Source organism: Amia ocellicauda, chromosome 5, assembly GCF_036373705.1.
Source record: "Amia ocellicauda isolate fAmiCal2 chromosome 5, fAmiCal2.hap1, whole genome shotgun sequence".
NCBI classification, from domain to species: Eukaryota; Metazoa; Chordata; class Actinopteri; order Amiiformes; family Amiidae; genus Amia; species Amia ocellicauda.
Window position 1 is genome coordinate 21,732,471 of NC_089854.1, and position 144,179 is coordinate 21,876,649.

At 43.3% G+C, this 144,179-nt stretch overlaps 2 protein-coding genes and 1 long non-coding RNA gene across 3 annotated transcripts; 2 read left to right on the plus strand and 1 right to left on the minus strand.

Annotated features, from left to right (window-relative positions):
- Window positions 1–12,578: 12,578 nt before the first annotated feature.
- mgat5b (alpha-1,6-mannosylglycoprotein 6-beta-N-acetylglucosaminyltransferase B) lies at window positions 12,579–94,426 on the minus strand. The gene is made up of 18 exons (XM_066704311.1): window positions 94,285–94,426; window positions 93,714–94,063; window positions 89,742–89,854; window positions 69,179–69,323; window positions 62,038–62,147; window positions 61,134–61,207; window positions 60,677–60,844; window positions 60,281–60,445; window positions 53,658–53,827; window positions 33,211–33,342; window positions 25,816–25,949; window positions 24,682–24,821; window positions 21,444–21,599; window positions 21,150–21,296; window positions 20,484–20,600; window positions 17,258–17,332; window positions 16,169–16,440; window positions 12,579–13,798 (listed from the first exon to the last, which is right to left on the minus strand). Exons 2-18 carry the CDS (start codon window positions 93,779–93,781, stop codon window positions 13,600–13,602), a joined length of 2,385 nt encoding a protein of 794 aa, XP_066560408.1. The 5' UTR covers window positions 93,782–94,063; window positions 94,285–94,426; the 3' UTR covers window positions 12,579–13,599.
- Window positions 94,427–131,559: 37,133 nt separating this feature from the next.
- LOC136749777 (uncharacterized) lies at window positions 131,560–133,888 on the plus strand. Its single transcript, XR_010816790.1, has 4 exons — window positions 131,560–131,936; window positions 132,142–132,232; window positions 132,543–132,854; window positions 133,065–133,888. It is a non-coding gene; the product is annotated as an uncharacterized LOC136749777 (long non-coding RNA).
- A 6,020-nt stretch (window positions 133,889–139,908) lies between these two features.
- Window positions 139,909–142,957, plus strand: cd7al (cd7 antigen-like). Its single transcript, XM_066704312.1, has 5 exons — window positions 139,909–139,964; window positions 140,121–140,261; window positions 141,030–141,404; window positions 141,696–141,796; window positions 142,253–142,957. Exons 2-5 carry the CDS (start codon window positions 140,207–140,209, stop codon window positions 142,451–142,453), a joined length of 732 nt encoding a protein of 243 aa, XP_066560409.1. The 5' UTR covers window positions 139,909–139,964; window positions 140,121–140,206; the 3' UTR covers window positions 142,454–142,957.
- The last annotated feature ends 1,222 nt before the right edge of the window (window positions 142,958–144,179 follow it).

A 144,179-nucleotide genomic window follows, 5' to 3' on the forward strand; every position in this document is an offset into this window, starting at 1 on the left:
TTAAAGAAAAACACCCCCCCCCCACATAAAACAAAACAAAAAACCAACAGAATTTCATCAGACGTCCCCAGACTGTGGCATCATCTTTCAAATGACTGACACGGAATATAATTTATGTTGCAAGGCATATTCTCTTGCCATCTGTGTCATATGCTTGTGGTCGTAATATGTATTCCATTCATATTTAATGTCAACATTTACCGAGGCACACACGTGCGTTGTAAGAGTATACAGCGAACCATCTGTCAGCCTCAGCGCGTCACGAGCCGGCGATACGAAAACAAACCGCTCCAGGCCAGGAAACTAAACACAAATACTGTAATTAGACTCCAGCTCCACTCAATTTGCTTTTAGTGATTTGAGCGAAGAAACAAAGTCAGCCGCTTCCCCAGAGAAGCTGATGCAGAAATGAACTTGCCGCTGTTTGTCTCTCCATTATTTGCAGAATCCTGATCTGGTGATGTTGTTTGACCGGGGCTGGGAGGACCTACAGAGCTCAATTTCAGTACAGCTGATATTAAATCAGTCTCACAGGTAAAGCAGAGCGGGGAAGTGGGAGCCTTGCACCAGCGCAGGGAGATTAATCTTACCGAACATTTGCCATCTCTGGAGTGGGGACTCATAAACTGCTTTATTAACGAGGCATTGTCGCGCCGATTCTCTAACGATAACTGGTGCATGAACCATCTCCTGAGAGTATGATATTAGCATGGTGTGTTGGACAGCCCTCACCCCATCACCAGAGTACAAAATTTCCCTTGTACGCACCTGGAACCTGGAGGAACTGCCCGCCTTGGGCCGAGCAAAGCACAGCCAGTACAGACTCAGCCGAAACCCATATGTGCAACCGGAATGGGACGGCAGATGCAAAATGTCATCAATGAAAGACAAACGGAAAAAATCCAGAAAGGGCCAGTACAGCAAACGAGATTGATATAATCGCAAATAATGCCCGTTCCGTGACAGCCAATGTCCGTATGCTTCGCCAGCAGAAAGACGACAGATATTCAAACATTTACAATCAGATTTAGGACCTAATCCTATTATCTTCTTCCCAGCAGTGAGCTGGCAGTTAGATAGGGAGAGAAGCTAAACCCTCATTCACTTCCTGGGAAATCTGCCCTTACCTCTGTGAATGCCACTGATATAGGCTTTGTCTCCAGATGTCTTTTAGCAACTCCCTATTGAACGTCGATAGTACATTAGGGACCTAATCAAAGTCTATACAATTATCTCCACCAGGCTGAAACAGCTAGGACAATGGTGAAGCCCGAGCTTGGGGGATTGACTGGAATCCATTGGCACGTATTGATTTTTAGGGGGATAAGCATGGCTCAGTGTTTTTCAGGTGTTTACAGAACCAATCACTTTCTGTCTCTCCGCCAAGATGTCGGACTTGCTGGGAATGACAATGGGAACGATTGGCTCTCCAGGGCCCGCCAGTATGGGCATCCTTCAGATTAATTGCAAACGAAATGAAACCACACTTACAAATTGGGTTCTTCCAACGTCTGCGTACTCCGTCATTATATAGGAGGAATGTATTCGGTGTTTATGTATAGTTCAAATTGAGAACCAAGAGCAGTGTTTGTTTTGATATGAAACAGGTTTTTTATCCCTCTCTTTCTTCTCACGGATAAAAGAGCAGCGCGCTACAATTCCTCTTAAAATAAGCCCCTTTCACCTCAATGCTTTCAAAAGCACCTCCGACTCCAAAGTGAAATTAAAAGCGACTTTGATGTTCCATCTCATATCACATACATGGGATTTAACACACAAGCAATCTCAAAGGACATCAGAGACCCAGGGAAATGAGAGGGGGGGGAAGAATTAAAACACCCAACAAGGATTATTGATTGCCTGGATGTATTGGTCTGTAAAGCGGCAAGTCAGATTATTATTTTTTTATTATTTATTGATTGATGGCCGGGCTTTTTCCACCTGCAATAATGCATCTTTTCCGTGACAGCTATTACCGAGCACATTTTGGTGCGAGAAATTGTCTGATCGTATTACAGCTAGAGTATTTATCAGCCTCAATTGCTCGCGGTTTACAAAATACCCTGAATTACAAACGCGCCAAAGCGGTTGACAAGAGAGAGGTGCCGGGGTAGAATTATACTCGCATGCATTCAAGTTAGACTTCTTACACATTCTTGTCGTAGGTGTGTTTGATGTAATCCTATGCATATCATATTCCTAATGATTGCCATCTGGTGCATTTTATCTGTTAAGAAATTATAAGCCTTTATTTTCAAGACTGAGTTTTTCAAATGTAATCTAGTAATAATCCTTCCCTACTTTTGAACAATCTCTCTCTCTCCCTCTCTCTCTCTCTAACACACCAAGTACCAGATCAGAATAGCTTGTGACAAGCAATAAATCAGACTATGGGTGTAGTTTTGGACAGGTTTACAAAGACAGCAGGAAGACCGAGATACTGACGAGCGAAGAAGTGTGAGATGCTCTGTGTTGCTTCTGAGGTCTCTCTGTTGTTCAGAAATGAATTTGATAAGTCCAGGTTGACGTTCTTTCCCCCTCGACTGTGTACAATCATCCTCCTCAGTAATGAATAAATAAATGGACAAATACGTACATACACATTCTGCTCATGTCCCGCAAACCCAACCTGATAAATCCATCCAATTTATTTCCCGGTCTCTACCTAACAGAGCTGCCACATGGAGTTTCTCTTGATAGATGAGCAGACACTATGGGACGGGCTTCACTGACTACACTGAGGCCCAGTGTGGGACACGAGGATGCAGGGCCATCAATGTGGGAGACGGCAAATACACATTTTGGCAAACTGCTTCCCAAGGCTATAATGTGGAGTTAGAACTGCGATGTTTGGAATATGTGTGGATGTATATTTCCAAGACGATGGGGAAATCTGATTGAATAATTTCCGTTCCTGTCTTGAATTTTGATACTCTTTCCAGGCTGGGTTATATTGTTTCAGACCCTCAGTAGGGAGCTCTGATTGTTTTTTTTTCCAGTTGTTTCTTTATCAAAACAGTTCCTGTACCCGTGAAGCCTTCCTGGCAGTCTTAGGTTACAACCCTCCTGCCTACAGAGTCACAGAGCTGCGTGTTATACAAGAGATGTGTGTTATATAAGCTCTACACAACAAAGGGAACAAACCAATGAAAACAAAGCCAATGAAAACTCTTGATGCGCTCTGCAGCAGCGAGAGCTCAGGGGGGCCACAGCAGGCAGATTTTGTAGCAGTGAGACATCGCAGAGAGCCGACCCCTCCTCAGATCTCTGTGTAGGAAACTGTCTTGGGCTTTGGGTGTTCAGAGCTTAGGAGAATGATCTGAACTTGGAGGGGAGGTGAGAGATCTGACATCTGAGAGAGAATGTCTTGAACGTCAGTTAGGCCAGGTAGAGTTTCACAAACACTTAGAGAAGACAGCTGCGAACCCGGAGAGACCAGTCAGACATCTGCTCTGTATGGGTTCATAATAGATTAATGATGCCACTGTCAAGCCCGTCTGAAGCTGAACCGATCTCACCGGGGTACTTGATCAGATAACCTGCGTCGCTCCACTGAGAAAACAAACACTAAACACTGAGAGATGTATGGATGCTGTGGCACATCAAACATCAAGCCAGTTAAAGTCAATGACTCTCGAGAGCCTTAGTTAGTAAATTGCAGCAAAATAAGTCAGTGAGTAAATACAGTACAAAAGGCAGCATTTAAATGAACTGGAATTTAATGAGATATAAAATGTGAATCAGGTCACTTATTTATTCATTTTTTACTAATGACTAAAAGTATATAATGCAAATTAATGATAATAATAATACATAGAATTTAAAGTATCTGAAGGTACTTTGTCTGCATATTATATTATTGGATATTATTATTATTAGAAGTAATCAACTTTTTCCCCTGAAAATACTTTATTAATATGTACACATTCAAATCACTAGTTTATTTATGTAGCACTATTCATTTCTCTGACTTTTTGCAGACTCAATTATAGAAACTAATGTGAAATAAATTAAAAATATCTTTTACATAATCAAAGTCCAAATTATAATGGAAAAACATCACTGCAAATAACTCAAAAATTGCATTTAAATAAACAGACAGAAAAATGAATAAATCCAATAGTCTTAAACTGTACAAATATGAACATAGGTCCAAATTTCTCCTTTTTCTAAATTTCCCGTTCACACAAGCTCCTATTTAAGAACAAAATTGAAACCATTATTTTTGTAACAGGTTTCTATACTTCAAACGTACAGCGCAAACCTTTATTTATCATATTAATTGCTTCACAAACACGAGAACCTGGTCCCACTAGCCCTGAAATGTTCATTTAAAATGTTCTGATATCCAGTCTCATTGTTAATCCGTCTCCAACAATCTACCGCGGCCAAAAAATATCTGACCGTTAAATTGTACAGACGTGTCCCAAGCTACAGTAGCGCGAGATGTGAGTAAAGTCAATAAATACAATCTGGGGTTTGAAATTAAACTATGCTCACATAGTTCAGTTCTACCTGCTCTGTACTGTAATACTTCTAAAACAATTAGCGTACTTTATTATTTACCGTGTTTACGTATCAGCTTTGCTGTGTCATGTCAACAGAGATGGTGGTTACTATAAAATCACACGTGTTTTTATACTGTGTTTTTGCTATAATACAACTTCCTACACTTTTCTGTTTACACTATTTTGTATTGTACTTTAATGTACTGTTCACTGTATTATACAGTGCACTACATACTATAATGGCACAACTACAACTGCCATCGTGTTTCTCCACACAAAACGAGATGATAATAATCATGATGATGCTAATAATGAGAAAATAAATGCCTACAATGCTTTACTACTATGTATTGTCCCCCAAACACTAATTAAAAGTTGTGTCTAGGAGAATGAAAGACTTGGGACTGAAGTGTGCGTGCCAAGTTTCCCCGTAACAAAGAGTGACAGATCTTTCTGGGCCGCGGTTCCCGAAGCCTGACTAAACCTAATGACTCTTTATTGATCACTTAACAACATGTATCTCTGCTTGTTAATCCTGGCCCAGATTCGGGAATAATAACTTCCAGAAAATAGGGGACTCGTATAAATAAGGGCAGCTTATTAATGCACTGCTGCTCTCGGTCCCCGGAGGCGTTTCAGAAAAAAACGGCTACAAACTCGTTTTTAATAATCCTCACTCTGCGCTGCGCTCGGCTCGGCTACAGTACGAGGCCATTTAAATAACAGAATTAAATCCTGTCCGCTTCTGAGCGCTAATACAAATGGGAATGTTTTCCGATGTGTCAGTTTGCCAGGTGTTGGGGGCAATGTCATTGGGAACATTCATTAGTTCTGCATTATGGGTATGGTAATGCCCCCCCACCCAACTCCCTTTTCAAACACTCTTTCTGTCCTTTTGTGATTAAAAAAAAGAGGCAGTTGCCTGGAGGCTCAAGGTTGATACAGACATCAGCAATTCAGGAACATGAAAGAAAGACCGAAAGACTGAAAAAAAAAACAAGAGGTTCATCTATCACCTTCACACACTCGAACTCCTGCAGGTTGCAGAAAACTAAGCGCCCTGGGCGACGGAGATGTAATCACCAATATGGACTCCAGTAGTGGCCTTGGATATCCGACTTTCTGATGATCTTAATGAATAACTTTAAAGAATGACATTCATGCTATTAGGGCTTTCAAAGACAGCATTATTTATATGATCCAGGAAGCCCAGCAGGACAGGAACGCTTTCATTCTCTATGCGTGACTGAAGTTTGTTTTCTACACCTACAACCCAGTGTGTGTATATCAGTTTTTTTGTCTTATATATCAATTAAATACAAGTGCTTATATCATGGTCTCCATGTTACTGCAATAGAAAGTGAAGGTATTAGGAACAGGAAGGCACTGAAGGGGACTTAGCTAACATCAAGGCGAGGAGTTGCATTCTGGGTAGAGCTGCCTCTATTTCCTGTTTCTCTTCCACCTTGAGAATGACACCAGGAGGCACTTTTCATTACAGCCGCTTCAAAGCTAGATTAGCATACTGTCCAGAGAGGAATCCAACGTGCTTTTAGCAAATCGAATCAATAATTCTATAAAGCAGAAGTAGTTTAACATAATCAAGCCTACATCTGCGCCCGGTGCATTGTACTGTCACTAGCTCGGTTACTTCAGAAGTCAACTCCTGGTGAAAGACGTATTTAAGTTACCAGCTTCTGAAACAAACAGATTTTTCCACCTGAGTGGGCGGACTTCCTTCCCGAGGCACGGGCTAGCTTTTCAAGGAGAAAGTCGGGCCGTGCAGTTTCCCCTCTAGATTCACACATTGTCTTTTAAGTGTTACTTCCTGCAGAGTCTTGAAGCTCTTTGTTACCTGCTGAGAAGGGCGATACACAACCTGAGATCAGTGGCTTTCCGTGCTGAAGTGCAGCGTGCCGCGGGGAGGGAGGAAGCTGAAAGCATGCTCAGAATAGACTACAGGCCTGCTGTAAGGTGTCAGTCTGAGGAATGTGCAATTATTTTAGTTTTGTATGTTTGACGTAAAACATTTTTTTATTTATTGATGGAAAATGCTCGCTGTGATCATAACAAGTGTAATTTAACTCCCACTCATCGAATCACTTTTCATTGACATTCTTTTACCTCCCTGTTTGCGGTTCCTTATGCAAGTATTCTTCCAATCACTCTAGACTTCCTTAATGCATTTTAAAACATGCTGCCTTTGACCCATTCCTGGGTTCTGTGTCCTTCAAATGGCAATATAAAGTGTGAGATAAATGGTGTACATCAATGTTGTTCAACCAATGGGAACAACCAATGACTCAACGAAGTCCCTGAATTCTGCAATAAATATCTAAAATGATGCAGACATATTTTTACTTGATTACTATACATATAATCAATATAACATACTATCCAGAAAGGCCATATTACAACTTCAATAACATATGTTTGGTCTCATGAGGGAAAAACGTTGTTTGGCAGCAATTCGCCCTCTCTCTCTCCACATCCTCACAGAGACATCCACATACACAGATCTCGTTTCCCCCGGGCGACCGTTTTAAATAAGAGTATGTTCACTGCTGGTCCTACCTGGTTAAATAAAGGCTCTGATTTGATTTGATGAATGGCGAAGGGAAAACGGGAGGATAATTTGACAAGGGCTTTGGGGGGCTCTTCTGCAACTAGCTGCTGTCAAACAGTGAGCTTTCGTGGCGCTGACCTGAGCGCAGCACAATAAAAGGAGCTGACACAGACTGGATGTCAGAGTCTGTGTAGTCTTAAACGCGGAGAAAACGCTTTCAAGTTTGCTCTCTTTCTTTTTTTCTGCCCGTCCATCAGTTTCAAATGAAGTTATTTCCATTATCCACGGGGCAGAACGGATGACTATTTTTAATTTTGTGTGTGTGTGTGTGTGTGTGTGTGTGTGTGTGTGTGTGTGTGAATCTGAGAGTCTGCTTCCTTTGAGATTAGAGGGGAAGGCGCGTCGCACTAAATGCAGACATCACTCGCATAATCCCAAACGCGCTGTCACACAGCCTTCAGAGGAATTAAGAAGGAAAGGATGAGGTAAAAAGCAACTTTACAGTCTATTAAAGAAAACGTTTCATTTATTTATTCCTTTACCAGTTCAGCATTTGCAAAACCTTCTGAGATAACTCTGGGACAGCAGTTGTTGCCTGCCAGTGGCATTGCTCCAATATGGACACTCACACAATGCAACAGTTCAGTTGTATCAACCTGCTCTGATCAAAACAAGTGGGATTTCACTTCCCATCACACTCTCTTTGGCAGGTTGAAATGGCCTTTTGTTTTCAGCTTCCTTAGCATGTGTGGATTGCTTCAGGTTTGTCTTCTCCAAGCTAACGTGCAATAACTCGGCTATAATGGAGCAGTCGGGCCATTTAGGCAACACGTCACAGTCATATGTGGCAAACTGGCAACTGGCCTTGCGGAAAAAACGTGACCGCGATTACCCTGCCAAGAGCGATGAGTCCATGAGGAATGACTAATTACCCTCCCAGTCTCTCTACTCCACCGCCATCATTACCTCCCTCCCCCTGAGATATCCATCAGTGAGACTCCAGCACGATCGAGCCTTGCCGCGCGAAAGGCATTAGCCTGAAACGAGATGTCCCCGATTGTGCGGAGGAGAGACAGCCGGAGAGTATCAATCTCCACAGGCACTAACGGATTAGCCAATGCGAGCGGACATCTTCTGCTCCCGGTAACATAATAAGATCTGCCGAGAGACGTATGATGTCCTTATTGGAAAAGGGAAAAGGGGAAAAGAAATCACGGAGAAGCTGCGTAGCGCCACTGAGAAGACTGTCTGTCCACACGCATTTGTCCTATTAATAGCGGACACCTGATGATTGTCCCAGTGTTACTGTCAGGAGGACCGCTAGTTGCTTGATATAAAGTGAAGACCACAGCCAAACCTTCCCTTACCCTGATGTGTTGTTCTGTCTATGTACCCTTTGTGTATGTATACGTTTATTCTATATAACTACAGAAAATAAAAGACGAAAAAGTGAGCTAAGAACATACAACCACTCCAGTAGGCTAAGAAGATAGATTTGGAGTAAACAGATGTCACAGATGGTGACAGCTGGGTTTCACTATTTTATGATTTCTGTATTTATTTTCAATGTTTCACTTTCTTATATACAATATATATATATTCTGTTTTTTATGTATTTAAGTATTCACTTACACTTAGTTTGCTTTAATCACGTAATCTTTTAATTGCTTTATTGCTTTATCATTTGCATGTGTGTTTATTATTGTTTTATTACCCAGCCAATCACTTGCCCTCCTTTGGGACATACTGCACACGGTCACTGGAACTTCACCCGCTCCCCGACCCCCCAGGTGGATAAAGGCTGGCTGGTTCAGCACAGAAGGAGTCCAGAGAGAAGAGGCAGACCGGAGAGTAGACAAAGAGACGAGAGCACAGAAGGGCACAGTGAGACCAATGGCGCACTGGGAGGTGGTGGCACTGGGCGCATTAGGGGCAGGGCAGCACATGAGGGGTGGACGGAGAGGAGAGGCGACAGAAGGGGGTGAGTGACCAGGTGCCCTGCCCGGGGGCCAATGGATGGAAGACGGGAGAGCAAAGGTGGGTGTCTGCCCTGACCGTCTACGTGGAAGCATGTGGCAGCGCGGGCGGAAGATGGGCAGCCCCAGAGCTGACCATTCGCTCGGGTGCCCCGGACGGGCGGGGGGAAGGTGTCACAGACCCCGGGGTCGCATTGCCTCTGCCCTCTGTGCCTGTAGACTCCCAGCCAAGAGAACGCCACCTCCAGAGGGCAGCAAGGTTGCGCCACAGACTGAACTGAGCCAGGGTGACGGCAGCAGGGTGCAGTGTGCGGGACTTGGATGAGACAGGAGGTAACTGTGTGGTGGTGGTGGTGAAGATGGCTTGCCTTGTACAGTGGATGGCACACCTGTGACCAGATGACGGCAATTCCTGGTGTGGGTGGAGAATGGCTAGTGAGAACAGTGAACCCATGGTCAGAAGATGGCAATCCCTGACGCGTGGTGGAACATGCCACTAGTTGGGAATATATATGGAAAGCCGCTGCTGCCTGTGCCTCCTGTAGTTTTTCCCTGCTGCCCCCCCTGAGGATTGTGTGTGTTGTACAAGGAAATGAACTGCGTGTATTGCACATTTTGTTCCTACCCCTTAGATCGCAGCACCAGGTGGAGGCACTTACCTGTAGTGGTGAGAGTGCGTCTGGTTGGGAGATATTTGGACGAGACAACGAAGTAAAGAGGTAATCGGCTTGCGGAGAGGAAATCCCACAGAGCTCCAACATCACGCTTACCTAGTGGTGGTAGTGCGTGGTGTTGCTGTCTGTGGGGACAAGCCCAGGGGTATTGTGCACAGTCACTTTGTGTGACTGAGGGAATAATTTTAGCTTATTTTTAGGGCTTTTAGTTAGGATCGTTATGTTTTCTTTTTCTATTTGTTTAGTTTAGGGTAGGGGTTTTATAGTTATAGCCTGGGCCAGTAAGGCATTTTAAACTGGTTTTAGTTATTAGTAATTGTCCTTCTATTATATTGTATTGGTTGTCTTTTTATGGATCTGCTTCTTTGGAAATAAGCTGTACATTGATTGAACCTGGTGTCCTGTTGGTGTGCCGAGATCCAAACGTCCTGTGCGGGGAGGGTGCGGAACGGAGTGGCGTAGTCTGTTTAAAAATTTAGGAGGGTTTTTCCCATGCCAATGCACCCGTGGCATGGGACACAGACACACAAACAGAAACCCCAAAAACAAACAAGCAAAGTAAATTAATTTAAGGTGGAGGACTGAATGAAAATCAGGTTGGTAGATTATACCGCAAATTAAATTCCAAGGAGTGGAGAAAACACACTAAGTAAACATGCAAACTAAAATGAAAACTAAAAGCACAAATCTAATAAGTTGCTTGTTAATTCAATAATAAAGCTTTTATTTTTTTTGTCAGGAAAGATGTGTAAGCTGCTGCAGTGATCCTGGGATTAGCCTCCTTCAGAGACCTGCTTCATAGCCCCAAGATTGAAGGCCCCCAAAAAATCAATAGTGTGAATCTTCTTTCAAACAGAGAGGCTCGCAGGCAGCAGCAGCCAGAGGGACTCATAACAGCATTATTAATTAAAACAACTTCAAGAGCAACAACAAAAACAGACACTGAAAACCAAAAAATAATAACAAGCAGGATGACCTAGAACACAGACTGGGGGGTTGAAAGGTCGGACTCGTTTTGATGTCTGATCTCCGTGGACATCGTGGGGAAGGATTCAAGGGTCCCAAGGTGGGTGGGCAAGACTTGAGTTTCCAGGGGCTGAGTTACTTGCCAGGTTGCCATGGAGAATTCACTACACATCTCTTTTACTTCAGGGTTACTGATCAGATACACTATGATGTTACTGGTACAGCGCTCCCCTCACACACACATAACAAACACAACCACACCCCACTGGACCAGATCGCACGGGGAAGGGTCCAGCGCTGAATCCTCGTGTTTTCATACGAGCCGTGAATGGTTAATCCGGTTCTTTTCCTGCCCTTTTGTTCTTGAGATTAATAGGAACTGAAAAAGCGTGGGCTGTGACAAGTAAAATACCAGACACCTGCCCAATTACAAACCAGACGTACGGAGAAATAATGTGCCTGTCCAGAGTGCCTCAGTCTAGCGACGAAAAAAAAAAAACGAGAAAAAAAACAAAAGAGAGCAGAAGCAACACACCGTACACGATGTAGCGCCACAGTTTGCCAAGCTCGAGTGAAAGTCAAATCTTTGAGAGCTTGAAAGAGTCCCTCGCTGCCTTTTTCTTCTCAGTCTGCAAGGGAATCTTAAAAGTCCACAACAGAAATCAGATGTCCGTGATGTCAGAGGACCACAGCAGACCGAGGATGCCACCAGTGCCTGAACCGGTGTAGCCGCGCTTCACCGTATCTCAGAACCTCATGCTTCAGCTGTGATTATGCCCTTTCTTTTCTTTTTCCCCCACCCAGTAGATCTGTCCCTATTATTTTTATTCCTGTTCCCCCGTGTGCTCTAGCTTGTCCACAGCCACGCTTCCTCCCAAGCTCTGGACTCGCTCGTGTCTCGCTGTCGGCCCCTGTGATGCATAAAGCGCATCGCCGAGTGTAAATACCATCCTATCTCCCGGCTTTGTCCGGCCGGGTGCTTGGCTCTCCTCCTCCGCCTGTGAAATCAGAAAGGTCTTACAAATGTGCGAGTGCTGATAGAATCGAGTCGCGGGGATTACAGTAATGGGAACAGTTTGAGCCTCAAAGTATCCACAGCGATCCATTATTTCAAGACAGCCTTGTCACCTTTGGTTCCCCGAACCCGTGGCAGTGTTTCCGCGTACACTATTCGACCGGGCGATCGATGTGTAGCGGAGCAGGGCTGTGTTCCGTCACCTTGAATTTACTCCTCACCTCTTTCAATCAGGCTTTGCGTATTAATCCGAGTCAATCTACCTTAATTAACCTCTTTCATCAAGAGGCCTCTGCTACAAACACGCACAGCTTTCCTCTATCCTTCCACATGAGAACAAAACGGCGGTTCCTTGAAACGGCGGTGAATATGCCTCACGTCTGTGCCCGTGAGATAAGCGTCGGGGGCTGGAGACCCCCAGTCAGCCAGGTGAGTGAGTCTTCACGGCACCATTGTTTTCTCCCTTGTAAAGCCTGTGTGAGAATGACTTTGGCATTGTGGCATTATGTTAAAGAGCTGCTTATACAAATGTGCCATTTTCCTGGCAAATTATTCTGATAACCCTGTTAACTGGCTTCATCCTATTAATGCATTGTGAAAATGAAGCCCTCTTTGTCTTTTACCTTTATGTATCAGTATCTAAGCGTGGCGTTGTGCCCTTGCCCTTGCCATGCTGCGTTCCCGGTAACACAAAACCGCGTCCAAAAGAGCGTACCTATGTGTCTGGTGCTGATCAGGACTAGAAAATACAGGACTGTGCAGAGAAGCGAGGGAAGGAGATGAGTTTGAGAAGGAGAGTGCAAAGAGTTTGGTTCATTTCTCAAATAACAACAAAAAACAACAGAAGATTTTCAGTACATTAAAAAAGTCGATACTTTTCTTTATTGCACTGACTGGAAGCACAAAAAGTAAATCACATTAGTTGTTTTATTCCCCCTCTCGCTTGTCTTTATAAACCCAGAATCTTAAAAACCCTCAGTTCCAATCTGAGCAGCGCGTCTCCTTACCTCGTTCGCAAATATCCATTCATCTCTCTCCGTCATGGTCTCGACTGTCCCTGCTTCACATGATAAAGATCAGACGCTCACTGGTAAGTCGCAGAGGGTATGTGGGGCAGGGGGGATTCCAGACTGAGTTTTGAAACGTTTTTGTCGTACGGACATGGATACAGAGGAGTGAAGCTGGAGTGGAAGTCGTGTTCAATGCCGGAGCGGAAACCAGTGTCGGGATTGTCAATCGGGAACCGTACATCGTAATTCTTCTCCCACGTGGAGAGGGTCAGGCGAGAGTTCGAAGAGGGGCCAGGATGAGGAGGCAAGAGCAATAAATTAAGAAATGAATCAATAAATTAAGAAAGAAAGAAACATCATCATATGAATTAACAGAAACCAAATGCAAGATCCCCACCACCCCGCCTCCATCCACCTGGCCCTCCACACATTCTCCTCTCCAGCGAAAGCACCTGGATTAAATCTGTTGCCTTCTGGCCAGGTGTGACTGATGCTGTACAAACACTTCAAGGCCCTGTAGACCCAAGGCAGACCTTTCCAAAGCCGGGTTTAGGTAGAGTTTTCTCCAGGTCTGCCTACAGCTTCCTGGACTCCTTCCCAGAGCAACGATTTAGTTTTGCTTCAGTCTGTTTTTATATGTAGGATGTAGAGATCAAAACAGTGTTCAGAGAAGGGGTCAACCCATTAGTGCTGTAGCTTAACCTCCCTTGTTGTGAACCTGACTCTGCGCTGTATCCACCAGCTCACTGCCAGGCCATTCTTCCCCACGCCGCACCGTTTGTTGGTATTAATGTCTCTGGCACCGTGAACTGGACCGCCCACCTCTGTGTCTCCGCATGCTGGGATCTGGGCACGGTGGCTGAGCGCTGGGGGGCTGGGGGGGATCATAAACAGTCCCTGCACAGCGCCACCTGGCCTTTGCGGAAGTCCCTGCAGGGGCAGAGGCGGCGGTACTTGCTGCTGAAGCCGGCGCAGCTGAAGAGGAGCGGCTCCTTCTGCAGGCCGCACTCCCGCCGGACCACCGAGAACGCCGGGAAGACGTGGTTCATCTCGGACTCGATGCCCTCACACTGCACCTCCAGCCTGGGGGGGAGGGGTAATACAGGAGGTGTAATACGGGAGGGAATGACTGTCAGCATGTAGGTCAGAACCATTTCAGCAAGAACACACTCGGTAGAGTGAGAGATGAGTGAGAGAGTAAGTGAGTGAGCGAGAGAGTTGGTGGGAGACTGAGAGCGAGTGGATGAGAGTGAGTGAATGAGAGTGAGGGAGTGAGTGAGTGAGAGAGAGTGAGTGTATGAGTGAATGAGTGAGTGAGTGATAAAAATTGTATAGTGGTGAAATAGTAAACTGCAGTTAAATCCTTGTCAAGCACCCAGAGACATAAACAATGACATAAGCCATGATAAATCTATGGACAAGAGATGTGCATACATGTTATAGCACTGGGAAAACTGCAACACCAACATCGCTGTGCAAATTGACAAGGGAAAGCTTTCTTAAAATCTAACAGTGATATACAGTGGCTTGCAAAAGTATTCACCCCCCTTGGCATTTTTCCAACCTGTAATTGAAATGGATTTTTATTTGGATTTCTTGTAATGGACATACACAAAATAGTCCAAATTGGTGAAGTGAAATGAAAAAAATAACTTGTTTTAAGAAATTCTAAAAAAATTAAAAACAGAAAAGTGGTGTGTGCTTATGTATTCACTCCCTTTGCTATGAAGCCCCTAAATAAGATCTGGTGCAACCAATTACCTTCAGAAGTCACACCATTAGTTAAAGTCCACCTGTATGCAATCTAAGTGTCACATGATCTCAGTATATATACACCTGTTCTGAAAAGCCCCAGAGTCTGTAACACCACTGAGCACGGGGCACCACCAAGCAAGCAGCACCATGAAGACCAAGGAGCTCCCCAAACAGATCAGGGACAAAGTACAGATCAGGATTGGGTTATAAAAAAATATCTGAAACTTTGAACATTTGAACACCATTAAATCCATTATTAAAAAATGGAAAGATATTGCACCACATCAAACCTGCCAAGACAGGGCCGCCCACCAAAACTCACAGACCAGGCAAGGAGGGCATTAATCAGAGAGGCAAGAAAGAGTGGAGATTGGAGTATCTGTCCATAGGACCACTTTAAGCCGTACACTCCACAAAGCTGGGCTTTATGAAAGAGTTGCCAGAAAAAAGCCACTGCTTAACGAAAAAAATAAGCAAACACGTTTGCTGTTCGCCAAAGACTCCCCAAACATATGGAAGAAGGTACTCTGGTCAGACGAGACTAAAATTGAGCTTTTTGGCCATCAAGGAAAATGCTACGTCTGGCGCAAACCCAACACCTCTCATCACCCAGAGAACAGCATCCCCACAGTGAAGCATGGTGGTGGCAGCATCATGCTGTGGGATGTTTTTCATCAGCAGGGACTGTGAAACTGGTCAGAATTGAAGGAATGATGGATGGCGCTAAATACATGGAAATTCTTGAGGAAAACCGGTTTCAACTTGAAGAAGCTGGAGCAGTTTTGCCTTGAAGAATGGGCAAAAATCCCAGTGGCTAGATGTGCTAAGCTTATAGAGACGTACTCCAAGAGAATTGCAGCTGTATTTGCTACAAAAGATGGCTCTACAAAGTATTGACTTTGGGGTTGTGAATAGTTATGCATGCTCAAGTTTACAGTTTTTTTGTCTTAATTCTTGTTTGTTTCACAATACAAATATTTTGCATCTTCAAAGTGGTAGGCATGTTGTGTAAATCAAATGATACAAACCCCCCAAAAATCTATTTTAATTCAAGGCAACAAAATTGGGAAAAATGCCAAGGGGGGTGAATACTTTCGCAAGGCACTGTAAATGGGATGATTAACGTACTCGCTCATTTCTTGCAGTCAATGCCTAAATAAAATCCCAAGACGGCCTCAAGATCTCCTGTTTATTATTCCAAATCCAAGATCTTCACTAACTCTATTAATCTCATGTTGAACTGGAAACATTTAACACCTCCACCCACAGCCTTTTAATATAAAGGAATGTTAAAAATCTCTTGTACCAACTAAACAGATTTCCTTCTGGCCTAGAGGGAAATGTCAGGAAGTGTGGTGGGTTTAATCAAATAATTAATTGAGAAGAAATGAGAGCCAATGGTCACCTTGGCCCTCCAGGAACTGAGCTTGCTCAAGGGAGTTGGTGCTACAAAGACCTAGAGAGACGGATTATTCTGTTTTCATCCCAGTTGTGCTCCTGATGACTTCATTGAGTCTGTTAATTACTTAATTGCTTAAATCTGACCTCTACTGCCAGGTTTCTGCAAGTTCTATGGCTACTTATCAGCTGGAAGGACCTGGAGGACTAGCCTGGCTCAAGCCTGGTCCAAATGCACACTATTTCCATGTCACCTGCACAGCGCGGCTCCCAGGGGTGGCACCGAGTGGACCCACTCACCGGGCCAGGGCCTCCTTGTTGTTGACAAACCGGAAGAAGGCTGGCTCGCAGATCAAGCCATGGTTCTGGCACTTGGCGATGCAGGACTCTCCCTCCTCCGACACCAGCAGCAGCAGGGCGCTCAGGGGCGGCCAGGAGGGCGGCGCGGTGACGTTGGAGGCCCAGGCCAGTCCGGTGGCATTGGGCAGGGAGATGAAGGGGCTGGAGCTGCTCCCCGGCCAGGACTTGGAGACGTTTGTTGGGGTGAACGGGGCCTCTGGGGCACAGAAGTCCTAGACAGGAGGATGACGAACAGAAACCATCATTCTCGATTCAAAGTGAGCAGAAATACATGCACAGAGGCCTGAAAGCTAACCCCCCACTGCCTTCAGAGGCAATTAGAAATGCACTCAGAGAAACAAAGTCTCTGTTATGTGCAGCATTATACAGTGCGATTTATCTCTCCGGTATAATGTACATTGATCTCTTTGTTTCAGCCTTTTTAAAACTTGAAAATAGGCTACGAAAGCCACACAGGGTTAAGTGTATATAAATAAAAGGCAGTGACACACACATACACACACACGCACGCACACACTCTCACAGAGAGATTGCTGATTAAATTAAATCTCAGTGGGGCTTTTAATATTGTAGCATAATAAAATCCTCTGACAGACCCACTGCGCCCCCCGGCCCACGTTTATTAAACAGACCTAAGCGGGAAATCTTTTTCTCTCCCCTCCAAAGTCAGATAATGTGCCTCCCATCGCATCTGCCGAGTCATTCATCAGGGAGGAGGGAAGGTGAGATAAGAGCTAGTTTATGAACTGAACTCTGGTAATCTTTTTAGCAGGAAATAAAAAATTGCAATCAGAGTGATTCTTAAAGACACCGCTCACCGGCCGGGGGCTGCGCCATTAGCAGGCTGGGCACGTCTACCACTCAGACAACCCTCGGCTGCCCGTGCGACACCACCTTTTATATCACAAGGACCTCTGATCGCAGTAGAATATTAGAAAGCAGTTCTGATCCCCCGAGGCAATCGGCTTGGTCAGGGGGGAATAGCCCTCCGTGACTGATCTGGGCAGGAAAGAAACCAGGCAGCCTCACCTGATGCTGGATGTAGGCATGGACTCTCTCCAGCATCCCCTCGCAGGTGTACTCGTATGGCAGGTAGGGCTCCACCTGGTGGGCACACAAACAGTGTATCAACAAGGGACTAGGCAGTACAAAGAGCCACACACCACGGTGCAGTTGCGTTTGGCCCATCTTGGTGGTTTGGTTGCCCAGTCCCAAATGGAGCCCAATCTTTCCTGCAGCCCTGTCTCCCAAGGAAGAGATTCTGCTTCCACTACATGGCTCTGTGGTTCGTTCCGGACATGCGTGACTTATCTGTTTAAAGAATGGTCCCTTTCTGTACTTTGTGCGCTGTAGATGGCTTTCAAAGCTTTGGAGGAAAACCACAAAAGCATGACAATAAATGATCTCTTTCCATGAAAATGAAGAACAAACCCACGGTGACAGACTAAATCTGGGCTTTCCTGTGCTTTCGACAGGTATGTAAGGGCCCATAAAAGTGATTTTGTCATTATGCTTTCTGATACAGACTTTCCAGGTGTGTGACAAACCATTCGTCCTATCTCATTCCAAGTAATAAAATATAAACAAAGAGCGATTTCTCAGCTGATTGGCAGAAACTGAAACTGTGGTCTGCCTCAGTTGTGCCTCCGTGTCTCAGTTGTGTCGTACAGAGTGATGTTGTTGCTCTCATGAAGTTTGTGTGTGAATAAAGGTGTCTGTCACATGACTCTGTGATGATCCCAATTCCTGTTCAAAACGTGTGTGTGTATATACAGACAATTGACAAATTCCAGGAAAAACCTGAATAAATGAGTGGAGGAACATAACGAATGCAGATGCCTCCAAATAGGGGGACTGCATGATAAAATTAAGCAATTAACATCTTATCATGCCCATCTATTCAGCAAAACCCAATAACACAATGCAATGCAAAAATCTCGTCAATAAAGTGTTTCAAGGGTTAATTTTTCTGGTTTTCTCATTTGGTTTTGTTTTGTATACGCTGATTGCAATTAAAAGCCATTTCTGTTCTTTAATCAAAACAGGCAAATTTGTTAATTTTGAAACGAGGCTGGCTTAATTGTTTTTGCTTTGCGACTAAATTAAATCAGCCACTAAAGGCATCAGATTTCGGGGGGTCTAACAACACTGCAAATCATTTCCAGTTACCTCTGAGTCCCCGCAGTAAATACAATCTCCTTGAAAGGGTAGATTGGGCACCGCTTGTAAACACAACTGACCTTTCTTCTTGTATTCACGTGCCATGCTCGGTGTGTAACCTGTGCAATAAATGAGCATACGGAAACTACCGTCGGGATTGTAATCGAGAGTTATTTTTAAGCATTGATCTTTAATTTCCTCCCTCAATGGTGGATTTCAAAGGAAAATTCTCATTTAATTAAGTGAATAATGACTCACAAACGGAAAACAACCGTTGGACTAAATTAGTGCGGAAACACACACACGCTCTCCCACGCACAAACAAAACAAGAGAGAGGCAACTAGGACAGTCATTTGCCACAGATGTCTGAGGTTGCATGCTCAGAGAGGACACCTTCACATGTTCAGAACTTGCTTCCTGACATGATCTAATTAGCACATGCCCACATGGCCCTGTTGTTCTTTCCACTGACACAAACAAGACATCCCATGATGCACTGCTTCACATCGCTCAGGGACCCTCGCAGATGTTAAGCATTTAAAGTTCTTACATTCTCCCCACTTTGCAAAGGGCAGGCACATACATAATTCATCCTCCAACATTTTCATTTCGTTATTATATACACACACATATATAATATTCTGTCATGGGAAGTCAGGCACATAATATGAATAATCACAATAATGCAGAGAGCAACACCTTCATGAAACTCCTTCGATGCCTAAGTGAGAATTAGGGTTTCTGATGTGTATCTGATCCACATAGCCACACAAACCCGCCTCGCCAATAGGTATGGAGCGCCGTTTGTGCCAAAATAATTAATCTGACGATTTGGCACAAAAAATAATGAACTGCAACAAACAAGATGGATGATATAATTGCTCGGTCAAGAGCACCACATGGCAGCAGCACTGGCCGACTGATACGAGTCTATGGCTCTGAAGAAATGTGCAGCATGTGCACCACCGGCTACAGCTGAGCACTGTGTAGAGGTGGAAGTGGGCAGAGTTTGCGGTGAAGCATCTACGGGCAGCCAGCGTGAGAAACTGCAGCCCAGAGAAATACATCTGTGAGCCTGATCCGCTCCAGGCTCTGGTTTAAGAGAACAAGCACCAGTTAACCCCCCGACCCTCTCAAAAAAATGCACAGCCCTGGGTGTTGTGACACTCTGACCGGGCAAATCCAAAAAGCTAATCTGAGGTGAATGTCTGAAACTCCAGCATCACCGTCCATCTTTGATTTCTCATTCCCCCCCGCCAAGAAATAAACAATGAAAACCTCGGTATATAAACGAGCTATTAAAGCAGCCAATGAGTGAGAGAGCACACAGTAATGGAAACGGAATAGAGGCAGCGGAGAGCGTTTAATCTCCCCCCCTACCTCTGCGGCACAGTTCTGTCATTAGCATTACACTCCCCATTTGCCCAATGCGTTTCTCATTAAAACACAACAACAGATGAAAACTGCAACAGTGCATGCGTGCGCTCGTGGTCTGTTCCTGCCATGTGTTTGCCAGCTGCACTTTGGGATGTTTTAATTGTGCCGCGTGGAAGTTCGTCAAATCGATGCTGATGAGCTCCACCTGCCAGGTGGCAGAGAGACCGCGGGGGGGAGGGATCAATTGATCATTAATGCTCGTTCCAAGATTAGCAGATTGAAGCGGTTGAGTTAATGACTGCGCTCCTTCCTCCTCTAGCCGGGATATTGGAGTTCGCCCTCGGTAATTAGTGTACGTCTGTGTGGACTGCGGATACCGTGGCCTAATTGGGCTGCTTCCTAATGACTAAACTGTTGACATTAGGAAAAAAATCACTAATAAGGAACACGCTCTGCCTCCGAGTGGCTGGGCACTTTCCAGCTCTGAAAGCTGCCCAGCCAAGGGGAGGACAGCACAGTCCCTGAACCCCTCCCGGTGACCGCTCCACACACATCTGTTCAGACTGTACCTGGATTGTTTCCCCCAGAATGCCTTGCTTTGCATTAACACTCTACACCCTTGCTGGCTGGTAATCACACGGTGAACTATTGCACAGCAATGGAGAGAAACACAGCACGCCACCCCCCCACATCAGCCCGGCAGCCGGCAGTCCTTACCCGCGCCCTCATGATCTCGTGGATGGCCGCGTCGAACTCCTGGGAGTGGTTGTAGTCCACTGTGATGACGTGGGGCTTCCCAATGTACTGCTCTGCGTACGGGTGCTGGGAGGAGACCTGGACGGAAAAGGAATCAGAGACAGGGTTACCACTCCTGTCAAAATCTTGCTAATTTCCCCCCCTGTGAGACAGAAGCACAACGCAGCCCATTAAATGCCAGGTTATTGTAACACAACGCTGAAAGGAAGGCGAATATGATTCAGTAGAGCAGCTGAACCAAAACACTGTGAGGGTAAGCATTTCACACCTCCACTACCCATCACCGAGGCAGATGGCACCAATTTATTTTCATCGGCCGCCTGAGAGGATTCATCCATTCTGCGTGAGGCAGGAAATCCAGGCGCTGCACAGTTCCCAGTCCCACAGAAAACTAAAATTAACCCATCGTGATGAATAATATCAAAGATGTGCAGTCCACCGTTGTAGGTTTATTTTTCCTTTGCTGCCCAGCTTGGCTGCACACTAGGGAGCTACAGGACAGTGCTGGGTGTTGTCTGTGGACACCGATGTCACTTTGCTTTCCTCTCACACACAAACACTCACAGTCTCACTCAAAAGCAGAGATGTGCCAATTCAGACACTCGAGGCAGGGCTGTCTGGACTGACCTCTCTGGACGTGGGTTTCCCTCTGAAGAACTCGTGATTGAGGGAGCTGTGCGGAGGGCGAAACTTGGGCTGCAAAAAGATGCAGCCGTTGGCTATGGCTTCCAACGGGGCTGGGCCTTCATATGGGAAACCAAAGCCAATGAAGAGCTAGAGGCATGGGGAACAAGAGAACAAGGTAATGTGACTTCTCTCCATTCAGACGTGATCTACAGGATTGACACGTGAACACAGAAAGGCAGACGGAGAAAAAAGGATTACTTAGTAAGAGCATGATGGCACCCGCTGGGGCAGTACCTTGGCTTTGCGCAGGAGTTGCTGCAGCTCCTGCTGGGGCAGCAGCCCGTGGTTCTTGACGAAGGCGGGCACCTCCGGCGGGCGCTGTGTCTCGTAGTAAACGGTGCCGTGGATCTCCATGTAGCGGTGCAGAATCTGCAGGAACTTCTCCTTTCCCTGCAGAGCAGAATGGACACCAAATTGATTGCACAGCAAAACTGTGTCGCTCACACAAACACCAGAGCATGACTATCACCGGGACGTGGATTCAGAAGAGGGTATGCAATTCACCTGGGTTTGGGGATGGGACTTTTTGCTTGCACAGAGTTTGCTGTAGTTTATTTGGGCTCTGCTGCTGGACCTTTCAGAGGTCTCCTTGAGACAAAGGCTGGGGTTGTGTACTCTCTATGTACGAGGGCGGAAATTCAAACCCATCCCAGGGTCAATGTCTGCTTGCTTTTGTCACTCCCCGATCCCTGATTGTGCTCGTCTGATTGATGACACACGTTGTTGTTTTTAAAACCCTATTATAAAGCAACTGGCAACTCCAATATATCTTTTAATCAGGGAGCGCAGTGTATTTCGCAGGACGGGACCCGGGAGGCAACAGCATGGGAAAATGATCAGCGGTGCAGAGGAGCTGGGGGGAACAGATGAAAGCCGATTTAAGCAACAACAAAATCAAAATAATAAATCAGGCTACACCGGATGTCTTCATGTTATGTCAAAGGGTTGGCTCTGATCTGTTGTTTTTTGTATAACCGACTGAATAAATACATTTTCTGAACAAAAATAACGTTTTGCAGTTATCACTTAAATAAATAAATGCTTCTGATTAGGTACATATGTCTCAGGGAGGCAGATTTGCTTTGTTTTGGCTCCCTCTAACTATTGACTTCCTCTGTGCTGTTAAGAAGCTTATTTTCGGTCCATTGTGTGGCCTGTGGCTGTAATTGGAGGCAGCAGGATCGATAGAGTCCGCTGTGAGGATTTGCAGAGCCAATTAGGAGATTATCTTCTCCACTAAGTGCGCAAGACAGGGGGAATTAAAGGAAAGGCAATGTTTACTGATAGAGCCAACAGCGGCGTGGTCTGAAGACCTTCAGCTGAAGAGCCACCTGGCTCTGGATCAGATGTATAAATTCAAGGACTAATAGGTTTTCCCCTTTTCTCATTGTCACTAGTAAATTAAAACTGCCCCGGGATCTTTACACATGTTTATATGCAAATATAATTTACTTCGGGGGGATTTAGATTTCAATGCACAGTGGAGGCATATCTTTTCAATCTAAAAATGGACAGACAAACGAAAGGGCTCAGTAATTAATGTCCTTCTTTTCTTGAGGAAATATATGTATATATAAAATGTATAGGAATATAATTATATAGATCATAGAATAGAATTTGGAATATAGAATAGAATATTGGTATAGAATTTGCATGAATGTATTTGTTCTTGTTTTTGTTGTTGTGAATTTCACTCCAAATCTAGTTGTGTTTTCAACAATCTCATAAAATGGTAATTATTTACACTTTCTAGATTTGCACCTGAAGGACATTTAGCAATGAAACATATAAACGTTGACACACTGACAGAAATACACACAAGGGAATGCAAAGAAACACAGCAGTTATAAATGGATGGCAGCCATTCTCTCACCTGGAGGGTACGGACCGACACCGGATTAGTGTTCATGCAGTTAGAGTACAGGACATGCGAGGACTGAGGCACAGACATGGGTCGGGGGGGTCTTGGCAATGCAATTTGGTTGACAATATGATGATGAGATTCTGCATCATTTCTCCGTACTGGCCACCTTGGGATATTGTCTCACTGGCCAGAGCCTTTTAAACAACACCTGGGTGGGCTTTTTTAACAGTGATCAGGTGATCTTCTGTAAGCGATGGCACGGTGCCATCTCTCGGTTCCTGGCACTTGTGGGCGAGACTATGGCTGGAGGGGAAGCAAATGCCAGCTTTGAAGAAGGGAAAAAAAGAGAAAGCAGCAGATGCCCCACCGAGCGACTGAAATCTGTTGCATCAATTATAATTTAATCCACCATTGCTCTGCCTTCTGCCTGGCGCAGGTGCCAAATTGCTTTTTGTCTCATGATAGGTGTTAAACTGCTGAAGCAGATATTTAAAGATGCACTTGTAGCTTCATTACAAATGCACAAATCAGATCTGGGAGACGAGAGAGGCATCAATTATGGGTCTGAGGGTCACAATCAGGAACCCTTCACAAAGTGCCTCGTAAAAGCAATCTGAGGTTGAGTTGTTGTTCTTGTCATTGCGTTTAATCACATAACATTTCAGCGCATCCGTCAGGCTGCAGTGTAAAAAACACTAAACTATTTGGGGTCTGTGCTAAAGTAAAACACAGGATATTTAGAAAACACACAGATACAGCAATTTACATTGTAGCTTTTAGTTTTGAAATTGCACGCATTTGATTGATGGCGGGTTTCACTTTAATATCAAGCCTCTCCATTATGAGTTCGGATTGCAGGATTGCAGGAGAGATTTTAAAGCCAATAATAATTTCGTATCCGGTCTATATTACTGCATACGAATATGATTCCAGTTTCAGCACATTCAAGACGGGAACAGCCGCAAAAAAGGCTCTTATTAGGAAGTGTGGAAGACGTGACCCAGCTTGAAGCAACGAGCTTCAAAGCACAGTGGGCCGGGACTGAAAGACGCTTGACAAATGAAAACAGACAAGATTTAGAAGATTTTACCTGGAGCTGAAGGAGATCCAACAAAAATACGGAGAGGGTGAGAGGCAGAGAGGAAGAGAGAAGTTGAAAAGTCAAATGCACAATTACACAACACAGCCCACAGATATCTTTGAACTTCACAACAGAGGAAAACACTTGCTTATGGTTTTGTTTTTACTGTATTACAAGACGAGGTGCCACGGATACCATTACAAACCAGCACTTGTGATGTTATCTATGTCTCGTGGCATTAGGATGCCTTTTGGAAAGCCTTGCCTACCCCTGAAGCTGGGGAATCACAAGAACTATACAAAAGGGTCTGAAAGGGAAAGTTTAATGAATATATTTGTTCATAAATAATTGATCAAAGGGTATCACTTTCCATTCAGACATTTTCGTCTCCTTAAAACACATTTCTGAACCAGAAACAGTTGTTTAGCCCTGAATCATAGAACAAGTTTCTGTCTTAGAGGAGAGGATGCCTTTAATCATCCCGGCTTCATTTTCATTGTCATTTAGGGGCTCAGACAGGTCAATACGGTACTTGCCTTCCACATGCTGGCCTCCTTGCCATAGACGACCGCCATGTTGCTGACTTTGTTCCTCTGAATGTTCTCTTTCTCGGTGTCATTGAGCTCCTCAGATACAAAGCCCATGAACGAGTTGTCAGGGGTGTGCGCTGCGAAGACAAACACACCATTGGTACGCGGTTACGCATCAAAACAGAGATTCGCCGCTGAGCAACTACCAAGACCAACGGAGAAACATAAAAATAAATGGGAGACAAGAACAGGGAGAGAAATGACAACTTAAGAATCTAAATAGATAAATGAATAAATAAAAACACTTCCTGAATGTAATTTATTATCATTCCTTTTCAACAGATCCGGAGCCCGGGGGCGTCAGTGCGACGGCGGTTGAGCCATTTGTATTCTCCGCTCTCCCCCCCTCACATCCGCACGCCTCCGGGACCCTCAATCTCACTCCAGCTGAATGCCTCTCAGTACTCGGCGATGACGGAGATGCTCCCACTTCCTTTCGGGCTCTGTCTCCCCGAGCCCGAACCACCTGCCCGGCTGTCAAACTAAGTGTGGCTGCCTTTCCTCGCAGCGCCTGACACCATATGGGCCCCGCGTGTTTCATATGCTCTGTCTGTTTGGGATTCGGAGGCTGATGGCTATCACCTCCACTTTCTGGTGTAAACGATTCCCCTAGAGAGGCTCAAGGCTCCGACGGCCATTTGTTTAGAACGATTGTTGTCTTTTTTTATCTCTAGCAAGAGCGTTTGCCTATGCCAGATGTTTTGTAAAAGCTCTGACAACACCGGGACGGCAGTTCCTTAGAGCCATCAGTAGAGGGATGAGTTCTGTTTGTCTTATTTTTACCGGTTCAGATGTACAACCCTTTTTTTGAGGCCAATGGTCGCTGAAAGTGCCGTGTAAGTGAGCTGATGGAAAATGTAACGTTTTGACGTGCTCAAGACAGGCCCCATTTCAAAACACTTAAATGCTTTCAACGTGCTACAAGAAGCCTCCATTACAGGTGATTAGAAGTCATGTACAATTAAATGCGGAGAATGAGACACCTTGTCACATGACTACGGTGTGGAGAGCTTCGCTGCTGAGGAACCGTAGCTACGGCCACTCTGCTTAGGTCCGAACGGCTGTACTCACGGAACATGGTCATGTACTGCTTGGTGTTGAGGTTCCAGTAGCCCCAGTTGGTCCGGTACCCGTGCAGGGTGGCGTACTCCTCGTGGTTGTAGGCCGGCTCAGTGCCGAAGGTGTCAATCACTCGGATGTGGCACCTAAGACGGCAAAGACGGCAGACCGAGTCACATGCTGAGAGCGCCATTAGTGCGAACGCAACTGATTGCGGTAAGTGCGATGGTAATGAAGCACTGGCAGAAACAGTGGGAACTGGGAATCAAAACTTCTCTGATTATGTTTCTATTCTCGGCTGCACATCGAGTCGCAGCCTCTTAGTGGGAAACACTAATGTATCGGGGCTGGAATTCAACCCGAAACAGCTGTCGGTTATCTGTCAAGAAAGGAGAATAACATATTTTGAAACCCAAATGATGTAGGCCTTTGACAGGATTTTAAAGTTGAGTCACAAGCCAAATAGATGAATAAACCAGTTAAAACCAGGGTGAAATCAAGTCAAGTTTTCCTAAGAAATTAACTAAACATTTGAGGTCATCAACACCAACCCACTTCCAGTTTCCTAGACTTAAAAGCAAGAAAGCCCAGCCCCAAGCCACCTTCACAATAAGACAGCAATAGCAAAGACATTAAAGTATAACATCAGTCCTTGACAACAGATTTATGCACACAACTTAAATTCCACATTTAAAAGAAAGCCAGCAATACAATAAAGACAACAAATAAACAAACAAAGATAAAACACGCAGCTGAAGAGACGCCACTCTGAACACGCTGTCCAACAGGATCAGGCATCAGATTTCCTCCTGGCAGTGTTGCGCTCAGCCGTACCTTGGAAGTTTATCATTACATTCTTCCTGAGTGGGTTATAATCTACAGAAATTACATCCCAGTCAGCAGCTCAAGAGGAACAGGAACACAAATCCCCTCTCTCTCCTCCCCCGCTGAACACAGCAGGCCGCCCTCCCTGCTGGCTGCTGTGTCTCGAGGCCTCTTGCTCTCGCTCGGATCAAAATGCTCCGCCGCGCCGGTAGCTAACAGAGCCCCCCGGTCCTGGTGAGTTCCACTTGGCCGGATTGACAATCTTATCCAGCTCAGCGTGCCGACCAAATCCGGCTACTCTGTCATCCTGGGGAAATGAATTCCGACAGCGAAGAGGCTGCCACCCACACTTTAATAATATATTTATTTGTTTCTAGGCCTTATCCCTTTCACAAGTGCATGAATCCAGGGTGCCGAACAGCTGTGGAGCTCAGAAACTGCTCGATACCCCACCACTGTCGGACACGGCCCCCCCGCCTCCCGACCTGTCTTTCCCTTTACCTTCACTGCCGGAGTGAGCGAGCACCTATTTGCTGTATCTCTGGCTAACAGATGCTGGCTGCCCACTTTTCTGTATTGTTTTTGTTTGTGTGTGTATAATGTGTGTCTGTGTCTCTGTGTGTGTTTTTCTCTCTGTGTCTCTGTGTTTATATGTGTATGCGTGTCTGTGTATGTTTATATGTGTGTGTGTGTGTTTATCTGTGTATTTGTGTCTGTGTTTGTGTTTCTCTGTGTGTGTGTCTTAGTGTGTTTATCTGTGTATGTGTTTCTCTGTCTCTGTGTGTTTATCTGTGTATGTGTTTCTCTGTCTCTGTGTGTTTATCTGTGTATGTGTTTCTCTCTCTGTGTTTATCTGTGTATGTGTGTCTCTCTGATTGTGTGTGTGTCTTAGTGTGCTTATCTGTGTATGTGCGTCTGTGTATATGTATCTGTCTTTCTGTGTGTCTCTGTGTTTATCTGTGTATGTGTATCTATGTGTGTGTGAGTTTGAGAACAACTGGATTTCAAACACTTTCAGTAAATCCTTTATTCCCTCTTGCCCACTCGATCCACGCCAGTCTCTGCTAGACTGCTGCTCCACTCTTCAATTCTTGGCAGAAGTGAGTGAAAATAAAACAAAAAAATAAAAATAACATGATATGTATTTAAAACTCCATAAAAGTGAGTATAAAGTGTTCTCATTCACCTCACAGACAAGACACTCCATATGTTCATTTATGTGGAAAAAAGCTCTGTCTGATGTGGTTCTGTTGTGTTAAAAGAAAGAAACACAAGCTCACATAGTTTAGTTTTTTTCCTGGGGATTATTTGTGACGGTGCAGTTTACACAATGCCCAGCAGGTGGATATGGGGAGTGTTTGTTTGTATCAAGGTATTACAGCCTTGGTCTTTGAGACAGAATTTCCTCCAGGGCTGTGCAGTTATAGATATGAGTGAATACAGACATGTATTCAATTATGCATTTGTTTTAAGTCAATTATTAATTTAAATGTTTTCTTAAATTCACTTGCTGAAAGGGGTGGCTCGAACCCAAGACCCCGAGATTTCATCATCTGCGTCGAGCTTGGCGACCAGCTTCCCAATAACGCTTTGCAATCTGCTCTTTCTGACAATGACACACAAAGTCCCTGTGTCTGTTGTGAGAGGCACACAATAAACACTATCTGAAATTGAAATCTATGGTGAGTGATACATCTCGACTCCCGTCTCATATAATTAATTACAATCTTCACAGAATTAGCGTGAAATCCGATAGCGACGCGCTCTCCCCGCCGCCTCGCTTTACTCCCTACGGGAGCAGCTCGAGCCACTGTCATTTAATCTTCTGCTACGCAACGCGTGAAAAACAAACACCGAGACTGGGCTTTAAGTCAAGGTGACACGAGTTTCATATTTCTCGGGGTTTATGAGTGCCTGACAGGTTAAGTCAGTACACGGGGTATTTAGATCAACAGCGACCTGAACAGCACAAGAGCGTCTAGCGATTGCAGTTGTTATTTAACCCAACATGATACAGATAGCTGAGCAGCAGTACAGTATTAGCACGGAGCACCATCAAATATGGCTGATAAATGTGGCTTTAAGTTTTCCCATCTTACTATTAGGGATTGTTGGCAGATAAGCCATCCCTGGGGTAGAGATGTCAGTTTTGAGCCGCGCACCAGTTTAAGCTGCTGTTTGCTATATCTTATTAAGATCAGAGCACAGCCTACACTAGGTTAAACTGCTATTCATTTTGAGTCTCGTTTCCTGCACCGAATCCCCACCGGACGTGGCGTGCCTCAGCGGAAGACTGCTCACTTTTAAAAACGTCTTAAATAAATAGACACGTTATAAATCAAACACGGGGGAGTGGGGGCAGAGCGTGCAATGTTTCCCCGCGCTGAAAACCGTGGGAGTCTCTCGATCCCCAAACGTTTGGCGCTACGGTTTAAAAAGGGGGAGGCGTGTGAGAGAGTGAGAGAGAGAGAGCTGCCGAGATAACAGGCCGAGGATTGCTCCCCTCCTTTATCTGCGCCGTAAATTCAGCGCACAGATGAATCAATAAGCGGTGCCCGATATCAGCTTGTTTTGATTTAGCACTGCCTTCTATCGCGCCTCAGCATCTTTAAATGGCTGGCGAACTTTGCGGTGGAAATTAAAGTATTGGACGTCCACCGCCATGGCACTATTAATGAACCCGGGGTGGATGTGCTCATAAATATTAGTAATTAAACAACTTGCAGGTGCAACGCACACTCGGATATTGACGGATTATGGTATTTCTGCACCGGGGCCAGTGAGGGGATGTGCGGGGATCAGGAGTTGTGCAGCAGATGATGTATTTCTGTAGCCTTCCCTTCCCTCAGAGGGTATTAACAAGTGAGAAAGGAGTTTGTAGAGGTGTGGGCAAGGGAGGAGGGTATTTAATAAAACAGTAGGAGGAGAGCTGAGGTGCTGCATATATAAAACTAAATTACAATGCCCCGAGCACTGGCAGGAATCAATGGGCTGGAAGGAATCCCAGCCAGAGGAAAGAGGGGACTTTGTCGGTGATTATAGAAGGACATTAGTAGCAAAACCCTAAAGCCATCAGCGGGGAGAATAATAATGAAAAGAGCAACAAACATGAATTGAGTAAACGCCAACATGGCCGCCCAGTGGCACAGGGAAGTGGAGGAGAGTGTCATCAAAGGGGTGGAGCCATGCGGGACCAATGGCTGCACACTTTAAATCTGGGGAGCTGTGGCATAATCACCGACAATCACTCTTGCTCACAGTTCAGACAGATCTGTCAAATACAGACATGTAAGCAACGCGTCTGTGTTGCATCAGAACCCCTCAAATCCACGCGGCATCTCTTTTGATTTTGGGAAAACAGAGTTTCAAAGGATAACGGGGCCGTATGTCTTGAAAGCGAATGAATAAGGAATATGAGACAGCCTTCTTTTCCCTTTACTGGTGTCAAGACTGCATGGCGTTTGTTTGCACGGTATTGAAATGCGTAAGCGGCTGACCTGACCTGCCTCCTGAAGCATATTTTGATTTTTGTGGGGGGATGTGTAGTAGATCATACACTTAATGTGCACAGGGAGGGAGGGAGGGAGAGAGGGAGTGAGAGAGCGAGAGAGCGAGAGAGCCTGGGTAGCTACAGACATCAGGCATGAGAAAGACTAGACAACAAGTTATTTGTTTATCCATCAATACAATTAGATCTCCACAATGCAATAAAGCAAACGCACACCACTTTATCATGACAGTAATTGGGAAATACAGTTCGGCTGACCTTTCAAGCTACAACGAGGGCTGTACGCATTACCTCACACCCCAACAAGATCTACGCATCTATCCTGTAGCAGTGTATGTGGCATGCAAGATAATATGATGCTGACAGAACCGGGCCCTGGCGTTCGGACCCCGATCAATGAGGATGCCCGTGCAAGGCTTTTCAAAGGCTACATCAATAATCATTTCTATAATAAAATAAGAGGACTCCCTGTGTTGCACCTCACATCCCATCTGTTCTGTTGTTTATCCATGTTAACACCCTGTCTCAGCCCCCAGGTGTGTCACACATCACTACTGTTCTTGTCGGCCAGAATTCACCAGAATGTTTTGTTTTTCCAGAGAGTGAATAAATAGATCCCACCGGTGATATTGAAACATGCAGTATCATCAAGTTGAAGCTGATTTGCTTTGTCAAGAGATATAAAACTTGAATGGATTTCGGTACAAATTGTGTAACCCTCCTGAAAGCAATTTTGAGACTGTACTACATCCATACATATTCAAAATGACTCTGCCTTCAGTGATACTCTGTCAACCGAGGCTACAGGAACTTTTGTATGAAACTAACTATCATGGAAGGCTACTTGCAAACTTCAGAGAGATTAATTTGCTCTCGGGATTAGCGATTCTCTGAAAGTTCAAAGGCATTCATTTAGAAGCACATAAACTGGACAAAAAATGTACCGTACACATTGTAACAGATGATTAAAACTTGCTGCATTGTCGAGGAGGACTTGGTGAGGTCAGTGAAAGGTTTGCCGCAGTTACACGACTCCCTTCTCCCGTGAGCTGGGGGTTTTCAAGCAACCACCTCTGCAACCAATCTGAGGATAATATATCATGTAAAATACTCTTGGAAACAATTGAGAGACTATACTATAATCAATACATATTCAAAATGACTGAGCCTTTAGCAATACCATGTCACCTGAGATTCCAGGAACGTTTGTATGAAATAAATGATTACCAAAGACTATTTGCATCTTCAGAGATATTACCTTGCTCTCATGATTAATGATTTACTGAAAGTTCAACAGTATTCATTTAGAAGCACCTACACTCACCATAACAGTGTAACCAATGATTACAGCTCTAGACGTGGGCCACATAATATGGCATTGCAACCGTGATAAATCCATTATGGTAACTAGATGAGTCAATGCCGTTATTTAACTCATATCAATTGTTTTCCTTGGGTTTTCTGGTTGGAATGACCTTTGAAATTATCAACGCAAATTCACAAATGGTGGGACAACGTGAGCCACATAAACTGGGGTTTAAAAAACACACATTGCCCGTAAACAAATGCTAAGCCGATTGGTGTCCATGTACTGCAAAACCCTGCCGATAACTAAAATATATAATCTTCCCATTTCAGCCCAGTGACAATTAACATTTCTGCCGAGCATTTAGGCTATTGATATTTCAGTGGTAATCTGCTGACAGGTGCAATGCAGATTACACACAGACTGAAATATCCAAAACGTCTCTTCACTGTTCTTCCCCCTCTGGATGTAATTGGCACCGTTTGCTACTGAGGAGAAACAAAACACCTACATAAAAAGGATGTGTATTGAAAAAGTGGCTTTCAAATGAAGTGCAAATATATGACAATCTTCTCTAAAAGCGTGCATCATGGAATACCAATCACTCACTGCGGAGAAGTGTGATATTGTCATTGTGCAATAAAAAGCACAAAAAATGCAGTTAATTACCAGCAAAGAAATATTTTTTCTGCTCAGAAAACGCAGCTCTGTGTCAAGCCGAGGTTAACAACATAATAGTTTTTTTGTGTGGATTTTCACCTCTACTACCCTTGTGTGTCAGTCTGGCTATTATATATTTTAAGTGCTTTCACACTTTGAATGAATATATAGTTCTGTGGATCTTTGGCACGTCCGTGTGCTTTAAAAGATTCTCTATCGTCACTCTGACACGGATTTGCTTTAAAAACAGAGATGTAAAAAGGTAATGGCTTTTGCTCACAATTGTGTAACCCTCTTGAAACGAATTTCAAGAGCTTACTTTGTCTGCATATATTAAAAATCCCATGCATATTTCACAACCCTGTCAATTGAGGTCCTGGGATCCTTTGCAGGCAACACATTGTTAGTGATGAATATCTGAAGGTCCTCACAGTCAAAGATTAAGTGAAAGTTTTGCTTTGGAAGGCCGTGCATTGATCAAAACATTACTTGAGCAGAGAATCTCAACCAGAAACGATTACGTTCATCTTCATCTGGTAGGATATTCAAATTACCGTCGTAATCTGGCAGATCAGAGCAAAAGAAAGAAAGAAAAAGAAAGATCCCCAAACATTGTTTCATTTTCCTCTCGATGTAATTGGCACCATTTGCGTCTGAGCGAAAAGAAAAGAAACACCCACTCACAAAAAGACGTGTGTTTCGCTGATTAAAAAAAAAACATAAGTACGCATTTCAGGAAGGAAAAAGAAAAAGCAATTTGATTCTCATTGATCTTATTGACGGTTTGATCCAGGTTTTCCCTTAGGATGCTGGTGATTGCAGGGTATCCTTATGTCATCTTATTTTCTGCAGCAGACGTGGGACGTATAATATAATAATCATATATATACAGGCTTTTTTAATTTCGCCAGTGCAGTTTTTGTGTAGGAGAGTGTAGCTCGTGAAACCTTAACTGAATCAATGTACAAAGCTGCTGAGCTACTGACTTCTATGTTTTACCTCTCAACCACCTGAACAAGATTACTTCACACTAAAGGGCTATATAGATCACTGGAAAGTAGGGCAGGGGTCTTGGTTGTGACCTACACATCACATTCAGTCTACTTACTTGTGTCTCTTTAGCGAGAGCCCCATGTGCTGCTTCATCTGCTGAAGGCCGTGGTAGTCGGTGTAGATGAGGTCGAAAGGCAGAGGTCCCGTGAGGGGGCAGCTCCCTCGTCCCGGTGGCACTCCGAGGAACCTAAAATATAAAATAAAAACTAGTTAAACACGTCAAACCATCGACTACTTAATAAATAATTCAGATGCAATCTATTTCTGGCAGAAGTAAATAGAATTTTAAATCGAAAGGGAAGTGGACAGACCCAGACCGATAATTAATTCATAATTGCACTCACTGAGGGACTCGATAAGTTAGCTGATTTCTTACATCGAAATCGAGTAAACTGATGGAATGAAAACATAAAATAAATGAAAGAAACAAATGAATAAATGTCTGGCGCTCAGAACCACACCACCCCCACATTAAGGAATGATAGAGGGAGAGAATGAAGCTCAATCCTGGTTGTGGGCTAATTCAGTTCAAGAATTATTGTGCTTTTCAAGGCGCCAAAAACTCGGATGCAAACTCTGAATAGATGTTGCTTTATTTGTTTGCGTCTGATACTCCCTTGTTCACAGGTAGCCGTCATAAACACACACCTGAATGGGTGCTGCTCTTTTCTATTTAATTAAAAGTATAAATATTAAAAGGGGGGGAGATGAGATCATCCTGCTCTTCCGCTGGCGACACACTCAGCCAGGCGGGGAGATAAGGCCGACGTTTCTGCTTTATAGATGGAGCATCTGAGAGGCCCTTTTATTCCCGCGTTATTTCAGATGTTATTAATTTAGTTTCATTATAAACCAAGCGACAAAGGGACCCATTTGTTCTGTAGCGCAAATGCTAAGCTCATTAAATCATACCTGCTATACATGACAACCCGAGGCTGAAGGCTGGGATTCACCAGGGAAAGTGGGACTGAAGGACCAAAACCCACCTACCGGATTTTCACATGCTTACCGAAGAGGAAGTTATTGCTAATGACATGAGACTCTTAGCTGCCGCAGCCAAGTGCACAAGGCTCTGATGTAATCGTGCAAGCAATGCTTTGGCCTCCACTCTTACCTTCAGATGAGTAATTGCGGCCAATACTTTATTGAAAGGACCATGTCAAATATTAAACATCCCACATGTGCAGCTGACCTGCGATTCAGAGCAATACTGAGAAATTAAACTGCCCAGATGCATCGATTCCTCTCCGTCTCTAACTAAACTGTTCGCCAGCGAAAAGGATTTTCCTGTAATTTTTGTCTTCTGTGACAGAGATGCATTTATCAGCTAGTTTTTCTCTATTTGTGAAGCAGATAAGTATTGCACCCATGAGATCACCATGGCTGTATCAGTTTTCACATCTGTAGGGTAGGATGTTTGACTTCTCCCTATTGATTTAACACTCAGCGTGTCTCGCGCTCTCTGAAGGGGACTGTTGAGCATCTGATCTGAATAGGATTGTCATGTTTGATCACGCTCTATACATCGCTCTCTGGTGTACAAACATCAAGTGAACCTTTGTGGTGCCTTCCGTTCAATGTAACGGTTTTGCATTATTTCTGTGTGTGGGGGGGGAAATTGGTTATGTATGCACTAAAAGTTCATCCTGCCAAACACACTTTGAGGAAGATGACACTATACGAGCAGAATAAAACAATCTGGCGAGCTTGACAACGAGGGAGAAATTGGTGGGATTCGTTGGTTGACTTCTGGGGTCCAGGAGAGAAGCAGAATATCAGTTTAACCCAAATTCTCATTTCCCTTAATCCGATCCTGAAACCGCCCCCCAACCCCCTCACAGAATTCATCTCTCTAAATGGAGGCAGTGTAATCCGTGGGCCGAGATCACAAAATGTGATCGACAATGTCAGCTGGGACCCTTAAAATAGACAGCGCTCTGTGGCAGACGGCATCACAGACGGGAGAGGCAATGAGATGAGTCAGTTCCCTCCTTCTGGGCATTTATTTGCCAGCACCCAGAACAGGGAGCATCACTTTGCTTCCAATACCCGCATTTGTCAGAGGCTCTCGAGTGCTTGTCGACGGGAACTCCAGGCAAGAGGCCTCCTTTCTTTCTTTTCCAACGTAGTGTGCAGACTGACAATTTCACCCCAGACAACTGGAAGGTGAAATTACCATTTCAAACCCATTGTGAGAGCCGATGCACACACCTGCCAGCGCCTCGGAGCTCTCAGGCAGTGCGATCACAGGGCTAGACCTCCCACTGGCTGGCGCTATCGAAATTTCTCTATAGTGGGAGATAATGGAATGAAAGGGGGATGCAGCCCAAGCAATTTAGTGTTGCTTTCTTCATTCAAAGCCAGTAAGAGGGGAGAGAAAGTTTCAGAAAAGCCATTACCACAGAGAACATCTTAGGATTTATCAGGATATATCTATATATATATATATATATATATATATATATATATATATATATGAAAGATTAACATGATTACAAGTGAGCGTCTCGTGGTTTTAAACAAGCAGCCGCCGCACCATTGCAGTGAAGTCTTTCAACAGGAACTTGCAGATAAAAATGCTTCCCTACAATAAAAATAAAGACCAAAGGTTTGTGTCCTGTCCTACACAGTGCATGCTTTGAAACACACCTACAATCACTCAACTGTCACCTGCCTATGCCAATCAGACACACGATTCACACCATATTTCCGATTCCCAGAAGACTTTTGCATTTATTCACCAATGCAAAGCCACCATCAGGTTTGTGGTTTGACATTTGCAAAAGGTGGACTGGTGGGGAAATTTAGCCATAGCCTGGGTGTGGCTCAATGTGCTTGAATGTGCTGGGGAGATTTCTTGGGGCAGTTACACAATTCATTACATGCCACGCTAGTGTTCGTTTAGCAGAAGGAAGTTCCCTGACACTGCAATCCTGAAAGCTCTGCCGTTTCTCATTGAAGCCCGGCCGCCGTGGCTGGTGCAGAATTCACACTCTGTAATGCTGCTGCTCTGGGGCCCCTTTCGATTGGATTTTCTGACAAAAGCCTCCTGACTGTTTCTTCATTATTGACTTTACCTGCCCTAAGACCCCTTCGCCTCAAGGCTCCGTTTTAAAGCGGTGGTCTCTGAGAACTTGTAGCGGTCATTATCCCAGCAATTCTTTTAATGCGTTTTCTTCCATCTGCACATGTTTGCTCGGAGTCCAGTGGGCGGCCGCAATCCCGATTCCACAGCAGGCAAAACGCACCGAAAGCACGTACCCAGCTGGTCTGGAGCCAAACGGTGCGGAGGACTTTAATATCCCAGAATAGCACAGGCCCCCGCACCCTCCCCTGCCCCCCCCGACACCCCCTCTAGGCACAGGCAGTGTGTAATATCCTGGACCTCCACACTGAATCTGTTGAAAGTGCTATATTGAATTTGCTGAAATTGCAATCTCTGTATTAGAGTCTGCCGCTTTCTAAATATCGTGCATTAAACGGCACAACCGGCATACCTCGGCAGACGCCAGTGTGAATCACAATCCGTCGTGTCGCTTTGTTCAAATCACAGTTAAATGCAGGGTATTTGCTTTTTTGGCAGCGAATATACAGGCGCACCAGACTCTTTGAAATCATATTACTGACTGTATTGTTCAGACCACAAGAGTGGTGTTGATTTTATTCAGCGCAGCAGAACGTCATCCAAACATTGCTATCTATTGTGTATTTAGAGTAAAACACAATTGTGTTAATCGAATTGTTCGTACAATTGTTGATTTTCATACTACAGCTACTGGGTTGGTATGAGAGATTATAATATATTACAACACAATACAAGCATGGCGTTAATGATTCAGATTTACAAAACAGCTTGGAACGCCTTAGAATCAAACGACAAACCAGTTAAAAAAAGCAACAAAGCAAGTGGATAAATACATCTAAAAAGAGAGAATGTGGCAACAAACCTACAATCACCAGAGCAATTTAAAATTAGAACGTTGAGGGATAAACAAAACCAAAAAGAAGGATCTCATGATTGTAAAGAATTCACTCAGAAGGATCCTCACGTCAGATGGACATCTCCTCGTTATTTCCGTCACAGAACTCCTTAATGAGGAAGAAGATAATTGTGTCCTTTGCCATCTCGGAAATTAGAGCACAGGACCCCGCGTTTAATTAGCTCCCTCCGAGATCCTAGTGTTCGCCACCATTAAATTGCTTTTCACTAAATGATGTGTCCTCCTAAATTAAAATACACACAATCCGTTTGCCGTCACAGAAAAGAAGAGAAATATCGCCCAACCTTTGCAATGCCAACAGTCTTACTTCTGAGCAAATTACACAATGGTTGAGAGGCCGTCATATTGACATTGGTAGCCTGATGTCTGACACAAGTAGCTACGTTTAAATAGTGATCTGCTGCTGGATATACACCGATCAGCCATAACATTATGACCACTGACAGGTGAAGTGAATAACACTGATATTCTCGTTATCTCGTCAGTGGGTGGGATATATTAGGCAGCAAGTGAACATTTTGTCCTCAAAATTGATGTGTCAGAAGCAGGAAAAATGGGCAAGCGTAAGGATCTGAGCGACTTTGACAAGGACAACATTGTGATGGGTGGACGACTGGGTCAGAGCATCTCCAAAACTGCAGCTCTTGTGGGGTGTTCCCGGTCTGCAGTGGTCAGTACCTGTCAAAAGTGGTCCAAGGAAGGAAAAGCAGTGAACCGGCGACAGGGTCATGGGCGGCCAAGGCTCATTGATGCACGTGGGGAGCGAAGGCTGGCCCGTGTGGCCGATCCAACAGACGAGCTACTGTAGCTCAAATTGCTGAAAAAGTGAATGCTGGTTCTGATAGAAAGGTGTCAGAAATCACAGTGCGTCGCAGTTTGTTGCGTATGGGGCTGCGTCGCCGCAGACCAGTCAGGGTGCCCATGCTGACCCCTGTCCACTGACGAAAGTGCCTACAATGGGCACGTGAGCATCAGAACTGGACCACGGAGCAATGGAAGAAGGTGGCCTGGTCTGATGAATCACGAGTTCAAGGTGTTGACTTGGCCTCCAAATTCCCCAGATCTCAATCCAATCGAGCATCTGTGAGATGTGCTGGACAAACAAGTCCGATCCATGGAGGCCCCACCTCGCAACTTACAGGACTTAAAGGATCTGCTGCTAACGTCTTGGTGCCAGATACCACAGTACACCTTCAGAGGTCTAGTGGAGTCCATTCCTCAACGAGTCAGGGCTATATTAGGCAATATTAGACAGGTGGTCGTAATGTTATGGGTGATCGGTGTATAGTGCCACCAAGGGCCTTCCCTGTACTGCCTCGTAGCAAGGCAGGCAGGCAGGCAGTGAGGGACGCGGCAGTGGGCCATGACTCTTGCGGTGCCGCGGCTTGGTGACAGCTCAGCCGGGGGGAGAGCAATGTGCGTTCCCTCGGAGACAGAACAAGAGTTCCCAGCTGGAGGCAGATCCCCTGAGATAAGTGACTGCAGATGCTTCATTGCCCTTGTCACATAGGATATTATTTCGCTCACTGTGATACACAGCAACTAGCAAAGAAAAATAAATAAATATATATGTACACACTTTTTATTTTTTTGCTCATTGCAGGAAGGTTTTTTCCTTTTTTTTGGAACCTCCTGCCCCAATATAAGCTCCCAGAGTTCATAGGGCTCGCTGCTCTTTGCTTGACTCTGTAACAGCCCTGTGGAGAGGAAAACTACACACACAAAAAAAAAACTCATGAATGTGTGTTTCGGGCACGTTTAATATTTAAACTCGAGCAGCTAATCAGATGTGATGGGGCTTTTACTTTGTCGTTAAAGAGTCTAGTCTTTGCTGATGCATTATGGATGTGTTCAGAGTATAATCCTTTCCCAGCATGCTTTGCTCCGGCACTTCCCCTGCTGTTAAATAACTGCACTTCAAGGATTTGGCCTCGTTGACAAAGATGGTGATAAAAAAGCTAGTTCTTCTTGGCTGCTGCCGCCGTTGACATGGGCAAAGGAAATAAAAAGAAACATGGCAAGAAAGAAAGAGAAATATAAAATCAATCATTAATGTGGCGGTTTACTTCTATGAGAGTGATTAGGTTGACGGTTCATTGAGGGAGGCTAGTAAAGACGAGTGGTTTCTTCTCCTGCTGGTCTCCAGGTGTCCCCCGTCTGGAGTGATTCTGCATGCGGTGAGCACCGGGAGGCAGGGAGATTCACAAACACGCTGACGTCTGCAGATGTGTCACCAGCACTGCCTGGAGTTGTTTATACTGGGAGCTCCTCCAGGAGACTGGGAGCCCACGGAGGACTGCTCTTCCTGCAGCAAAGCATATGGGAAGTGCCCATCGCTGTAGGGTAGTACAGCTGGCACACAAACAATGGGAATGCCAACATAGGCACCTCACACGTCCAATGGCAAAAGTGTCATATCAAACCATCAAACGACTTGGGGGAAAAAACAACCAAACAAGAGCTCAACTAGACTTCATACTCTATCGCATAGCAAAATATACTCAACGTTTTTCAGGGGTTGCTTTCAAATGTGACGGGACGCAGGCAAGAGTATTTTTAGACTGTTTTCCTGGCATTTCACACGCGTATGCAAATGTCTGGGCATAATGATCTCGCTAACTTTGCTTCCCTTTGGCAAAAAGCACTTTCTCAAAGTCAGCAAACGGCAGCCACAACTCGGTTTAGCTGAATCATGACAAATAGCAATTCTGTTTTTCTCACAAAATCATATTAACCTCTTTTTTATCCTCTTTCTTAACCCAGATAAGTGTTCTCTCTCCCCTTTCTATCCATTTACCAGTAGAAGATCGGGGATTTGCATCACACTGCTTTTATATTGTAAAAACAAAGGCATTTGCTGATGCTTTTAAGTTTTTAAATACAGTTTGTTGACGGGAGCATCAGGTCACTGCGTAAAAGCCAAAAATGTCACGGTTACAGATCAGCAATGGCAACTATTTCCATAGTATATTTAGTATATTCAAAAAAAAAATAAGCGCTTGACTTGTTTTTTGTCACTGATGCTTGCTACTGTATTGAGACATTTGCCTATAGGTCTCATATCAGACAGCGCTGTAGCTTGAACTTTGATGAATGACACCCATTACAATGATATTCCTGCCTTCCATGTCAATTTCCCCCACCCTGCCTCTATCTGCACACTTTACACCCATTCAGCCCAGTGCAGCACAACACACTGAAATGCAATAAGGAAACAACAGACATTTTATTTGATGGGTTTGGATTTTACATATTTCTGTTACACAGGGAGTGTGCTGTGGTTGTGTGTGTGTGTGTGTGTGTGTGTGTGTGTGTGTGTGTGAGAGAGTGTGAGATCCATCAGTTATTGAAATCAACCCATCTCCCACTCAACTTAATTTCAAGGCTGGCTGCTCTAAAATGGGGCTATTTGTTCACACCGCGATACAGAACTGTGGACTCAAAATGACAATGCTTCTGACCCCAATTTCTGAAAGGTCTTTTATATATATATATATATACACACACACACACACACACACACACACACACAGATGGGGGAGTCCAGGGAAGTCAACCAGAGCCACTTCTGCTCAAAGAAAAACACAGAAATCAGGACTGAAGTTTGATTCAAAAGTGCAAAGCTGAAGAGTTCCGACTCAACCAGCAGCAACAGGAAGTGAGAAACCGATAGCAACATCATCCATTACAACCCCCCCGAGTTCAATACAGCTCAGACTGGGTTAATATAATATATTATGTAGCCCCCTCTCCCCGACACGAAACTTGAATTTAAGAGAAATGAAATTAAACAACAATATTCTAATAATTCTAATAAAAGCACACAAACAAACCAAAAGCCATTCCCATTAGAAAACTCCACAGAGAACAGCTCAAACTGACCGCATTCCTCTGCTGGCACAGGCTGTTGCCAAAAGCACGCAATGTCACTGACGGTGGCACACATCCCTCCTGGGGAGGTAAAGAGGCTGCTAATCAAATGGGAAAATAAACTGCTAACACAGTGCTTAATAGCTTCGAAAGTATTTTAAATGTGATGAGAGAGTTGACTTGTGGCCCATCGGGATGCCGGCGGAGTTGCCAATGCGGTGTTTCCATGTTGTTTTCTCGCTGCCAATTTAGCACCGCAGAGCTCATAATGAAGGGAGGAGGAGGACTGGGCTGAACTCTGCGGTTTTTGCAGCTCCAGAGATGCACATGATCCGAACAGACAGTGAGGGTTTCATGTAAGTGGGGTACATATGCACAGTGCAGGAAGATGGCGTTGTCGAGAAGGGCATTTGTTCTTGGTTTGAAGTGTCAGTAGCTCTGGAAACTGTTGAGGTGCATGTTAAAATCCCCGCAGAAGCTCAGCACTGTGACAAGAGGAGAGAGTGGATATCATGATTGCACCAAGACAGGTGTTGTCTTTGTCAGGAAGAGAGGAACATCTCACACTGCTATAAAAATAACAAAACCACTCCCTCCTCCTCCTACTCTGAACTCTATCCCAGCAAACATCAAGATTCTGCAGACTCTCGGATCTCTTTTCTCTGAACCGCAAACTTTTATTTTCCCTTCATTAAAGTAAGTCTTGTTTTAAAGACTTTTATGTAACTGGATGCGATTGGGTTCTACCACACTCTGCGTAATCCTTTACTGCACTCTTTGGCATCAAAAGACGGTGTGTAAAAATAGATCTGCATTGTGCTGTGTGCGTACGCATGCAGGAGTTTTAATTACCCCCAAAATAATAATCTAAAAGCCTTTTGTTTTATGTTCTTCTATAAATGTATGGCAATGCTCTTGTGTAATGATACTCTGCTTGGGCGTCTTCCCGTCACTCAACCTGACTGATCAAATCTGTCCTCTCAGATGTGTTATACCTGATTCTCACTGAACAAGGAAGCACGGCAAGAAAGCCACCATGGGCTTTGATCACAGGAACGTCTTTTCTTCCAGTCATGTAGTGCAGTAACGGCACTGCATACTATAAAACAATTACACTGGTCTTTTCTAGCCTTTATAAAGATATAGACTTCCCAATATAAGAAAGAAAACCTCTTATATATATATATATATATATATATATATATATATATATATATATACACATCAGACATATTCCTACGCAACATTCAAGAACATACACATCAAATGTGTCTCTCTCCAAAAAAAACAGTTTATTCTCAACATTAATGCATTAATCTAACTAACAAGCTCTGAATTAAAGTCACATCCAACTTAAATCCAGTTATACTTATTACCTTAGAACATTTGGCCCTATAAAGTCAGGACACTCCAACTCAAAGCGTTGGGATGAACACAAACACACACACACACAACCGTTACACCTCATACATTCATATACCGAATCTGGAAGTCGTACACACAACACAATACCAAAACACATGCCACCTACAGTTTTGTGACCGCAAGAGTTTTACAGATATATCTTTAGGACATGTTAGTGTTTTTAATATATTCCAAAGGGGCGCCAGGGATCTGGGCAACTGGACTGACAGCTGGAGAGGTTATTGAGTCTGCTGTACAGCAAAGCAAAGCTGTTTACAACCCAATCAATTTGTACGCAAGAGAATTTGAGATACAGTCCAAGATAGCATTTCTGCTGACACAAGCATCCCCAGGTTACCTGCACATCTTAAGTCAGAATTATGCATCTGCGTCAGTTCTGTATTCTATTTTTAACCTTGCAAACATTTCCCTTTTATCAATGCGGATGAATCCTCTTTCCTGGTTTCCTCATGGATTCTTTTTATAAACTGCTACGAGGGCCGGCTTTGGTAAATTGCATAATCCCCCATTCCTTGGCAATCCTACATTTATTAGACATGATGCATCTCTGTCTCGTCTGCTGTATCTTTTCTGTAACTTTGACGCAAAGTCGAGGTAGAAAATTAAACAAAGAAGACCTTTGTGAAGATAGCAATATTAGAGTACTTACACAAAGGGCAGCCACGAATTTGCTGCAGCACAAACAATCCCCCTGGAGTGAATTATTTCCACGGGAAAGCAGATAACGCACGAAGCAATGCCAACGATTTTTCCATCTGAAAAACCTTCATGGATTTAAAACTCAATTTGATGGAGCAAAGAAAGGGAGTAATTTTGTCATGAAAAACAGATTCAATATTCCATAGTAACACTGGATTTATATATATATATATATATATATATATATATTTATTTAATGCCAGTCAGTTTTCGCATCCTAAATGTTATGTTGCCTGGGGACTCCTTAGCCAAAGACTTTGGTGGACTAAGCAAAGAAGAGGATTTTTACAGTGCAGTCCTAATAAATATAATATACGTCCTGGAATATATTAATGAGAGTGCAGGGATGCAAAGTTAAGGTTTGTTTAATTTAGATTGAGTTGCACACACAGCCTCTGAAAAGCAATTTGCAATTCATAACTTCGAGATTAGACAGTGAAGTGGGATCTATTCACGTTGTTTGGTTAAAGAAAATGCAAATAATAAGGCTGGTTGCTTCCGAGGCAGCCATCGTGTGGATGATACTGGCAATCTCGCCATCAATTAAAATTAAATAAATACATCCAAAATGTGACAGAAGAATATCAATGCAGACTCATAAGTGGAATCTGTGCTGTGGAAGAAAATTGACTTGTGGGGATGGGCAGCTGAATTTAATTGGTTGAAACGGTTTTCTTGAGGTTTGTTAAGTCATACAGGGGGATATTTAAAACCACCTTTAAATGGGTCAATATGGATCACCTCCAGTCCAATATGGTCTTTCACCATAACGGTCTGGTAAAATGAAAACAAATGGCCACGAAGACCAATTCTAAAATCTGGTTTTGCTCCACAGTTTTATAGTTTATCTTTCTTCTGTTTCCAAGCTCCAGAGGGTAAATGTCACAGCAGACAGGCAGCTGAAGCTTTTCTTTAATTATTATTCTTGTTGTATCAACCCACGGAGCGCATCTCTAGACTTCTTACAACCAAGAGCGCCGGGCCTACCCTTACTGGAGTCTCTCCCCATGACTCCCACTTCCCCCTGCACTCGCTCCTGCTAATTACCTGTCTCTCCCAGAGAAGACAGCGATCACCTATTTAAAGTGACAGCTATCGGCGCCGCTTGACTTGAACTCAGCCCTGCGGAGCTCCAGGCCAGCTCTGCCAAGCCAGGATGCACTGTACCTGACAAATACTGTGTCAGATACACTACATCTCGCTCTCAATTAACCTCCATCCCCCAAAGGAAGATCGGCGTTTCTTCTCTCTTTTCTTTTCCTCCTCCCCGCTGTGTGGTGCAAACTAACAAGCTACTGATCTGTGGTGGGAGGAATGTCGGTGTGTTTATTCATATGAGAAGATAGTGAGGATCCCAGAGAGACAAAACAAAAAGAAACGAGCCGGAGCAGCATTGCCACTGCCGATAATCAGAGCTAGTCGGTAAATATATGAGTTGGAGAATATCAATAAAAGTAATAATAGCTGATCAATACATTTACAAGATGTCCAATGATGTAGCACCTGTGGGAGAAGGAAACGATCAATACTGCTTCCACAGTGTCTTCCCATTTGTTCAGATATAACACTTCAGAGACTGCTTCCCACCACACACACACACTTGTGATGGAAGTAACAGAATATTAATATATTTATACTGTATAATTGCAGCAGCTGCATGTACTTACAAAAGTACCATTCTTATATTTTAAAGAGCTATGACTGAAATATATATATATATTTTTTTAATTGACAAGCACCTCACGGTAATTTATGCTCACACCAGACTAAAAAAGACAATTCACAGTCTGAAGGAGAAATTCATGTTGACAAGTGGAAGGGTTTTTCTCATTTTTTTAGAAGTCAAATTTAAAAAGTCAGACGACAGATATTCTGGCAGAACAAAAAGCAGGAAAATGACAGATTAGGAGCAATTTTGCAATAAAACGTAACTACGCAAAAGTCAGATTGGAAATAAACGAAATAAATCAAGACATAAATAAACCTTCCCATCACAAAATATGGGATATCCTTTAAAATATCTCTTTGGAGAGGATGACATGTTTTTAAGCTTTTTTCTCCCTCTGAATAATTTCTGGCCTCCTTAAAAGGAAATTAAATTTAAATAGATACACCCTTGGGGAATCTTTTAAAAAGGCAGTCAACTCAACTATCTGTTGGGTAGCAGCGAAGAGAACAGAACAAATGGTTTTATTCTCTTCATTACTGGTTGTGCAGTGGGGTTTATGGGCATCATGTACTACCCCTGTACTCTCCCATTAAGCAGACAGGACTGTAAACATTAAGGACATTCTGTATGTATTTGCCTTGAGCAGACTTGGTACTCCTTCTGTTAATCAACTTTCCCTCAGATGCATTCACTGGTTTTCATTTTTCATAATAATTGTGCTTTGTTGTCAAAAAGCAGTCATAACCATCCTGTTGCCCAACAAGAGCACATTGCGTTTCTCTGCAATCTGGAGGTTTTGAATTCCTCCCATTGCACCGGATCTCCGCAAAGAGATTAATGTATATGGCACATTCACGTCCATATCATATGATCCTAATTCTCTGTATTGCAGTTAGCATCTGCAATTGAATGGACTGCATTCAGATAAACCCCTGACCACAGTCTGTGAATGCTGGGAGCGACGGTGGTTAATGTTCTGCATCATCAATGCACAAGGCTGGTCCGCAGAATGGCAGAAATTACCGAAAAATCGACCACCTAAAAACCCTTCTACACTACAAACATTGCACAGGACACACAGCACTGGAAATCCGAGCTACACAACCACAAGAAATGTCATTGATTGTGATGGATCCCACATGATGTCAGATAACAGCCCTCCATTAGCAGAAGTCAAGCAGAGACACGGTCCTGGATATCAGCACTGAAAAACACGTGACAAAAGTGAATTTGGGGCTTTTGATTACTTCAGAGACCATGCCCCCCGCCCCTTGACACGTACAGACATGCCTTATTGCGTTCAGGTACTGTAGTGCGTTTGCAATCCGCATGAACTAGAGCGAATGTGAGCCGCCAAAAACAAACAAAGCACCCAGAGGAATATCAAGCTCAGAATTGTGTACATCTCTGCCTAAGTACCGAGCCTCCTGATGGGTGTCTGTATCGAGTGTCTAAAACCAACAGAATCAAAGCGCTCTTTCTTCTCTGGCCCCGGAGCTGAGAGCCTGCAGCAGATGAAAGCCTCAGCCGGAGGAGGGGGGGAAAGGATGGCTGCAGGCGAATCTGTTAGGGACGCGTTTTCTGAACTTGTCTCTCTCTGTTCTGCACATAAGGCCCCAGACGGGAAGTCAGAAGGGGTTTCAGATTTACATGCATGGTTACTATTTGTACCCCCCCCACCCCCAGAAGCTAGCTTTCTATTTCTGTCCGTGTGTGTTCTGTGTGTCGGCACAATGCCTCTCATCTCGGGTGCCCAGGCAAGCGTCGCACACTCGCATATTCGCACACCTGCACACCCGCACACCAGCACGCTCGCACAACTTTGCTCCCCCATGGCCTGTGTTCTAATGAGGAGCACTTTGTCTTTTTCCCTCGCATTGATGTGACCCTTGTCCCACAGCTTTTACAACAAGGCAGAGAGGAATCACAGAGTGTACCACACACACACACACACACACACACACACACACACACGCACACCCATGCACACACACACACACAAACACACAGCTATTTCACAGAGCATTCTGGCTTGTTTTGACCCTGGAATAATTTAACTTCCCACGTATCCGTGCCATGTTCCCTTACACATCTTCAAAGTCTTTCTTATCAGCTGCAGTTTTAGCAATACATACATTTAATTATACTTGATGTAAAAAGAAAATTAATATCAATTGTAGTATTTAAAATAAAAAATGCAGGTGCACACTAGAAAAGTTGTGCTGCTTTCCTTGGATGTGTTGCGTAACAAGCTTATTAGTAAAATAAATAAGGACTAGCTTTAAACCTGCAGCTCAGTTATATTTAATAATATAGAATTTAGTTCTGAAAAATACACAAAACCGCATTAGCCTAACAAGCTGATCACCTTAACTGCTTCATAAGTCCTGCACATCACACAAATGTCAGCTGCAGACGCAGGGAGGACTAAGCTCACGTATGAAGGATCACACAGACTCTTTTGCTGGTGTAAAAGAGCACCCAGGGAATCCAGAGAAACCTTCACATTCTGCATTAAAAAATACAGCTGTAGGGGGTGAAAAAAGGTGATTTTGCAGTTTTCTTTCAGAACGTAGGTAAAGGTTAGACGCAGAAGAAACAGTAAAGTCACTTGAAGTCAGGAAAATCGAAAGCAAGAAGGAAAAGAAAAGAAAATCAACCCACAAACACTAGAAGTAATGCTTTTTGTAACCTCTGAGCACCCATACCCTTAAATAAACTTGACACTTTCTTCAGCCTGCTTCCTGTGGGCATTGGGCACTGAAAGGAAATATGAACAGGGTCCAAGGCCATCACTGGTGCTGATGCGAACTGACTGGGCTCCACTGGTAACCACTGAGAATCACGGAGAGAGGGGTCAAGGGTCACACCCTGGGGGCGGCCCGGTGAAGAGGCCTCTCTTGCTACAGCCCTCATCAGAGGTATGATGTCATTGTCAATCTCTCTGAGCCGTTGTTGTTAACCAACTATGCTGAGACAGCACAGAGCATAATTGTGACCTATGTTTGCATGGCCTGGCGTGTTGGTATCCATTCAAATGTGAATAAAGGGGCCAAAGGAATGTTTTAAGTCAAAACAAGATAGAGAAAAATATCAAAATAAATTAATAAATAAACTTCTAAATAAACAAATAAACAAAATATGAGAAATTCAGTAGGTGAATCTAATTCTGTTACATTATTAGTACCTGAAATGAATTCACGGTCAAAATTTGAGTAGAAACGATGTTTCTACACTTGAGGTTTTTATTCCATTCTGCACTCCTTCAATGTCTTTTTCACATAAACATCTAAATCTGCAGCTCATACAGATATGGCAATTCATTGTCATAACAGGAAAATGATTTGCAGATTCTTTACTCTGAACTGTGATCTGTTTCTGTTTTGTATGGTTTTTACTGAATAACTGAAACAGAACAGCTCCAAAACATGACATGACATTTTCCATGAAAACGAGGATGCCAAAACAAATATATTGTTACACAAAACTCTATGAATGTAAATGTCAAGAGGCCAAGAAAGGAATACTAGATTAGTGTGACCAACAATACCTCGAAGTCAGGAAGCGAGCGACGAGTTGAAAGAGGCATTGCCCCAACGTGCTCAAAATAAAGCTTTTTAATATTTACAACCTTGGGGGGTTCAGAGATTGAAAGGCACGATTCCAGCTCTCCCGTCGGCTGTTAAGCAACACCTGTGTCAGAATCAGATGCCTCTCGTTTTGGCTGGGGGTTCGATTAGTCCAAACCAGGTAATCAGACCCTAGGTGACTTATTAGGAAGCAGAATTAGTCTCTTATACAACCAATGAGAGTGGGGGGCTTCGATGTTCACAAAAACGTCTGTGAGGGACCGGCACCTTTCAGATCTTAATTGTTATTGTTATTTTGTGCGAAGGTTGTTGTATTTATTAATTCCAACTGTGCAGAAGTTTTTCCGAGTGAAACGGTGTTCTGACAGATCGTCGTCATTATTATTATCATTTCCCGTCGAAGCCTGAGCTAAATGCTCCTTCCACATTTATAACTTTTATCACTGCGATTACTGTCACAAATAGAAGCAGACTTAAGCTGCTTTGCAAACTAGAAGTTTCAACCAGGTGTCTGAGATGATGTGCAGTGTTGAAACTGAATACCAATGACAGTGAGGGTGGCAGACCCTGGTTCAGTCCCACACGGTGTATTTACACTCAGTTGTGGTCCTAGGTGGACGGAAAACATACATTAATAACATAAAACTGTGCAGCTGAACCACAACATAAATAAAACGGAAAACAAAGTGACTTTGCTTTGTTCAGTTCTGTTTGTTTGAGCTACAACTGATTGTACAGCAAATGTCGTTCCTTCACAAAGCATTAAACGAGAGGCTGTGAACAGAAGGAACAGAGCAGGTACTCATGCTGAGACCTGCTCGACAGTCTGCGTACGAATCCTCATTATCTCAAGCAATACATCTCCTCCATGGTGGGTAAAAGACACAATGGTGAAGGAGCAGAGAGAAGAGCTGCTGCAGAGTGAATAAACAGTGGGGGGATCTGTTTAGTTTTCGACTGCGGTTTGGGGCTAAAGACCGAGGCTACATGGCCGTCCGTAGCTATGGACATGAAACAGGCAGGAGGGGAGTGAAGGGGATGGATCGAGGAGGTAAAGTGTCCCCAGGAAAATCAGAGTGTTTCAATTTCTTGGAGAATTGTGAAAAAGGTAAATTCTACTCAGTGTGTGGATCTATTTAGCCAAACACCGATGATCCATGATGCTTTCTGAGGTGTGTGCTACAGTCGAGGGAGGGAGGTTTATGATACTAGTGTCCTCCAGCATAGAGAGAAAACCGAAAGACAGACAGACACACAATCTATAACAAGGACCCAAGGATTTCCTTTTTCTTGAATTTAATCTTGATTCAGCATGATTGTGGGAAAGGGAAATGAGAAATCTGTTGAGCCTTTGTTTGAAGTTTCTCATTAATTAGCCACCCCATGCTGGGATCTCTCCCCTTACAAGTTTACTCTAAATACAGGACACACACACACACGCACACGCACACATGCACACGCACACGCACACGCACATGCACATGTGCACACACACACACACACACACACATGCATGCATTCTCCCTCACACCAAAGCTGCACATTTCCACACAAACACAGGTCACTTGATTCTGTAGCCGCTTCAGGAAATTGATTGCGGATCAAATCCTGGCACATGCATTAATATGGAGAACTATTTATATCCGACACAATTTCTGCTCAAAGAACCTGCGGGGAATACAGTCTTTGTCGAGGTTAATGCTTTTGAAGTTAATGATGGGAATCAATAAGACTCGATACTCAAGTCCCGATTGTCTCAGTGTAGTGGATTTTTAAAAATATATTATAAAAACCAAAGTGTAAGGCCCCTCTCTCCTTTGTATCTACACTACAGTGTTTAGTTATTCTCTCAGATTCACACAACACATAAGAGATATTTGGCTTTCCTGGGTTAAGTACAAAAAATAATCAATGCCAGATGAACTCCCTCAACGTTTATGTCTTTACTCACAAATTGACTGATTTTTTCGTTACCCACACAGAAGCACGATGCTTTATGTGTAACCTACTCGAAAATCAATAGCTTTACTTTAAAAAAATAAGAAATCTTCAACTTAAAGCAGTGCAAGATTATGTAGCAGAAGCTGGCAAAGGCTCTTGTAAATCTGCGCCTCCTAAACAGACGGACACAAATTTGCTGTCAGGATCCGGGCCAGGTGTAATTGTCGTCGCCAAATCCCCCTCCCAAAAAACAACTGCTGAATCAATCTAAAGATGAGAAGAACATCCAAATATGTAGTGAGAACAAAAGACATTTGTTTGTCCTGTGATGTGTTAATGAGCGGAAATCAATACCGTTCCCCATCGAATATCGTACGCACGCAGGAAGCTTGAAAGAAAATTACATTTTACACAGACAGCAAAATTGCTTTAAATATCACAGACTAATTATCCCGGATTGGAGCTGAAAGGTTCCCGAAGTGGGGAGGTTTGAAAGGTTACTAACAGAAGCCACTGCTCTCCATTTTTGATAATTTCAGTCATCTGTGCGGATTTGTGCAATGTCTACAAAAGGACACTTTTTTAATTTATCATTTTTTTGCCAGATGTGTTTAGAATTCACCGAAAACACGACGCAATCTCCCGGCTCCTGTAAAGAGGGGTGACAGACTGTGACCGAACACCGGCTCTGAACCTTATCGGACCCGTTCTCCTTTCACGCACACAATTTCCTCATGAAATGGAACAATATTCACAGAGACTGTTCCCTGGAGGGGGTGGGGGCTTCTTAGCACCGAAGACGTCTTCACAAACGCCCGAGTTCATATTTAACGCCTGCTTATTACACGCCAGAGTTCTCCGGAAGAAAAAACATTGTAATGAGATCGGCTCACGGCAGCGCTGAATGAGACCGAGTCAGAGTCTCCGTTCGCCTGCTTTACTGCACCGCTGCTCCACGTATCGAGACAAATGCTTCCGTCTGAGAGAGGAGATTGTCGTTATTATCCAAAGTCAGCCATGCTCTTAGGTGATTACCTCTCTGGTCTTTTATAATAACCAAGACTTCACAAAGATCCCACCCTTGTCTTTAGGCCCAGTTGTGTGTGAACGTCATCTGCCCGCGGAGACTGGGAGCTGCATACACGAATATTTATATCTCATAATTTATATTTGCACTTTTTTTGCATATCTGTGGAGCAATGCAATCTCCCAAAATATGTAAGACTCACAAGTGTATACTAAAGCAATCATAACACATTCCCAGACACACAGCCTGAGCTAGAATCCAAATAGAAGGACAGACAACATAAGCGCATACACAAGTGAGCAACCTCCCACATCTATACGCTGAGAAACAAACAACCCTCCCTCCCAATAGAAAAATGTCTCGGAGAACCCTCCAGAGGCTCCGAGATTGGCAGCTCAGACAGAGCAACAAAACAACACGACTATCAACAACCACCAGCACGAAAATGTGGACTGAAACCACACAAGGCCACCGACATTTTCAGCTCCGACAGCACAATGGAAGTGCGAACGGCCAGGAAATAAGATTTTACCCCTTTTGCAGGAAGAGAACTACACAGGAGGAGGCTCGAGGACTTGGAAAGCTGTAATTTTAAAACGACAATTCCCTAGACGCACAAGTGAGCCGCTGTAATTCACACTTCTGCACAGTTGTCCCAGGCACACATCCTCTTCAGTCTCAGTGCCGGCAGATGGCCATATTTATTCCATTGTGCCGACTTCACAATTACCGCTCGTGTTGCGTTCGATGTGAAGCAACGTTTACTTCTTCCCAGTAGGTCCACAGCTCCGACACAGGGGTCAGTTTAATTTGTTCCAGAAGACCAAGCTGTCTGGGACTGCCGGGGACCCATAAATAACACCATCCATTCCTCTGCAGCTTTTCCCACCTGCATCTTTAAAGCGCAATGGGAACGGATTCATCTCTTGACCTGAATTCAGAGTGCTGGTCAACTGGCAGGTGGTAAGACTGTTTAAACGGGCTCCTGGTGTGATCTATGCAATCATCCTTGCTACAGGTGCTTGGGAAGCCAAATCAAATGTTACTGGTACCGTACGCGTGTCTTTAATAGCTGTTCCTCTGCCTTGGTCCCCCCCAACCAAGTACTTAAAAATCTACTCAAGATGCATCTGATTGCCTAGTCTTTGCGTGATAATTGTGTTTCCGTTTAAATAATCATAATTGCCAGGCCCTTTCTCCTGCATTGTGCAAATGTTGGCCAATTATGCAGGAGGACTGGGGAGGAACAGCCCTCGTAATTATCCGACTGTTTTCATTTCAGTATTTCTAATCACAGTGTCAGTGCAATCATTAGAAAGTGTATTCATACCGAACACAATATTCCCCCGTCGTCTGCGGTCAGAAAGAGAACAAAATCTGTCCGAGACGTGGTTCCTACTACATACAACTCACTCTACAACTGCATGTTTCTGTTGTGCATGAAACAATAATGATATGCAAAACAGACTGTAGTAAATAAAAAATGGGGACTTGAACAAACAAAGAGAGAAACAAACACAACCCCGAAAACAAACCAACAAGTAAAAGGAACCAATAGAATTAAGAATGCATCCATGTTGAAGGAGAACAATCGCAAAGAGACAGTCCCTAAACACCACGGCCCGGACTGTTTGGAAAACAAACAAAAAGAAAAAAGATTTCCAATTAGTTTAATATATTCAGGGATGAAAGGGAAGCTTCACACAACAACAGCAGAAGTCGGAGCGTGTTTGGCCTGGCGACGCCTCCTAGGGAAGGGATGAGTGACAAGGTCGAGCTCGGGGTCCCGTGGAAAGGGGGCTGATGGTGGCAGAGGACACGTGATGGAGACACACGTTCCCCTCCCGCAGGCTCATCGTCCTTCACAGCGCCAAACAAGGTGGCAACAGGATACTGAAGAACACAAGTGTATACGGGAGAACAAGGACGTAGCAGCGTTCTGCTTTATTTCTATAAACACTGCTTCAATAAACTGTACAGAAAACCTTCTAGATTAATAAAAAACACTTCTCATTGTGTCGCGAGGACAGTCTTAATATACAATCTCTGTCGAGGCAAGAAAAGTATTGTAGCACTTTTTTGTTGTTGCTGCTGCTGTTGTTGGACAGCGAATCTGAACCGAGACTGCGCAACATTGAGCGTGAGAGCAACTCTTGAGCCCAAAGACTGAAAAGGATGTAAATACTCAATTTTAAAATTCACACTTTTCCTACAACTGTAGTAAAAAAAACAAATGAGCAAATGCAGACTGCTGAAGCTGACGTTAAGGTGTTCGCTTACCCCTGCAGCTCCTTGACCGAGACGGAGATCTTCAGGTTGTGTCCCAGGACGTAGAGAGCAGTGAGGATATCCGCCCACTGCACCATTTCTCCCAGGGGCCCCCCCTTCAGCACCTTGGGGCTGAAAACGTCACCCGACTCTTCGGTCAGGAAACCTACATGGACCAGGATCTACAGCGAGAAAGAGAGGGAAGGTGGGGTAAGGCCTTGTTCGTTCTCACCACTGGTAGGGAGCACCAACAAATGATCAGAAAACAAGGCTGACTACGCACTCAAAGAACGACCTCGTTAAATTCCTGGAGGGTGTCGCTTGTTCTCTGTTGACGTGACGTCTGAGTCACGGCTTAATTGTGGGCTGAGAGTCCCGTCATGCTCTCGCAAACTATCCACTTGCAAATCATGCCAGTCACATCGCCGTATGCCCTACTTTTCCGGCGGATTATGCCAACCGCCAAAAAGAGATGATATTAAAAATTGAAGCGAATAAAAGATGGTGGGGGGGGCTTGCGGAGGGGGTAGGAGGATTTCATCTCATCAGGAAACACCTTTTCCTGTTAGAGAAAGGACGGCTTTGCAAATGTCTTTTGATCGAGCGCTCAGCGTAGAATTTCTTTGAATAGTGATTTTTTAATCAACACATTGGGTTTTCCGTGAAAGCCTTTGCACAAGGGATCACCTGCAAACCAGCGCTGCTATTTTAACACATTTTCCAAATATAATTCAAAGCCCCTTTCCTGCTGACTAACAACACATCTGTCTGTGTGCTAGGCAGCCTCCGCAGACGTTTCAACGGCTTTGAGTCACGTGACTGTGAACCGGACTGGAATTGATATTCCACTGATTTAATGAGCTTGCTCTATTAACTTCCAGTTTTTTTAAATACAAAAAAAGGATAAAGCAAATGTAATTATTATGTCTTAACAGCTGGCATAGGGTACAGTTCAGGGCCAGTGCACAAATGCATCCGAGTCATTGACTTTATGCACATGCAAATTGATTTTTAACTATTCAGTGTCCCAAGTCTAACTCCCATTATTCGAGCATGGAGATGGGTTTCATTTAAAGAAAGGTGTTCGATTTGACAGCAGAATCCTGATTTAACAGGGCAGTTAGAAAGTACAGTCTAGTTGCAGGCATAAAGCACACAAAAATAAATAATTTAAACATTCAGAGAAGCTTTAGACCAGATGTACTAAGCTTGTTTTCCAGCAGTACAGTAGCAAAGAATTAACATAGCCAGCCTGTGTGTTGTATAATTCTATTCTCTTTCTTTCTTTTGAAGTTGGGAAAAGCAAACTGCTTAAAATTGGAAAAAGAAGAAGAAGAAAAATGGTCCTCTGGAGAACAAAATAATAAAAGCTTATTAAATCCCTACGTTTTTATTAACGCGTCTAGCAAATGTCACCAAAATAATGTCGCTTCCTAAAAATAGAATAGGAGCTCAGAGGAGATTGGTGGCTGCTTCATCTTTAGGCTCCCAAGAAATCCCTCCAAAGGCAACGGTTCTGCACAGCAAGAACAAGACCCACACAAGGATTGTCAGTACAGGAAGCCACACTTACAACATCAGAACTCGAATGTTCCTGCAATGCGGTAACAAGGGACCAAATCTCCAAATTTAAATTTAAAAAGGGAGAGAGATACTTGATTCATGTACCGAAGACGTCTCCCTCTGTGTGGATCAAAAGCAGTCCTGCGGGAAAGCTTGGCAGTGCCGGATTCGGAGTTCAGGTGTCAAACAGCGGGTCACTGTTCATACTCGGTACCGGAGTCCCTCTGACGTGGCCGGGGCTGATCTGTGGGCAGAGGTGGCTCCACAGGGTGCGAGGCAGGTGGAGATCAAAGTAAAACTGGTGGGAGCTGATTTAGTGAGTTTGGGATAGATCTGTTCTCCTGTCTGGAGCTGGGGAATAAAGCCAAGCTACATACCTAGAGGCAGGTGAGATCTGATAGTTCGGATTACAAAATAGACGAGAAGAAGAAACACAATATCCTACATTAAAAATGTGAATATCTAACACGCAGTTTCCTTTCCACCTACAGTTTTAAAGCTAGTTTTTTTTATATATATATATATATATGTGTGTGTGTCTGATCTCAATCATTTGAGTTTCACTTACAAGTGTGGCGACAGGGGAATCATCTCTTATGCAGAATGGCTTAATCATATCAAAACACAAATGAGTTAACACCAGAGAATCAACAGATTTTTTTTTTTCGCAGTAATCTTCAGTCATATTTCCTGCTGGAAAAGCTTAAAGAAGATTACGATCTTTCCCAGATCTCTTTACAGAGCGTCTTAATAGTTAACTGTACTTTTGGCCGAGTGGATGAGACGTATTTAGACTTTGGAAACAGAATGGAACAGATTTTGGAAAGCAATGAACCTTGTATACATACATATGTGTGTGTGTGTGTGTGTGTGTGTGTGTTTGTGTGTGTAGATATGTCCATTAAGTGCCCCCTGTAAGCAAGAGACTCTGAATGCTCCTGGTTCTCCCTCCATCTTGGCAGGGTTTGTTGGACACTGATCTGATTCTGTGCTCTGACACCATGTGATTGAGAGCAAACACACCCTCAGGACAGAAAAGGTTATTCTGGTCTCGATCGACAATTACAAGATCCAAATTAGGCCTGAACCACAACTGAATGAAAACAAGAAGTGTAACGGACTGACAGGAGGGGGCAGAGTGTGTGTGTGTGACAGTATGGAGGGGGGGTGATGCCATCTGTTCGTTCTTATTGACATCTGTGCCCAGCCAAGGAAATCACTCTTCTTACACTGCACAGATGCTGGTTACAGATGTCTGTGAGATTGGCCCGGCCCGGACACAACTCTCACCCAGTCACGCTGCCAATGCAGTCCGACCCGCCTCAGTCCAGTGTGGGACAGGCACACGCTGTCTGTGTTGAGCCAAGCGCCACAATTCACTCGTGTGATGTGAGGACAGGACATTCAGATTTTTATACTCCCACACCCCAACACACACAAACACACACACTCTCTCACACACGCATACACACACACACACACACACACACACTGACACTCACGCTAACACACTCACAGATACTCACACACACTGACACACACACACACAGACACTCACGCACACAGACACTCACGCACACAGACACTCACGCACACACACACAGACACTCACGCACACACACACGCAGACACTTGCGCACACACACACAAACACATTGACAGGAAGACGAACACCAGAGAGGAGGGAGGGGGAGAGCAGGTCCATGTTCAAACAACCCTTATATTTATCTATTTATTTATTTGCCCCAAAACAAGCTTCGAGTTGACCCTGTCTATCTGTGAACAGGAATGTGGCTTCATTTAAAGTCCAAAAGTGAACGCAGTGGGGAAAAAAGTGCCCTTTCCTGACCCCGGTGAATGTAAATAACCCTGGGGTCAGGAGCGGCACTGAGCTACTGTACAGCGACTGAAGCTTTCAGTTCTTCCTGTACGCGGACAGCATGGCCTCCTCCAGACAGGCAAACTGCCTCACGCCGTGCTCAGTGTTTAATTCAGCTCCCTCGCATTTCGAAGCCAGTGTAAAATACTGCACACTGAATTTAAACTAAACAGGAAAGCAGCAGAGTTTGTAACCAGCTCAGCTCCTCTCGTTGCTCCTCTCTCTGTTTGTTATTATTTTATTTATTCCCGAGATATCGGTACGAGGTACATGTTGTAACAGCTCAGCCTAACGTTCGCACTCATCATGAATGGCAGGGAAACCTTTAATAAATGCACGACTTCCATTACTAATCAGTAGGCCCAAACCTCGGGGGTAAGGATTATCAGGAGCCGAATACTTCAGTGTACGCAGAATTAACATAGCCCTGCTGTTATTTTTAGAGTGAGCTGCACTTTTTGATTCGGTAGTCTGTACTTTGATGACACACATTGTATCTTTTTCATGTGGCAACACACCTTGAGTTGTACAACTGAGGATAACTCCTAAGGAGTTGTTTCTTAAGCCTGGTCCCCGATTTCACTTAGAACAGGTAGAACACAGTTTTGTAGGTAAATGTATCAAAATGTATTATAATAATATCTGCTTTAACTTGACTTGAAAAAAGCTGCCAAATTTCTAAATTAAAGGTATCTAAAAGAAACCAATTTATTATAACATTATAACTACTACTAATAAATTAAAATCTGGACTTTCAGTCAGTATAAAAACAGTGATTGCGATCATCTTGGCCCGTCCAATTCATGCGCTGCAGGAAGAGGGTGGTATTCATGTTGTTTTTATTATTTTTTACAGCTTAAAAAATGGGGAAATAATAATTATCTGCTCTGTCTTTGTGCAGAAAGAGACATCCGTTTCGCAAGCCGGAGAATAAATATATATATATATTAAAAAAAAGTAGAGACTTTAATGTTTCCCTTAGAGAAATGAGATTTAAAGTCACAATGACAGTGCCTCAACATTAAAAGCGACTGCGGAATAATTTCTCTTTTCTATTACGGAAAACCAGCAAACACCTCCCTCCCACCTGCGCATCGGTGCATCTCCGGGGACTGAATTACAGGTTTCTGAGAGCTGGGGCTGGCAGGTAATGAATAGTGCTTCGTCGGTCAGAACCACCACGGCAGCTGAACACACTCGGCTATTTGCCTTGCTATGGAGCGTGCTATTTAATTTAAAAAAAAAACTAAAAAACACAACAGATGAAATAACACATAACTAGCTGAAATGGAAACAACCTGCAATCTATTTCTAATTAATGTGAGTAAAGTAAGTAAAATCAAAAAATTCCACAGAATTCCGTGCTGTATCCGTACTCTTGCCTGTGTGGGCGTTTAAATCCATCCTAAACACAGAGAGGTTTGTAGGAGAATTTTGACATAGCTTGTTGGTGGGAAGTATACCTTCAGTGAAAGGGGTTTGCCTTGTTCATAACAAATCAGATTTGTCTGGTAGGAGCTTAGATCCGGCCGGGGGGAACTCAGGAAGCGTACGACAAATCACGGCATTGATTCATCTGGTTAGCACAGTGCTAGTACATGTAGAGTGGGTTGGAGGGCATCTGTGAATGCACAGGTCTTATAAAAGCATTTGGATGCCACGTCCCCAAAAGGGAGATCGCGTCACTCTTAGCCAGTTTCTTGTGGTGGTACCGGAGACTCTCTATATTCTGAGTGCACAGGCCGCAGCTTGTGCCTCGACGCTGAGCAGACACTCCGTGTTTGGTCAAGTGTATCGCCCGTGTATTACCAATGTGTCCAATTAGCCCTGAGCTAGACGTGTGCTACTCTGGGAATCACTAACTCAGCAGGCTGGCCTGTGCCGTGGAAGAACCCTAACTCGATGCTTTGGTTCTGTTACAAAGGGTAATGACATCACCACAAGCATGTGTACTCTTACATTATGTGGGCAGATTAATCGCAGAAATTATATCACTTCAAACTAATGTTAACACATTCTAATTGAAGGCACGTAAGCTGACTTCCCTTCAAAGTGATCCTGACACGGAGCCGTGTGAGCCAGGCTTGTCTCATTACGCCTTCAAAATCAGACACGATACTAACAAACAGGCGAAGAGAAGAGCATCCGCGTTAATGGACACCGAGAGCATCAGGTTTCCGTCCGTGCTGCCAGCAAATGTTGATACGATAGAATTAAACTGGAAGTTCCTGGGAAGACGTCTCTACTGGCGATTTGTTAAACAGCAAACTCCCTTAAGAATTTTGAAATTTGAAAAAGTCCTGCACACAGAAGGGTCTAGTAACAATCGGATATTGAGGACAGTCACTCAGATGACACGGCCAGGTGGCGTGCTGAAATTACGGAGCCCACAAGTGGCACAGAGCCCCCGGCTGATTTAATTTGGGCCGTCTTTGAGCGTGTGAGGTGTCAGGACCAATGTGTGTTAGCCAGCCCTCTCCACATTTGTGGTTTTCTTTAATTAACGATGGCATTTGGGAAATGAACAGATGTGCACAAAAAGAGAAAGCAAGCAAGGGATGCAGGGATGGCAGGGCTCGGCAGTGCAAAGTTGTGCCAAGGGTGGCTCATTAAGTGTAAAAAAACTGGATTCAGCAGCCATTACACCTCACATACATATATACCGTATAAAATGACAAATTCAAAGAAACCTACAGCTTTTAGGACCTGTTAACATCTGCCTAACTAACAATCTAAGAAAAACTAACACACCTTCATAAGACAATCTCCAAATCCTCATAATTAGGCTCATTAATACATTCTCATGTTCATAAATATCAAATAACTTTAAACCCTAATGAAGCACGTTGCGGTATAAATTCTCTTAAAAACAATTCCTTCCTAATATGCAGGTAGTGTCCCTTAAACAGAGACTCTCAAGGGTTTAGTAAAGACTAATATAATCCAGCTCACATCTGTCTGATAATATAGCATTTTATTGCAAGAGCCAATGTTTCTTATTGCAGTTTTCGGATGATTACAGCAGAGAAGGGCTTTGTCACACAGGGTGCTGTAGAAACATCTACCTGTACCATAATAAGTTAATGCTTGAATACATCTGGGCCTAACTCCGCCCAATCAAAATATCCAAGCGTAACTAAACTTTGGTGCATCTAAAATGGGTCATTTTAAAGCCCTGTGGGGAAGCCCTCACCTTCTTCTGATCCCTCCAAGGCCTGCGGAGTTTGTGGTCCAGCCGATGGGCAGCCGTGCCCCACTGGGACGCCAGCCTGCGGATCCTCCTCTTCATGAAGCTCAGAGACTCCTTCCCGGTTCCCACCTGGTCCAGCAGGGCCGTGATGTCGGTGCGGAAAGCTGCCTGCGGGGGACAGAGGGAGAGAGAGAGAGAGAGGGAGGAGGGAGGAGGAAGGAGAGGTCAGATCAGGAAATCCCAACCGATCTATGGGTCTCTCACTTTGAGTTCACCGGGTGAGGCCCCTCTACTCCTTCATAAAGTTTACACACTGAGGTTTACAGCGATAAAAAAATTGCCAATTTATTTCTAGAAGTAGAATGTAAAACATGAAGGGAAAAGGGAAGCCATGCTCACCTGCCTCCGGCCGCGGGGCTTGTATGTGGGGGTGCTGGTGTGGTTCCTCCAGGACAGCGGGGGGCAGAACCACTCCACCTCGCTGAGATAGATGAGGAAGGAGCAGTCCGAGCCATCCACCCCGTAGAAGGCGTAGCACGGGTCTGAGGTCCAACGAGCGCGCATCCACTGAGAAGGGTCAAGGCCAAAGGAAGAGCATTAAATAAAAACCCAGGGAAGTCCCAACAGGTCAGAGGAGGCGATGGGGGATGTCTCACATCATCCATGGACCTCAGCTGACCATTTATGGAGGACTTCTAGTAAAATCATCATCAGAGAGAGCGATACACAAAACACAAAATGGAGAAAGATCGATAAAGGCGTACATAGATGGGTGAGGAGATGGACAGGCAGACCCACAGGTAGGTAGCCTAATCTGGATGTGTGGACAGACGAAGAGAAAACGGGGATCACTCACGTCCACTTTGCTCGGGCAGTCTGGGAACCTGGGGTCCTTGGGAATCTCGCACTGTCCCGACACAGCGTCTCTGACTGGAGGGGAACAGAGCAAACTGTTGGGTGCTGGTAACTGTGATACATGCAGTGTGTGCAGCAAACAAAACCTTCTTCCTGTTTATCATTTCCTGCTCAATTTGAAGCCTTGAGCATTGAGGTAGGGTCTACACAAGAGCATCTATTCGACCTCAGACAGATGCTAAATTTGAGGAGCCCAAATTGTCAGATTTCCCTCTTCACTTTCAGACGTGTTCGATCTCCACAGCGCTGACCGCCCCTGCTCGTCGAGATGTAAATCATTGCGTTAATTGCTCCATTGGGTCAGCTAACTGCCTTTCTGGAAACTCAGGGACGTCCGATTCACTCGTTTAAAGTGAGAACGATAGATTGATGATGCCGCTCTGGCTAAATTAAAGCTCCTATAAAGCAGCCTCAATTTTCCTAATTAAAGGACTGGTAGTGCTTTTATCCCAGGGGCTGGTTGCTCTACACAGCCCAATTGAAAGGGATCTGAAACCAAAGACAGTGTGTATTAAATTTAATTACAATAACCATAATAATACAAATTTGAAGTTGTAGAGCTAACTAGATTAAATGGATACAAAGACAAATTGCCAGTGTGTGTAAGGGATTATTTATTTATAAGTACAGTGAACGCCTTATTTCGTAGCAGGAAGTACTGTGAACAAAGCCCATGTTGTTTGAATTCCTACCACAGTTTTTACAGGCAAGGCATTTTCACATAAGCCAACGTCAGACGCCGGATAAATTCAGGCTTGTTATCGTATTCGTTGGGAAAGAACAGCTGCAGCCGGGAGAACTTGAAATGCATCAAACCGCAAACCGCAACGGGAGGCGGTCCGTACCTCGGCCGGCTGCCAGGCTGTTCTGCAGGATCTGCTCCACCTTCACGGCCATGTTGGACACGTTCTGGGCGATGGCCTGGATCCGCTCCACCAGGCCGGCCGGCTGGAACCTGACGACACAGAAGCACAACACCAGAAATGAAAACCGGAACACCGCGCTAAATCCCTGCTCTCCCATGATAAGCTGTGGTGAAATCGTGGGTGAGGGAGGGCAGTCGAGGAGTAAAGGAACTTATGGAGGTTTTTCTCTGCATCGTGTGGTAATTTGATCGTTTTCTGTGTAAGTGTTGTGCAAGGACTTATAATTGATTTCAGTGTTTGTTTACAGGGAAAAATGAGGGAAGAGTTCAGTAGAAGTGAAAGGAGAGATGTGAGTGTAACATCCACCCGGTAGTTCAGTGTCAGTTGCCACTCTAGACAGACGGAGGAGCAGCCAGGAGGTGTGCCGGCCCCTCTTCAGCATCTATGTGCCATCCCCCGCCTGTCAGCCCTCCCTGTCAAACACGCACGCGAAGCACAACACACCCCCACTGCCACCTCCCCTTCAATCACTCCAGCAGGGCCCTGGAGAAAGCCCATCCAGATGCCCCCAGCAAATTAAACACATTCGACTGCTTGATGGGAACAGCTGTTGCTTGCTCTGGGTGCATTACCGTGCGTTCAGTAAAGCATACATGAAGGGTTTGTTTCTTTTCTCTTTTTCTCCACTTCAGGGTTACTGTAATTGATATGCAGTATTTCATTTTTCCAGCTGTTTCACGAGTCAGTGCTATGGAAAGTGCTTTCAACAAGTTATTTTTGGTTGTTGTTATAATGAGACCCTACAATGAAACTTTTGGGAACAGTCATGTAAGAAATCTGAAATCTACAGGACCATGGTGAATCAATTAGATGTTTATTGTATAATGGTAATAATATAGAGAAACAGGTGACGGAGATACAGAGGAGAAAAATAGGTGCGGTTATTTATAGGTCAAGACCTCGAAAGTGATCAAAGAAAAGCCTATATAGTGGAATAATTAGGGAGAATCAATGAATATGCATTAAATACTGATTCATATGCAAGGCTAACATTATATTGGATACTGAATAATCAACAATATAGCTAATGAGTAAATATGTCAAACCCTCTGGTATATTTCCACCTCAACACTACTGTGATCTTGTGGAAAACTCTCAGAAACAACAGGAAAGTTTGTTATCAATATTCCCATGTTTACCTCATCCCATGATAGTGTCAAGGCAGGGAAATCAAATGTCTTGAGAGCCGTGTGTCTCTGTCTGCTACAGACTTCTCAAATTCAGTTCAATAAAGTTGCTAATCGATATTGGAAATTCTGACATCATCATGTGCAAGGGATGACAGAAATACGTCTAAATCAAAAGCAAAGTTTATTAATTATGTCATGTGTAATTATGCCATTGCTGTCAGTTTACTAAACAGATCAATGAATGAAAATTGATGCATTGTTCAGTGAGTGAACACATGGCACAAAAGTACATTTAGAAAAAAAAAGCTTTTCTTATTAAACTCCCCCCCCCCCCAACCATACATTAACAAGCAGATGAAATGCTAATTACGTGGCACTTGGTTGGAGCGTGAAATAGAAAAGCTACATAACACAGACACAATTTACTCTTTGGGATGAAAAAGTTACTCAGCACATTACAGCAGGGCCTTGGGAGACACAGAGCGGAGAAAATTAGGTTGTTAGCAAATGTGTTCTGTTATTTATAACTGTGAGGGAATAGTCTGCGACCGCGTCGACAAGGCGAACGTGAAACACGACACGAGACAGGCCATATGTCGAATCGCTAATCCCGATGGGAACTCAAATGTGAACCTCGTCCGATGCTCAAAATCAGACTGATGGGATGTCTTAATGGGCAACCTTTTATTAGGCTGAAATTCATCAATAGGGAACACAGCGAGGTTTGCAAAACAGAAACGAATTGAAGTCATCAGGCGAGAGCATTCTTTAATATGGGTCCAAAACAGCTCTTCACACTTCCAGTAAACTAATCGATTTTGGACTAGGAATCCAGGAGGTAAATATCTCATTGACTGTTTGTTTTTAATTGGCAGTGGGCCTGCGAGAGCAATATTCGCTGCTTTAAAGCAAAGTCAAGCCTTTCAGAGTGGAGCTTTCAATCTGCAGCCAACAAGATGCAAAACCAAGGACTTGCATAACCACTCTTAGCAACTAATGCTCAGAGATTTGTGTGATTGCTTGATGATTTTCTTGCATTCTCGTTTTAACATTTAAATCAGGTAATTGAATCCAGACCGATGCTGTCATTAAAATCTCCCTTTGGACAGTAGATGCCTCTGCAGCTGCAAAAACGCACACAGACCAGAAAAGAGGACAAGAGAGAATTGCACTGCGGTGAGCGTGCATTGATAAAAGGTCTACTGAACTGGATTAAAGATCTTAATGGCAGTACCAGAGCTTCAAGCTGCCATTAGCAAATGCAGTAAGAAAGCGAACCAAACGAGCACTTTGAAAGTGCTGCCGTAACAATGCCACACGGAGGCTGAAGAGCGAAGAGCGGGAGATGGACGCGTCAAAGTCCGTGTGGCGAGAGCAGTCAGATCCTGCTCTGATTAGGCACACCTGCACCGGCCCAAACAAATGCAAAAGGGTGCAATGCTCGGATGCTTTGGGCAGAATGTAGGGGATGACTTGGGGCTGACAATGTGTGTGTGTTTGTGTCTTTAAACAACAAACAAAACAAACTGGAGAGAAAGGCATCTCATTAGAACAAGGCCTCTCATGTTTTCTTGCATCAGCATGGTGTCAAGGGTTTGGTGGAATAAAATTTGAACAGGGTATCTCGAGGATTCAGACTGGAAGCTACCTGCAGGACAGGGTCTATCTCCACAGGATGGTAAACTACACTATTTAAAGGCCTTGTGCTCTTGTTAAAAACACTATTGTAAGCCTCCCAGATGCCCCGTTTTTACAAGCAGACATTGATACACGCCTGGGCTTCACTGTTGAGGGTTTATGATCGGCTGAAAGAAGTGCAGAGAACCAGATTACGAGGTGCTTCTGTGTTCTGCAGGACCAAGGAGCCAAATAAAAGTTGGACGAGTTCACAACCACAACAATAATAATCAGTGCTGTCCAAAGCTCAGTTTACTCAGGCATCTCACTCAGTCAGCACTTTATTGTTCAGAGCAAACCTCTGGCATGGATAATAAAGGTGTTTTAAGACTTGATCTTAGTGTCCTACGTAGTGTCCTACGTGCACACACCACCTGCCAGGAGTCCCACTGTCGCAGTAAACTGTAGTAAATTCCTGTGAATTTGTGTTACGTGGCACACCCAGACACAGAGCAAAAATGCAAATACTCGGGAAGGATGCAAAGGCGCAGCTTAACTTTGAGAATCATTAATTAGGGCAAGGCTTCTCATATGCATATTTTAAGAGTTTCAACTTCATAGGAAACCATTCTGTGATTCATTTTGATCATTTATTAAAACAAAACACGTCCACAGAAGCAGACATAAGCAAACGTCTTAAAGATGGTTCAGCGTAAAATCTCTATAAACACTAATCCGGGCTGGAATTGCAACATGACTACATGTGACGTTTGAAATATGAGAGAGATCTCTGACAGCCTATGAGAGTTACATTTATAATATCTCCCTGAACCAGTTGATTTATACGTGTTTGTGTGTGTGTGTGTGTGTATGTAATGGAAGTGCATCACGCGGTTTATTCACTTGGGTCTCTTCAAAGTCATCATGAACACTGTAAATCCCAAAATATTTGGACAGCTGTATGTGTGAGAAAACTCCACATCCTTATTTTAACAAGCTATGCCACCCCAGAAGATTTTGTGTAGTTTAAACTGTCTCCAAGTATCATTTACTGTGAGTTTAAGTCCTGCTATTTGTGTCTCGGAGTTCAGTAATTCCAAAAGCTCGAGTGCCGGATGTTATTAGCTCATGTTTTTGTTTACACATTTTCTCCAGCTCCACACTCTGGGCCTCCCTCTCTGCACTGTGTGTCTGCAGGCAGTGGGGAAGGCTCACTAAAGCGGGAGCCCAACTCATCCTCCTTTAATGCGCCAGGGCCTACGGGCAAATCACGGACACAGACTTCAGACATCACATCCAATTGCTTCTTACAAGCAAACGTGTCAGCGGCAATGAGACTCACTGACAGAGATGGTTCATTTGTTACTAGGTTGCAGACCAGACTCTGTCAGAGCCAATCAGTGCGGTGGTGCACATCCGCCCACCCCCCCACCCCTGTCTGTGTTCAGTAGTGTGGCAGCGAAACACAAAAAGAAATCAAAAGGTAAAACTAAAAAGATACAAATAGAAAACACCTGATAACAAAGGAGAATCTCTGGACCCCAGGAAGGCATTGGAATTAGCCTGCTGTGTGCTGTGTTTTTGAAAGCGTGACCCCGATCCAAGGCAGGACATTAACACTCAAAGCATCTCCGCTAAGCTTTTCTGCACAGATTGGCTGTTCTCCTGTCGCCCCGGCTGAACCGCGCGGGAAGCCGCGTGCGTTCAGTTACATGAGAAGCGACACCTGCTTTCCCCCCGTGTCCGAGAGAGAGGCTGTCGAAGGCGGTTGTGCTCCGATTCCAGTTTTGGTGCCCGCCATTTTATATCAGACGTTAAAGACAGAGTTATGCATGAAGGTGTAATTCTAATTCACTTATTTATAATCACAAACACATGTGGATCTCCAAGCTATTGTGGTCAAAAGGGAGAAAAGATCATGTCAAGTTCCTGGACACAGGTGGCTTCTCCTATTCCAAAAATAACCGCCAACAAAAGGACTATGTTTCTGTTCTCATGCGGTCAGTGGTTCACACAATATTGAAAAGCTGTAGCTATTAAAAACAAGCAAACAAACCCCCTGACCATGTACAGCATCGCGTCACTGACCCTAGCAGCTTCACCGGGCTGCGGTCAATAGGAAGGGGATGAATGCCATCCGAGTGGAAGAAAAAGGACCGAGTCACACACACCGGGAGACAACTGACGATGGAGAGAGAGGCAGGAAACAGGCGCTCCGACACCTGTGTTTGAAGGGCCTGTTACTATGGAGATGACAGAGATGGCACCGAGCACGCAGCAGGAAGGCCGGGGTTCAGCCTTGTCATCGTCGAGAGGTTTGCCTCCTTACAGACGGGAAGATCTGACCTTTCGGAGAAAATAAACTGCACCGAGAGATATCCTTAATGGACTGCATTATAAGATTGATACGCTGAAGCTCTACTGAGTGCCAAGACGAATCTGCCTCCTCTGTGATGGTGAGGGGGTTTACATGTCATGTTGAGGTCAATATATATATATATATCGCGTTCTCTCACATCAGCGTGATTGCATGGTAGCTAGAATTAGTTTTCCATTTCTCCTTCTACCTCTTCCTTCTTGTATTTGGCCGCTGTACCAAGAACCTCATACAATATTTGTCGCTGTAACCCGGTGAAGTGGCTGCTACAGTTGGGGATTCATCACGGGGATTTACGGCTGGCTGACCAAAATGCGCCCAGACAGGTATGCAGAAGCAGTTCATTAGCGTGGCTTGTGTTTTCACCGGTTGTGCGAAGGAATAAACGTCGGGGAACACGAGTGATGGGGCTGCTGTCAAGAAGGTAATCATAGATTTTTTTTTTGCCTCTCATTATGAGACGTGTCATTAATAATCCACAGGTGTTTACTGACTGCCGTGCGATCAGTACCAAACATCTCAACCGCCTAATCTTTGCTGTCGGCCCGGGGAGGGAAGACAACCCTGGTGGGACAATGGACAAATCCAAGCTTTGCCAAAGGAACTAGACCTCAGTGCTCTTAATATAACTGAACTGAGATTAATCTGAGATGAATGGGAAACTTTAGTTTAGGGGTTGTCAATTTGTGGTTTAAAAATGACTTATTCTTAAAACAGTTAGCAATTAATGAAGCAAGAACATAAGGGAACACTTTGTTAAGAACATGCCGTTTATGATAAGTGGATGCCAGTTATTCTATGGCTAACAATTGTCTATTATCATGTTGTAAATGATAACGCATCTATACATGTAATTTGCAGCGCACATTTTAAAGTGATAACTGCATATCCCACCCCCATGCTCCTCTCTCCCGCTCATCTGTTCCCAAGTCGTCTTCTTCCTTCAATTGTCCTGTGGGCAGCAGCCGGGATCGATCGTCCGCTCTCGACAGGCAGGACAGGAAGAGAGGAGAGGGGCCAGACACTAAATTGCACTTTGATGGCCTTTAAAAAGAGCACTGTCAAGCAAGATGCATGACAAGAGGGGAGAAAACAAAACAGGGCCTGTGGAGGTGGGGGGATTGCAGACCAATGTGAGCAGATCAAGATTTTATCAATTTTTACTCTAATTAAAGAGAAATCAGTCAGGGTTTTTTGACAGGCGGCTCTGCAGACTGAGGGTTTTTAAATTCAGGTTGGGTTCTCATTCCAACCACAGAGACACTCCTGCAGAGATGTCTGAGTCAGAGTTCGGACCGATCATAATTCAAATTACAAGCGAGGGATCTGAATCAAATTGGCAAATCCATCATTCCCATCTATCTATTTATATTACTGTCTATATAAGCCTTTCTCTTTACTTTTCCACACAGCTGCCTACAATATGGATGTCTATCTATGTCTCCTATCACCTCTGAGGCCTCTGGGCTGTAATGTCTCTGTGTGGGGCCGGACAGAAGGGAGATCTGGGCTCTCTGCGCAATCACACAGTCAGTAGAAACAGGCTTGCACTATCCTGTGGCTAATGAGGCTGAAAAGTGGGCTGTCAAAAGAAAGCTCGATGAGGGAAAACTGTCTGGATGCTGTATCACACAAAACATCTCATCTCATCACAATTAGCCCTGTGTTCTGTGTCTTTTGGCTCCAAAACCGAAAACCCGAGCAGATTCTCAGAACGTCACTCGAAGAGGCTGCCAATCAGCTATGGTTGTGGAAAAACTAAATTAAACTCATATTATATTCAAGCAAACAATTTTTGTTTTTCATTCTATTGTTAGATTTAATTTGCAGATGAGACAACTGGACAACACGCGATGCACCAGAGCCAAGATCTCTTGTCACTGGAGCACCAGGCCACTGAAACATGGCCTCACTTTGAGACAAGACGCGGCCGTACCTGTTGATGGCGGAGCTCAGCTCGTCCAGTCTCCGGGAGTCGCTGGTGTTGCCCATCTTGGACAGCACGTCTATCCTCTTCATGATGACCTCCAGCATGTCACTGATCTTGCGCAGGACCCCGCGGGACTCCAGGCCTCCCAACACTGACGAGAAACAGACAGGCGTGGTCAAGGGGTTTCACATTCTTGACAATCCCCGGTTTACATTTGTATCTTAATTATCAAGAACATGCTAACAAGAGGGCTGTTGTGTGAGTACAGCTCCGCGTGTGTGACATTAAATTGTCTACAGCTCATACGCAATTGAGATTATTGCAACCAGTAAGCAAACAAAATCGTGCGGACATGTTTCTCTTAAGTGTCCAATCAGGGGTGAATTACATTGAGGGAAAAAAGTATTTGATCCCCTGCTTATTTTGTACGTTTGCCCACTGACAAAGAAATGATCAGTCTAAAATTGTAATGGTAGGTGTATTTTAACAGTGAGAGACAGAATAACAACAAAAAAATCCAGAAAAACGCATTTCAAAAAAGTTATAAATTGATTTGCATGTTAATGAGTGAAATAAGTATTTGATCCCCTATCAATCTGCAAGATTTCTGGCTCCCAGGTGTCTTTTATACAGTAATGAGCTGAGATTAGGAGCACTCTCTTAAAGGGACTGCTCCTAATCTCAGCTCGTTACCTGTATAAAAGACACCTGTCCACAGAAGCAATCAATCAATCAGATTCCAAACTCTCCACCATGGCCAAGACCAAAGAGCTGTCCAAGGATGTCAGGGACAAGATTGTAGACCTACACAAGGCTGGAATGGGCTACAAGACCATCACCAAGCAGCTTGGTGAGAAGGTGACAACAGTTGGTGCGATTATTCGCAAATGGAAGAAACACAAAATAACTGTCAGTCTCCCTCGGTCTGGGGCTCCATGCAAGATCTCACCTCGTGGAGTTTCAATGATCATAAGAACGGTGAGGAATCAGTCCAGAACTACACGGGAGGATCTTGTTAATGATCTCAAGGCAGCTGGGACCATAGTCACCAAGAAAACAATTGGTAACACACTACGCCGTGAAGGACTGAAATCCTGCAGCACCCGCAAGGTCCCCCTGCTCAAGAAAGCATATGTACAGGCCCGTCTGAAGTTTGCCAACATCTGAATGATTCAGAAGAGAACTGGGTGAAAGTGTTGGGGTCAGATGGGACCAAAATCGAGCTCTTTGGCATCAACTCAACTCCGTGTTTGGAGGAGGAGGAAAGACCCCAAGAACACCATCCCCACCATCAAATATGGAGGTGGAAACATTATGCTTTGGGGGTGTTCTTCTGCTAAGGGGACAGGACAACTGCACCGCATCAAAGGGACGATGGACGGGGCCATGTACCATCAAATCTTGGGTGAGAACCTCCTTCCCTCAGCCAGGGCATTGAAAATGGGTCGTGGATGGGTATTCCAGCATGACAATGACCCAAAACACACAGCCAAGGCAACAAAGGAGTGGCTCAAGAAGAAGCACATTAAGGTCCTGGAGTGGCCTAGCCAGTCTCCAGACCTTAATCCCATAGAAAATCTGTGGAGGGAGCTGAAGGTTCGAGTTGCCAAACATCAGCCTCAAAACCTTAATGACTTGGAGAGGATCTGCAAAGAGGAGTGGGACAAAATCCCTCCTGAGATGTGTGCAAACCTGGTGGCCAACTACAAGAAACGTCTGACCTCTGTGATTGCCAGCAAGGGTTTTGCCACCAAGTACTAAGTCGAAGGGGTCAAATACTTATTTCCCTCATTAACATGCAAATCAATTTATAACTTTTTTGAAATGCGTTTTTCTGGATTTTTTTGGTTGTTATTCTGTCTCTCACTGTTAAAATACACCTACCATTAAAATTATAGACTGATCATTTCTTTGTCAGTGGGCAAACGTACAAAATCAGCAGGGGATCAAATACTTTTTTCCCTCACTGTACATGATCCAAAATGACCGAGTCTCACAATGCAGATCCAGCCGCCAAATTTTGCTAGATTGTAGGGCTTTTAAGCTCAGCTGTTTTTCCCCTGGACCTTGTGGGGACCTTGCAGACTGTTTATGTAAGCATTCATAAGTCTGTTGGCCTTTAGGTATCTGCAACGGTGGACAGCAGAGAATTCAGGATATAGGCCTGGAGTTTGAAATCCAACAGACAACACCATTGTATGCATAATGTTAGAAATTAAAGCTCTGGGGAAATCCAGGGCAAACATCTGTGCACAATCAACACAATATAACAATACTTAAAATAAGTTTATTCCAGAGAGCCCCTTATAGACTTTCTTTCTGTCTCACGTGTTTCAATTTCCTGTTGATCTGGGAAGCGAGAGAGAACCGCGGAACATCGCTCTCTTAAGAGGTCACCGCAGCCGAACAGATCGGAAACTCGTTTGCTGACAATTACGGTGAAATAAGGCGTGCTGCCCACAGCAGTTTATGGCTGTTGATTGGCCGGGAACACCATAATGACGGACTGAACTGCTGACGGGGAAGTTCATAAAAGAGATCATAAATTTTGACTCCGGCATCATTTACGGAGGTTCAGTGGATATAAGAGATCTTGTCAGGCTTTGGCACAGTTTGACGCTGCTACAAATTATGTCTTCTGTCGTAAACCTTGCCTAAGTAAATTATACAGAGTAGCTGAGCATTGCTGAACACCAGTCTCTAAAGTTCACGACGCCAGTAAGTGAGAACAAGCAGAGTTCTATAATGTATCATGGCCCTTTCTGTTTTGCTCTTGGAACATGATTTTCAGCCATACTCCCCTTATGACAGGCTATATATATATATATATATATAATGATAGCACAGGAAACAAACAGACTGAGCTCCTGCTGTGAAGTGGATTTAGTGCTCTGGCATTGTTTTCTACCTCAATAATAAGACAGTGAGTGCTGGGCCTCTCTTCCCCGCTCTGCCACACTTTGGGCTTATTAGGTATCAGGGGAGACAGGTGGGCTGCAGCTCTCAGCAAACACATCGGACATCGGCACCAGCGCTGCACAGTTTGTCTCAGAGTAAAGAGGGTTCCTGGTAAGGGAGGCAACAAGCAGTAAAGGATGGGAACGCAGGGGGAACCGGGCTTCAGCACTGATACAGGCAGTCTGAGTGAACGCGCCGAGAAGCCCCCGGCAGTAGGACGTGTACTATCTTAAGCCAATGGCCCACCGCTGAGATCTGGCCTCTGGAGCAGGTAGGAAATGCAAATTGCTTATCTACAACATTTCATGAAATCAATTACCATGAATTTGCATTAATTATCATTCTCCGCACTTCCGAAGCAGCACCTCGCCAGGGCGTATTAGCATTTGGCAAAGACTCTGCGGCACTTAGATTTAGGGACCTCGCAGGTGGTGATACCCAACCCGTTCATCCCGTTCGATTTAGTAACAACTCCGTTAATCTCGGTCGCCCTTTAATGAACAAATCCCACACAGACCAGTTCCACGTGGAGAGATCAGAAGGATCACAGGTGAAGGGATCCTTTAAAATGCCATTTCTCTCCTGTGTATCAAACCATTATTCAGCGAGAAAGATGCTGAATTTGAAGAGGCTCCCTTTTCCCAACAGGAAATAACAGGCTATACTTGGAGATGTTGAATTCACAATTAGCATAAGGAATCAGCTGGTATTAACTTCATGCTTCAAACTTACACTCATTAGAGGCACTTTCTCTGCCTCGGATTTACGTTTTTATTTTTTCACATGCCACGTTCTGATTTACATAGTTTTTCAAAGCTCCGGGGCCACAGCAACCGACGGAAAAATTTCAGCATCCAATAAGGCTGAGTGTTGAGAACAGACTAAGGAAAAATCTGAAAAAAGTTCAAACTTAATGGACAACCAATACCTTCTAGGGAAGAACTCCACGGAGATAAATATGAAATGTGAAACTGCTGAGATTACAATCCATTGCTCTTCAGATCATTAACACAGACCCCCACGGTCCTCAGATCGCATTTGCTTGACAAATGGGCCTCCCTGCGTGGGAAGGCTATTGCTCGCCGCTAATGAAGTTTCATGAGGAATTAATGTGAAAATGTGCAAGCCGATCTATGTATTTATCCGCGTGTGTGTGTATTTGAGCAAGTGCATTTTTATTTTGCCATTTACCTTTTTGTAACAATGGTCATCTGGACACAAACTCAAGTCTGAGTGCAATGAGATTCTCCAGCGACTGTTCTCACGTCTTCAGTCTATGACCATTAGTTGCACTGCCAAGTCAGCGTTTTTGCTGGGTATGTGACTACTGGGAAAAGGATGGCTGGGGACTTCACTAGTATAAACACCTGTACCGACAGTTAAAGTTGAATCTGTTGTTCTCCTGGCCGTGCCGCAATATCTCCAGCTACCTACACGCTGTAGGCTAGAGGTCTCCTGAAGGTTATTAGCTTGTATCACTGCTCTCCCTTTACTATTAAAATAAGAGTGATGTTTTTCATCAGGACTTCCTTTGCTACCCAGAGGTGAAGCCTGCCATCTTTTGGCAGAGTTTCAGAGGCAAATTAATGACAGCATCGTTGCTAATGAATGTGCCCTTGAGTCGCGGGATGTGTTTTTTGCGCTTTAGAATAGGGCAGACACATCTTAGTGATAACCTGATTCTGAGCCGTGATCAAAGCTCATATTATATTATCAAATTCGACTTAAAGCCCGCTTTGTAACGGATCAACAACTGGAAGCTACTGGAGGTCAGGCAGTCTGGTGATTAAGGAGAATTAATTTACTACTAGGTTTTTCTGGTTTGGTCCTAGACTTTGCCGACGGTTCTCTCCATCAATCCCGTTGTCGTGCTCTCGCTTACAAACAAGACTCGGTTGCCGAAGCGCACGTCACCGACACTCTCTGTAAGTCACATATACTAAATATTTCAATATTATATGATGGGGATAGCAGTCACGGTCCTGGATAGATCGGTGTCTTTGTACCTTGTTAGCTGCAGCAGGGCTGTCAACTGTGTGTTGTCTTTCATTTGTCTAACTGTGTCACATTATGCATTTATTCGCTTTCCACAGAAATCCTCAGCGTGGCTTTTTCCCTCCCTCTTTCTCTGACAAAACTCCAGGACTGTTCGTTTAAGCGACTGTCACCTCTGTGTCTGCTGTCAGCAGGAACCACTGCTTTGCAAAACAGCTCTTCAAAAGCGACTTTAATGAAGAGAAATACCCATTCCAAAGCACGGTACTTATGTATATATAAAACCCAACTAAATATCAGGCAACCAGGTCAAGATCAAAGGGTATAAAGAGCATCATTTCTACAACAAATAATAAAATAAAAGACTGGGCAGTTTGCAGAGCAGATGGTGCAGGTATTGAACTTTCCTGACTCCCTCTAGAGTCAGCCTGTCTCTTCAGTGGCTGATAAGGCTGGATTTGAAGCTGGCGATACTTCAATACAAGTAGCTCTTCAGCTGAATTAGTGTTTGTACAGAGATCATATGAATTACCATTAAGACTCCCGAGGGGAACCTTGCAGCTCATCAGGTATTTATAAGCCCGGCGCTGGCGAGGTTTTGCGATTGACTCCTGCGATCGTTAAACGGGCCCTCGCTTATCGGCGAACTGCAGGACTGAGCCGACGGGCTGGAGGTCTGCTTTCTGTGGCACGGGCCCACGGTTCCTTCACTCTCCCTGGCACTGGTCAGGAGAGGTTAAGAGGTTATGAATCCACATTTGAAAACCTCTACACAGAAACGGCATCCTTTACAGCTGTGCTTTACTCCATTGCTGTGCAGTGGCAAGCAACTATTTATTTACATTGCAAAAAGATGGTTTGTATGTGATAATACAACATTATTTGGCTTGCAAATCTTTTAAAGCTGCAAAAATCAGTAGCTTCCCAGGAAAATACAATGGAATGATACAAGAGAACATTCCACTTTTTCTACAGAGGCCGAATCCACTTCCTGTTCAGCAATCAAGACATCTTAACATCCTTCATTTTCAAATAATATCGTCCATTCAGCCAGAATAACACCGTAGACATGAAAGACGATGCAACAGTACAATTAGAAATGGTTAACGAATGACCAGCTCTTCTTGTTATACGATAAACCGCAATGCAAATAAAATACAGAAAACCACCAAAGATTTTACAGGAACAATAGGATAGAGTGATTTCAAACTCTTTTTCACATTGAACACAAATGTATGCTTTCAAAGGGGAACTGAGAGGCTTTTCTAGCTACCAATGACGAGTACAAACACTACATATTATAAAATGTAATATTAATTTTAGTATAGCCTCCATATACAGGCATACATTCAGCATTGTTTTCTATATAGCACTGGTTGAGCAAATGCTGTTGTCTGCAGCTGTAGATCCTGGAGGACGCATGAAAATGCTAAGGCATGTCCTGACAATATAGTTATTAGCAGCAGGAAAAATTCACAACTGTAGAGCCAGCGCCATACCTTCAGACGGCTGATAAAGTGAATTCATTATTTCACAGTGCGATGGAATTCATAACTGCCACAATACTGGGGGGGGGAGTGGGGGAGCCGACAGCTGTGAAAAGCAGTGGCATTGAACAGAGGATAATAAATGGAGAGAACAAATCACATCCTTTCACAACACTATCGCTGATACACTTAGCATTCAGTTTCGCCGCATAAACAAATTAACACAGTAATTAACATGATTGTGGTTCTGTTTTTCCATCTTTTTTCAAGTTCTCCATACTGCTAGTTTCTCAGCACTTTATCACACTTCTATTTTTTCATTAAAGTCTGTGTTTCAAAATAGAAAACACACACACACACACACACACACACACACACACACACACAAAAGCTTGCCGGGTTTGTCAACACATTATAAATAGTTTATTTATTGCAAACACCTAGATTTCTTAACACTGCTCTCAATATACTAGGACATCCATATTAATTTAAAAATGCAAGGTATGTGCATATTGTAGATCCAAAGTAAAGCAGCATGGAAGGCAAAACAAAGCATCACGCGCTACTGGGATCATAAATATTGACTGGTAGAATGGGTCTCAGTGAACTGAAGAAACACTGATGGAAACGTGGCCCAAACGAAATCAAAATTTCTGATCACCTCAACGGGCACAAATGTAAAAATCCAGTAGCAGGTTTCCTGTTTGCATCAGGAAGAAGGAAGAAGAATCTCTATCCAGCATCTGTTGCTGCCTGTGACAACTGGAAATGTAATTTGTTTAACAAAAAATGATTGCGTTTGTGCAGTACAGATATAAACTGCTGCTGTGTGAGGTAACTGAGATGAGGTGGAGTATGGACGGACAGACAGAAAGACAGAGAGACAGAAAGACAGACGGAGCGATGGAGAGATAGAGAGACAGAAGGACAGACAGACAGATTGACCTGGGAAGGGACTCCCTGGGGTTGTGCCTTCCAAGAGGCAAAGGTCAGAGGGTTTCTCCATTCATGTAGTCTCTACTGTGCTTTTGAAGGCTAGGAAAGCCCATGGGCATTTCCAAACGCAGGAGAGACTGTTTCAGTATGAGGCAGCAGCACACTTTCCCGTTTTAGATCTACTGCTGCCTGCAAAGGTAATTGATGAACTCTTGGTGATAGACTGATCAAGGCAAGACCAGGCAGACGCATACAACGGCACTTTGAAGAATGAGTGCCAGTACCTTCTTTTAATGTGGCACCTAAAAATAGTGCATCTTCTGCATTGTTTAGAAACTTATTCTTGTGAAAGTATTTATACAGTATTGGCCTGCAAACCTAATGAGATAATGCCGGCAGGAAATGAGTTGCGGCTTAGCAAGAGTTCGTTGAATGCAGCGCAAGACACTCACATTTCAAGCTGACACAGACATTTCCATTCGCAGCAGAGCTGAAATAAAGGCCGTTAAATTTAAGCCATTTTTCATGCCGTGCATTTATTTATTTATTTATGTATTTATGTATTTATTGATTCATTCCACAACCTAATGCTGCTTATATTCAAAATGAACCACTAAACACTAAGTCACATGAGGAAACGTTGAATGTTGCCACTGCTATTGACCAGAGTCCATTTGCATATTTATGAACAAAAACATATTTGCAGTTTGACAGAGAAAATGAATGAGTCTGTGCAGATCTGAAGTGACTCCTCCAGAAAGCTAACAACCACGGACTTCATAGATGAGAGTGGATTGTGAAAGACCTCCACTCAGTTTTTACATTTCGCTTTTTGTGTCACAGCTGACAACTTATTTTTTTTTCCTCCCAGTTCAATCATGTGACCGGTGCGGAAATTAATACATACATACACTGCTACAGAACTAAACACAGATATGAATTTTAGGCAGAGATACAAGGAGACAGCCATATTTCATTTTCCGCAGCTCTGGTCAAATGGAGCAAAATTGAAACACACTGTCTGTCAAGTGAATGGTCGCTTGGTCAAGCAACACATTTTAGGGTTCTTTCAGATTGATATTCATGTCACTCAGCTTGGAGACTTGCAGTACATACACATCAGGAGGAAGATAAACATTTTCTTCTCATCTTCCCATCTTCCCACGATTAGAACAGTTGAAATACAGCAGCAGAGCACTAAGGTCATAAGCATTCAAACTGATTTCAGACTGTCACTGACATTGTAGGTTCTCATTGCCCAAATATCTAAGGCTTTCCTCTTAGATTTTGTGAAATAATAATAAATTTTATGTACAACAAACTACTTGTTTCATATTCAAACACATCCAGAAAGCACTACCTGACACCGAGTCCCTGTTCAATCACTGGTAGTGCTTTGTGTGTTTTACTTCATTGCAATCTAAATCAAAACATTCGTCTGCTTTGGTTTAGTAAGTAAATGTGATGCTGTTTAATTAAAATAGCTTCTGTTCAACGTAGAAAGGAAACCATTGATTATAAATCCTTAACAAGAAAGAGCCTTGCCACCTTGTGAAAGGTACTGAGATTGTTCATAAAGCAGCTCATTAGAAAGAAACGGCACTCCAGACGCCATTTTGCTAATTAAGATGAAAAATAATGAGTGCAGTGGAAAATAGCGCCGATGATCATAAAAAGAAACAACCACATAACTGCATGTTAACATGAAAAGAAATGAGAATGAGAGAAATGCGGCGATGGTGTAAAAACCAGCAGGACTGCGACTGAACAGATTAGGGTAAATTAGAAATCAAGCTCGGAGATGCTGATTGCAAGCTTTTACCTACATTATGAATTATAAATAAAACTCACCTCTTTTCTTAGTTTTGCTTTGTGGCGCGTTTTTATTATTGAACCGCCGACGTGTTTTTGTTTTTAATGTTTATTCGGGGCTTTGTGTTTAAAGCCCAATTAAAACCTTAAGCAAAACGCACACATTTCAGCGCCCGGCACCCCCACACACCCCTGTCAGTTTAACAGATTTACAGATTCCAGCTCAGCAATGTAGCTCCTAATGCACTTAGCTAATTTGTTTTCATCTCTGAATATTCATTAGCCAGAGAACTAATTGAGTTTCTTTATTCCATACAAAACCCAGAGGGAGATTTAAGAACTGGGACTATTAGGACTGACAACTTCTGTCATTTATCCTTTGTGTATAATTTCTTTTCAAAGTGGATGACAGTACTATATATATATATATACACACACATACACACACACACAGACAGCATTTCAGTAGTGTTATATCTGTGCTGCTCTACTGCTTCAATTAAAAACATTCCCCCCCACCCCTGTCAGTACTTCACTCCCCCTCCCCCATCAATATTTCTCTCCTCACGCTTTTTGGTATCTTAGAAATCCTACTCTTTCTTTCTCCTTACTAAGCACCAATGATGAAAGCCTCTTCCACATCAGTGTGAGACCAAGCAATGTCAACTTATGGGACTCTATTCTACGATCACAATACGTCTTCTTCTTGGCAAAGTGGTTGCAGCACTCAGACGTACTGCAGGGATGTGCGGATGAAAAGGGTGTTAAGGATACAGACCCCCCTATGGTTTGTGCAACCGTGTCAAACAGAAGCAGAGAGAACGCTCCCAGACAAAGACGCAGCACACTCTGTCTCCTTTCATTTTTATTTTCATCTTCTCAATGCAGTTGTGGAAAGATTATTAAAAAAAAGGTATGCCAATACTCTCAACATCAATGACTGTTGAGGTTGAATTTCATAGTACGAGGGCATGGCCATAAAACATGATTAAGGGCAAAAACCTTTCCAAATCTATTTTAAAAGTAAAGGGTACATCTGTCCAATAGACCATTATTTGATCAATCTCTGTAGTAAAAGATCTTAAGTAATGCAGGCCTATGAGTATTCAACACAACACTGAGCAGTAGACTCCAACAAAAGGCAACACTGAGTAACGCCCCGGTTACGATTTCTAAAATAATTACCTCAGCAAAACATGGAAACTTGGCAATTATGACGGCACACAAGCAAAGCCCCGGTCCTGTGCTTGAGTCCAATCGTGTGGCTGCACAAGACGGGTGGAGGGGGTAAGGATGTATGAAGTGCTTGACAGGCTTTTTAAAACCATCTGGGATCTTTTCTCCATTATCACCGCATCCCCCTTCCGTCTCCTCGGAGCTGTGAGAGAAGCGGTTTTAATTTACTGCTAGGAAGAGCCCCTTGTATTTTCACGCACTCCAGAGTAGCTAGTGTGCCGCCTCAGCCAAGTACGTGAAGAGCGAGGACTGGAGAGTGATCTCTGGCGTCTCCAGGCCTAGTTTTATCAGCCCGGCGCGGGGGGTTGCAGGTGGAGAGAGTCACACTGAGACCCACAGCCCCCTTACAGCGGGTCGCGAGGAGATAAGTGATGGTTTTTGACACCTTGCGATAATCCCCCTTACACGCATAGAGAGAAACACAATCTGTTTGCTGGCGGGGTGACCTCTGGAAACCCAGGCAAGGGGAAAGGAATTCCTTCTTTTATTTTACATATTAAAAGAGCAGATGGATGCGCAGTCATGTGTTGGGGTGGGTGGAATCTTTTTCTAATATTTAAATATTTTATTGACTTGTTAATTATTTTTAAAAAGATGGCTTGATTTCAGAGAGAAAAAGAAAACTCTCCATGGAAGACGATTTCATTTATTTATGCACATATTAATTTATTGGTTTATTATTCCGGCAGTCATACTCACATTGGGTCTTGTTCAACTGGGACAGCACTGGAAGACGACTACCCTGGGTTATTGAAGATGAAGATGAAAAGCGATGTGTCCTCCAGTCCCCAACTCCGGCCCTGAACTGACAATTACAAGCCAAGTCTGATCTCTGGCTTTTCCCTTTCAGGAACCAGATTATCAAAGACGTCACGTACTCTGTGAAGGCAGCTTCTTGTGAAAGGAAGAAACGGCAATGTGATTTTGTTGTTGTGGAAAACAGGACAGTGTATGGCCATCATTGAGGGGATTTTACTGTGGCGGAGTTGGTTGTACATCTAGCAACACAAAAAAAACATAGTGTCACACAGACAGGGTTGAGACATTGCTGCTACTTCTCCTCGTGCTACACAGCTGCACAGGGGGAGGAGGAATGGCACAGTGTTTCTCTGAAGGTCTATTATAAGGTCAAGGATAGGCCCTCTGTTCAGGTTAGTTTGCAGGGATTTCTCCTTACCATCTCCTGACCCAGTCTCTCTGTCCACAATTTAAACTTGTCATCAACTTATTTATGACTTATTTGCTTATTTACTCTGTTTTGTAATGTTTTGTTGTTGTCCCCCACCTCCTCTGTTTGTGTCTGCCTTGATAATTCACCCTTCAGCAGATAAATTAGCATCTGTCAGATGAGGCTCTGCTAAAAGCTTTGGCAACACACTTGAATTATGCTCAATAACACACTTCATTGCCCAGGCGTTTTAATTTTAATTTATTTTTCTTATTTTGGTTAAAAAAAAGGCTTTTTTTCTTGTGGAGCTGCACAAACACAGGTGGCACTCAACTGTACCGTCAAGGGAAAAGGGGCACAACTGAAAAAATAAAAAAATAAATAAGTCAAGTAAATTGTGTACAGCTACATCAACTGCCAGTTGATAAATTCCTAATGGTTTGGATTTGTACTTTAACACTACAGAGTCCATTATGGCACTTTAGCAGCGTACAATCTGCAGCCACACGCGGCACTACTCCAGTACTGAGACTAAGTTTATAACACAATCATCATGAATTATTCCTCTCCTTTTCAAGAAACAGGAAGGCTAAGGTCAGGTTTGGCGTACAAGCTGCAGGGGATCTCCTCGTAGTTGATGTCTGAGACAAGGAATCTAGGTCTGCATGTTTTTCTCTGTTGTATATTTATTTTGAAGGTGGGGGGACTGCTGCTTGATTCATTTCATTAGCTAATGCACATACAGTGTGTGGTCACTCTGAAGCACATCGACGGCACTAAAACCTCATGTGTGCAAATCGAGAACATCTACATGGGAAAGAAAAAAACAAAATGCAGCAAAGCCAACTCATGACATTCGTTCTTTGAAGGGGGCTGGTTACAGTTAAGCAAGCAAACAAACAAACAAATACAAAAATAAAGAAAAAGGATCTCCAAGGGCATGGTATGACAAACTGTCGGGGGGGGGGGTAACTGATAACTATGTGCAAACCACAGTGTTAACTGTCCAGATACCCCCTGACTCCACTTCCTGTGCGATCCGTCACTGCTTCCTGCCCCTCACCCCTCTCACCCCTCTCAGCTTCCTCTCTGTGATATCTGATCGTTACAGAGTGGAGATGGTCTCACAGCGATGCACAGAAATGCATTCACCCATGTGTGGATGGAGCAAAACCAATAGCGTCAGTCGCCACAGACCCACGTTCAGACTCCGATTCCCTTCGTAACCTTATAAGTATCTAATGAACAGTTAATCTAATAGACTGTTGTTGCTCCTGTATGACATCGTTACCAGCTGACCGATTTTAGCAGGCCACAATTTTGTGTCGGGTCATAAATGAAATCCTCTTCTGAGCAAATTCAGTTTGCCTTCCACATTTCTTAGCACAGATGACTAAATGACACGGGAATTTTTGGAAATCACCACAACCTTATTCACCAAGCTGAAATACTGAGTCTCTGAAGCTAAACGGAAAGATGGAAGAAATACGAACTTCTCCGCAACTACTATGATCTCCTCTTGTCCACTCTCTCCGTCTTCCCGAGAGGCACACGCGCAGTGTAAATCCCCTCTCAAGGCCGCTCAATGACACTGCTGGAAGTGACATTCTGCCAAACTGTCACTTGTCATGAGACTATTTAACACCCTCATCATGAGCACTTGTTGACAGAAAACTAAATACCAATCCGCTGTGTGTCCCTCGTGACTGAAAGGCTGGCACATGGGGAACGCAGCTCGGCCATGTGTCTGTGGCTGGCCCTGGCTGGCATTTGCTAGATCTTCCCAAACACAGACGCATCTGCTTCACAAGGGTGTCTCGTCCTTGTATCACGCAGGGGAATGTTTTGGTATCTTGGGGGTTTGATTTAATTTGCACAGTGTAGAGCAGTAAGCCATCCCAGAAAACAGCTCGATCCCCAGCGGTGCAGCAGCTCAGAGTCTCTTGACTGGTTCTGATGTTAAGGTTTTTTTTTGTGGGAACTTCTACATGATCACATTAAAAGGCCCATCCTGGTTTTTAAGCTGCCTGACGTTAGTTAAGCTTTTCTTAAACACCTTTAGAGGCTCTGAAGGCCACAGCGGCAGTTGTAGTCTCATCAAAATCTGCCAACACTTTTCTCAGATGCAAACCTACAATCTACCGTACAAAAACATGTGACAAGGGCTTCAGTCTACATTGCATTTCTAATGCTCTTCGAAGAATCAAAGAGGAGCCCTTGGGCTTTCCTCTGACACTCGAGCTTGAGCAGAGAGCCAAGCAAGCAAGGTCAACACTTCAAACACCAGCAATGACAATCTTTTTTCAGCACCATAGTCCAACAGCCTCACTACCCCCCCCCACCACCTCACATTCCCAATCTCTCCCCTCATCTCTCTCCTTCAATCAAACAAACAGCAGCGATTGAAAAATATATTATAGTTCACAGCAAAGTCTTCAGTACAAAGTCAAATCTGAATTTCCAATTATCTTTAAACTAGACTTTAATGTACCATGTGTTATTAATGTCTACTGTTTTTTGCATACAGTACAGAAAACATCAATTGTGTGAGGACAACAAAGGCTACTTAATGTGCTTTTGGAAAAAAGCAATAGCAACTGTAAAAAGCCTCACTGAAGAACGCTAATTACTTTTCCAATAACAGGAACACAAAATTATTTCCATTGCGAGGCTAACGACACAATCACACTGGACCAATACATGGAGTTCGGTGCACCCTACTTCTGAAGCCTGTTTCATATGATGTCATTATCTCATAGAGAAGGCGTTCCTGTGTCCAGCATCAGTCTTCACACAGGTCGTGCAAGGTGTCGATAAAATGTGAATTTTGAGTAAAAACTGGATTCATTTTATGTGATTTCTTGTTAATATTTGCTGTGCTGTTACACTTTTATTTTTCTCCCCTTTCCATTCAGACAGTGAACAGTTTCCCAACACAGTAATGAGGCATTTCTGTTTCTTGTGATAATTCGCTCTTGCCTTAACTTTCATAAGCCTCCCCCCCGACATGCTAATTATTCTTGTTTCACAACATGGCTTGCAGGGTCCCCCCCACTTCCTTTTCTTTCTTGTAGTAGCTGTTGAAGATTAAACTACTATTGTGAGGGTTGACTGTCTAGTTTTCTGCCAGGGGATCGATGTTGTGATGATGCCATCTGCAAGAAGATTGTTCTTCAAGGTATAGTAAAGAAAACAACAACCAAGAAAGACATTTAAGATGTTTTCTATCAATTAGGGATTCTATGAAATAGCAGTTTGGTGTTCGATGTAAGGTTAAGACCTTTTATTTGTATTTTTTTGTATTGCCTCTACGCTTAACTCAGGGCTATTTCCAGACATTGATTTTAAGTTAATTGTGGATGTCCACTGTGCTGCCAGAGAGCAAGAGGTGGAATCCCATTTCCCGACCTGATGTTAACTTGGGAGCATCACCGTACATGACAACAGGGTCCCCTGACAGGTCCCTGCAATTCCCCTTCACTCGTCTCGGCTGCTGCTCACCGCTAATTCAAACCTCAGCCACGAGACCTGGCGCCCGGCCATGCCCTGGAACGGGAATGGAAACTCCCTGCAATTAAACCTGACAAGCAAAGCCCCTCGGGGGAAATCGCCAGGAAGTATAACTTGGCTTCTCTGTAATCAAGGCTCACCCTGCCCTCGATAAGCGAGCAGAGAACACCGGCTCATGTCCCACAACGCCGCTAAACCCCTACCTCCAAACCATCTCCTTGTGATGTAATCACCAAACAGCCTACTTGACCCGGTCAGTGAACGCACCGATAAACACACGCACAGCACGCTTCAGGGAACCTCTGTGAAGTGTGGAGCCGCAGGGAGCTTGTGCACCAATGAGGGGAGCCGAGTATAATATTCACACAAAGAAACGCATCACTGCACTACAGTGGAGGAAGGGAAGGTGGAAGGAGCGAGAGAGAGAAAGACAGGAATAAAAATGTATGTGTGATGTACAGTATCCTTCCTCCCCAGGTCTACTGCACTTTGACTGTCTGGAGAGCTTCAGTCTTCAATTACTTAGGTTCTCCTGAATTCAGATTGACATGTTTTTTCACTCCAAAGAGGGAATTAAATATTTAGTTGTGGGAAAAAATACATGCATAGTGTGTCTCCTCCCCTCGCAGGCAGGATGTCTTTAACACACCAAAAACATGGCCACCCTTATGATCCTGGCAATAGCATTCACATTACAATTTGCCTTACTGATCGCATTATGCCCTTTAATCTCATTTGTCCACTTCAGAAAACCATATTGTACAGCGTTGTATGTCACTTGTGCATTTTAAGGATTATTCTCTGCTCATTCTTATGTCGACTTCCTAGCGCCGTCCAGCGCAGGAGTCATGAACCTCGCCTCTCTCCTCGTCTGCCCAGATTGAGTTGGATCTGGCAGCTTGATCACCAAGATAAAGAGCACTTTGCAGCACTAACCTCCAAAAATCGATTTTTAGAAATATTGATCCTTGAGGAGCTTTATCAATCCCCCCTCGAAGGATAATAACTCTGGGAGGATTTAAAAGCACCAGCTCAACAGGTTTTTTTTTCTTCTCTTTCTTTCTCCTTCCTTTCTTCTCAAAGCCCCACACAGTGTTTGCCAGAGATGAGCAACTACCGCACGGGAATGTGCAGGAACGTGCGGATGCGCTTTGAAAAGGGACTGTTAAACCCTGAAACGGAGGCTCTTTGTTTGTGCGGCGCTGTTGCCTTTCAGATATGAGCATTCAAAGGTGGCCTCAGCTTATTGTCAGCAAAATTAATTTCTCTGCCTCTTAGCGAACATTAATATCGTTTTCAAACAAAAAAACCTGGAGCTACAGCGCTTGGCAGCCTTTCATTTCGGTGCCCCACGTCACCTGATACAAACCGTATCCTGGTAGCTGTTGCACACCCTGCAATTACTACAATTTCACTCGAGGCAATTTATCAGTCTCGGAAAAAAGGGGGAAAAAAAGAAAATCCAGAGTTTTGCTCCTAAAAGCCTCTTATTGTATCTGCAGAGCTAAAGGAAACACAAATGACAAAGCACATAGCCATGGTCCTTTAGTTACGATCATGTTGAAACTGGTACAGACTGGAGCTTGTTGATAAAAACCCCATAAAGTCAGCACAGGATACATTACCGTAATAGGAAGTCGCCCATTCAAAGGTAGATAAAGTTAAAGTCTGCTGAGTACAAGCCACCGACTGCCAGAAAACAAATAACAGCACACATGGGGGGGATTTCTGTAGTGTAGCAAATGCTATTCTGGGCTTTCGGGGGTTGCTTTCAGGACTGCTGTTTGACTGACTGCAAATGCAATAACAGATTAACAGGCCAAGCTTTGCTGCGGGGAGTGATATTGTGGCAGCAACGCTTTGGGGGATTAGCAAACAGTGAACTACAGAATCAATATCACTAAAGTCTATATGCAAAGTCTAAATGTCAGCACTAATGTACAGCATGCTAGTCGATGCCCAATAATGGATGACATTTTTAATTAGATTTCTAAATATTTGTCTCAAGCAAAGCATTAGAAAGATCCACCGCTGTGCTTAAACCACATGGCAAATGGCACCGTATTGTAGAAAAGACAAAATGAAAAAGGACATGCAGTGTCCAGAGTGCGTAAATACAACCCTCGCTGTATCTTTAAACACTGGTCCTCAGTAGTAAAGCCTTAGGACCAGGTCGACTGCAAACGACAGTCTCTGTGGTTGGGGAATGGTCTCTGTGGTTTGGTTTGGTGGTTGGGGGGTACAGTCTCTGTGGTTTGGTTTGGTGGTTGGGGAACGATCTCTTTGGTTGGGAGCGGCCTCTTTGGTTTGGTTTGGTGATTGGGGAACGGTCTCTTTGGTTGGGGAGTGGCCTCTTTGGTTTGGTTTGGTGGTTGGGGAACGGTCTCTTTGGATGGTTTGGTGGTTGGGGAACGGCCTCTGTGCTGGAGGATGGTCTCTTTGGTTTGATTTGGTGGTTGGGGAACAGTCTCTCTGGTTGGGAGGACGGTCCCTCTGGTTGGGAGGACAGTCCCTCTGGTTGGGAGGACAGTCCCTCTGGTCTCCTTACTTTGAGCACACAATGGCAGCTCTATACACTTCAAAGCTCTGGGCTTCACTTCAAAACACACTCCATATTACACACGTGAGCGAACAGAGGCAACAAAACCTTCAAACCCACTGATCTGAAAAGATGACACCACAGCAGACAGAGAGACATCAGTTGTCTGCATGCTGCTGTGTTTCAGATAAAGTTCCACCAGCCTTCCATTTTCCAGAAAGAAAAGGCAACGCATATTTACTTTTTCCCTTGAAAAAATATGCTTCAAAGAAACTCATGCAAATATATCCAATACAGCAACTGTACCTTTCTCGGATGAACGCGCAGTGGCAGAAAACCTGCGGATCAACAAGAACAGAAAGCAGCGAAAACCCAAATCCTTTAAGCTGCAAAAGACCAGATCGGTACCAGTTTTACATTAGAGGCAACAGGATAGAGAGAGTGACTCACAAACACAGATTTTATAGATCGAATTCAAATAACGGTTCAAAGTGTTTACTGTGACCCCAGGAGAAGGTATCTGCCCAGACCTTTGTGTAACATTCACAATAATACACAGAGATGCTTCTATCTGATAGAGGAGGCAACATCCATCAGCAATTTATGAACTAGATGGGATCTTGCAGAAGGAAAAGGAGAAAAAAATATAATGTGAAAATATATACGTTTAACTTATATTTTCAAATACAATTAATCTGAAGTCTTTCTCCAGGCTGCCCACCTCCCTATACTAGAGCACATTAGCAATCCTCAGAAAAGGTGAAAGATTAAAAGAACCACAGAATGCATTTCATTAGTAACCTGCAGGGAGCCACATGACTAGAAGCTAAAAGCTATATTTCCTCACACCAAAATAGGAACTAAAAAAGCACAAGAGCTGCTCTATTTCTCTGCAAGAGTTTTTTTTTTTTCAGCACCGATTATCCATTAGGGAACAATTGTTTATTTTTAAGTAAAGGTGCAAATAGCCATATATAGAGGGGAATCATTATATCTACTGAATGCAAAGGGAAATGTGCATTTGAGTCATACACCTTTGAAAGGTGTGCTTTTGATTCTTAAGTACACAGTGGAATGTAGCACATTTATTTTACAAAACAAAGGAAAACATTTAAATGACGCACTGAAACCCACAGAAACCTACTTAGCAATGAGTGGACGGTCAAAGATGACGACTTCTTGTAAACTGACAATGGTAATCCATCAGGGAACTAGGTAGCGTCATCTTAATTAACGAGGTTGTCTCAGTCACATGCCTTTAATACTTTTTTCATGTATAGCTTGTTAACTACTTTCTACTTCATTTCCTTCCCTGTTCTTCTCAGTTGATTCACTGTAGGAACTGAGATGGGGAACATTTTCTAATTGCTGAGTGCAGTCATATCCAGGGGGGCAAGGATATCCGCAACACTTTGAGACTTCCCCTCAACGATGTCCCCAGATCCTGCCTGGCTTTAATTGGATGTTCAGGAGTTACAATGGGAAATGGCAATCGGAGTAGAAACCCCAGAAGAACACATGATACATCTGGGGGGGGGAAACAGAAAAGGCCATAAACTATCAGACACTCCTGCTTATATCTAGAATTATCTGCCATCAAACAAAAATTCTGTTAACAAGAAGGAAAGAGCCATGATTTTAAAAACACTCGCACATGTAACTGGCTTTTAAGTCATCATATCTTGCATCACATTGCTACTGCATTGGCTGCACCGATCGCTCAATATGCAAAACGCACATGCAAAGTTTACAGAAAGAAAAAAAAATGTAGGGGCTAATGAGCTCCGTCCAGATACTTCCTCTTCCCAGCCCGTGCTGGATGACTGGTTAATTCATCAAGCATTTCCCCTTCCTCTCTCCCGGCTGTGCGACTAGAAGATGGCAAAACGGCATACAGAAGATTATGGTATATTTATGGATTTAGTCCACAGTTAGGGACCAGAGCGTCTATTTCCAGGCCGGTGGCAGTGTGGCACAGCCAGCTGCTCACCTGAGACCGGCTCACGGTTCACGCTGTCTTCAGAATGCAAGTGCAGAGAGATGCTCCCTCCCTGGCCAACTGAGCAAGCCGCACTCCTGCCACGGACCATGATGACGGGATTTCTCATGTGCCAAACAAGGCCTCCACCAGTGTATGATTCATTGAAATCCAAAACAATAGTCCAGCAATAAATTCCAAACAACCAAAGGACTCCAAAAATCAACAAGTGTGGTTCAAAAATAGATGCCATCCATAGCTTCGCCAAACATTTTCCCACTCTTTGGCCCCACCCCCCTCTCTAAAGGTGACACCTATCAGTCCCACCTCCCTGGGTGGGGCCACTAAATACCATTCAGCCATTAAACAGTATCATACACATGATAGAAATAGAATCAAACCAAAATCAATACATAAACCATAACCAAGACATGTATAAACCATAAACAAACTAAATTAACTTATCTGTAAATAATAATTATGTTTAACTAATATAGATAGCAAGAAAGAAAAAAGAACAAACACTTAATCTGGCTCAGACAGATATCAATACTCTGACACACACCTGGTTTAAAAATCATGAACACAGGTAGGATATGTGTGGAATAGTTAAATTGTGTCCTGCGGTATTTCTTTTTAAAACTCAGATTGAAATCCTTGTATAACCATCCGATAAGTAAAACATATACCAATCCCTCTGAAAAATAAAGATAAATATCAGAAATCAGAAAGAAAAACGTTCCCACTGTAGGCAGGTATTTTCTTCAAAACTGGAGGCAAAAAGTCTGCTTCCCCCTCATCATTATGTCAAGCTCCTGCAGGAGGACTAGCTGACACCAGTGACTTGAGGTTGATGTCTGAGCCTCTGTGCGCTCGCCGCTCTCACAACCACTCTTAAGGACACACACACAGCCCAGCATGCATTTCATAACAGGATGAGAAGCAACTACCTTCTGTTCGGATGGTGAACGGAGAGTCCCCCAATCGCTTGGCTGAAAATTGGCCCCCCAGGGACGTCATTAAAAAGCACAGGCTGAAGAATCCAATCCCAACCACGAAGATCCTGGCGTGAAAAGTGAAAGAGAAACAGCAGCGACAACAAGAAAGACCAAAGAAGGGAGGAAGAAAAGAAAAGAAGAAAAAAAATTGTGAGACTGGTGAAGTCGACTTGCTTTAGCCAGCTGCTCTTTGCAATATTTGGCTGAAAGCTACAATGTATATAATACAATCATAGACTCAAAAGGAGCTTCTCTCATCTGTGTCCTGCACAAATTTAATAAGAAAGGTTTTCCATGGCTTACAGGGCCGGTGTGGAGTGTGTTGGGACTTTTCTCACGTCAGTTGTACTGCTGATAAAATTCCAGCACCGACTCCCAGTGCTAAGACACTATGACGGTTGGCAGAGGAAGGATACTAGGCTGAGGGCTGGCCATGGGCTGGCCATTTGTCTCAGTTCTGGGAAAACCTGCGATGCTGTTGAAATATGGAGGCAGAAAGCTCGACCTGTGATGGAAACGCCTGAATAATTCATCCGTCCCTCCTTAAACAAGTGGGTCAAGGCGAAGCCATAGCGCCGTGCCGCTCATTGGTCAGAGCTTTGCCGACAATCCACACTGCCTCCCCGGAGACAGTCAACACACTTCAGCGGGAGTCCAATTAAATCGGGAAAACCGAACATCATAATGGAATGGAATATATTATTAATTATGAGGCCTGGTCTCAGAGTAACGAGGGGAATAAAAACTTACTGAAGAGCATTTATGCACACACAATATATTATATGTGTGTGTGTGTGTGTTGGGGGGTAGGGTTGACCCTCTTACATAACACAACATGAAATGATGCCCACAACATTACAGCAGCATATGAAGTACTCCAGAAGCTGGTCACATTAAAGCTGTAAAATGCATATTAAAAGGTGACAATACATTATAAAATGCAATGAATGGCTGCATGAATACAAACAATCACATTTCCGAGTCTGATAATGTGGGGAGTAACTGTATTAAAATCTGTAGCATACAATCCTGTTATTTCAATAAATACATCACAGAATAATTCTTAAAACAGGGCTTATCTTTTACTTTGAATCTCAAAGTCAAATCTTTGCACTTCTAAGTGTTCGAAGGGGAGGGCACTGGTATCTCATAATTATGTTGTAAGTCGCCTGGATAAGGGCGTCTGCCAAGAAATAATAATAATAATAATAATAATAATAATAATAATAATAATAATAATAATAATAATAATAATTAGCTCCAGACACGAGGCGATGTCTTCACTTCAGTTGACCATAAAGGTCAACAAAGAGATCAACTGCTAGCCATGCTGTTCTCACCTCCTCCCTGCTCAGTTTATTGTAGTGAAGTTCTCAGGAGTGAAGTGCCTCGGCACGGCGTGAAACAGCAGCAGCACTCTTAAAGTTTAAAGAGGTTTAGAACGTCTAATGTTATAAAAACATCATCATCCTAAGTGCTTAAAAATGCCTGAACAAATGTGCCTCCCTGGCGGCACAAACCACACCATCACATTGCGATTTCAGTCACGCACAGCAATCATAAGAACCAGGTCACTCTTATTTACTATGCATTTTTTAGTTAACAATGGCTGAAGACTGTCAAGTTTCTTTGTGCTCTCTTTAATTTTACATGAACTTATATTCCTTAGACATTCCCACAGCACTGGGCACTTCCTGCACTCTCTCTGGGATGAATCACGTGGCCGACGAGAAAGCAGTCTCTTAATGAGTCGAAATGTGGTCGTGTATGTTTTTACATTCATCTGCAAAAGTGTCATGGCTGCCAATCAAACCTGATGTCAAAGTTTGTTGCAAATGGCCAATTTAATAATTTCATACTGGTTGTGTCATTGATAGACTTTGTGAGTGTCATATTTATATTAAGATGTGCCAAGGGGTGGAACTACTGGTATATAAACACATTTCAGAAGGGGATGACAATAAAGAGCTTTTTTATGTGTGCATTATAAAAAAGTATGGGTGGGGGGTAGCGAAGGAGGGACACTTTAAATCAATATGATAGTAAAACTAACACAGGGAAAATGGATTCTCAGGTAAAACAGTCTTAATTACAATCCTTGAAACACATCCTTTAATTATTCTCCGGTCGTCTTATCCGTTTGGGGATTTCTTGGCACCATTTAGACGAATAATAAATGTCTGGCTACAGTTCATCATTGGGAGGCCCTCACAGATCATTTAAACAGGAAGTGGCAGCCTGTAATTTATGGAAGCTTTTCACAAAAGCAAAGCACTCCTAAAAGGACTGAATTAAGTCAATATTTTCTGCAAATTCAAATACCCCCAATGTAATTAGCACATATTACGGTAAGTGGGTTTCAGTTTGCCAACGTGTATTAATGCCAGTAAGGCCTCTTTCTTCTAGTACATTAAAGGACTAGCCTAGTTCTGCCAGGGTACTATGAGCATAAACATCAAAATACTATGACACTGTTTGGTACAATGGCTGCAATGCAGGCATGTTAATTGGTTATGTATTATTATTGTTGTTATATTAATAATAATCTAATAAATGTATCACAAACTAATAACATAGAGTACATCAATTTAGACTCCAGAGACATAAAAGGCAGAACAATTAAAACATTCAGACAAATAGTCAGGGGAAGATTTGTTGCAGTTTTACAAGTCGTAGCTGATCCAAGGCTGCTGTACCGAGTAATCAAATGATGTGCAAAAACACGGGTCCACACTAAGTGAAATTAAACACACATACTACAGTCTACTGTACACTAGTGTTCAGCTGCCAGACATGTTCCCCTCTGTCACACGGTGGCACTTCTTGTCGTCTGCACTTCTTCAGTCCAATTAAACGCTTTTTAATCCAAACCCATCTGACGCGCTTGATGTTTGAGATGTTCAAGCATCGCCTCTCGGCCCCGGAGCCATTGCGCAATGGACGCTGATGTCTCGAAAGCATCTCCTAAACGTTTGCTGGTCCTGAACTGAAGCTCAGGGGCAATTGACAGGGTGAGCTCATGCAAAAGCCATCGGATTGACACAGGACGTGTAGAAGTAAATGCATGAACACGTACGTAAATAGTCTTGCCAAAGATGCAGCAGTGTAGTTAGTGTACCCCTTTAAAACTTGATTTTATCATCGTCATCATTACTATTGTTACCTATAACCCAGGCAACAATTTAACGTTACAGAAATGTAGTGTTGGAAAGCAATGTTGTGACACCATGAATTTGTAGAGTTGTGTTCATGTTGTCACAAAGTTATGCGTGACGTTGGAAGATGAGCTATCCACAATATTTACACAAGCTGTAGATTTACGCTGCAGCAACGTTGTGGTAACGTTTCAGCAATGGTGTGGCAATGCGTCGTGTTTGTTTCTGGGCTTCACGTGTTTTGCTTGTCTTTCTCACTGCTGGAGTGATGGACGGCTCTCGGCTGCGCTGCGCTTCCACAGGGCGCACAGAGGAGGGAGGCTGGTTGCGAGAAATGTGTTTAAACGACTCCCAACTCCACACACTCCGAGTGCACTGCTTTTATGCATCGCACCAATTTCATGTATTGATAATAACACTATTAAAAAGAGCAATATCAACTATCGCTGTTTCCACTACTAGTGTGATAGCACCGATAGTGCACAGCTGGTCAATTCTGCACGTCACATATGGTGAGAAAATGACAATACCAATGCATACGCACTAGTTATTGTTTTAAACTATTGATTCTGAATGAAGAATTGTATTTACTTTTCTCAGTTCATATAAAGTATCCAGTTCAACCTTCAGGTTTGACATTCCCCGATGTGTTATTCTTATTTGTATTTTCATTGCACACTTACATTGCAAGAAAACAGAAGTACTAGTTCCGTCAGCATCGAGGGAGACGCAAAAGTTGTACAAAGGGAAAATACGGGGTTTCTCTTACCTGAACGGCCTGAACGTCACAAGGCATCTTCTCACCATTATTTTACTATCCGTGTTTACAGCCATCATTTCCCAAAGCGAGCGGACACGCAGTGAGCCTCAGGCATCCTGCAGTTTACAGCCAGCCGCCTGCCAGAGGGATGCAGACGGACACTGAGAGCAACGTTGTATTAGTTGGCAAGTCAAAGGCACAATCTCACTGCGCGGCTCCACACCAGGCACGGAATCACATCCATAAGTTTCTCTGCCAGTTTAAATCCCACTGCCGCTTTCAGGATGACCAAGAGCTGCGGGGTTTCTGGGGTCGCAAGCTTTCCGATTCGTCTTTTACCACCTGGCGCGTCGCCGCATCTACAAAAAGGACAGGTAAAAGCTCAAAAAATGTGCAAGGCTGCTCTCTACATCGATATAGTGATGCCAATAACAGCAAGAAAATAAATAATACACACATGTATACGAATATGTATATATTTAAGAAAGACAAAGAAAGAAAGAAGGCTGGAGAGAAAAGATCCACAAGAGAAAGCGCAATCGAAGATCCCTTTGTTACTCCAGAACCAAGACATCCTTACTTCAGTGCTGCGAGCAAAGCGCAGACGGGGATGCCTTGATCTCCTGTACAAACACAGAGAGGCACAAAGCGCCAGACCTCCGTCCTGCCACCGCTGGGTAACTGCGCCTCAGCCTCCTGGTGAAATGTGTGCGTTGGTTTCTTTCGGGAGGGTTGAGACATTGCAAGGTATTTCACTATGTCTTGCTGCTCCTGTTGAATTGGTGCAGCGCCGCCTATCGGTTCCCCACATTTTGCGTGCCAATCAATTTGCCACATTCCTATGAAGGGGAAGAACCTTTTGGAAAGGTTGCGGGTATAGGACGACCCACGAATCTGAAATGTGCAGAGGTGGATCACACATACAAACATAAAAAATACAAAATATTTGTGCCAGACAGGATACGCCAATCAAGTACAACTTTGTAGTGGATTTATTTTAAAATTCTACTTAAGATCTTTACTTATCCGTAGTTGTTGTTATTTGTATTGGTGATATTATGTGTGGTAACCTACAGAACATAAACTATATTATAATTACTTCAGGACAAATGTATTATTCATATTGTAACTTAAACCAAAGTGAAGTGCGGATGCGATGGGTCGAGTCTGCTTCAGCACCACGGACAGCTCTCGCTCCTGTCCGGGTGATTGTGTTCAGCAGGAGCGACACCTAGTGGCCTGTGACGGGATCTGAGGATTATTTACGCACAGTTTACCGGCCAACTCGGTAAAAACACGGGGTTTTAAATGAATAAAATTGTATTCATAATTGAATTCGCCATGTTGTTTTAATGCATTCATCATCTGTAAAATTAATGCGCCATGTGCAAGTTTGTTAGCCAAAAGTACGGGCATCTGCATCAACAGCCCGGCTCTCTCTCTCTCTCTCTCTCTCTCTCTCTCTCTCTCTCTCTCTCTCTCTCGGTAAGCTGGCGTGAGCAATTTGTCTTAGCAAGTTTTCATATGCATTTAAATATAAGCCCCCCCATGCATGAGTAATGAAATGCAGAGTCGCCTTTATGAAAAGTAAGTGAATGGGAACTGGCAGTCATATCGGGTGAACACACCGGAGGTTGGAGAAGACTATTAAACGAGATTGGATGTTAAACTGACAGACAGACTCAGGTGCGGCCCAGTGATATGATTTTGGTCCCATCCGCGCCTCAGAAGCGGTTCCAGCCCTTGAGTTCAATGACATTAAAGCGAGACGAGGGAGTTGAGAATTAAGTCCATTACTGAGGCGGTGAGTCGCTCCGAAAGCGAGGGGGAGGAATGAAAATTAGCACTTTTGTCTCACAAATTAGGAATGCACCTCAGGGGGACAACAGATTACCATCGAAACGGATGGCAACTTAAAATAGGCAGCGCGATACACAGAGAGAACAGATGGGAGGGCGAGACAGAAAGGAGAGGGGTGGGGATCGGGCTGTGGAATCGGCAGAGACAGACATGGTGATGGGAGAAAGTGTGCAGAGCGTGGGACACACACACAAACATAAAGGGACACGTGTACAAGCATGCACACACAGAGAGACAGACAGGCAAACACACACACACACACACACACACACAGAGAGACAGACAGGCAAACACACACACACACACACAGAGAGACAGACACGCAAACACACACACACACACACACACACACACACACAGAGAGACAGACACGCAAACACACACACACACACACACACACACACACACACACACAGAAAGAGATGTGCACAGGCATGCACACACACAGATACACAGAGAGAGATATACACACATACAGGGACACATAGATACACACAGATAGAGATATACACACACAATCACACAGAAAGGGACACACAGATATACAGAAATATATACACACAGATATCTACACAGAAACACGCACACAGACACAGATATATAAAACACACAGACACACACATACACACAGAGATGCAGACATATATACACACAGACACACAAACACAAGCACATACACAGATATATATATATATATACACACACACACACACACACAGATACATATATCTACACACACATACACACAAAGACATAGAGATATATACACACAGACACATACACACAAACACATACACAGAGAGATACAGATATACACACACACAGACAGACAGACACACAGAGATACAGAGAAACACACACACACACAGACACAGATATACAGCATTCTACTCCTGTCAGCCCCACAGCACACAGATCCCTTACTTCACTGTGTTCAAAGCCCGGGAACGGAGAGACTAATCCGTGGCAGCACTGTGTGAGATGAAAGAGGGCAGGGATTTGTTGTATGATGTTAATGTGTGGTAATAAGGGCAGAGGAAATAAAACGGCCACAGGAAAGACATCAGACGAAGGGCAGGAATCCTTGAACTGGGGCTCTGAGTGCAGAGCAGTGTGGCTTAAAGGTGACACAGGAAACGTGCAACACACATCCATCAGGAGACTTTGTTTTTGGGGGTTGTTGTGGTCTAAATATGTGTGTCTATTTTGACTCAGAAATAAGAACTCCATTTCCAAATATGCTGAAGTTCTGTCACGGGGTTTAAAGCCTTCTCTACTTCTCATATTGACTTCTGCACACGAACAGTAAAATAAACCATTTTAAATGTTCCCATTCAATGGCTTTTGCTCATTCACCTCAGTGTGCCCCCCCCCCCCCCCCCCACATACACACACACAACTGCACGTTTGATTGATAAAGCAATCTCCAGGCATAAGCAGAAAAGTGAGCTGATTTGGCTGAGCTGTTACCTTGATTTTTTCGCATTTTCTCCGAGGCAGGCAGCAGGTCACGGCTCGCTCTGTTGTGACAGCTACTCTCACACTCCAGTCTGCAGCAGAACAACACACTGAGGGTCTGTGGAAAAGCTTAACTAAACCTGATTGAGCTGGAGTCAGGAGAGTGATGTGGAATTGAAAAGCTGGCGTTGAAAAGAAGACAATTACACACACATACATATATATATATATATATATATATATATATATATACACTCACCTAAAGGATTATTAGGAACACCTGTTCAATTTCTCATTAATGCAATTATCTAACCAACCAATCACATGGCAGTTGCTTCAATGCATTTAGGGGTGTGGTCCTGGTCAAGACAATCTCCTGAACTCCAAACTGAATGTCTGAATGGGAAAGAAAGGTGATTTAAGCAATTTTGAGCGTGGCATGGTTGTTGGTGCCAGACGGGCCGGTCTGAGTATTTCACAATCTGCTCAGTTACTGGGATTTTCACGCACAACCATTTCTAGGGTTTACAAAGAATGGTGTGAAAAGGGAAAAACATCCAGTATGCGGCAGTCCTGTGGGCGAAAATGCCTTGTTGATGCTAGAGGTCAGAGGAGAATGGGCCGACTGATTCAAGCTGATAGAAGAGCAACTTTGACTGAAATAACCACTCGTTACAACCGAGGTATGCAGCAAAGCATTTGTGAAGCCACAACACGTACAACCTTGAGGCGGATGGGCTACAACAGCAGAAGACCCCACCGGGTACCACTCATCTCCACTACAAATAGGAAAAAGAGGCTACAATTTGCACAAGCTCACCAAAATTGGACAGTTGAAGACTGGAAAAATGTTGCCTGGTCTGATGAGTCTGGATTTCTGTTGAGACATTCAGATGGTAGAGTCAGAATTTGGCGTAAACAGGATGAGAACATGGATCCATCATGCCTTGTTACCACTGTGCAGGCTGGTGGTGGTGGTGTAATGGTGTGGGGGATGTTTTCTTGGCACACTTTAGGCCCCTTAGTGCCAATTGGGCATCGTTTAAATGCCACGGCCTACCTGAGCATTGTTTCTGACCATGTCCATCCCTTTATGGCCACCATGTACCCATCCTCTGATGGCTACTTCCAGCAGGATAATGCACCATGTCACAAAGGTTGAATCATTTCAAATTGGTTTCTTGAACATGACAATGAGATCTCAACCCAATAGAGCATCTTTGGGATGTGGTGGAACGGGAGCTTCGTGCCCTGGATGTGCATCCCACAAATCTCCATCAACTGCAAGATGCTATCCTATCAATATGGGCCAACATTTCTAAAGAATGCTTTCAGCACCTTGTTGAATCAATGCCACGTAGAATTAAGGCAGTTCTGAAGGCGAAAGGGGGTCAAACACAGTATTAGTATGGTGTTCCTAATAATCCTTTAGGTAATTGTTATTAGGAACACCATACTAATACTGTGTTTGACCCTTTGCCTTCAAAACAGCATCAGTTCTTCTTGGTACACTTGCACAAAGTCAGGGATTGTAGGTATATAGTCAGGTGTATGATTAAACAATTATACCAAACAGGTGCTAATGATCATCAATTCAATATGTAGGTTGAAACACAATCATTAAGTGAAACAGAAACAGCTGTGTAGGAGGAATAAAACTGTGTGAGGAACAGCCAAACTCAGCTAACAAGGTGAGGTTGCTGAAGACAGTTTACTGTCAAAAGTCATACACCATGGCAAGACTGAGCACAGCAACAAGACACAAGGTAGTTATACTGCATCAGCAAGGTCTCTCCCAGGCAGACATTTCAAGGCAGACAGGGATTTCCAGATGTGCTGTCCAAGCTCTTTTGAAGAAGCACAAAGAGATGGGCAACGTTGAGGATCGTAGACACAGTGGTCAGCCAAGGAAACTTACTGCAGCAGATGAAAGACACATCATGTTTCCTTCCCTTCGCAATCGGAAGATGTCCAGCAGTGCCATCAGCTCAGAATTGGCAGAAAACAGTGGGACCCTGGTACACCCATCTACTGTCCGGAGAAGTCTGGTCAGAAGTGGCCTTCATGGAAGACTTGCGGTCAAAAAGCCATACCTCTGACGTGGCAACAAGGCCAAGCAACTCAACTATGCACGAAAACACAGGAACTAGGGTGAAGAAAAATGGCAGCAGGTGACTGATGAGTCTAAATTTGAAATATTTGGCTGTAGCAGAAGGCAGTTTGTTTGCTGAAGGGCTGGAGAGCGGTACACAAATGAGTGTCTGCAGGCAACAGTGAAGCTTGGTGGAGGTTCCTTGCAAATTTGGGGCTGCATTTCTGCAAATGGAGTTGGGGATTTGGTAAGAATTAATGGTCTCCTCAACACTGAGAAGTACAGGCAGATACTTATCCATCATGCAATACCACCAGGGAGGCATCTGATTGGCCCCAAATATACATACAGCAACAGTCATTAAGAAGTATCTTCAACGTAAAGAAGAACGAGGAGTCCTGGAAGTGATGGTATGGCCCCCACAGAGGCCTGATCTCAACATCATCGAGTCTGTCTGGGATTACATGAAGAGAGAAGCAACTGAGGCGCCTAAATCCACAGAAGAACTGTGGTTAGTTTGGGCCAACCTACCTGCCAAGTTCCTTCACAAACTGTGTGCAAGTGTACCTAGAAGAACTGATGCTGTTTTGAAGGCAAAGGGTGGTCACACCAAATATGGATTTGATTTAGATTTTCCTTTTGTTCACTCACTTTGCATTTAGTTGATGAATATAATCTATTAACATGTCTATTTTTGAAAGCATTCTTACTTTACAGCATTTTTTCCACACCTACCTAAAATGTCTGCAGGTGTGTAATATATGAGAGAGAGACAGACACAAGGGTGTCTGCTAATAAATAAATAATAATATACATACAGTCATTCTGTAGATGCTTGCTAAAGCTGTGGTTTCTTCTTTGGCAAAAATGTTTGTCACTTAATTGCTCCATAGCAATGTGTAACATGGGGAGGTCACTGTCAAACTACGCCACCCTGTTGATTTGCTTAAGGGGTCAGTGTCCCCTAAATTCACTTCTATAATACCTTCCCCGAGATCTTTTTACCAGTTAAGTGGCCACAGAATTGTAAGATTTAAGTCTTTATTTTCACATAAAACAATAGATTTAAAAAAGGCAGATGTTTCCAATGACAAATTATCACATTCATGTAGATACAATCAATAAAATACAGAGATTAAAATAGGCTTATACTCACAGTCACACACAAGTGGAGTGCAGGAGAGAACAATAAACAACTAGCACATTAAACTAAAATACCCCACTTCTCCATAACATCACCCATCAAATATAGTATTTTCCTATCTAAATATCTCCTTAGTTTCTGCATTTTAGTTTATCTTCATTTCCCTGCACTGCACAGTCACTCCATCCTGCAACAAACAAAAACTAAAAGCTGTTCCCAATTATCCAGTTAACAATCAATTAAAAGGTTTGCTAGTTAGAGCAGCCTGGGGACCAGAGATCACCTAGTGAAATAACATAATAATAACACAAAAGAAACCATGCAAAACATAATGTGAATAAAAATAAAACAACTGAAACTATGCAAACAAAGAAAAACTCTTAAGTATAATCCTGTTACAAATGTATCCCAGAGAATCTTGGAGGACTTGCCTGGGATGTCCTGGATGAACACACAGATACAACTGCTTTTCCAATTTCTTATTTTGAAGAGGCTGGAAATGAATGCAACACTGATGTAAAATAAAAAGGGATCTTTCTGGCCTATTACCAATAACTCGATCAGAATCTTTGTTGACAAGTATAGGGTTGATTCTGCGCCAGGCAAAAGGCAAAAGCTTTCATTGACGTCAAAAAGTGCCATCGCTGCTGACGTAGACAGTGAGCAGATCGAGAAGTTGTGGCCGCCTCATGGATAGAGATTTAAAATTCCCCTCCTACCTGCTACATCTTCAAACATATAGCAAATTGCACTTTTGGTCGATTTCAAAGTTGAAGTTGAAGTCCCTGTCGCAGTCCTGGTTTGTGCAGCGGCGTGTCTCCTGGCACAAATCATCTCATCACAATTCCAGACACAGGTGTGCCAACAGCTGGCCCTCGCTTCTTCTAATTGCGGTATTAATTACGCAAAATGGCCTGTTTTATCACTTTACAAGTGTCTCGTGCGAAGTGCGGGAGAAACACTTGCACGTGGCATTTTAAGATCTTTGAATATTTAATGCAATCTTTGAACCCTTTGTAATACCATTAACTGTGAAGTTGTGTTGTTTTTAGTTTCAATCGTTCATGTTTTCAAAGGTTATAAATGTGATTCAGACCCCCAAAAGAAACTACTCTGTGTTCAGAGCAGGTCTCCTTTGAAAATAACAAAGCCAGGGAGACGGCTAATTTCTAATCTTACCGTGGATTTCATAGCCTGGCCTTTGTGTGAAATGATTACAAACTGCGGGGAAAAAAGAAATTACTCAGACAAGCAGAAATGTTGAATTAGCATTCCGCGGATATGGTCCCTGGACAAGTGCGATAAACTTGTTTTGAAAGGGAAGACTTTGTGTGTGTTGAAAAGGAAAGCAAATTGATTCACATACTATAAACGTGCTTTAGTCAAGGCGAGTTATTTTATTATTTACATATTTTAAAAGGATTGGAGTGCTACGAAGTTCTAATGCAGTTTTAACATGTGGTCTGAACTCACACACACATCTTAAACAGGGAAATAAAGGATGGTGTCCTACATCTATTGTCACAACTACCCAAGATGATTATTACTAATAAATTAATTGTGCTTTTATCTTAAAACTGTGCCTAGTTAACATAATGACGGATTTTAAAGAGGGCATCCACAGCTCTTTAGAAAGGGGAAGAGGTTGTGTCGAACTCGACTCCAGAGGTCATCTGGCAGCACAAGCCTGCTCTCACACAGCCGTGCTTGAACAGAGCATACACAACTGCCAGACTTGTTCATTTTTGGATAACCGGGAGCCGCTTGCGGAGCACAGCCAATTACCTTTGTTCAGTGTATAAAAGCAGTACCTTAAACTGTTGCTCGGGTCACAGTGATAGGTTAGAGAACTTAAAGAGATTTCCAAGAGGGAGAAATCCAATTTAATTTCATCAGCAGCATCTTTGCACTTCAAGGCACTCGACTGGCCAGTACTTTCGCGTGAGGATGATAATTGGATTCCGATTTTCAATCCAAACACAGCGCGTACATTAAAAACCCCTCACCATATTAATTTACTCAGAAACATAATTGGAAAACAGAAAGCTTTTTATTCACCATTAGGCCCCACTCTTTATTATCTTCCTAGGCATACAAGGCTGCAGATACACCATGGCGTTAAACTGGAGGGCATAAGGACAAGGAATTTCACACTAAAGTACATACTTCCAGCGGTTTAAAGTCACGACAAAGGGCACAATCCATGGTACTGAACCCCAGCATAGTTTTAAGAACATAAGAACATAAGAAAGTTTGCAAACGAGAGGAGGCCATTCCACCCATCGTGCTCGTTTGGTGTCCATTAATAACTGAGTGATCCAAGGATCCTATCCAGTCTATTTTTAAATGTTCCCAAATTTTTAGCTTCAAACACATCGCTGGGGAGTTTGTTCAGATTGTGAAGACTCTCTGTGTGAAGAAGTGTCTCCTGTTTTCCATTTTGAATGCATTGAAGACCAATTTCCATTAGTGTCCCCGGGTGCGTGTTTCCCTGCTGATCTGGAAAAGCTCCTCTGGTTTGATGTGGTCGATGCCTTTCATGATTTTGAAGACTTGGATCAAGTCCCCACGTAGTCTCCTCTGTTCCAGGGTGAAAAGGTTCAGTTCCTCAGTCTCTCAGTAGGACATTCCCTTCAGACCTGGAATAAGTCTGGTTGCTCTCCTCTGAACTGCCTCTAGAGCAGCGATATCTTTCTTGAAGTGTGGAGCCCAGAACTGTACACAGTATCCAGATGAGCTCTAACTAGTGCATTGTACAGTCTGAACATTACTGACCTTGTTCTCAATTCTACACTTTTGACAATATACCCTAACATTGTGTTTGCCTTTTTTATTGCTTCCCCACATTGTTTGGATGGAGAAAGTGAGGAGTCCACATAGACTCCTAGGTCTTTCTCATGCGGTACTTCATCTAGTTCTATTCCTCCCATAGTGTAATTATATTGGACATTTTTGTTACCTTGCATGTAATACCTTGCACTTGTCCACATTGAATTTCATCTGCCAGGTGTCTGAATGTTATCTAAGTCCCTTTGAATAGCCTGTGCTGCCGAGATTGTATCTGCTGAGCCACCTATTTTAGTATCATCTGCAAATTTGACAAGTTTGCTAACTATCCCAGAATCCAGATCATCAATATAGATTAGAAAAAGCAAAGGCCCTAGTACTGATCCCTGTGGAACTCCACTAACAACCTCACTCCAGTTAGAAGCGACTCCTCTAATCGATACCCTCTGTTTCCTAGACATCAACCAGTTCATAATCCATCTACTTACATTACCCTGAATGCCTACAGCTTCCAATCTGAGGATCAGTCTTTGGTGTGGAACCTTATCAAAAGCTTTTTTTAAAATATATCATATAATATGCTTTCACATGATCTACAGCTGCAGTTGCGTGTTCAAAACATTCTAATAAATTAGTAAGACATGATCTGCCTCGTCTAAACCCATGTTGACTATCTGCAAGAATATGGTTTTCATTAAGATGCTCCTCTATTTTCTGTCTAATCATTTTTTCCAACATTTTACAGGTGATGCAGGTGAGACTGATGGGTCTGTAATTTCCTGGCTCAGTTTTGTCCTCTTTCTTGTGGATTGGTGTAACATTTGCTGTCTTCCAGTCAGTCGGCACATCCCCTGTTCTAAGTATCATTTGGCATATTTTAGTTAGTGGCCTATAAATAATTTCCCTCATTTCTTTAAGTACTGTTTTTTGGTCCTCAATTTGCCAAGTTTTGGTTCAAATTTCTCCTGAGCCTCAAGTAGAATATTCTTAAAATATAACCATCCATTTTCAACTGACTCTGTATCCAGTGTGCTCTAGTCTAACTCTTCTAAGTGCCGCCTCATACCTTCAAGGTTTGCTTTTCTAAAATTGTAGACCATTGGTCCTTGTTTTTTGAAAGAATGACTCAAAGCTAACCATATTGTGATCACAATTTGCCATTGGTTCTCTAACTAGTGTCCCTCTGACTATATCTTGGTCATTTGAAAAGATCAAGTCAATGCATGCACTCTCCCTGGTTGGTTCCCTGACAAATTGAGTTAGAAAGCAGTCATTTACCATCTCAACCATTTCTATTTCTGCTTCTGTAGTCCCAACTGGGCTTTCCCAGTCTATGTTTGGGAAATTGAAATCCCCCATTATAACAGCCACATCCTTGCTACATGCAGTCCTGATTACACTGTACAATGCAACATCTTTCTGAATATCTGAGTTGGGTGGTCTGCAACACACACCTGTCAGTTGTAAATGAGAAAACACCCACGTGATTTTAATAAACATTAAATGTTAAAATCATGATTTTGCTCTTCACTCTACTTCTCAAATGCTTTTTGGCTAATCTCACGGATATTATTCATGGAAATGATTGCCACGATAATCTCAGGTGGAGCCAGCAGTTCATTGCACAAATAAACCCCAGGCAGTCAGTACTTGATTTTGTCCTCATGTCCCCCCTGGTAATTCAGAGCTGCCTGGGTTCTGCGACACACGCAAACCCGCTTTGTTTTTCTGGAGATAAAAACCTCCATGGGCCACTTGCATTTATTGACAATCGACTCACCTCCACACTTCACAATCAAGTACCGGGCCGACTTGGTCTCAAATTGAAGGAGAGGCGGGGGCTGTGGAATTAATTTGGCTGATTTTGGTCAGCCAAATGTGAATAGATTGACCTAAATGGATAGAGGGAGCTACGAGCCAATGGAAAGTGAAAAGCTTTTTGTAATTGAATATTAGCACAATATGTTTGTAAAGCTTCAATCCAGCTGTGACATCAATGTGCAAGGATTTTATTAATGTTATTAAACACTAATATCTTAAAGATACATGTGATTAAAGTCCAACTGGTATGTGTAATGTCTAACCAACTTGTCACTTCATCCACCAGCACATGGATAATACTGAATAAGCAAGAAACAGAGGATATTAAGGTTACACAACTCAGATTGTAAGCAGCTATGCATTCTGGGTAACATCCCAAGATTTGAAAATATGTCCTGCAAGGACCTTTGTCCTGCAGTGTGGCACCATAGATGTGACGCCCAACAGCTCTCAATTACACTGGCCCTGCCGGGGAACGCCAACTCCCGGGGGAAGAGGTTTCAGCCCGTCTGACAGTGAGTGACAAGTCTGAAAGTGTTCTCCGAGCAGGGAGAGATGGAGGGTGGGGAAAATGTTAAAAAGCACATCGGCTCTCCTGCCTTCAGGCTGTCAGGTTACAGACTTTTTGTCAATGAGTGGTTTGTGTGTCGGTAGGCCGGGGAGATGCGTTGAGATGAACGGTGCCCGTTGACAAATTACATTTATTCATTAGACAAAGCCTACACAGAAATATCAATTATACAAACTCTACAGGTGCCCGATTAAGCTGGCCCGCCACCAGCACCCCGGGAAGGCACTGCTTTCTTCTCTTGTCATGAGATTACGATTTAAATATCGAAATTCGAAATTTTAATTCATTCTCAGCCGGCCTGGGGGGGGGAGTTAATTACAGGTCTCATAAAATTAATGTAAACAGACGCATATGCAGATTTGCTGTCAGTTACAAGCTTCAGCGACATCGTGGCAGCTATCTCTGAGGAGAGCAATAGTCGGGTGTCTTACAGGCAGATTTTAAAGCGCGTCGAGATCTTTCCTTTCATAGATATACAACAAAAACGATGTACTATAAACCCTAAATGTAGCCCATCTTTTATTCCAACCAAAATTAATTCTAGTGCCTAACTTATTCCAAATATGACATGGGGAACAAATCTAGACCTTCTCTGCCTCCAACTCCACTCTGTTCAAGTAGTAGGGGCTCACAGCTATGCAATGCAATTAAACACATTGAATCAAACTGTGGGATGGGAATAGTGAAAATCTGAGACATGTTGCCATGTTTTGTAGTTCAGGAACAATAAGGACACTGTGGCAAAGGCTAATGCAAGCAAAAGCACATTCAAATCACAGGGTTTGCATAATATTATAAACTCCGACCTGTCAGGGTAACTTCGGCCCAGCAATGTGGCAAAGAGGTAAGAGATAAGTTCATGAAACTCTGCCTGCCATCATAGAGAACTTTGTCGTATCATCCACTCACCGCTTGTAAAAGGCAAGAGCTGCATTCCTCTTTAAATCTGAGGTAATTGCCTGCAATCTTGTTTGAGCGTTTCTAAAGAGGACAAACGGTCCTGGCTTTCCATTGCGGAAAATCTGGAAGGGTGCTCAGGGCTGGAGCTCTCTCCCCCCCGGAGTCTGATCTGATTAAAACAATGAGTCACCATAAAAGCAGACCCTGTTCACATCGAGTCGACTACAGCCAGAGAGAAAATGGACGGGAGAGAAGCTCAAAGTCATGAACCATCACCTCAAAAACATCTCTGGGATGATAGTGAAATTGTCATTCACCTTTGTAATAAAAGAACCACCACACAGTCATTTTTTATGGTCCAATCATACACCTCCACATTCTCCTACAGCGCAATGAGAAAGTAAGGAGGACAGGTTGCTCTTAATTGCTTTTGCACACCTAATAAGATTTGGTTTAGTACGGTCAGAAGCTGGGGATATGCCAGAACATCACAACAACTCTTCCAAACATGAGCTTTCAATCTTGGGGAGAATCCAGTCACTACAAACAACAGATACACATCGAACAATTCGCCACAACCATAAAAGAAGAACGCCCACCGATACACACGGGCAAATGTTGCAAGACAATGGTTTTGTGTGCTGCTGCAAGAAGCGAACACATTCATTAGCACAGAAACATCCCGAGCATCTGGTCCAGCTGAAACTGTGAGCAATGCGTCGCCGGGTGCCAATTATTTATGTAGTCACTGCGAGGCCTCTTCATCCGTTAGTGACTCTGAATGTTATCGCATGTGACATTCACTGGTTGTTAATGCATAATACAGAGGGTTTACTGAATATTTATGAATGCCTTAATGGCATATTATAATACGCAGCCTTGGGCAAGTTGTATAACAATATCTGACATTAAGAATCACAAGAGCTGTGTGTTTGTGCGAGTGAAGAGCATCACAGTCTGTGTAGGAGTGTGATACACCGAGCACATCGCTGAGAGAGGGACGGCAACTGGAGGGTTGTGGGGGGACCCAACTTCTTCTTAATGGAATGGGGAGAACAATGACTCATTCCAAAGCTCAGATTCAGTTCATATTCTTATTATTACTTGGATATTTGGCATCCATTGAACAGGGTTTGACATTGGATTTAAACAACACTGCTACCATTTATAAAAGGCTGAATGTCTATTGGGAAGCAATTTGTGGCAGAACAGTTAAAGCGGCTGCTAATCCAATCAGGAGTAAAATCTGCATGACAAAACAACTCACACAAATTGCAACCACTTTGTATTTGCTGATAAGCTGTAAGTGTATACTGTTATGCATATACAAGTCATATACTGCCCTGACTCATTTGTGAATCCTTTACTAGCTATGGAAAAATCTGTCCCTTAAATGTAAACTGTAAAAATATCCATTCCTGTAGAGGGGTTTGTGTACACCACTATGTGCTCTTGGGTGGTTTCTCGAGGTGCCATCTGTTTCAGGCGGCGTCGACCATATTGGTTTATAATCCCATGTGCTGCACCTTGGTCTGAAGTTGAGAATCCGTCACTGCCCACGATGCTCACATCGTGGCACATCTTTTAAAGACGCATTAAATATTCTGCCTTAATGGCTTTGGCATTTCAAACAATTTAAGACCCTTTTCTGCAGAAGGAGGGGGCAATGGAGCGTGGCAGTGAACTAATTGAAGTCCGCTGACATTATTAGCAACTGCCATTCGAGTGATAGGATCTAATATAATAACTACAGAGAGAGGAGCTGTGGTGAATGCAGATGACATGCAATAGTGAATATAAATGTTTCTTTTAACAGGCTGGGCACATTCTCACCTACCTGGAAACACAAAGCAGTTTGGAGACTACTTTATACATACACATATACACACACACTAACGTTCAAAAGTTTGGGGTCACTTAGAAATTTCCTTGTTTTCCATGAAAATTTCCATGAAATTACTTTGAATAGGAAATATAGTAATTCACAAGGTTAGAAATAATTATTTTTTATTGAAATAATAATTGTGTCCTTCAAACAGAATCCTCCATTTGCAGCAATTTGTTGAGGTAATCTGAAGAGATTTCACCCCATGCTTCCTGAAGCATCTCCCACAAGTTAGATTGGCTTGATGGACACTTCTTATGTACCATACGGTCAAGCTGCTCCTACAATAGGGTTGTACAATAGCTCAATAGGGTTGAACGCCATCCACAGGGTATGGCATGGCCTTGCAAAATGGAGTGATAGCCTTCCTTCTTCAAGATCCCTTTTACCCTGTACAAATCTCCCACTTTACCACCACCAAAGCACCCCCAGATCATCACATTGCCTCCACCATGCTTGACAGATGGCGTCAAGCACTCCTCCAGCATCTTTTAATTTGGTCTGTGTCTCATGAATGTCCTCAAACTCAGATTAATCTGTCTATAACACTTTTTTCCAGTCTTCCTCTGTCCAGTGTCTGCGTTCTTTTGCCCATCTTAATCTTTTATTTTTATTGGCCAATCTGAGCTATGGCTCTTTCTTTGCAACTCTGCCTAGAAGTCCAGCATCCCGGAGTCACCTCTTCACTGTTGACGTTGAGACTGATGTTTTGCAGTCACTATTTAATGAAGCTGCCAGTTGAGGACCTGTGAGGCGTCTGTTTCTACAACTAGACACTCTAATGTATTTGTCCTCTTGCTCAGTTGTGCACCGGGGCCTCCCACTCCTCTTTCTGTTGTGGTTAGAGCCAGTTTGCGCTGTTCTGTGAAGGGAGTAGTACACAGTGTTGTACAGGATCTTCAGTTTCTTGGCAATTTCTCGCATGGAATAGCCTTCATTTCTCAGAACAAGAATGGACTGACGAGTTTCAGAAGAAAGTTCTTTGTTTCTGGCCATTCTGAGCCTGTAATCGAACCCACAATTGCTGATGATCCAGATACTCAACTAGTCTAAAGAAGGCCAGTTTTATTGCTTCTTTAATCAGCACAACAGTTTTCAGCTGTGCTAACATCATTGCAAAAGGGTTTTCTAATGATCAATTAGCCTTTTAAAATGATAAATGTGGATTAGCAAACACAACATGCAACACAGGACTGATGGTTGCTGATAATGGGCCTCTGTACGCCTATGTAGATATTCCATTGACAATAGTCATTTACAACATTAACAATGTCTACACTGTATTTCTGATCAATTTTATGTTAAGTGACCCCAAATTTTTGAACGGTAGTATATATATAACATTTGCTCATATGAAATTTTAAGTACACAGTCACAAACCACTGTTTAGCAAATGCATCATCTTCCATGGTTTGTGTCATCTCAAATCTGGGGCACTAAAATGCATAAGCTGTTTTTTTGTAAATGTCTTATTTTTTCCCCCAGATCTCAAATCAGGGACACAGAGAAAAAGCAAACAATATCCGTGTAGAGTTACAGAAGCATCCTGAACCAGAAAAATAAAAAGTATGACATTAAAAAATTAAAATAAATACCAAATAGTAATTTCACATGCAAACCCACATTTAGTCTCTATAAATCGTAAAATAACTGATACCTTCGGAGCAAGAGGGACGGCATTAGATAAAGAGAGGACAGTATAGCTTTTAGGACACAGTTGCCAGCCTATGGTTTACATTTAGATGTATGGGGAGCTGTATGCAGCCGGGACGAGGTTTCTAGCACAGCGAGGTTGATTGTGAGGGGGGGGAGGAGATGATTTAAAATGCACAGGTGCTGCAGACTGCGGTGGAAACAGGGCGACTGGAATAAATAAGCCAGCCTCGCATTACAGCCTTGACCGCAATAAAAGCAGAAATTTTCCAGCATCCAATTTGGGATGCTTATGTACGGTTTATATTCACACTGTACACAGAACAGCGGCATCAACAAGAAGTGGTGGCCTCAGCAATTGAATATGTATAGTTTGGGTGATGCAGCGAGTGCCACTGCAACTGCACGGCTGGGGGGCGGCATGGTAATTGAAAAAGACAAGGCTGAGAGAATGAGCATTCACTCCAGCATGCCTCGACATGGGGGGGGACGACAGATTACAAGTCGTAACGGTTTGTTTTTGGAGCTCAGTGGTGATGCACCTTTGCTAAAACAGTGTCCAGATTGGCGAGATGAGCTCTGTGTCTGGGAGCTCGCTGTGACTGACTGCCAACATTGATTGCGGATTAAATAGAAGCATTATCTTGGTGGTGGGCGGGGGGGGGGTAATCATTGATGCCACGACTAATGCCAACCGTAGCCCAGTGGAGGTCTGCCAAGGTCAACTACGCCCTTGACGTTGAGGAGTTCTAGGAAAATGTGCTGGAAAAGCTAATGTGCTGAAAAGGATAAGGATAAAGCACTGGGGCAGCCAGGCCATACAAACTCTTTCACACGTCACTCACTCCGTGTGTGGATATGGGATACAGGAGTGAGCAAGGTATTCAGAGAGAGAAAACAGAATCTGGGCATTTCCAAATATATACACACACATACAAACAGTGTTTACAGGAAAAGATATACTCTATAGATGCCTTCAATTGATTCCCCAAGCTCCTCTGCCCAGACTCTTCAACCCAATGCCCCGTCAGCTCCGTCACACACTGGGTCTTGCGGGCCGATGCCCAGCGTGTGCGACTCGGCCCCACATTGGTCTCTGCATCGCTTCACACATTTATGAGGCTGCGGCTGCTTTGCTGTCAATACTTCTGCAGCGAGAGCCAGTGTAATCTTCTGCTGCCTTTCTGTGGCATCCAGCTGTTATAATGGTTTGGATGCTGACAATCAGAAAGAGAAACAGTTTCTATTGTCATTCGCCGCCCCCCCACGGTGCCATCCTCGCAGCTCGCTCATTTATAACAGCGGGAGCCCCACTTTTTTTTCCCTTTAACTCAAGTCCGAATCCAGGTTCTTTCATTTTTATTTTTCGGTGTCGTTTGTGTCTTTTAAACCCCCACTCATGAAATAATTATATAAATACACTTTGCCACAGTGGGAAATGGGTATAAAATAGTGAATTATAGGTTACACTCGACATTTGGTTACAGAAATTAAAATACTGGTACAACGGAAAAACAATTTGAAATAAATAAATTTAAAAAAAAATGTGATTTTAAATCCTGGGGGGGAATAAAAAAGCTGCTACAATTGTTGGAATCCTATCTTCATGTTTAAGTTCAATCTATGGAACGGTGATTGATCCAGACTTTACAATCATATTATACAGGAGGGAGAATGTGGATTCTTCGCTCTCTTGCTGAAGGATTGATCACATTGCGTCCATTAATATCACTGTACTCAACAAGTCTCTCTCATACCTCTCCCCCTGTCTCTCTGGCAATGAAAGCTGCTTGCTGTACAACGAGGAAGGTTGTCGGATGTCTCAGGGCATGATTACTCCAGCACAGAGCCTGGACTTTTATGATTGACATTGCTGATCGTTTAGGGTGTTGTCCTAGGGGGCATATGCACGTATAACTCAGTGACATTGGGCCCAGAATGAGCTGGGCCCTCCCCTCTCGCAGACTCTCGCTTCGAAGGCCACAGAGACAGAAATACAGGAAAACGAGGCGCAAAATCCTTCTTCGTGTAAACCCTACTGACCAAGAGCATGAAAAACTGGGATGGCGGGATTGCAGATTTAGGACCAGTCAAAGACACCCTTATCTAGGAAGAATAAAGGAAACTCCGATGTTAAAAAGGATGATTTCTCACCTCTGGCCTTTTAAAACTGGCTTATTTCTTTCACGTAGACAGAGAGCCATCTTTAGGTGTTGTGAACACAAGCATTGAGCACAAGCAACCAAACTAAAGTAACTAAGTCTTATTTGACTTTTTCAAGGCTAAAGATCTTCTAGTGAAAAGTAATGCTTTCTATGGCTGAGCAGTCACTCAGGTCAAGTCAAGTCCCTTAAGATGTTCCTCCATCTACAGTGCTCCAGTGCACCGCAAAATGACGAGTGCACAAAGATAACATCAAGGGTCTGTACCGGGGAAGAACTGTCAGGCCAATGCAGAGCTTACATACTAAACAGCCTTCTGGAACTGAAACGTCCCCCGGTCACAGACTCGGAGGTTCTCCCTGGTTCAGGTTGGCTCGGGCCGGGAGAGGCACACGGGTCAGGGCAGGACGCTCCCGTTCACCGCTCCTCCACAGCCTCACAACCTGCTTCTCGTTTCCAAGGCAACCGGTTTCTTCCAGGCACCGGTGCCACCGCGCTTCAGCTTCAGCGAGCGGCGCTGTGTGCGAGGGCAGGCCTCTTCTCAGACAGGAGACAAATCAGCGACGGCAGCAGCACAATGAATAGTTAATTAAACTGAAACTGCTCGTGGGGAGAGGCTAAATACTCTCTACGAGCTGAAAGTTGTATAATGTTCATTTTCATTGCATTCAGTTTATTATAGTTGGAGCCGATTCAAAGCACTTGGCCACACTACAATGCAGCGCAGTTTACCAGTTAACTGGGAGGCATATTTTTCTTGGACTCTCTAGATGTCTTCAACTGGGTCTGCCCTAATGAACCCAACAATCAAATCATGATTAAGAATTACATTCCTACATTTTTGAAAGATTCTCTGCAGTCCACAGACTAAAACCTGCAGTGGGTTCAATTTACACTACAAGGAAGGGAGAACGTTAACTAAGTATTGATGTTACAGTCGATGAATGTGTGGCACTGGCAGCAAGAGGAAACCACCAGTAACCACGTCTACGCCACTCTCCATCTACTTTAAAGTGAGGGGGGGGGGACGGGGGGGACTCTCTAAACCCCTCTCCCCATGCAGGTCTGGGGGAAAATCCCAGATACACACAGCCGAACACCATAAGGTTATTATACACAGTCAAGAAAATCAAGAAGGATGGGGCACGAAATCCACTTCGTTACAGGTTTTAAACCCCCCCCCCTGCCTTTAATATTTGGGCAATGTACACATAAAAAAAAACAATGGAAAGGAAGAACTATAGGTCCACCCAAACTCTACTAAAACCTAAATTAATAAAAAAAAAAAAAAAAAAAAAAATCTAAACCACATGGGAGGTTCCTTATAAAAACAAGGGTCTAATATACCAAGTCCAGTGAAAGAAAATGTATACTGTCCGATCTCCCGCACTCGAGCCCACAAAAGTCCTCGGGTTCCGCAGTCCGTGTCCCAGAAAGTCCCTCCCGGGCCGGTGGAGTGGGTCCCTGCCGTGATTTAGATACGAACGGTGGCACCAAGACCCTCAAGAAAAAAGAAACGGATGCTCAGCAGAACAGACGACAGCAGCAGCAGCAGCAGCAGCAGCAGCAGCAGCAGCAGCAGCAGCAGCAGCAGCAGCAGCAGCAGCAGCAGCAGCAGCAGCAGTCCCCAAAATAATGATTGTCCTGTAGTTAAGAGTTTCTATTGCAGGTGAGCAGGACAAGACTCTGACCCAGCAGAAGCCACTCAGTGTGTTCTGAATCAGCCGGTCACAGCCGGCTTGCTCTATCTCTGGCCTCTCTTTCCAAATGCAGACTGGCTGCCTTTAAAACCAAGTTCATGGTGTGGAGCAGGGAGGTGATTGGTTGAAGAGTGTTGGGCTGATTGCTCAGGAGGGGATCGTCCAATGAGGAGAGGTGGGCTGGAATGTGCGAATGCCAGTGTGGAATGTGCACAGTGAATGCAAACGTGCTCAATGAAAGTAAAAGAAAGTAAAATACAAGGAATAAAGATACAATCATAGTGAAAACAACTAATAAGTGAGGAAAAAGTAAGAAAATAATAAACCAAACCAATAATTTGAATAATCAATATAAAAGAAACCCCCCACACACACACACACCTCATATTACACACACCCACACTGCCCCGCACCCCCTGCAACAAATGTTTATGAAAGTTTGTCTTCCAGGGCGCCTGAACAACATCTTCTTCTGTAATAATCCGGGTCTTTCTTAATGCATAAAAAAAAATGGCATGTGAAAATCGATTTTGAGTGACGCTAATGAACTGGATTATACCAGAAATGCTCTTCAAAGCCTGAACCATTAAAGTCATGAAGCACTTTGTGAGATGGTTAGGAAGCTACTGGAAATGGCTTTTGGTTTGCTAGGGACAAGCAATAAACATCTCTGCAAACGTTGAGAGCGTTGGCATGCGCTCGCTACTGCAGACCGCCTGGTGTCACCGAATGCAGGGCAGTGGTCCTCCTTCGCAGGGAGAAACTGAAGACTTACATCACAGGGTAAGTCATGAGAGATGTTTATGGGGCTTTAATGCTGACAGGGATATCAAGGGACTATAACTTTCATTAAAATGTACAGTTATATATTGCTAGGGATGTGACACTAATGCACTTTATTTATTTAGTGAGTTTATAAAGAAAATCCCTTCAGACGGTTCACCCAGGATTGGGTCTAGGCTGCGTTGCTGACTCCCTCCAATCCTCAAGGTTATAGAAAAGTAAAAATAGAAAAACCGTGTAGGATAATTACCACCATCCACAGAAAACAAGCGAGGCTGGCACAACACGATGCCGAACGCTGCGTGCGACAGCAGTGGGTCTCCTGTGGGCTCCTTGGAGAAACGGTTACCATTTTAAAATAGCCTCCTTTTTATTTTTAAACTGTCTGGAAGAGAGGCAATGTGGAAACAGACTTTACAGCACCAAAGTCAATCCTACTGGCTATTAGGGGCTGTTGTTTCAGTGCTCACAATCAATGGGAATAGCAATTGCCAGCAACAACAAAATATGACTGGGTGGGGTAAGCTGGGAAAAGCAATGTTTTAAATGTAAAAAATAAAATTAAAACTTGCCAAGTGAACTGATCTTTCATTTAAAAATATTAAAATGTTTCCAGGCCTGTTGTCTGCTGACAGAAGTTTATTTCTTTTTGTCCTGAAGAGCGTAGCTTGATGACAAATACTGCCATATCAGTTACCTCTGGATGACACGGCTTTAATTATTCAACCGAATGATGATTAAAAAAAAAACCTGGTTGGATAAGTTGAATAAGGATTAAGGATTTTCCACTTTCAAAAAATGCTGCAATTCAAACTTATGTCTTGCTGGCATTACCGTGAACTGCTTGCTAAATTAAGTGGGCCGCATTTCAGACTCACACTAAGTGTGGCTAAATCCAAACTTCCTCCTCGACCTCAGCTTCTTAAAACATCCTTAATACCTTAATTTAGAGGGGGTGAGCGGTGATTGTGTCTTGCTGTAGTTACAGGAAGGGCAGTTCACAGGAAGGGGATCACATTGGGTAGTGCTGAACGCTGAACAGCTAGAATTAATTTCAATCTTTAGATGTCATCTTCCCAGCGACAGAAACATCATGGAGAATTATTAAGCAGCCGCGTCTCTAGTGTGAGTCTTGATCAATCCCCCTGAGGTCAAGGCCAATTAATTTTTAATTATACTGCATACGGTAACTTGACTCGACTTCTCAATGAAACATTGATATTCTACTTTATAAAAAAAAAAGAGCTCCCCAGCGAAAAGACTGGAATTTGAAAATAAGTGACAGTCGTTGCAGAGTCTTCACTTAAAACTACATCCTATAGCTATTTCGCTTTGTTTTATTTTCAGATTGAGCGACAGAATATCCCCACACAGCAACGCCACTTCACACAACATTATGTTTCAGGACGAAAGACAAATAACATAACAACGCAAAAACTGCAAGCATAACTACTGTCCTGTTCATCCACCGAGTGTTAACAGTCCACATCTAACAAAAAGAAAAAATAGGCCTGGTTTCTCTTCCAACCATCAAATTAACTTATTTCTCTCGGCTTGAGGTTAAAGAATAAGAGTTATATATCTCTCTGGACTGGAGGGGTATGTTTTGCTGTGTGCCTTAGTTTCCTGACAAACGGGGTAAATCTGGGCCAGAAATAAGTGTTTACAGCCAGCAGCGATGGGAGATCAAGCTACATAAACTAGTAAACTGATTTAAAGTGTTATTGTGTCTGTTTCTCACAGATAAGCACTGCCCAAATATAATGTAAATTGCCATTGGACAAACAGGTTTTACCCTTTAACATAGCAAACAGTTTGACATATTTTAAAAGAATAAATGTTGACAGAATACAAATGACCTTATCTTAATGCATTTTAGCAAGATTATATATAAATAAAGGTAATAATTTGTTTTATTCATAACTATCAAACCACATCATGTAGGAAATTCAGAGTTTTTGGTATCATTGGGGTTTCATTTGGGAGGCCAAAACAGCATCTTGTTTATACCCAGGACAGTTTGGACTTCTTCCACTTTGTCTGTGATTTAATTAATCTGCTGCCATGGCTGTGAGCCCAGCAGAACGATATCGAGAGAAAATCTGATTTAAAAAGATAGAGAACAAACCTGATATCAGCAAAGTATTATTTCTCCTGCCTGGTGTGTTTTGAGAGACCTGGCAGAGGACTTGCATTTTTTAATGAAAGTAGACTGGCAAAGAAACAACAGGCAACGTAAGATACAAAGAGAAATGTTCCCTCGTATCGGGAGGGAAGGTAACCGACTGAATTCTGTGAGGAGGAGCATTGTTCGTCTTTTGTTTAGTTGAGTGTCCCTGGGGGATGAAATGAACAATGCACGACATGCTGCAGACGGGTCTGTATCCACAACTTCAAACCTGCACGAGAGGCAGGGACTGTGCACTTTGAAACGGATGCAGTTTTTTGTTTCTTCTTTCACTTTGTTTCTGAACAGTTGCAGGGAATCCAAATGCACTGTGTTTGTAGTCGGGCTTCCACGAACGAGTCATTAATGTGGACCACAGCCTCTGGGAGGAAGGTCTGTGAGGGATGCAGAAATGTCACCCTGCCATATAATGAAACACTCCTGATAAAGCAGTGCCCCACGGTGCTCCAACACCACTGTATGAAAGTACAGGCCTCTTTCAGGAGGAGCACAGTGGACAAGGCCAAACTATCAGACACAGGTGTGTTTTTGTTTGGGGAATAACAGCTCGGCCCCTTGGCTGCTGCAGGTATGTAGGTGGATGGATGGATTCTGGGAAAGGGAGGTTCTTACCCGTAATTAAGCTTCGGTGGGCCTGAGGCCAAGGATAAAAGGAGGGTTGTCATCTCTCCCGAACTTTCGTTTGTTTAAACACCTTTGAAAAACGCCACACGTCGCTGCATGCTTGCAAATAATTTTCCAGTGATTGTGCCTCTCTTTCAGCACACCCTGCCCAATTTGAGTTTAAAGTTTAAAGCTCAATGCACTTGCTGGAGAGCAAACCAGCTTGCATTTGCAATGGGAAAGGGTGAGTTGTCAAGGCTTGCCCGCCTGTTTCAGAGAGTCCAAGACCTTTTCTTTATGGGGGTTTCCCTAGAAGGATGCACTCGATTTAAACCAGTTACCTCAAAAGGGAGAGTGGGTTAAAAACTTTACAGGATGTGTGTGCTGGAGAAAAACATGACATGTGTGTTTAATAACAGTTATAGCAACCCATTATGATCTACAAATGTACCATTTATCCTTGAGACTGAAGAAAAGTCAATTGCTGTTATGTTCAGTGTATTAAGCATATTTTCTCTTGGGGGGGAAATGAGGATTGTGAAGCAGGTTGGATGGCAGATATTTGGGATTTGCCAAGTGCAGGATTTACATCAGATAAAGAAATGACAGATCAAGGTGTTCGTTCATCCCTGCAGTTCTTGCGATCAACCGAAGCGTGCCAAGTGCAGGATACATGAAGGGTACTTCATCATGAAGGGACCGAGAAATCCAGCTTTCGTAACTGGCCGGGTGGGGGTCTGGGGTAAAGTGGCATCACTTTGCCTTTTCTAAGTGTGTCAGAGGGGGTGGAGACATGTTGTGGCCTGACTCAGTTTTTCTGTTTTCACAGGGAGTGAGGTTTAGCTATCTGAAAAATTTAATAAAAACAACACCACCTGAGCATTGATATTCCACCCTTTCAACACATCAATCGGATGTAAAAAGCACAGGAAAATCCCCGGGGGAGAGATTTGGGTCTTCTATCTAATACCAGGCTTTCAGTATTTCAATTCAGACCTTATAAATATGTACATTCAAACATTTCCTTAAAAGCCCCCTTTGAACAGCCGTACGATTGGTCTAGTCCACCACACCATGGATCAGAAATCTGTCATTTACTCTCAACGCGATGTCTTGAGGAAATTTTCGCTCTTCAAACCCTCATATTTCAAATACATGCCTATCCAAACACGTCCTCACTGGATCTATTTAAAGCCCTCGCCATTACGGGCCCGCAGAGCATTGCGTTCATTGTCTGAAGCCAAGCGGGAGGGAGAGGTTAACTGGGGAATCAGGCGCCTTGCTAATCTGGAGCTCCAGCCCATTAGTCATAATGGTTTTAGCTAGCATGAATATTTTATTCAATTAAAACATCCGAGACTGAAGGAAGGGCATCCATTACTTAGAGGCTTTGATGATCTGACATCTGATGGCAGTGGCGGCTGTCATGCTCTCTCAGGCACCGCGGGGAAAAGGTGGGACTGACACCCTGGGAGGGACGCCATGGATGTTTTTCCATAGTGGTTAAAAGTCACGACAGCAGAGGTACTGCTTTGGATCTTTACATTTGGCTTTGTTGTGTTGATATTTTGTAGTCAAACATACAACAAACGTATTTAAGACCATAACCACCTCAGATAAGTCAAGACAGTCCCTCTGCTGTGATGACTTATTTACACAGCGTGTAATCACAGTCAATGAAGTCGTTCCTTGGACTTCTGGAAGTCACTTCTCTTATCTATTTAGCACAGGCCTGAGACGAACTGTGAAAAGGATGTGAAGAGGACCACAGCTTAGGAAGTAAAGTAATGATGTCAAGGCCTTTTTCAGTGCCATACACTTGAGCTGATGTTAAATACTACCCTTCACACAGCCAGCTGTCCTGTTAGTTACAGAGAGGTTGCACAGCCTTTCCCCCCTCTCAGAAGAATTGCTTTTTCTTTTTCAGTTTTATTTATGTATTTGTAATTCATTTAGAACAGTTTGCAGATTATATTTTTCACTTTGACATTATGGACATTTTCTGTGTTGATCGGTGTCAACAACTCCTGATTAAATCCATTCTGATTTCATGTTGTAACACAATGAAATGTGGAAAAGTTCAAAGGGGGGTGAATACTTTTGAGAGCTACTGTAACAGCAACGGCTGCGGCTCAGTTTATCACCTACAATGAATCAAGTGGTTTCTACATTAGGTCAATAAAGAAGAAATGCATTTGTCCCCGTGGGCAAACAAATTATCATCCGTATGTTTTATCAGTCCAAGTCCCCAGATCATCCGCGGTGCAGCTCCAGCAGTGGCATCTTGGCAGATTTAGCATCTCTTAAAGCAGATCGGATCTAAAAGCAATGGATATGCAGTGACAACACTCGATGCATGGGCCATAGCTCTGTGAGTCGGACAGCAATCCATCCCTCTTCCACCCCAAAACGCACCTGTGCCGGCGATTAGGGAAGGCAAGCATGAGTGCCATTGAGACATCAAAGGGTGAAAGATGTGCGCACAGTATTTATTATAACCTATAAGGAGTTAATCAATAGCCCTTTTGGATGGTTCTTCCTTACAGGAGGATAATTAAAAAAGAACGGGGATTCTCATTTACAGGAGCACAATCATTTACAAATATCAATAGAGTCAGTTTTTGGTCATTATTACACCGGATGTAAAAGGTCATTAGTGTGACGAGACTTTGCGGACAAGGCCATAAAGTGCAGAGGGTATTGCTTGCATCAGTGCTGTTGTGGCAGCTAACGATCTCATGCAATTGAATTTTCTATGTGAGACGGAGAACAAGATCCTATTTGTTTCCTTGTAAAATTACATTATTTTAAAGTGTCAGAGCAATTAATGCAACAGACTGTGTCTGTCTGTAATGACTGCAGACTGTGGTGACGCTGCTGGGAGTTAGCTTGTACTGTGCCATGTACTGGACGTTTACCTTGGGTGGTTTATCTGCCAGACACTGACAATAGCATTCTTTTTTTTTCTTTGGTAGTTTCATGACCTGTTAAAACTAAACAATGAACATCAACGTTTCACCTTCTGGTCTTCTACTATTCATACTGTCAACGTTTTGTCCTTCTTTCTGAATACTATGCAAAGCCTCTCCATGACCTTTAAGGAACACATTGATCACGTGACCTCACTGCGGATGGACTCGAGCCGTCTGTCTCCTCATTAAGATACATGCTGGGGTGACGGGCTGCTGCAGTCGTTTTCAAAGTCTTGCTCAAATATATCACTTTGCAACTCAAACTCTCCAGCAGTCTCTCTGCTTATAGACTCATCACTGGAACATGTTATCCACCTGAGATATACAACTCATTTTCAGGGCTCTTCAATGCAAATTCAAGCAGAAGTCAGAGGCAAAGACCCTGCTCTCATAAAGGCAGAACTCCTAGTAGACGTGCTGGGCTAGAGCCCCAGCTTCCTCCCCAGAAACCCAAGCTGCACATGGCTGCGTTATACATTCTGCGCAGCTTGGGGTAAGAGTGACTGAATGTATGGTGACACTTGATTTTTCTGGAATGCTGTCGAAGTTATACATTTCTTACATGACAGTAGAATAAATCAATTTAAATGTATTTAAAATCAAATTAATTGATTTCATGGAAGCTTTTGTTAGAAAAAGAAAACAGGAGAAAAACCCTATGTAGGATATAGAAAAAGTCTTACATATGCGATAGAAGAAGTCTTATGAAGGAGATAGCAGAAGTCCTACACAGGATGCTTCTGTATGATTTAATTTGGTCTTTAATTTATAATTCCTTGCATGCTACCCTACATTGTTCTCAGTTCCTATGTTGTGAAATTATATTAGTCATACATTTTAGGAGTCGAAATGTTTTATTAAAACATATTTAAATCAACTTAAAATCAATGTCGCACATTTCGAATTTGATTCTCATTCATGCATATCAGCGTTGTAAAGTAGCCACTACAAAGTTCAAAGAAAATGATTCTCTACACTGTTAACCCTTTAGTTTCTATGGTTAGTAAAAATTCAAAATAACATTTCCAATCTTCATGTTTATAGATATTACAAACCCCTAAAGCTGCCTCAGCCAGGGGGTTACAATAAGATGCACAAAAGCAGTTGTTGCTGTTGTTTTTTATTCATACACAGCAAGATTAACACAGCAGCAGATCTAATGTGCTTGTCGGTGCCAAAAGGCATGTCAGTTATACGCCTGAGCGATTTCATGCCGCCTGGTCTCAGTAAATCACAGGTTCTTTGTGTTGTTGTTGTTGTTGTTTAATGCAAGGGCTGCAGTGCCTTCAGTGGTGTGGGGATGGGTCGAGGAGTCTCACAGTCAACCAGCTCAGACCGAGGACTTCAGGCACTGTTGCTATAGCAGCAAATAGGAATTTCAGCAGCTTAAGGGGAAAGTGTAAAGTCTTATCTGAGCCGTACCAAGTACTCTGTGGAGGGGCAATGCTAACCACGGCCTGCTGGCGTTTTATGAAGAAGCCTGCTGAGGAATTTACTTATTTATTTTCCTAGTGTGGGAAACTGCAAGCCAGGGCAATAAGAAGGTAAAAACATTTAATCCCCTCCATAGAGCCAGCGATCACAGTGAAAATCTGAAACCTTTTGAAATGTATACAGTATACCTTTTTACTGTAGCTGTGCTTGCTAATACAATCCATTATACAATTTAGCATAATTATATTATTTCAGATAATAAAACTAGTAATAATGACACTCAGAAGAAATTGTTACAGTAATATTGCAGTGATGCTCAAAAACATCCTTCTCTTCCGTGTCCTAGACCCATATATTTGAAATGATAATCTGTACATATGAATAAAGAATTGAAAAACAAAGGCTGCGGTTTCCTCTTTTGGGGGATCATGCATGTTAAAGAGGACGTTAAAATGAACCACATCAACGAATCAATAAAATATCGCATGCTCTTCCCAATCCCAGTAGGAATCATTCTGATTCGCACCGTGGGTTTTCTTACAGTGTAACTATTAGTGTACAGAGCCGCACTTGAAGGGAGTTGGAATGGGCAGCCGGAGAGCCACAAAAGCTGTATTAAACACAAACCCAAATGCATGAATATCTGCCTGCAGTTGGTGCCCAGCGGGAACTAAAACTTGAAACTACTGGAGCTGTTTAAGTAACAAGGTGGCACTGTGCGGAAGACAGCGGGAAATTCTGTTCGTTTACATGAGGAAATCTTGCGATATTTGTTGATATTCGTGTCAGTCTGGGGGATAAATTAAATGTCTTGGAATGAAGGCTGAACAATGTCAAGTGCTGTAGAACCGAGGTATAAATTTAGAATATTTCATACGAGTTGTTCAAACAATAATTCTTCTCCTTAACGGCTGATTAAAGTGCAGTGCGAGATAAGAGCTCCCTGTAAAAATACATTTTAGATTTAACTTGTGGAAACATTGCAATGAAGCCATGATCAAAGAAGATCATTAAACATGAAACATAGAATCCGAGTTGGCTATTATTTCATTTTAACGCCCCACACTGACAGCGCCACTAAATCACGCCATTTCTCAGACAGGTTTACAGCCTGTGAGGAAAACACCTTCAAAGAAAGGTTGTGTGTAACTAAATTCTTGGCAGACTAGCATCCCATTGTTCCAGTATCTCATTAAAATGGAGATGAAAATTACACTGCCTTGTGCTAAACCCACAGCAGACTTCTCCTGCAGCTCCTAGTGGCGATCCCACTCATTACAATTAAGATTTTCTTCGCAGACTGGAATGCGAAAAGCAGAGACAATTGAAACTAAACAAAGGACACACAACACTATGCAGCTCAAACTTTTCCTTAAACTTCCTGCCCTGAAGCAAAATGTTTCCCAAGCCCAGAGGCTCACACCACCGTGTGCTTGTAACCATTTTTATCTTGCGTAAAAACCTGCCGCAGTCTCACACGTGTGGCCTGATCTCTCTGAAGATCACATCAGAGGGACGCACTCCAGATTAAACAGCAGAGTTTAAGTTTAGATCCAATATCAAAGACCAGCACTTGCAGATGTCGATTGCGGGCTCTCGCAGTACACGGTCAAACGAGTGAAAGGAAAATGTGGTTCTGCGGTGGCGATTTCATTAGACATTAAAGGGGGATAATGCAGGAGATTATCTTCAGAGGGGATGTTGATTACAAAGTGCTTGGTACTCCTTCTTCATTTCAATGATTTGCTGAGGGAAGAAAAGCAGAGAAGGGGTGGCAAAGGAGTCTTTCTCAGATCAGATGGCAAACTATGTGTTGCACTTGTAGGTGCCACAATGAGACCATTCTCATACGGTGCTCTGTCGGGACTACCAGCGTCTGTGAAATGGTCACAGACCGGGTCTTAGCTGCCTCAGTTATTACTATTTTATTATTATTATTTATTTATTAGCAGACACCCTTATGCAGGGCGACTTTATAGAGAATTATAGAAGAGCAGTCCCAGAGATTCCAAGGTCAGCGAGGCAGGAGAGGAGGATGGAGTAATTGACAGTGTCAAATGCTGCAGAGAGATCAAGGAGGATGAGGACGGAGGAAAGGGAGGCCACCTGAGCACAGCTGGGGGAGTCAGTGACAGCCAGGAGAGCCGTCTCAGTGGAGTGATCTGTGCGGAAGCCAGATTGCAGAGGATCAAGGAGTGAGTGTTGGGACAGAAAGTCAGAGAGCTGACAGTGGACAACATGCTCGATGGTCTTTGAAAGGAAGGGGAGTAGGGAGACAGGGCGGTAGTTCTGAGGAGAGGTAGGGTCAAGGGTAGGTTTCTTGAGGAGTGGGATGACAGCAGCTTGTTTAAAAGCAGAGGGGAAACAGCCAGAGAGGAAAGAGGAATCAAAGGAGTGAGGAGATGAAGGGGAGTAGATCAGGAGCAGTCGCTTGGAGGAGGTGAGTGGCTAGAGGGTCCAGGGCACACATTGTGGGTTTGTGACCTAGGAGTCCAAAAGAGGTGAGAATGAAGAAAAGGAAGCTTGGTTAGTGGGAGTCTTGGGCAGGATGGGAGGCATCAATAACCATCAAAGATGCCTAACTTGGTCATGGCTTCAGTTTCACCACATATGATGGAGCAATGGCCCATCCCTTTGTTCAAAACAGACTGGATGTTTTGAGTGCTATTGTGTACCATTACCATCAGGAGGTTGGCAAACCAAAGCACAAATACACCTAAATGGTGTCTTTAATGCGTGGCAGCACACAAAAGGGTTTATACTTGGATGGATGATATTACCTATGGTTTGTGTATGTGGGGATGAGGGCGGCCATTTAAGGGCTAGGAGGCCATTCCAGAGGCCATCTTTCTTAGGGGCTTTATACACAGCTACCTATCATAATCCTCCTAAGAGTGGGCTCAAGAATTCTCTCTTCGTTTGGGGAGAGTAAATTATTGGTATTGCTTTTTCTTTTGGACTTTCGGTTCATAGGTTTTGTTTTGTTATCTCTATGTAAAGAAAAACATTGATTGGTTTCAGTGGTAACTTGTGTGATTTTGAATGCATTTCTTCTCTATGTTCCTTTATGTTGGGAAATGGTTTGGTCTGGGGGAGGAGCCACTGAAATAAAAGAAAAGAGAGCTGTTAATTTCCACATGGCCTACCACACCATACATTATCTATCTATCCTTTTAGTTTTGTTCTTTCATTCTAACACCACTCTTCCCGGTTTAGATCCAACACTTTGACCCAATCTGAACCGAACATTTCCAACATGTCGCTCAAGTGCAGCAATCCCCCCCCCCCCCAGTAGAAAGCCACCATCCCAGTATCGGGTCAGGTATGTTTGCAGTTGGTGGGTTGGGAGGGTGGTCCCAGTTCCGCTTTAATCTGACCCTCTGGCGTTCTCTTCACTTCTGCTGTTCAGTGCATTTCCTGCGCCTTTCAGCTCAACACAGTATTAAAGCCATTTTTCTATTACCCACTCCAAGCCTTCCAGATATTTAAAAGATCATTACAAACACAGTAAGGTGACATGCAGCGCAGTGGATCTGTTTGGTAGCTGTGTCTCTGCGTGGCATCTCAGCACCACAGTTAGGACTGAACGGGCTGCTGGCAGATCCTGGGAACCAGTGCTTATTATGTTTAACTTGCAATGCATGATTGAAGACGTGAAAATCCTACCATTTGTTACCCCAACAAAAAGAAGAGGAACAAAAACAGAAAACCCAAGGCAAGCCCATATTTAATATATCTCACAGCCCCATTACAAATGCAATTACATTTACTGCACATCCATCCCACTCTGTGACAGCAGACAGCTAGTTTGTCCTCTCGCTGCAGCAGGCTTTACATTTCGATGCCAATCACCGCATCTCCGAGGGAACTGGTTGTCTTTGATAATGTTAATGTAACCCACCACTGCTTTAAGGCTGCAAGGTGAGGTACTCATCTAGATCTTGGTCAAAAGGAGACTGGCAGGCTCGGTCAACAGAAATAAACCACATCCACCCCAAGGAAGACCAATACACTATCTTTTCTGTAGGTTGCTTAATGTAAGAGATCATTTCATTAAATAAATACATTCTTATTTCATTACTTTCTTTTTCCTATTATTAAAACTCACTTTTTATAAAAGGTTAATCACATTTCATTTAAATTGCTCAAAGCAATTATACATATAAACTTATTTGCCGGTGTGTAAAATAATAATAATAATAATAATAATAATAATAATAATAATAATAATAATAATATGAGATCTCATTTAAAAAGTAAAATAATGTAGCAACAAAAATCTCTTTGCACTGTCCCTGAAAAATTTACCGCACATTAGCGGTGATGGTCAACCAGGCAATCGTCCATCCAGCGATGAGAGAATGACTGTAGGTGGTCAGGACGTAGTGGACAAGAAGACTAGAGTCATCGCTGTACAGTTGTATATATAGGAGGGAGTACACAAAAAAACAGTCTGCACAAAATGTACAGCACAAGTAATTTCAGTAATTTCACAACTATAACAGCTTTTCTTTTGTTCTTTAAATACTTACATTAAATCAGTCACACTAAACAAATAAATATGTAAACAAAACACGGTTCTCTCTCTATATATATATGGCTGCTCTGTGTATTGTATACACCACATTCAAATATCAGTATCCACATTTAAGAATTAATAACACAGAGCTTATAACTAAATGCAAAGCGCTAGATCAGCTTTTAAACAAGACGCCATTTTACGGTATGTGCACACACTAGCTCCTTAGATTACTTTATTACTAAAAATTACTAAAAAATAACCAGATAATGGCAGAGAGTATAACTTATTTTTGGAAGGAAAAAAGGGAAAAATATATAATTCCAGCAAAATTAAAGTATCACTTTTCCAAAGAAAACATACTGAGGAAACTTTAGAAGCTAATAATAATAATCTTTCCTCTCAGTCAATCAGCGACAGTCATGTGTTCACCACTCAAGTAGAGAAAAATCTAAAATGGCTGATCAAAGAAAACCGACGCTGCGCCCTCATGGGGTCACCAATAAATTCTAACTCCCCTCAAAAAGTGTTAAGGGATTATTATAAAATTATTATCTAAAAAGTGTAAAAATAACCTGGGTTACAATAGCAAACTTCCATAACCCTGGACTCAAGGCTATGAAGCCATATTAAACTTAAATGGTGTTTGACTTTGTTTGACTTCTTAACATCCTCCGTCGTGCCAGAGCATGAAAGCGAACCGAACGTCTACGCAAGAACATGAATATAAACCACAAAAATGTAGATTAATCCCGAAGTTAAACCAAGCAGAGATGCTGCTGCGTCAATCCCATGTCCTTTAGTAGCACAGAGCCATCAGGAGCCGAAACATTTGTTACTGTTCGTTATGTCTGTAAAGGAGATGAACTGAATATGACATGGCAGCCATGATGGACTGCAAAGGTGCTACCTTTAAAGACAATGAAACACATCAAGTGAAAGCAGGATTGCGTTTTTGGTCCCACTGCCAATACGATTGACTAAATACCAGCATGGGAGAAGCTTTTATTCCTCATGATAAGGGCAGTGAAGTAGAGGTAGTCCACTACCCTGGGAAACTGGTTCCCTCCAGTTTGGGAGGGGAAACACAACACCTTGTCTTCTCAGGTTCGCCAGATAAAGCACTGGTTTCAAAGCTTCAGTTACTGTACTTTAAGCATCACCCACCCAAGAGAGAGCTGCATCTCAAAGCGCGGAGCATTTGCATCTGACCTCGTTAGGGAGAAGTGATCGTGCGGAGTTGAAAGTGAAGACTTAATTGGGTCAGTCCCCCCTGAAGAGTCTTGCACAGAGGACAGACGGGGCATGGAAATGAAGTGCTAATGGCTGGGAGAGGGAGGCTTTTAAATCAATAGTTGTGGATTTGCGAGACAGCGCCGGACTGGGGCTGAAAGAGGCTGCTGTTTACCGTCAGAGGCTGAGCTACACCGAACAGCAGCAGCCAAGGAAAATAAAGGAACAAAAACTCTGTAGCTAGGAGGACAATATACATTACTTCCTGTGAACAATGTTTAACACTGATAGCATCTAGAGGTTTTGTGAGGGGGGAGATAAGCTGTGGCTCAGTATTGTCAACACAGCAAGGGTTAAAGGTTCAACTCTTATACCGTTTTCCTTTAATCTGCACAAATCCTATCTTTCCTCGCAGTGTGGAGTTCCAGGGTTTATTATTGTATGGATTTTAACACTAGCCCCATCAATAATGGAACACTTTAACAATGCATTTTCCCCCAAATGTTGGTTTCCCAGAGTAGGGGAGGGTAACTAACTTAACACACAGACCAGTCTTTATAAAATAACCACTCAGCACAACACCAGAGAATTGTTCTAATGACCAATTTAGAAAATATGGAGACATTTTTTCTCTCTACACACTTCCCAGCTTCACAGATCAGAAGCGCCGAAAACACTTTCAAGTTAAAACAAGCTCGACATTAAAATAACAAAAAAAAAATACAAAACCATATTTTTCTTCCCCGTTCTTCGTATGAAAGGTCAGATAAGTTATTTAGTTGTTCTTTCCATAATTTAATCCTAGCAGTCCAGATCAAAACCAGAAACTGATTTTCTTACATGTTACTTAACTCTGACATTTCGCAGCTTCAAAGGAACATCTTTACCAGTTAATCAATTTCTATTCTATCAGGTTTTACAAAGCACCTTTTCGCAGGGGGGCCCATTTCAAAGCACTCTGCAATTAACGTTTACCGCCGAGTGTAGCAGGAGCTCGGTGGAGGAAATGCACACAAAGCGGGTTTTTAAAATCGACAACTTTAAAAGATATCAAGGTAACCTGGATCATAATTCATGTATGAAACTAAACGAACTGTTAGGTTACATCGGTAGAGTTATATTGAGACGCCGTGGAGCACAGCGCTTCAGTATTATCTTCTCTCTTCTCATCTCTCTCCTCTTCCATGTGTACTTTTTACCCTGTTGTTATTCCCCAATTTGCAGATTTATGCAGAGGTATTTTCAGCAGAGGCCCCTTATAAAACCTTGATGTAAACAGGAGCCTGCAGGGGCCCAAGAGATACAGTCTTTTGAGTCTTTGCCCCTTGGTAAAATTAAATAGTGCTTTAAAAACCAACCATAGCACCTAACCGAACCTCAAACAAGTCCCAGCTGTTCTCAATCTATCTGTTCATCCAGACCTGAACAGAGAGGAGGGAACCCATATATAAATACGAATGAAACAAATTAAAACACTATATCAAATGCTGTTTAGTCATAAAATAATGCTTTTCTGTGATTAACCAGTGCAGGTTACTGTGATTCACACGGATCTCGTTGAAATCAATCAGCTGGGTCTTGTTCTCACTCTGGGTTATTACAGAGTTTCCAGTGTTGTTAAAATGGCCAGCGTTGAACAGATTCAGGCACCACAGATGATATATATTTTTAAAAGTGCAGAATAAAGGTTTAAGAAACACAACTGAAACAAAGGAACAAGTCTATCTGAGATGGACAGCCGGCGGACTTGATACCGGCTCTCTCTCTATTCCAGTTTCTCAGCTCCTAACCCGTAGAACAAGGCCCCTCAAGAGCGGATGTGACGCCCACCCTGGTGAAAAATAGGAGAGAGGTTTTCGAATGCCACCTGTATCGCGATTTGTTTTCTGGGCTGATCCGCATTTCCGTTCTCGTTGCCTCAGCGCTGCTGGAGCAGTGAGGGAAAGTGCGCTCACAGCCGGGCCGAGTCCTTCACAACTCCCAGATTCACTCAGTCCAGCTCAGATATCAGCGGCCAGCCCGGGACGATTCTCACAAACTGCTGAGCTTTGGATCTCTAATGCAGTGCAGAAGAGCCAAACGCTTTAATCACTGAGACGACCGGCTCTGTGTCTATTACCCCTGTCTGCAGGGACGGCGCTCGGTGATCACAGCCACTAAACACTAAATCAAGCAGTGGCTCCGGGCTAATATTTACTGTCAGTGGGAGGCTGCGAGGCGGACCTCTGGTGTTTCTCAAAGCCTTTGCAACCGTGGCAGGAAGCTGAGTGCTTTTCAGAGAGAGAGAGAGAGAGAGAGAGAGAGAGAGAGAGAGAAAGCATGCATCATGAAGTGCCCATCTTTCTGTGACATCCTTCCCCATCCCCTGTCCCACACACATATGTCTCATTGCTCCTGTGTCCTCTGTCTACAGCACAACTCCATACAGGTGCTGCCGCAAATTGCTCACGAAGACGTGGCTGGTTTTGTCAATGTCACATCAATCAAACAAGGTGAAGGGAAGCCGTTAGGGGATTGATAACTAAAAGACATCAAAGCCTCCCACTCTGGAGCTGTGCCGTCCTCCCCTTCCCTCTGGCAGCTGATTGAACACCTTCCCCCCGAGGATGCTCCCAGGACGCGGGCTCAAAGGACGCCGTCAGTGCCAAGGATAACGTCCTCGCAAAAGGAGCCAATTCCCTCGACTCTGGAGTCAGATTAACTAAAACGGTTAAGATACACCTAATAAATTAACCAAAACATATTTTACTAATCCCTTCTAATAGATCAAGCTTGAGCTGATTTCAAAACAACATCTCTCATCCCCCACAGCTGGGAATCATATTCGGGTGATTTACAACAAAATAAATAATGTCAGAACATTTTTATTTGACATCTGATCGGGTAATCCTGTTTAAGAAGGAGATAGCTTATTACAGCAGAAAGATGAATTAAAAAACTAAAACAGGCCGTTCATAGAGGCATCACGTTGTAAAATAAATGGAGTTGTAAAGTTGGAGATTGCAGGCCCTAGGCTGTTTAATAAAATGATCCTCTCAAACATCCCAGCCGGCTGTACAACACTCTCCCGTCCTTGGCCGCAATGTATAAATCTGACTTCGGTTCCCAGCTCGATTGTGCGTTCTCAGTAAGTACCCCATTAGCAATAAGGACGCCTTAAAAGCAATACGGCTCCATCAGTCCATCTATCGCTTTCCTTTATCCACTTACAAGGGATGACGCACCAGGCTGGAGAGAGAAAACCACGGCGAGAATCCTAATTCCATCCCTCTGTATCGGTGCCAATTTTCTTGCTCTTCTGGGACTGTGCTCTGGTTGAGTTGCAGGAGTGTCAGTCTGGAAAGATCTGGGCTGACACCATGTCAAGTACCCCCCCGTCCGCCCCTTGTCATGAGAGAGCCGGTATAAATCTCACCAGTCAGTAAGTTTCCACCATTCTCTCCACAGAAGCCGCACATTACATCCTGCGTCCGCTCATAACAAAACATCAGGAAGTGTGAGCGGCCATATGGAAGAGGAGAACTGCCTAGGTCAGCGTGTTGGGAGCCCGTCTCTATAAAGCGGAGTCGCCCGCCCACCGGGCCGCAGTGGAGCAGGTCCACCTGGTTGGGGATGGCAGGACGAGCGCGCTGAGGCCGCGGGGACAGCGCTCGAGACAGCCGGAGCGGTAAGGAGTCTGATTTAAACGCCTGCACAGTCGATGATGCGTGGTAGGACTTTGACGGAACAGTTGTGGGGGAAAATAAATGAATCCAAATTGAACAATCCTTCAAAGTTTTGTAATGCACCGCACAGACTGTTTTCCTGGGACGAAGAAAACACAAAAAACGATATGCACTGTGTAAGTGTGTATAGACATCGTACACACACACACCTTTTGCTACACAAACAAGGAATGTGTTTAAGGTACCATCGAGGACCTATTTGCACACTTCAGTATAGTAACTCAGTCTATATACTCTTCAGATACTCTTGTTTTGGTCCTGTTAGGAATTTCTATTAATACTGGTGAAGGTTATTTCCTTTAGGTTGCAGATATTGGCAAGTGAAGCACAGATTAGCAGTTTCCAGGTCATAAATGCCCCACACCCAGTTTCCACTTCTTTGAACAGCCTGAAAAGTGTTCAGCTGTGAAAGCCAAGCCAATAGATCTGTGAACTCCTGTTGTAAACAGAGCCAAACCTGTGAAATACTCATGGAATTCCCCCCTCCCTCCGATCGTGCTGTGACAAGCATTTCCTACAAGCTGGTGAATTCTGTGACACAAGGAAAGTGCTACTCGTTCCTCAAAGGTGAACTCAGACTGCTCTCAAGTGCCGTCATTAGCAGGACTGTGTTGTTAGTCTTGAAAGAAACCCTGTTAGTATTCTGTTTATTCCTGGGGTTCCTGACGGGTCTAAGCTGCAACAGGGTGAGGAACAGAACAAAGGGATCTGTCTCAGTTGCATGTTTCTTCGTTTTGCAGAGGTGAGTACCCCGGACACCCCGATCAAACTTCCCAGCACCGCAATAGCAACAGAAAAAAGAAAAGAGGGAGTCTGCTTTTGAAAAGCCGGTGTTATACGACAACTGACTCCAAAACACGTTTATTTGCATGATCGTGAATACATCTGAGGTTCACACAGAGCAGATCGAGCTCGGTTTAACTGAAAGACAATCATTCATCTTACAGGCTGAGAGAAACAAATCCAGGATGGGAACTGCGGAGCTGCGGGTTGCTTTGTTTTGGCTCTTTGCAGTGTTCACGGTCACCTCAACCAATAGTAAGTAACACTTCAAAAAGACGTGTGATTTTAAGACATGAATATGTATACTAGGAATAAACAGAACATTAATTTTATTTGATAATTGATAGAATTCCAAGTCAATCTCTCTGAATTACACACTGATATGCTATCAATCCTGAGTGATTTGTTCCCTATTTACCTGGTTGTGCACTTTGCTCTTTGTAAATAATTAATACAAGCACATTTTCCAGGCAGGTGAGTAGTATCCTGCTCACGGACGGCTGCTATATTGCACCCACACCGATCCTGCCTGGACTTTGTGAATATTTTCCCCTTTGTGTTGCAGATTTTGTGGACCTGGAAGTAAATGCATTGCTTCCAGAGAGATACAATACCAGCACCACACTGAACTGTCACATATCCTCAGAGATGGACCTGGGGAACATTAACATCCGTTGGAGTAAGGTAGAGAACAAAAGCATCTTGTGTGAATACACTACAGCCGGTGGGGTTGTACCACAAGCTACATGTACCTTCAGTGACCGGCAACTATCCCTGACCATTCCGCATGTAGTGCCCTCAGATGAAGGGAGATACATTTGCAAATTCAAGTCGAAAGCCGGGATGAAGTATGCAGACACAACTGTGACCCTGCCCGGTAAGTTGTTGTTTTTTAAAAAAGGATATCTATACACTGCAGATGAAACGACGGCTAGACTGTGCCCAACACAGTGAGTGGTTCGAGATTTTGATCACAAGCACAGAGCTCCCAGGGCTGGCACCTAACTGTTCAATGAATGCTTTTTTTCTGCATAAATCACATCATTAAAACGCACAACTCTCTAACTTTCCACCTTTCCTCTTCCAGATCAGTACGAGAACGTCCAGTTGGAAAAATCTCTTCCGAACCTGACGTGCAGCTTTTACGGAGTTAACCGGGCTGGGGAAGTGCACTGGTTTACCGGGAACACAAACCTGACCACCAGTGAAGTCACCAGCTACAGTCAACTAACCAAAGAGGGTCTGTTCAACATCATCGGCACACACAACACCGAGGACAGTCGAGAGCCCACATACACCTGCGCCCTGTGGATCTACAGGACAGGGGCATACTTAACGAATGAGACGATCCATTTCCCCAGTGAAGTCAGAACTGTCCCAACTGGGAGCGCTGGCACTGCAGAAATGGCGCCATTATTGTTATTGTACACCCTGTTTTCAATTGCTTGTTACTCGACCCTTTAGCAGAGACGCACCTGCCCCAGGTAGGTCTCCACCTGGTCAGAGGAGGAACAGAGACAACCCTGCAGAAGGAGAAAGGAAAGAAAAGAGGACAAGAGCCTCCGTTGATGCTTTGTACATCTTCCATGTGATCTATTTTTTAATAACTTGATAAAACCCATCAAGATTGCACAACTTCTGCTTTACACGTAGTTTCTGGCAGTGTGCAGTTTTGTCTTCAGACCCCGTCTGCACTCGGCAATCGCCCCAGGAACTCGAGTGAAAATGAGTGAAAATACCATCAATTAATTTAGGATGTTGGGGGGATGGCGGCAACTAAATAAAAGCATATTATCAAAGAATGGCTTTTAGAAACAGATGAAAAGTTGCATGCCAAAGCACAATGTAATGTACAAATCCCCAAGGATTGTAAACTCCTGTTACCTATTAAAATATACTTAGAAAACCCTGGCTGAATATTCAGAGTCTTTCGTGTCCAAACACAACTCAGCACGGACAGTAGGAGACAAACTGCTGCAAATACTGGACTCTGCAAACATGACTGGACTCCCCTTCCTGTCTGAGCGCAGATATCAATACATATCAATATACATCTATACATATCGATAGAGATCTAGCATTGACTCCTGCTGAGAATCTGCTGCTTAATCAGGAACACATGAGCCACAATGAGAGAGTGACCGGTTTCATCATCAATCTTAAAATACTTACACAACAACAACCCATACACACCTTAAAGGACATGCTCTGTACTTCTTTTACAGGGACGCTCTCTCTCTATAAAGGAAAGCCGTGATGAAGATTTAACATTGGCAAGCGCTGTGTTTTGGCAGCAGCCAGACGAGCTCCCTAACTTGTGTCGAATTAGCAATTGTATTCCTCTTATTTACTTACTCCTGAAGGGGGATTGTTCTCTGTCTCACTTGCTGTTAAACACTGCCCCCCGATGGACAGAGGCTGCTCCAGCATGGGGGATCATCTGGTGTTTATATTTTTAACACCTGAAGGGCAGTAGCTAATAATATAGATCTGCTGCGATTGCTGCTGCTGAAAGTCAGTCTAACGTGTGTGTGTGATATCAAACCAGGCTGTTGCATTGAAAATGAGTGAATTTCTATAGTCACCGATCTATTTCTGGGACCAGTACGTCCGGGCCCAGCAGCACTGTGGAAGCCCGGTCCAGGATTCACAGTCTAGGAGTTAGAACTGTCCTTTTCAATGTTTTCTTGTCATATTGCAAAATTGATCTTGTCAGGATCAAACCACAAACATCTAATTTGATTTATTTCTCAGAAAGTGAAAGTATTGTTTCCTCTCTCTCTACCTTGTCTGATACCACAGGCAAAACGACTTCCGGAGGCTGGTTCTGCACAACACAGATAACAGGGACGCCACAGTTCTTGCAAAAATAAAAAAGCAAAAGATAAAAATAAGCAGCGTGCCTTTGTCAAAGCGAGAACAATTCAAAATACGCTTTGAGAAGTGAAACTGCAGGTGAGAGTCAACATGCAAGCAGTTGTTGATCACGATAAAGGGGCCACGAGACTGAACTGTTGCCCAATACTTTATCAAACTGTACCAGATCAGGAAACGCTTGCAGAGCTGTGGAGGAGTTTCTCAAACCCATGATCTGGAGGATCTAACGGACCACCCGACCTGCCCGGAGAGAGACCCTTAAGAGTACATACAAACAGATCATGTATGGTGCAGATATTTAATTTAACATTTATATATAGAGAAAAAACTGGTTTCCAGATTATTTTGGGTTACAGCCAGACACCTTTACTCCAGTGAAGCACAACAGAAAAATCCACCACACCAATGATAAAGACACAATAAAGATACTGACTGGGTACTGAACGTGTGACACTCAATTCCCACACTCACGGTTTTGCACACCTTTAGGCGATGTGTTGCTATAGTGTATAAGATCACTCTTCCTGTTTGATTCTAGCATACAGTGGTGAATGTCAAATTGTTTTGTTTTATTAACTACCAACTTAAAACCCAGTTGTACTGATTTCGGGTTGCTTCCCCCAGCTTTACGAATGCAGTGAAGGGGAGCCCTCAGCACACCTACCATCCATGTCACTAATTGGCTAACTAACCATACTGTCTCCACTAATGGCAGCAACTTGTCGTGTTCCTAATTGACATGCCTGCTTTCCCATCAGTAGCATCCTATGTCATCCATGTTTTCCGACAACACGGTCTGCCATTAGGGGAGTTAACCCTCACCATTTCATGGAGAAAAAGAACAAGAATAAAAACAATTCAATGTGTGGGTTTATCAATTTGTTTGTGTAGATGCTAAGAAATAATGGCTCAAGGAAAATGGGAACAAGATGGCTTTTCTATCATCGAAATGCCATTGTAGTCTAATCAGACTGTATGTGTGCGAAAACTGGCTGCGATGCCCAACGCCAAACACACTCTCACTGTTCTGCTGCCCCCTGCTGCACAGGTACAGATACATATATTGGTTACAGTGTTTCACAATTGCAAAGACATTTCTTGAAAACTTCACCCATTTTCTCAAAACTTTAAACACAAAACCAAATCTTCAAAGTACATTCACAAAACCCCTGACTCTTCTGGCAAAATCAATCGCCTCAAAACCATTTAATCTGTGCTCAAAATCAAACAATGCTTTCAGATCATACACACAGCGAGTCAATATATAAACACTACAGAGCATTCATTAGACACTACATAAAAAAATGCAGAACACAGCGTCCAGAGCATGTACAGTTAGGTCCATAAATATTTGGACAGTGACACAATTGTCATCATTTTGTCTCTGTACGCCACCACAATGGATTTGAAAGGAAACAATCAATATGTGCTTTAAGTGTAGACTTTCATCTTTAATTTGAGGGTAGTTACATCCAAATTGGGTGAGCGGTGTAGGAATTACACCTATGTTTATAATTGTTCCCCCCAATTTTAGAGGCTCAGAAGTAATTGGACTAACTAACATAATCATGAATTAAATTGTGAGTTTCAATACTTGGTTGCAAATCCTTTGCAGTCAATGACTGCCTGAAGTCTGGAACCCATAGACATCACCAGATGCTGGGTTTCTTCCTTGGTGATGCTCTGCCAGGCCTGCACTGCAGCTCTCTTTAGTTCCTGCTTGTTCGTGCAAAATCAAAGTCAATGAGAGATTCATTCTGCCTCAGAATCATGTATTTGTGCTAGGTCCGACCAGAGGACTCGTCCACATCACAGGCAATGTTGTCCCTTGCCAGGTGTGTTTTGGCCTCTGGTGTGCTGGATCCAGCGTTGACAACACTCCACACCTGTGTCACCACAGGCCAATTCCAAATGCCTGTATGAGATTTTCCCTGGTATATGGGTTTCGGTCATAGACCTTCCACCGCCACGCAGAGAAAAACTCTTCTGTTGGGTTGAGGAAAGGGCTGTATGGAGGAAGGCAAACATTTCTGAATCACTGGCTGATGTTGAACCACTCGCATATCCAGACACCACGGTGAAAGCTGACATTGAGATAGACAGTGTGCACTGCTTGCTGATGATCCTGCTGCTCACACTCAAACAAAACATCCCAAAGACCACACGGAAATGTAAGATTTTCAGTCTTATATGGCCCCAGGGTTGCATGACAGTGGAGAACCCCACAATTACTTGGCTGCACAAAGGGTCACACTGCCTCTCCTTCTCCTCTTCACCAGATTGAACCCTGCTTCATCTACAAAAAAGTATTCATGGGGCCTTTCCATGGAATCCAATTCAAACACTCTCTCAATATAAAAATAGATAAATAAGTAGTTTAGTAAGTGATACAGAAAGACAGACTTCAGCAATAGTATTTGTATGCACTCCTGATTTACATACACTACAATATAGTGCAGTTTAAAGTTACAGTAGGCTAGTAGCATAGAATTGTACTGTAAGCATCAGCGCTGAAAGTGTATGAGTGTACACTTACTTGCACATACTGACATCGTAGATCTTTGACCCTTTCTGAGTTGCGTTCAAAGGGTACTCTGTACACGCGTACCCTATTGCTTTGGAGGACATGGTCAATGGTAGAAAGGCTGACACTGTTGATGTATTTCACGCAGTCGGATGGCATTGTTTTGTAGGACCATAACAACAATGAGAGCCTCTTGCTGTTGGGAGAACATAGCATAGTAAAAATAGTAATGGACATTACTTCTATATGTAAAATGCTGTATGGTAAGAAAGGTTTTCTCATTTCTGATGTACTGAATCAAATGCATGCAGCAAACTTTCAATGACCAAAATAAAAATAAACAATTACCTGTTCTCTTCTCTGAATGTCCTGATTATGGTTAGCTTTGAGGAATACATTCAAAAAACAAGGACCAAGTCTAAAACAATGGTCTACAATTTTAGAAAAGCAAACCTTGACGGTATGAGGCGGCACTTAGAAGAGGTAGACTGGAGCACACTGGATACAGAGTCAGTTGAAAATGGATGGTTATATTTTAAGAATATTCTACTTGAGGCTCAGGAGCAATTTGTACCAAAACTTAGCAAATTGCTCTTTGCTTCAACCACAGATACATATATTGGCTAAGCTAACATCCTTCACAGGGTAGCCACAGAGCGCTTTACAGAGTGATACTCAGTGATGTCAGGAGTGAACATACTACAACAAAATAAATAAATAAAATAAAGTAAACCAACATAAAATAAGCCAATAAGTACAGATGGATGACAAATTAAAGGAAAAACAACAGTGTCTGCGTAAGGAGTTGGGCCACCAAGAGCCGCCAGAACAGCTTCAATGCTCTTGGCACAGATTCTGCGAGTCTCTGGACTCTACTGGAGGGATGAACACCATTCTTCCAAAAGATATTCCCTCATTTGGGGTTTTGATGATGGTCTGGAGAGCGCTGTCTAACACATCGGTCCAGAATCTCCCATAGGTGTTCAATTGGGTTGAGATCTGGTGACTGTGAAGGCCATAACATACTCATCACACCATTCAGTGAGCCCTCGTGCCCTGTGGATGGGGGCATTGTCATCCTGGAAGAGACCACTCCCATCAGGATAGAAATGTTTCTCCATAGGATAAAGGTGATCACTCAGAATCACTTTGTAATGATTTGGAGTGACCCTTCCCTCTAAGGCAGTGTTCTGCAATATATGTTTTCCACGGGCACGAATCTAGCAGTCCGGTGGGGGGGTGGGGGGGCATGGGTTAACTGCAGTCCGCGGAGGCTGAAGAGGTGCGGTGTGGGAGGTTTTGTCAGGACCAATAAGGCAGCGTGCCTGCACAGATATGTGCTGTGAACATGCGGAGGATCTTTGAAGCTGCGGATACTAACAGTTGTATTTTTATTTTGGTAATTGCACCCACAAATCTGTTATTTTGCTGGACTTGAGTGCCTGTTCCACAGACATGTAATTCTGAAACTCTCTGCTCCGATCTCTCACTACACTGCACGTTTGTGCGTGAGAGTGCATGACAAATATTTTTTGTTTCATTTGTTTTAATTTGTTTTTGCAGTGCATTATTGGAATACATTTTTTTCAAGAATTAAAATCTGTTGGTGCTTTTTCCCCCCTCAATAAACTTATTTTATTTAAAATTTAGAATAAGCAATGTGGGCACGACTTTGAGGACCACTGCTCTAAGAGGACAAGTGGACCCAAACCATGGCAGAAAAATACCTCCCACAGCATAACCGAGCCTCCAGACCCCCCTCACTGTAGGGGTCAAGCAGTCAGGCCTGTACTGTTCTCTTGGTGTCGCCACACATGCACTCGCCCACTTGTCCAGAACACGAGCCAGTTGAGCGTCTGTGTGCCCCAATAATGACCCCTGTTTCAAAGTCACTTAGATCCTTTCCTCTTGCCATCTTGATCCTACTGGTCCTGCTCAGCATTTTTATACATGCCACAGAGCATGATAGGATGTTAATTGCCTATTTGTATCATGCATTACACCTATTTGGAGGCATCTGCATTTTTTATGTTCCTCCACTCATTTATTCAGATTTTTTCTTTAATTTGTGTACTTTATTACCTGGCTACCCTGATTATTGAGTTAATCTCCTTATAGAGACGCAATACATTAACATAAGCCTAGGTTTACTGGGCCTTGAACCCTAGCCCTGAGCAAAATGTTACTTATTTGAATGGTATTTTTAATTGATGTGAATAATTTAGCTAAATTGCTCACTATAACTATCAGATCACTCCTACATTATCTGTTACCATCCTGCAACCTTGGCTTCCTTCAGTTTCATTTGATTTTGCTCTTTGATATCACATTCTTCCTTTAAGTGAGATGTTAATCTGACATTTAAGTTAAATGAAGAGTCTCCATGCTGAACTGTGATGTCATTGTAGTTCAGAAGCAAGATGACACTGCACACTATATTGCAATATAACACACTATTAACACATCTAATCTATGTTGTGAAAGTGTGTGTAGAGAGAGGGAGGGAGAAAGGGAGACAGATTGCACGCATACTTCCTCCAGACCGAACTGGAGGCGGGGCTGTTGAACAGAGAGCTCATATCAAAAGTAATGAACATAGTCTTAGTCTTACTACAGTTGTACTTGTATCACATTAAACGGTGACCAAAATTATATTAAGTGTTTTTAAACATTCTTTAGAGGGTGAATTCCTCAATGAGGCCTTTCATTTGTATTTGAAATGTGCTTGTTACATCATCACAGATTGCTTCCAGCGGAGGAGGGTCAGTAAAATATTCGTTGTTGGCTTCATTACTCTTTGAAAACAGCTGGACAGCTCCCCGCAAACCATGAGGGGCTTTCATTCCATGTTTTGGATGTCTTTCGTGGCAGCACTGGTATTTGGTAAGTTAATGTCTTATTTCCCAAGAGATGCTTTTTGACACGTACAGAAGGTATTTTGGAAGTTCAAGGTGTAGTTGATTGGTGGATTACTGGATTTTATTGGCATGTTATAACCCCCCAAATAATAGACAACAAAATAATACAAAAATAGTGCATGGTATTAATTTAAAAATGAAGAATAAGCTATGACAAAATGGAGCAGTAATTTGAGCCCTCCATCCTGATTAAAATAAAACTGATCTGGTCAGGAGGTCACCTAAATTTTCACAAAACCAATGAGGGTTCGGGGTGTAAGGGACCTCCCACTGTCACCCTGTTCTCTCCCCCAAAATAAAGTAAATTAAACCACAAGGGTTTAAAACTCCCTGATTAATATATAGTTCAGTGGCGGACCTCCTACCCTGCTGCTGGTTTTTGTTCCAACCAAGGTCTTAGTTACTTAATTGAACCCTTATTTGAAGTAATATTTTCCTTTTAAATATTGTAAACAGTAGGGCTTTCAAGTATAAAACTGTATAAGGAACTGATCTTATTAAGGAACCAGTTTCGCAATTTAAAAAGTCAAGTGTAAGCAAATTATTCAGTTCAGTTAAAGTAAATTAAGTAGGGTAGGGGAGCAGGGTGGGGAACCCCCGCTTTAGTCTGTTAATCTCCCCCCAGAACCTAATGCTGTTGAGGTAACCAGTTCTGGTGGCAGTCATTTCCACTGGCATTTAAACCTAATCCATTTGTGACCTTTTAAAAAAACACACTCCCTCTCTCTTTCAGAGCCCAGTGTGTTTTCAGCTCCACGGGATGTCGTGTACCTGGAGAGTCGAGAAGGGGGCTCTGTAGTGCTCCACTTCGTGTCCCAGAACGGAAATGATTCTCCAACAGGATTCTACCTGAGGAGAAAACACCCCGGACCTGTGTTTGAAATGCTGTTTCTGGACGCAGACACCGCCGATTCAACTGTCGAATCCTGGTACAGCGGTCGCCTTAAGATCGCTGGGAAGCTGAGCTCAAACAAACTCAACGTGACCATTTCTGATCTCAGGCACAACGACTCTGGGTTGTATGTCTGTGACTTCCTCTATGAAGCCGTTACCCACTACAGAAATGTCTCCGGAAAAAACGACTTTGTTGTTTTTGTAAAAAGAACAGGTAGGTTATGAACAATAAGCCAGAAGGTTTCAAGGCAGCTGCAACTAACTGTGGTTTGAGGTTCTTTGGGTATTATTGAGCAAACTGTAACCAGCAAAACCCTGAGTGATGACTCTATAACGCAGACCCTTCAGTTCTAGATCAGAAATACACCAACAATCCAATCAAAAGGGTGGCGGTGGTTGGAGTGGGGAAGGGGTGATCATATACAATGATACGTACACACACGCCCAAATCCACTGCTCTGCTGTCACACACAATCCTCGGCTTCTATTGTTCATGTCTCCACAGAGAACCTGCGCTGCTCCAGTTACCCGACCTTGTTGTTCTCCATATCCGGAGCCGTGGGCCTGCTGTTGGTCATCGTGGTCGTGCTGTGTACCATTCAGTGTGTGAGTACAGCATCACGACAACACCACACTAGAAAAAGGAGGCCTGTTGTATCATTAACTTAGTTAAGTCATTAAATAGGATTGTGAATGTAGTCTAAAGTATTCACACCTTTCATCTGACATGATTTCTGGCGGTGTGTGTAGTTTAAGAACTATACCCCTTTAGCAGCGATGTCTTTCCGTTTGTTGGATATTCATTTCATGTTGAACGAGTCTGAAACCAATGCAAAAACTCTGGTAAGCCACAGCAACACAATGTTAAATAAGACAAAAACAAATTCACCAGGGTGCACTTGCAGAAGGCTAAGGGCCTCTTAAGAAATAATACATATTAAGGGAAAACAAGACAAAAATGTACATCGACAGACAAAATGTGGACGGGGTTTTGCACAGGAATTTTGTTTTTTTATTTATCTTGCTATGCCTCTCGCTGAAACCCACATTTGTTCTTTCCAGACCAAGTTGTGGTGCAAGGCAAAACCAAAAGCCAACGATGTCGTGTATGAAGACATGGGCCGCTTGCAGCCAGCCGGAAAGCGAATTCCTCACGGTTTCGCTGAACTGTCGCACCTGGAGGAAAAGGAAACCTCAGCACCCCTCAACAACACGTACGAGTCTCACTACAACAACCTGATCACCGGCACCCCCTCCCTGTAACTCGAGACCCTACAGGAGGGCGACAAAGGACAAACGGACGGACTATAGGGAAGACACCTGCATCTCACCAGTCGATTACACAGACCACCAGCTGAGGGAAATCTGCTTTCCTCTGCCACCCATCACAGAGAACGGAGGCCCTTTGACCACTTGACTCTGACACAGGTCCTTTCTCTCCAGGCCAGCACTGGCCAAATAATCACACAGACAGACGTGTGTGATCTGAGTGACATTAATGCTTGTAATACTGAGAGCGGTTTAGTGTTTATATCCAGTTATTGCGCTCTATGAGAACGTTAACGTCAACGATAGGTTTCCCAGATTAACTGATTAATGCTAATGCAAATTACAAACTTAAATGGACTTCAAAAAGCCCAATTAACATGTACATTCATGCTTATTAATGCAATGCGGTTCGATGACTCTCAAATGTGTTAATAGAATGAATCCCATGTATACTGTATATTTATTAAGCATTAATAAATGGTTGATTGTAGCGCCTAAGTTAGTGTGGAGTATTATTGTGCACGTGAACAATTTGACAACAAACAAGTGTCATTTGAGGTTGGCACAGAAACAGAAGCTTGAATTCAGTTTTGATGAAACCCCCTAATTACACATTGCCAATTTTTTTTTCAACACAGAAACTATTGTAGAAGGAACACACACTTTTAATTTAGGGAATTCCATCTGGTTTCAATGGGGATGTCCTGAACAACAGGAAACAATAAGCTGATTTCAAATAAGCTGATCCCAACTTGCTGGTCTGAAAGTAATGGTTTGGCCCGACTGATGCTTTCAGCCTTTTAAAATACCCAAATCGATGCCGTCACCAAGTCCTTCTCTGCTCCGAGACAAAAGTGACTGTCCCTGTGCAGTGAAACCTTGATTGGAACCCATTTATCATATCTTTATTCTGACTATTCTGACTACTCTAAATCTATCAGTCATAAAGCTTTAAAGTGTGCCTCCTTTCATTTGAGGTGGAGATTCGCATTTTTGTTTTCTGATGCTTACTAAAAAAAAAGAATCTTTTTCTATCGCTGCCCCTGCTTGGCATTTAGGGTCTTTACCTCGTTTCCTGCCCCCCACCCCCCATCTCTCTCTTAGATGTTTAACTTTCCAGGCAGATGGTAGTTTCACCATTTCTAGAGAAAACAGAAAAAAAAAATACATATATATATATATATATATTCATATTCTGTGGCTAGCTGAAGTCACACTTCAGGCAGCAGATGTTATCAGACAGACACTGCAGTGTATGGTGCAAACTACATCTATCAGTGTGGGACCAGACACCAACTGATATAACCACATATTTACAGCTCATTAATCGGGTGTCAGCGATTTCCTATTCAGTTAAAGACGTTAAAACTTTGTAAGACCACTAAGCTCATTAAAAAATAGCCTCACCTTTTCTATCCTGCATATAAATGGTTTGTGGGGTTATTTTTCAATTCAAAGGATTAATAAAAAACAGGATTAAATATAAGATTCTATTTAAGATATGAAATGTATGCAGGTATTGATGTCTTAGGGCAGGGGTTCTCAATCCTGGTCCTGGAGGAGCCCCTACCCGGGTGGGTTTTGTTCCAACTGAACTCTCAATACTTTAATTTAACCCTTAATTGAACTAACAATTTCCCAAATCAGAGCCTTTTAATTATTTTTAAGAGTAGGGGTTTTAAGTTAAGTATAACATTGTATAAGGAAATCATTAACTTAT

Coding starts and splice junctions, on each gene's coding strand:
- cd7al (XM_066704312.1), top strand. CDS start 140,207: ATGAGGGGCTTTCATTCCATGTTTTGGATGTCTTTCGTGGCAGCACTG. Junction 141,405..141,695: donor TGTTTTTGTAAAAAGAACAG/GTAGGTTATGAA, acceptor ATGTCTCCACAG/AGAACCTGCGCTGCTCCAGT. Junction 141,797..142,252: donor TGCTGTGTACCATTCAGTGT/GTGAGTACAGCA, acceptor TGTTCTTTCCAG/ACCAAGTTGTGGTGCAAGGC.
- mgat5b (XM_066704311.1), bottom strand. CDS start 93,781: ATGATGGCTGTAAACACGGATAGTAAAATAATGGTGAGAAGATGCCTT. Junction 24,822..25,815: donor GCAGTACATGACCATGTTCC/GTGAGTACAGCC, acceptor TTGTCTTCGCAG/CGCACACCCCTGACAACTCG. Junction 21,297..21,443: donor AACTCCTGCGCAAAGCCAAG/GTACTGCCCCAG, acceptor CCATGCCTCTAG/CTCTTCATTGGCTTTGGTTT.